The 121,896-nt window shown below is 43.2% G+C and overlaps 4 protein-coding genes and 1 non-coding gene across 10 annotated transcripts; 3 read left to right on the forward strand and 2 right to left on the reverse strand.

Annotated features, from left to right (window-relative positions):
• Nucleotides 1-27,097: 27,097 nt before the first annotated feature.
• On the reverse strand, nucleotides 27,098-28,127 carry LOC136779526 (uncharacterized). The gene is made up of 3 exons (XM_066737150.1): nucleotides 27,981-28,127; nucleotides 27,713-27,922; nucleotides 27,098-27,639 (listed from the first exon to the last, which is right to left on the reverse strand). Exons 1-3 carry the CDS (start codon nucleotides 28,125-28,127, stop codon nucleotides 27,226-27,228), a joined length of 771 nt encoding a protein of 256 aa, XP_066593247.1. The 3' UTR covers nucleotides 27,098-27,225.
• On the forward strand, nucleotides 27,718-29,491 carry LOC136779581 (uncharacterized). The gene is made up of 5 exons (XM_066737228.1): nucleotides 27,718-27,850; nucleotides 28,202-28,550; nucleotides 28,623-28,832; nucleotides 28,903-29,146; nucleotides 29,218-29,491. Exons 2-5 carry the CDS (start codon nucleotides 28,356-28,358, stop codon nucleotides 29,475-29,477), a joined length of 909 nt encoding a protein of 302 aa, XP_066593325.1. The 5' UTR covers nucleotides 27,718-27,850; nucleotides 28,202-28,355; the 3' UTR covers nucleotides 29,478-29,491.
• LOC136779579 (carboxylic ester hydrolase) lies at nucleotides 29,486-35,782 on the reverse strand. Of its 5 annotated transcripts, none has more exons than XM_066737227.1 (9): nucleotides 35,761-35,782; nucleotides 34,234-34,446; nucleotides 33,573-33,859; nucleotides 33,258-33,457; nucleotides 32,950-33,146; nucleotides 31,134-31,299; nucleotides 30,782-30,972; nucleotides 30,404-30,690; nucleotides 29,486-29,914 (listed from the first exon to the last, which is right to left on the reverse strand). In XM_066737227.1, exons 2-9 carry the CDS (start codon nucleotides 34,435-34,437, stop codon nucleotides 29,707-29,709), a joined length of 1,740 nt encoding a protein of 579 aa, XP_066593324.1. In that variant the 5' UTR covers nucleotides 34,438-34,446; nucleotides 35,761-35,782; the 3' UTR covers nucleotides 29,486-29,706. The 5 variants fall into 5 exon arrangements, with proteins under 5 accessions (XP_066593324.1, XP_066593323.1, XP_066593321.1 ...); XM_066737226.1 differs by lacking the exon at nucleotides 35,761-35,782 and adding an exon at nucleotides 35,480-35,702; XM_066737224.1 differs by lacking the exon at nucleotides 35,761-35,782 and adding an exon at nucleotides 35,148-35,245.
• TRNAH-GUG (transfer RNA histidin (anticodon GUG)) lies at nucleotides 31,878-31,949 on the forward strand. Its single transcript has one exon. It is a non-coding gene; the product is annotated as a tRNA-His (tRNA).
• Nucleotides 35,783-53,170: 17,388 nt separating the features above from the next.
• On the forward strand, nucleotides 53,171-121,494 carry Imp (IGF-II mRNA-binding protein). 2 transcript variants are annotated; one of them, XM_066737495.1, is made up of 8 exons: nucleotides 53,171-53,913; nucleotides 67,120-67,183; nucleotides 110,080-110,253; nucleotides 110,454-110,834; nucleotides 111,199-111,451; nucleotides 111,553-111,909; nucleotides 112,353-112,601; nucleotides 112,676-121,494. In XM_066737495.1, exons 1-8 carry the CDS (start codon nucleotides 53,739-53,741, stop codon nucleotides 112,946-112,948), a joined length of 1,926 nt encoding a protein of 641 aa, XP_066593592.1. In that variant the 5' UTR covers nucleotides 53,171-53,738; the 3' UTR covers nucleotides 112,949-121,494. The 2 variants fall into 2 exon arrangements, with proteins under 2 accessions (XP_066593592.1, XP_066593593.1); XM_066737496.1 differs by lacking the exons at nucleotides 53,171-53,913; nucleotides 67,120-67,183; nucleotides 110,080-110,253 and adding an exon at nucleotides 81,624-81,754.
• Nucleotides 121,495-121,896: the final 402 nt, after the last annotated feature.

The raw sequence follows: 121,896 nt of genomic DNA on the forward strand, positions 1-121,896 counted from the left end.
TTACGCGATATATATATATAACGAAGGGATGAGAAGAAAAATCAAAGGAAAAAAGTTATTGAACAATTTTCCGGAAAACGGTGAAACCTCGACAAAGTACACGTTCCTCGAAAACGCGAGTTCTACGCGCGTTAATTACAACTTTTCTAGCCATCTGAAAAAGAGTATTGGCTTTGTAATTAAAACAGCAAACTTTCTCAGCATAGCGAGTGTAAACTAGAAATATATGCGAAAGATGAGAATAGCGAGTCGGAGTTTATCGCCGCCGAGTTTTGCAATAATTTCAGATAAAAAATTATAGCGGAGAGATAGTCGCGGAGAAACTCAACTATAACGACGGAAATGGAGATAAGCACGTGACGTCACTCGAGACGGAAGTAAATGTCGCATTGACATTCGGGTGACATTTTTCTGGCTTCGATTTGGCAGCGGGGGGACCTATTAAAGGGGGGTGGAGGGTGAAATCCCACTGACCGATAAGGCCGAGCCGCATTACCGGAACCTTGGGACACTATATACATATATATATATATAAAGAGATGAGCGTCCCGAGGGAGCTGGCTCTCGAATACCAACACGATCACCACACTCACACGAGCACATTGGCTCAACAGCAAGCGTTTCGTGAATGAACGATTGTAGCGATATTGCATGAAAGGGTAACACTATATATATATATATATATATATATATATATATATATATAACGTCTCAACACTGATATCATCCACGGATGGTCAATGATTCTCCGTAAGCGAGCCTCTCCCACGGCTCATCGAGCAACTATTTTTCATCAGAAATCTAACCAACGTATATACATAGTCGTTTGAGGAATCAAAATTTCTTAAACTGCTAATTAACTTTCGTAATAAACCATAAGAATTATACGAGAATAAAATTCACCAGGGATTTATCAATCGAGAATGATCGGAAGCTCGGTAAAACGAACAAGATTCGCGGCGGATGAAAATTTACCGTTGACGCTAACCGCCGGGTTTTATTGCGAAACTTTCCGCGCGTTCCGAGCGAGACGCGCCGCGAGGAGTCCTTAGGAAGCAGAAAAACAAGCCGGTTAATTCGAGCCGTGACGAACAATCTTCGGTACACTTGCCATTATTCATTAGTTATTTTCGTCAAGTGACTTAACAGTGCGATGCAAGAACGTTGCTGGATCTTCGGCAACAAAGTGTAGCGCGACGAATGGACTTCCGGTGACGGAATTTTGCAAAACGTTTTTAAAATTGTGAAATTTCTTGGAGGTACATTGAGAGATTCGCGGGAGGTCGAATAGACGTATCTGGAACGTTCGATAGTGTCGTGAAAGTGGAGAAGGAGAAGAAGGAGTGTTTATACTCGAGTTGAGGTTTAATCGCGTGGTTCTGTGGGGTACAGCAACAAAGTTCGCGAGCAAAACAGGTTGGAACTTGCGTGTGGAAACTATGTATATACATTATTATATATTAGTACTGGTGTAGAACGCGGGAAGCTTTCGGTAGACAAAGCAAGATTTAGCAACGTTTCTCTGCTCTCGCAGAACGTTGCCAGTCATTGGTCGTGGTTGCTGGAAAAGGTTCTTTGCAAAAGGAAGTAGAGACTAAGGCACAGTCGCTTTCGCTGGTGCCGTCGACGCAAAACGAACAAGGGGTAAAGAGAGAGAGAGAGAGAGAGAGAGAGAGAGATATTTAGGAGGGGGAGTGGTAGGAGAGAAAGAGAGAGGGAAATGGGTACAGGAATAGCTTCGCCATACGCGGGACTACCGTACTTAGCGTATGCGCGCGTTTCGAGACTTCTAAATATAGAATTTCGATCGTTTCACCGCCAACGACTGTGCTTTACGCATCTGGACGCGTTATTCCAGAACCAACAACCCTTAACGCGACATCATCCATCCTCCTTCTCGTTCAACCATCGTTTAACACACTTTACACTTGTTAAAGGGATTGATAAAATATGAAATTTTCACAGGTTTAAGTATGCTATATAGTACGATTATGTTTGGTTGATCAGCGCTTCATTGGCAAATATATGTTGGAATACAAAGTAAGTTAACCACGGTCATCGATTTGATGGATAATGGAGCATCGGTTGAAATTTTGATATACTACAGGATAAAAACTTTAATAAGTTTAAATTCCGTAGCAACAATGATTATATTTTGCCACAAAGTGTGTTCCATTGACAAACATATAAAACAACTTAAACACGGTCATCGACTTGTGGATAATGGAGCATCGATTAAAATTTTAACATCGCATATAGGCAAAAGAGAAATTTCTATTTACATGGAAAGCACGCGTGGAGCCGCAACAAGGTGCGTCGACCCTGAAATCGATATTTCAGTTAGTTCGAGTATCAACATCTGTTTCGGAGCCGCCTCCACCGCTGGGTGCCTCTTCTTCTTCATTCCAATTCCTCCGTCGTCCGATCGGCGCTTCCACTTTGCGAGAGGCTTGGCCAGAGCGCGCGTCTTCCAACGCCACCTCTTTTTTCCACGCATGTGCACCACAGCCACAAAGTCACGGCTAACTCTCGAGAATTTCGGTGCACCGACCTTTCCTCACCCACGAGCACCGATCCACCCAAAACTCATTCCTTCAACATTGTTGCTTCATTCATGAAAACAAACTACATAATTTATCCATTTCTTCACTCTTATGTATATATATATCTACCATGAGAACTATTATCATCAGTTTAGCATACAATAATTAATAGTAAAATGTGGCAAAGATATTCCATTTCAATTTGCAGCGAAACTCTACGTTACTTTGTTGCTTTAGCCCGAGGAAAAATTAAACGCATGATTTTGCAGTAAAGATTCTTGGCACATAGCAGCTGGCTCTCAACGCACACGGGCACACACGAGCAACCGAGCGAGCAAATGAACGAGCAAAGGGCTGTGGGAGGGTAAGAGTTGTGGCGCGAGATTGCGCTGAGAGTGTATAGGGGACGCGTGCTTTATACTCGCGGATTTTCTTTCCTTCCACGAGTTGCATCGCCACCGCGCACCTCTTCTTCTTCTTCTTCTTCTTCAGCGTCTTGCAGAGTTGACGTACGGCACTCCGTATAGGGCAACACGCGTGTCGAGATGTAACACGGGTGCGCCTGTGTAACGTACATGTGGCAGAGAAATTAGCCACATAGTTTTAACATTACAAATTTTCATCCAAAGATCGAGAGCTTTAACAATTTCATTTTTGTGTACAAACAGGATATTGCGTCCTTGTGTGCGTGTATTTCTGGCAGAAATATCCTGAAGATGATCCTACAATATTTAAGGAACTGATTTAATTAAATTGTTATAATTTTCCTAATCAAGATAAGTGTAATAATTTTATCTATAACTAATCATTGCTTTGTGAAGTTTTTGCAACATTGTTGCAAATTCAATTTTAATTCTATATTTTAATATTCAAAAAACGAATATCATCGAGAACAAACGTTTACGGCATCATCGCTATCGCCCTACCATCTTTGAATCGTGAGAGTTCCATTGAAGGGATTGGAGAACAGGGGTAATTAAACTGACAAATGCGTATATATCGTAGGTTTGACAAAGGCGATTCGAGCGAGTGGATCCAGTCTTAAATTCAATGCAGCGACGTAAGAGGAGAAGACTGGCTGAAAAGAGCCTATATATATATACATGCGTATACTATAACCGTATTTACTCTGACTCGGCGTTGTTTTAGCGAGATCAAACGGCTCGGTCCCGGAGGGTTCTCAAAAATGCAGCGGTGTAATGGTATAAGTCGAGTTGCTGGATTTTCTTCAGCAACGATGGCTGGGCGATATAATCGGTGGGGGGAGATATCACGGAGTTTTAAACTCGCGTTACGCAAGATCAAAGAGGCATAATTTCGAGGAAAGCACTGGCGAATCGATTGTCGGTCTATTATTCCCTGACGATTCTAGCTGGAAGATGCACTCTCTCGTTCCGCTCGAGTGCGTCGGGTAATTCTCGCCAAGGACATGCGTCGGCTTTTGTCCCGACGAGTGCGAATCGTGCATCGCAACGCGAGTGCGAGAAACGGTAACTTTGCGGCTCTGTTAAATATCCAGAGAACGCTCTTCAGCATCGAAGACATCTTCCAGATATTGTTTTATCAGAAATTCTCGCGTGGTTCGGACACGGTGAATTCCGAGGATTTACTGGCACGAATGGTTCGACTCGGGAAACAGTTTTTGCTGCGGGATTCCATGTTGTTTAAATAAACCCTGGTACTTGCTGAAGAGGATGCTGAAGAGAGAGGGAAGATTGATTTTTCGGTTCTGGTGCTAAATTCATAGTGGTCTGGTGAATTCTAAATGTAGCGAGGAAGCAGGTGCACGAGTTGCTTCGAAGCACGTTTCACACTTCCGGTTGGCTCACGCGTGCCAAAGACTTCCGCCGGAGACTCGTTCGACTTCCCCGCGAGCGATAGTACGTATTACCAACTCTTACGGTTCGCGATTGTATTAAAGCATATACACTCTCCAGGCTAATTATTTCTCCTTCGACCTTGACTGACCTCACCGAACGAGGACGCGTATCATTCGAATCTTGATTACCATCTGACAGTGTCAAGTTAACTATCGAGTCTAATCATTACGAGGAACAAAGTTAAATCCACTCTTGGCTATAAACTAACCGTTCTTATGGTTCGAGTGGATGAAGAGAAAGAACTTGAAGAATGCTGATCGATGTTGGATAATCGCGTTTGGAAATTGAATTGCGAGAAGGTAAATGAAGCGTTTCTTTAAAAATTAGTCAGTGTGGGTTGGAGGATTTTACTGGATTTAAAAGTGCTACTTATGTTGGGAGGTAATAGAGAGAAATCAAGGATCAAGATGGTTCATCCTTCTGGCAGGATTGGCTCGAGTAAACACTCGGAGAACGATGGAAATATCGGCCTTCCGGGGTGGAGTCCTCGATAAAAAGGGAAGCGTGGCGAGGGTGCACGAGGAAACACTGGACGTTCCGTGGTAAATAAGTGCGAACCAGTCGTAGAACTTGAAGAGCCTATACCCTATATGTATTTTCTCACAATCGATTACTTCTATTTTTGCTCGCTAGTCAATAGTCCCAACAGCTACAAAGATTCTTATTTCTTTCAGAATTCAACGTGTTCCATAAACTGTCATAAATCCTCTTAATTCTTACATAGAATTAACGAACACTTCTTCAAGGTAAAAATTCAGCAAGAATGGTAGAAAAAAATGGAGCAAAAGTTCCAGGATGAATGCACAGGTAGTGAAAAGAAGATGATGAAGAAGAAGGATTTTTAGGGCAGTGAACCACGCACGAGGCAACTCGAGGATAGCCTCGAAATTGGTGGAGTTGTTGGTGAATAGAAGGCTGAAGAGAGAACCGGCCAGGAATCTCGGGCCTCGACACGGTGAAAGATACGAGGACGAAGAAAGGCCCACTAGAGGCTCCAAATAGGCTGGATAAAGGATTCCTATCGTCCACTTTAAAGAGATCCGCGAGTGAGATTCTTGTTAGTATTCATCACCAGGTGAAATCCTACGCGTCTTCAATGTTTACGAGGATTGCCGAAGAATCGCCATTTACTTTACCAAATGCTGCGTTCGTCCTACCTTTCCATCGTTTAACGCACGTTTTCCTCAACTACTCTCTTCAGCAACAACATCCTGAAGACTATATTCCGAAAGAACAAAATCTTGTTTCAATCTCTAAAAATTTTTAAAAACAGGAGAGTTACAAATGCTGAGGCATCCATCTGGAAGGTTCGAGGAGTCCTGGTGGATTCTTCAGGAGGAATCGCAAAGTGGTTCCGTTGCTCTCTTCGGGTCCCGATCAATGTTCGGCGCATTTACAACCTTATTTGGTCAAGGCTCGGTTCTCGTGGATCCCCTCCCCCTTGCCCCATGTGTTTGTGCGTGGCGCAACGACTCTCGTATTCCTTCTCGACCCTGTGACCAGCTTCGCTCGGCCGCCGAGTTATATCCTTGCGGATTCTCTTTTTGCGCGAACCGTACGGACCCCCCTTCCCCCTCCCCCCTCCCTTCCTGTCTTCACCAGAACGAGCGACGAAAAAATCTCGAGAACGGACAAAACCACGGCGATTCCCTCGGGATCCTCCATCTTCCGCAGGTTTTAAACATTCAAGGTCATTTGCTTCTTCCTCACTGACGGATCGAGTTTTCTCCTCCCGAAAGGAGGATGGGACCTAATCGAACGAGTGTGTTTTCAAGATAAAAATATTGACGCGTTCGACGTTTGAATGTAGGTTGACGCAATTGCGCAACTGTAAAAATCTGATTGCTGTAAGAGTCTCTTTCTCTCTTGAGAGAGAGAGAGAGAGAGAGAGAGAGAGAGAGAGAGAGAGAGAGAGAGAGAGGACCGACTGTGCGTGTATCAATCGAAACGGCCCACGTCAAGTGCATCATGACGGTGCACGCGTAATGAAGGTATATGGTTCGTCTTCTTGGCCACTCCCGGAGAAAAATATCAAAGAGAGAGAGAGAGAGAGGGAGAGAGAGAATAATTCATGCTCGAACGAAGCCGCGTAACAGCGCAGAACAATCTCGTACGATCCATGGAGGACGAGCACAGGACGATGGGATCCACCTTGGAACCGTTATGCACGTAATGTTGCATGTCCACTTGAAACTTTTTACCTTCTCCCTTGCACCACTCTCTCCCTCTATCGCACAGTTGCACTCTGGAGAGCAAAGCTCGCAGGTGGAGCGTGTGTACCTTCGAGATACAACGTGTTTCGCTATTCTCTGCAGTAAAAGCTTCAAGATAGCACGTCGTGGTACGCAAGTCTGATATATATAGATATGAATTTGGTGTTCTTCAGTTTCATCCTCGTTCTGGTACCGAATTATTTGCCTTGATAATCATAGTGATATATATATATATATATATATATATATACGCATATTTAAAAATGTCTTCACTCGTTAAATTAAACTGGAATCATTCCAAAGTCATAAAATAATTGATTGCATTGCAATATCAAACTGTGCAGATTTCGAAACAAAACGATAGAAATTAATTTCCGTTTTCTTTGCGAGTGAGGAAAGTTTGCTCTTGTAATTGACAGAGCTCCCAATGTTCGTTTATTCATTAAAGTCAATTAGCTTAAAGAGGCAAGTGTGTACAACGCGTAGGATAAAAAAAGAGAAGAGGTTTGGGAAGGAGCGCCGGGCAGTAATTAACGAGCATTTTCTGGTCTTTCAGAGGCGCATTCGCGAGATAAGAAGCGAAGGAGGAGAGTGTCTGCTCTGCTGCTGTACAACGAGCACCTCTATAAATCATCCCCCATCTGCTGTGGGGGCTAAAACATTGGCAAATTCGAATTGCAAATTTTTCCACGATCCATTTTGCTAAGACACTGAGCAACGCACAGCTTTTCGTGCATTCATTTCACATATATACGTGTGTATGTGTGTGTGGTGGGAACCAATATTTACCTCGTACTCGATTTACGCAAAAGAAATTCCAAACATTTGCCTAATAACCAAAGAAAAATTATTCCTTGCAACGACGCAACGTGGTCTTCTTATACAAAATAAAAAACACGTTACGCACGTGGTTCGAAGCTGATTAAATGCGACAAGTATACAAAAGTAAGAATATTCCTATATTAAGTGTGAAATTATGGCGTTTTCAGGAAGAAACAAACGAGGTGGTAAATTGTAGCCCGGTGCGTATTGTTTCTCGATATAAATAATGCAATCCGAGTAGCGCGAAGAGTAAAATTGCATCCACGTCACGTAACTCGACGCGTACAGTGCACAGCGAGCGTGTAGACTCGCCAGGAGGGAGCTCGTATTGCCGTTCCGAGTTATTGTTTCTTGGCCAGCCAGGTGAGCCTTTATCGAATGTTAAACAGAGATTTCGCAGGGTGATACCGACAGCTTTGAAAAGCACCCTCCCCCCTAAGTCCGATTAGGCTGGGAATGACACTCTGACGAGAATCCAATTCGAGATAAAAACAAACTACATATATATATATATATATAATTATAAAAATGAAGGACACGTGGAGTATCATTTTCAAGGAGCAGAATCTGAATTGGTGTGACGATTGAGGTGAGCGATTAAGTATTGGTGAGTCGTGGGCAGAGAGAGGGGGGGGGGGGTAGATAGTGGGTGTAGGGCGGTTGAGTAAAGGAAATCGAAGGAAAACGGTACTGAACCAAGTACGAGTGTTTAGGGGGGGGGGGGGGGGGGGGTACTTTTTTCGACGCGTCCATCTAGCGACTATATATATATATACATATATACACACACTAGAGTGGCCGCGAGGAAGCACAGCGGCCATTGCGAGAAGGAATGCGCGCACGGTGGACCACCGAGCTCCGCCGAAAATCCACGACGAGTTTCTAGTTACTCCGAGCATCGTAAATTACCAATCCACCTACGCTCAGCTCGACTCGTTAACTCTGCTTAATAGGAGAACGATACACGCCTGCCTTCTCCACACACGCACGGTTAAACCTTTCCCTCTCCTATATTCTTCCACTTATTACACGCACACTCGCGTAATAGGTTTATTACGTTGTACAAATAAAAACTAGTTTTTTTACCCAATGCAAGATTTTTCCAACGGCGAACCGAGTTCTCTCCTCCACCTTATTTTTCTCGAGTGAAATCTTCGAGTGGATAAATAACAATTTTAGTCTCTTTCGAAATTATAATTTTTTTCTTGAATTACAAACGCATTTCTTGTAAACGTTTAATTTGCTGGTAAAAAATTGGGAATCAAAATTATGATTTTCGATCAGAGTGAACGAAGAGCGAAAGGGACGAGTTACTCGATGATTAAAATTAGCGGATAAGCATGATTGATATAGGAGAGATATAAATAAGAGAGGAGGGGGGGGGGGGGGGGGGGGTAAATCAAAATTAAAAAAGGATGCGTGACTGATGGAGAAGGAGGAGGGAAGAGAAAAAGCTCGGGCTTGAATCGAACGGGTAATTAGTCGCGTGCGCTAATTTGCTCCCCTCTTGGCGAACAGAGGCTCGACAGTTTCAAAGGTATAAAGCGACGTGTCGGGTTGACGTTAGCGGTGGACGAGCAGATTTTTTCACGGATTCGCCAATTAAATGCTTGACGCGAGGAGATATCAAGGTGCAATGTTATCGCGTGCCGATCGATAAATTGGCAACACGAATCGTCCATTAAGCGAGTTACGAGAGCAAAAGAAAAACTCGAACGACGAGACGAACGTGCGTGGGTGCTCGAAAACTGGCAAAACATTCTCATTAAGACTCAAATATTAAAATGGATGAATAAATATTTGCGAGAAAAATTCATGTATATATATATATATGTACTTACTCGTGATATTCTCTTCGTACCTGATCAACGATAAATTGCAATTGGATGAACAGTGCAATTTTGCAATTTTATACGTACCTCTTCGTACCTGATTTATATAAAACATAATTAGGTAAATATTGCAATTGTTTTTTGCAATTTTACATATACAGCGAAACGAATAAAGCGCGAGGAATGGATCCGCACAGTCCCCATAGTCGTATGCGCATAAAATTAATAAAATCGCAAGTTGCGCGGTAAAAAATGAGAAAGGAGCGGCCGCGCGCAACGGGACGAAAACGCGTCGCGCGGCACGCGAATAATTGCTCAGCAGCGAAACTAATTAAACGCAATTACCGCATATTCTCGCTCTCTGCCATAATTATAATTCACTAATTTCTCTCCAATGCGTTTTGCTCCAAGAAACCTACGAAGGTCGCCTTGCGTTCCGCAACGAGCCACGTAGCGTATGCTCCGTACACCGGGTGTCTCGGAATTCAAGGTCAAACGCGGACCCTCGTCAAAAACAAAACTCTCGCACAATTTCAAACTCTCACAAACCAACAAAAAACATCAATTTTATTATAAAAAATGTATTCTCAAAATTTCTCCTTTCAAACAGCGTTTAAAACTCGACGAGAAATGATCGAACACCCTGTACACATCCCCAGAATCACACGCGTGTGCGTCTTTATCGACTGTTCGGAGGGCCGTAGAAATTTGATACGAGCCACGCTCATACGCGAATGAAGATTTAATTTTAATAAACCACCCAAGTGTAAACGATAAAATTCGCCAAAGGGTCCTTCGTTATAAGCAAAGTCTGTGTGTGTGTGTGTGTGCGTGTGTTCAAAACTGTGTCCAGACAACTTTATTGGAATGCAATGTTTATCGAGCGTTGTTCGCATAGAGAGTCGTTAAACGAGTGTTGACGCGAGAGTATTTAACGATGTGGTGCAGCTTGTGTGCTTCGAGACCCATATTCAGTTTACATTGAGAGAACAAACCTCTCTTATGTACTATATATATATATATATATATGCATCTTCTCTGTGGCATTGAACAGCAGAGATAAGCCTTGAACACATGCATACACACACACATATATATATATAATATATAACGGTTCACCAATAATTCTCTTCTGTGTTTTATTATAGCTGCGAGCAAAGAAACTAACGTAAGAGAAAACACGAGTAAAATGAGATAAAAAAAACAGTTTTTATGTATATAGAAAAATGTAAAGTAGTTTTGCAAGAATTACTATTATTCCGAATGGGATTATCGCGAAAACATTGGAAAATGCTTGATTGAAAACGACCGATACTTCCGTTATTGTTCGAAATACGTGCTGGGAAATTGTTGGTGTACACTGCAGCACCACCAATTCAACTCAGCGATAATGTGTTCCTGATTATCGTGGGGCACTACGCGAACGCGATTACTAATGGCGAACCTAGTTCGCAAACCAATCATTTTATAACCACTTTAAATTCCAGCCAAGTACCGTGTGCTATACTCTTAAATCGACACTTTGTGTGTGTAGATTCAGGAAAAGGATGTAAATTGAATTATTTCTTTTAGGATAAATTTGTATTCATTTATTGGAACATTTTTATAGCGGGGAAAAAATATTAAGGTGAACCTGCAAGAACCGGGATTTTTGAAAAGGAGAAAAGCGATCAACCTTGATAGTTGATGGTGTCAGTAATGGAATCAAGTCGAAGGAGAAAAATTGAATCAATTTTTAAAGAATAAATCGTTATTTTTCTATTAATTTATTGGAACCATTTTTAGTGCAGGAAAAATATTAAGATGGACCTCCAAGAATCGGGGTTTTTGAAAAGGAGAAAAGCGATCAACTTTGATAGTTGCTGGTGTCAGTAATGGAATCAAGTCGAAGAAGAAAAATTGAATCAATTCTTTAAGAATAAATCATTATATTTCTATTAATTTATATCGAAACCATTTACAGAAAAGCAAAAAATATTAAACCCAACCAGCAAGTATTGTCTTCGAATAAAAAAAAAAAAAAACGCTCGATTCCGAAAGTCAGAATTCGTGTCAGAAATCGAATTAATTCGAAAGAGAACTGTTTCGTTTCTCGAATTCCATCACTTTGAATGGTCCCAAGCTTCGAATTCACGTCTATATAGCATAGATCACGTAGCTCGGCTCAACTATACGCGCATGGAACATTGATTGGATCGAGCATGGCATGTTTTCCCACGAAAACAAAAACGCAACTCTTTCTTAAAACCCGATAAACTACTTTTACTCGAAACTATAAAAAATGTATTTACCAAATCAGTTGTCAATATAGAGCGGAACACAAACGTAGAAAAAATGATCATTTTCGAGCTCTGCGAGGAGCAGCACAGTGCGAGCGAACAAAGGCTTCGAAGATAATGCGGAACAACACGCTTTGAGCGTTATTCCGGTGGTCGGTGGTGCTGCATGCGCTCTATGATTGCGTAGGAAACGTCATTAGCAGGGACAGAGGTTGGTACGGTGCATTATTGCATTAAGGTAACTTTGTTAATTAAGCTCGGGAGAGCGAGAGCGAGAGAGGAGGCTCGACGATCCTATCAAGCAGCAACAGTCCCTTTGCGAGCTTCCAATCGAGAAATGTCACGGATATTCCTGGCTCTGCTTAAACTTCCGGTAACCCCATCATCTCCACCAGCTTCCGATCCCCCACCAATTCCCTCATCCACGATAATTTCCCCGATACAACTTTCGGTCCCTCTCTACCACCATTTAAATTTCTAAACAACGAGATTACCCCCTTCCCCCCCCCCCCTTAACGCTAATTCACCGGATATCAATTTCTATTCTAGGAAGGCAACGCGATAAAAATGGAAAAGTGTAGGAATAGGAAAGTTTGGCAATAAAAGTCCGTCCATTTGGGATATACAGTTTCTCGAGGAGGGTAGAGGAGTGGGAGGATCGCAGCAACCCAGTTTAAAATTCGTGTTAAAGTTTCCAGTGCTGGGAAAAATGATGAGAGCGGTTGACTGGAGTGAATGATCAATAGAGAGAGTGAATTACTGCTGAAAATGGTATAGAGGGGGGGGGGGGAGGGGGAGCGGTAAAAAATGTATATAAAGAGGTGGATGATGAAAGAACAAGGGACGCGATGAAGTTCTATATATATATATATATATATATATATAGTTGAGGGGGAGAATCAAGGCTAGACGAAGCTTAATCGTTGACGTTCTCCCTCCTCCCCCTCCCCCCCCCCCTCTCTGTAGAGTATTACGCGTGCTTGAACTCGAATGCCGGACGCGAAGCCCGTTTCCGTTAAACGCGATTTCCGAAGGCTTCTTCTTGTCTTTTCTTCCGCTTTGTTCCCTTTGACTCCCCCGCAGTCGTCGGTCGGGCCGCGAGCAGTCTCCGAGTACACTGGGCGCGCGATCCTCTTGAAATCTCTCAAAGGGAACCAGCCGAACGGGGAAGAAGAGAAACGGGGAAAAGCGCACGGGTTTCCCTCTCTTCAGCCTCTCTGATACTGTACACCCTGCAACATTTTCTCCACGAACAAACCCTTGCTCGAACGAATGTACTCGCTACTTCCGCCCGCAGACGTGGAAAAGTCGCGCGAATGTTCAGTGGATTCTGCAGTATAATATCTCGCGAGCATTCGGATGTTGTAAATTGTTGTATATAACGTTGCTCTATTATATATTATATAGGTCAAAGAAAACTATTGCACCAGTTACACTTTACCTTTTATAAGGAAAAGTGTGATTTGATTAAAGAAAAACCTGCAGGATTTTTATCTCTGTTATATATATATAGAAATTAATTTACGAAGAATGCAAGAATATGATAATTAAATGTGTTTTGACATATCCCACGAGCATTCAGCCATTGTAAACTGTTGTAACACGTTGCTCAATTATATTACATCCGTCAAACAAAACCATTGCATCGATTACACCTTAGCATTTACAGTTAAAAGTGTAATTTAACTAAAACGAAATATCTCTACAATCTTCATCTCTGTTATAAAAAATAATTTACTAAAAATGCAAGGATATTTCGAATAAACGTGTCGCTCTTCGAGGAACGAGTCGCGTTGGAACGGAAAGAGAGTCGAGTGGGACTGATGGAGTAAAATGAAAAAGAGAAAAGAAGAGAAAAAAAGGAGAGGGGCTCGGCATGGCGTACACGTTGACTGTACTCCGAGAGCTCGCACGTGGGCAAACGTGAAATGGACGTATTAGCAGTGTGGGAAGCCACGGAATAAGAAAGCTAGCGAACGAACGACCAAACGAGAAGAACTTGATATTCCTCGGATAAAGCGAAGGACGCTTTTCGTGGGACGCGAACCACCGTTCGTGCGTCACCGGCCGATCTTTATGTATTCCCATTAACTCTCGGTATCGTTCGGCCAATCGCGTCCAACGATTCCCCATAAATCTCCCATGAGACTAAACACCCCCCTCCCCAAATTATTTACACAATAAACTCACCTCGCACCAAACAAATTACTTCACGAAACTCTCCAAAAACAAATCGATCGAGTTACGCTCCGTGAAAACAGCGAGCAACACTACCAAGTTTCTTCCATTGAAACCCTCGAGCTTCGTTTTCCCTGAGATTCGTCGATGAACAACGGTGCGAAAGTGCGGGGGAAGAGAAAGAAACAGTTGCCGAAGAGAATACATCGAAGGGAAGATCGTTGGACGGAAGAAACCGATCGGTCGCATCGCGTGGCTATTTTTAGAAGCGAAATAACCATTAACGGGATCGCACAGTTCCGGCCAGTGTTTTGGAGTAGAAAAAAATGAAAGAAAATGGAGAAACGAGTGCGACGGGGACTTTGCCGGAGGCGAGTGCAGTCTCGAACGCACGCAGCATTGGTACAGTGGCAGGCCGATGTTTACAGATTGCATTCCGGAATTCTTTCGACACTTTGGCGCGCGCTCTCCAACCTAACGAGCGCGCGATATCTCGCTGGATACACTCGCGCGCTCACCGACACACACCACACACTTTTTCCTCTTTTTCTTTCTTTCGCTCTCCCCCTCGGTCTCTTTATTTCTCCTTTCCCACTCGACGCGCTCGCGTAACGTCAACCGAAACCAACGTGGCTCGGTTTAGAAATCGTTCGATTAAACCTGCGATAAAACACTGTATATATATATATATATATATATATATATATAGAATTGATAATAAAAATATCAAGCGGAACAGATTTACGTCGTCCCTGGAATTATTTCGATGTTACACCAATTTCCCACTCGATATATTTTCGTTAATGATTCGAAGCTTCGAGTACACGAATTATTTCACCGCAGATTTTCTGGACAAAGTTTTCTTTTTTTTATTTCGAAGAGGGTTGTTCCGTCGAGTGAAAGGGAGATTATTTGAATAAAGTAAAAGGTGTTTGGAAGCCGAGGTAAGATACGATGTACGCGTGTGTATATGAGCGAAGGAGCCAGTGCGAGAAACAAAAGGCTCGTTGAGCGGAAGAAGTAGGCGTGTACCGGCGAGCAACAAAGTAGAGCTATTATTTTCTACGAGGAATAATGTAATAATCACACGAGCGTCTCTCTCTCTCTCTCTCTCTCTCTCTCTCTCTCTCTCTCTCGCGCGCGCGCGCGACTCGTCTCGCTCGACAAATATTTTTCCGGCCCGCTTGGTCCACGGTCTGTCGCATCGAAAACAGTAAATAATAGATAACGATATATATATATATATATATATATATATATATATATATGTATAGTCAATAGTCGAGGATAAATCCTCGTGATTTCAAGCGCTAAGAGCCTTTTGCAAAGGGGTGTGATCGATGATGGTCGTGAATCTAACAAATTGCACGGTGGCTTAATTTATGGGGTAATTATACGTGATTAACTTTGCGTTCTTTTCAAATTAAGATACTATATATTTGTTATTGAAATTCTTATAGAGAGATGGAAGGATTTTTGATGGACGTAATTTTAGGATTTACGAAGAATACGTTGTAAGTATTGGAGAATCGAGGAATTGTATAAGGAAACTGTGGATCGTTTGGTCGAGAAAGTACAAGATACGGAACGATCGCGATTATTTTCTTTACAATTGTTTTCATTGACAACCGTGGATAGCCAAGCAAAGTTTTTCGTAATTCCACAACGTTCGATTATTCGTTTATTTCGAATCAATGTTAACCTACGCCGAATGCGAATTTTCATCCAAACTAATTGACATCTTTTCACTGAGAAATGTCAGCTGATTCTTCGTCACGACAACAATATTTTATTACGTTTAAAGGAAAACGCGTTGAAATTGTAATACACTGTTTTTTTCTCGACCTTTCCCGTGGATTATATTATACATATATATATATATTGGTGGCAGAGTGCAAGCCTACGCGTGGACACGTAGGCACACCAGTTCCGCCCTTCTTCTGAAACGTGAGCGCACCGAATAAGGGAATCGAGAGGCGTGTCAAAAGTGGCCAACAGATTTTTACGCGATATTCGCGCGATAAATCGGACAGCTATAAATTCGAGTACGCGCGAGAAATATTTGTCCTCTCACGTCCGTCGATTGGCGAATTTATATATCGAGCCTCCTATACTGTCTCGTCGAGTTTCCAATCGACATCATCGACGATGATCGGGGAAAGCAGCTCCGATCGCTCGTTCTTTCTACAAAGATTCGAGTGAAATTCTGAATTTCAAGAGCAAAGCGAGTTTGGTCCATCTAACGCGAGCGTTTCTCAATGTTAGGCGTACGGCGCCATTGGAAAAGGAGAGAAGTCTAATGGGACGCAGGGTGCACCCACTCGTGCAATGAAGCGGGAATAAATGAGAAAGAGACAACGCGCTATATAACTTGACACATCTTTGCTAAAGAGAGAAAGAGACAACGCACTGTATAGCCCAACACATTTTTATTAGAGAGAGAAAAAGACAATGCACTTATAGCCTAACGCATTTTTGCTAGAGCGAAAATGACGCGTGGGTGTTACCGAGGTGTTTCTCGTCTCACCACTTCCGCTGCTCCCTGAAGAAGAAAAAAAGAAAACTTTGCTCTCTCGAATCTCTTTCCACCAATAACTCGCCCGTTACCCCCACTCTCCATTTTCTATATAAAAATTCCAAATCTTTTCCTAATGAAAGAAAGAAACAAAATTTCAATTCTACTCGAATTCTCTACGTTAAAAAATATAATATTTATACAATCGTTTAAATAATCTTGCCATAATTTCTATATATCGACGCAATGTGTTTCGCGTGAAACTTTTTAAAAATACAATATATATATAGAGTAGCTGTATGACAGACACGAGCTGCTCGTTTAATAATAGGCCGCATCCCGCGCATATATATACATTAACGAACTTCCTTGCGCGAGGTCTCGGCTAAGGAAGCGGAAAGTCGAAACTCGAGTAAATATAGAAACGAAGCATCCGTAAGTTTCAAAGGCAGCTGTGAAAACGCTAAGAGTTTTCCTCTATTTCTCCACCATCTTTTCTCGTATTATAATTATTCCGGAATGTCATTTGCGTTTTCATTATACTCACTTTCCAAATGCAAGACATTCTTCTCTTATATATATATGTATATATTGTTGATACTGCACGGATAACTCTTTGCATCGAGCAAACTTGAAATGGTAAATTCGAAGAATTAAAGAGAGGAGGGATTCGAGTTTTTTTTGTGGAAAGAAACGTAGAAAATTTATATCAAAACCCAACACAGTATACATATATATGTATACGTACAGTTCTCTAAAGCCAAGATTACCATTTATGCATTTGCTCGACTGGGCCAGTCTCGCGCACACCCAAACCTACACACTTATAAGCATCCACGTATTATTTTCCAAAAAAAAAAAAAAAAAAAAAAAAAAAACTCGAAAGTACGAAAAGAAAATGCGTAAATCGAGTTCTCGACTCTTTCCCCAACGTACAAGATCCGAAGACGGAAAATAAGAGACGAAAGTTGGAAACTCGCTAAATCGTCGTGTTCCACTTGCCAAAGTTTTCCACCGGGCGGATCTCGACTTGAAATCGATATGCACGCGAGTCGCTTTCGTTTCTATCGTTCGACGAGCCCGTTAACGCTAAATATTAGAGCCACTTGCGTTGTGCTGATAACGCGGATATTTCTCGATCGACCACGAGTCTGGAAAGTTCCCGACGTTCGAAATTCCTATGCATATATATATATATATTTGCTGGATTTTACGGATAATTACAAAACTTGTAAGAAAAAGTTGAAATAACCGAGTTGGATCGATTGGAATTTTACTACGTGGTCTCGGAGAGAGATTGATTATTTTTTATGGTCGATTTAATCAGCGATACAAATGTTACAGCGTGCCAAGCAGAGAGGATTGATCGGGACGCAAAAACACGAATTGCGTGCCTCCTTCTCGTCTTTTAGAGTCTTATCGCACATTCTGCTGCAGTGTTGCTCAAAGGTTAAACTGGCCTCACGGTGAGAGAGCCTCGTGTTAAAATGGTAGTTGCAAAAAGTATAAAAGATGAAGAAGACGTATAGGGAGATGATGCCGAGAAAAGGGCAGAGATAAGATTGCATATATATATATATATATATAGACATAACGCGACCAGATTGTCATTAAACAATATACGTAGTTTAAAATTTGAATAAACCGAGTGGAAGCTTGGAAAAATTATATGAAATTTAAATGTTGATTCGTGAAAATAAATCAACATTCCTCTTATAATTATTTCGAGTTTTGAAATAAAATTACATTTTTGGTAATTCGCCAGAGTCATGCTCGGAGAGAATAGTCGACGCGTGGTGTCGCAACGAGGGGGAAATAGAGGGCGGAGAGGAGGGGGGGGGGGCGGACAACAAGCACGTTCATCTCGTCTGGAAAGATAAAAATGAGAAGACTGGTAAACTCTCTCCTTCTTGCAACAATAGGGGCGTTTCGATGGGTTATCGATCGATTTCTATACACAGCCACCACCAAACTCCATATAGCCTCGTCCCCCTCTTCTCCCCTCTCGAACCTCTCTCGCGATTCTTCTTCTCGCTTCCTTGCCCCACCCTCGTCCTTACGTATATATATATAGCACTGTGTTTTGTTCCTGCTGTAACTTTATAAACTCGACAATTTCTTCTTGTAAAAAACTAATAAATTTACCACAATTAATGAAATAAAAATGAGGCCAACCTCGAGAAAAATAAACAAAATGGTCGATTAAAACGATGTTTCCTCGACTAGAATCGGATAGATTAGAATATATACGCGATAAATTCGGTTTAATCCAGAGATCGAGGTGGAAAGGAGGGTTTTATGTGAAAAAAAATAGAAGAAGAGGCGGTGCAGCGAGAAATATTGGGATGTAGGGTAATGTCGTAGGAAATGAGAGCTAAGCTCGAGCGTGCACCGTTTTACGAGGATAGTTTGGCCATGACGTAAAAGAAAAAGCATCGCGAAGCAACATTATCCATCCTGAGGAAAGTTGCTCGTTAAATTGCCAGAGGACGAGCTTGGTCTTCTTATTTCAGCTGATAATGCAGCGTCGATGCGTTCGATGCTTTCGGGGGTTTTGTGTGCGAGAATCGGGTAGTTTGCTATATATATATATATATATATGTAGGTGTGTATATTGTTGCGAGGGTGGAGAATTTTGGGCGGAAACTCATCGTTGTGCGGCGGTCCTTTGCCCGCACGGTCTTTCAATTAAACTTAGCGATATTACCTGCGGGAACGGTGAGATAGCTGCAATTTCGGTTAACGATCCTGTCGCACCTACACACACACACATACACACAGATACAAGAGTGCACGCACAATTTGCGCCGAGCGTCAACTTCTCGCTGATATCGTCCCCGAGATTATTATAGCAGCTTGCACCGAAACCGACAACTGCAAACCTTCGTCGCGATGGGAAAACCGAAATGTAACGTCTGCATTAATATATATATATATATATATATATATATGTTGTTTCGAAAGAATTAGCAGCTTTGTATCTCGTGTTGCTTAGTTCACACGGGACGATACAACGATGCAATTTTTTCTTTTGTATCCTACAAGTTTAATGCAATTAAAGAAAAAACTTTAAAACTATGTTGCTTCGGCAGAATTAGCAACTTTGTTTGTATCTCGTTGTCACTTAATTCACGCGAGACGATACAATTCTAACGGAATTAAAGAAACCCTTGAAAAAGTACGTGATTATCAACTGGATATTACGATACACCACAATCTTTTCAATATTTTTTATATCTCCCCTGATAAGCGCGATGCATTTTCAAGAATCGCGCACCTTGGTGCATTCTCTTTAAGGTTAATCGAGTTATCGCTCAATCTTATCGCTCTTTTCTCACTATATATACTACAATATGAATCATTGAAATCAAAAGAGAGCACGTTCGCGCGTCCAAATTGTGTTTTCCTCCTTCTTCCACACACACACACACACATTATCGTTTTCGCGCGGGGCTTTTCTCTCGAATCGAGTGGAATAAGAAGCAAACATTCGGCTGGTGCGAAGGAAGGGAAGTTTTCAAGGAGTTTCTTGCCGCCGGACCAAGCGGAACGCGATAAAACTTTTGACAATCCGTGTTTGAGGAGTTTAAGCTGCGCTTACACACACACACACATAGATATGGGAGAGAGATAGAGAGAAGGGCCTTGTTAATTGCACCTCCCAGGACTAATCGATCGAGAGCATGGGAAATATGGAAATTTCTCACGCGACAAAGGTATTCCTTCGGGACGGACGGACGGACGGACGGCGCGAGCAGCGGAGAAATATTCACGAGTCTCGTGGAAATCTGCAAAAACCACGTTTACCGTCGCTCGCCTTAAATTAATGGTCGAATCGCATGACTTTAAAAATTCCACCGACACGAATATATATATATATATATAAGAGCGTTGTGCACGATGTTTACGTGTCAAACCAGTTACCCCATGCACTATATATATATTTCCCTATTTTCTCTTCCTTCCTTCCCATTGGCCGAAATATCGATAATAAGATTTCTTAATTATCAATTATGCCGTATTTTTTCATGCAAAACGTTCTCGCGCAATACTAACAGGGTCTTTATGCAGAAATATTTTGCAATTGAAGAATAAACGCGAAAATTAACATATATTTTGTTCGGTTTAATTCAACGGGATATTGATAGAGTTGATCAAAAACAGATCATTTCCTCGGAAATCTTTGCCAACGGGGTGCAGCAAAATTAAGAGCATTGCTGGATCGAATCAAGGGAAATTAATGTTTCGCAGGCAGATTTGTCGGAGGAGCAAAAGGGTGAATTTCAAAAGCACCGCAGTGGTTTGGTGCAATGCAGGGATGGTGTGGGTGGTTGCAGATGGAGAGAGAAGCGAGAAAACCATGGAACAAACAGGAACCAAGAGGAACACGCACACACACACATATATATACACACGCGTATACATATGCAGGTGAAGGAGTATAGTAAATTGTTGGTTGTTGGTGCGAGGTGAATGGCAAAGTTGTGTGGTGGAGGGAGGGGGGGGGGGTTCAAGGGTGTAGGGCCATAAGTGGGCCTGTGTATAGAGGGGAGGGGGTGCGAGGATAAAGCATGCAAACACTGGCGATAAACGACCATGGCGAATCCCTGGGGAGACGCCCGCTCGAGAAAAGACGAGCAGCTAAGCCTGCGATATAGATACTACCCCCCCCCCCTCTCGCTCTCCCTTTCAATATGATTGGCCGATTAAATGCCACCGCGAGAGAGAGGGAGAGAGAGAGGAGACCCTCGCCACTAAATCGAGCGAAAAATCTCAAATAAATGTCACGCATTCTCCACGCTTGGATTTGATCGAGTGCGCGAAACCCTGAAGAAACCTCGTACGACTCTCCTCTCGCTCGCCAAAATCGCGTTGAACGCTACATTTGCTCCTCTATTAATTCCGCACTGTCGCTCTCTTTCTATTTAGCGACATCTTCAAGAATCAACGCTTCTGCTTCTTCGCAGAATCAAGGAGGAATTATTTGCGATTTTTTTATATATACCGTTGGATTAATTTTGTTGCAAAATAAAATGGCGAAACGTGTGGAGCAGCGAGGATCACGGAGAGAACGGGCTTAAAAGTCGATGCTGCGATTGGAGAATTTCACGCAGGCACAGTCTCGGTTTTATCGAGTTTGACAAACGCTCGGAATCGACGGCGAATTTCTCGGGATTTTTGCGATAAAGCCACACCGTCCTCCTTATACGTATACGCGTGACTCGCGCGCTTCTCGGTGCAGATAAGCCTCCGTGCATATATGCGCTAATCGCTGATAAGCGGCGAAACGACGCGGAGATAACGTTTCGAGTCCGCGCTTCTGTGTCGCTCAGCTCGGTCCGTGCGGTTGCGCGGGACGCGCGTGAGAAACGAGAAATATTTCCAGTTGCGTGGGTTTTCTGGAGAAAAGCGAATTTTCAAAGTTAACATTCTTCCGATGAGAAGATTTTGCTGAGATTCTTTGGGGAATTTTGCTAGAGCGAATATCTTGCGCTCGTCAGGGTTTATTAGGAACGGGAGTAAACGGACTGAGAAACTACGAAATATTCCAAGTTGCGTGGATTTTCTGGAAAAAAGTGCGTTTTCCAAATAAAAACTGTTCGGACACGAGCCTCCAGCCACGATTCTCTGGAGAATTTTACAAAAGAAACTCTGTTATACTTGTGATGCGCAAGGGTTTATTATAAAAACGAGAGTAAACGAACTGAAAAACTACGAAATATTCAGAGTTACGTGAATTCCCTAAAAAAAAGTGCGTTTTCCAAATAAAAACTGTTCGGACACGAGCCTCAGACCCACGATTCTCTCGACAATTTTATAAAAGCGAATCTTAATTGCGCTCGTCAGGGTTTATTAAAAACTAGAGTAAACGACCTGAAAAACTACAAAATATTCCAAGTTGCGCGTATTCTCTAAAAAAAAGTGCGTTTTCGAAATAAAAGCTGTTCAGACACGAGCCTGAGAGCCAGGATTCTCTAAAAAAATTTACAAAAGCGAATCTTGAATACTCATGGCGTATATAGTGCAGGGTTTGTCAGAAACGGGAGTAAACGGAAAGATTTCGCTAGGATCAGCGTGCAATCGTGTGGCACGTGTGTACAAAATTTCTATTTATAGACGGAGGATGAAATTTATGTGCGAGTTGTGCGATGGAAGGAGAGGAAGAAACAGGGTAGAAAAAGAGTAGCAAGCGCGGGAACCGCTTTAGCAGTTATTTTTATTCCACGTTTTTTGTGTCTGGCTGGTGCGGCGCGCGCGTTCAGAGAGGAACGGGACAGAGCGTATATAGTTGCGTCGACGCCACTGTAAAAGGGTAAAGGGAACCACAGTCCCTCTCTCTCTCTCTCTCTCTCTCTCGCGCACTCACACGCGAGACCCCTCGCGTTTTTCTGCGTGTGTTGCGAAAACGCTGCGCATCTCCCTCCCCCCCCCCCCCTCCTCCTCCTATTCGCGCGCGCTTCGCACTATATAATTAACTTTTTCCAGAATCAACGCCAACTTTATTAATAGACACCGTCGTATTTCAAGTATCGTGGAAGAAAATCGATTCGCGCCGGGCGGAACAACGTTTACGATTGCAAGACTGTGGCAAAAAGTGTATAATCGATTCTCGAAACTATCGGTCGAAAAAGACGCGAGAGTTCCTTCGCTCGAGTTTCTTTCGTGTACCCTGTACAACGAGGCAAAGTCTTTTTTCGAGCAACAATAACAACAACACTGCTCTCGATGCTAGGATTCGTTAGAATTGGCTGTATCGAGTTTCGGTCGAACCCAGTCAATTACTGGAATCCACCGTAAACAAGCCACTCGAGTCGATTCGAGGAAAACATTTTAATATATTTTCAATGGCTTTGAATTCTTCGATCGCGAGTGCTTCGCTTAAAATTCAATGAGAGAGAAGAGTGTTGGTGGTGTTGTGGATTTTTTTGGACGTTGCAATTACGTTCGATGTACGCGTGTGTGTGTGTGTGTGTGTGTAGGTGGAGAGTGGAAGCTTTATATCAACGAGCGGAAAGAGAATAAGAAAGGAGGAGGGAATATAACGAGAGCGAATGCTTTTATTATCGATCGCCACTGTTCAATTGCCTTGAAAACCGCTAGATGCACGGTAATTCTACTCCGAAGGTCACGATCAAGGCTAATAAGCACCTATCATCCGTGCGAAAGTTGCTACTGTCTATTAACAACGCTGCACGCATCCATCTGTAATGCACGATAAACGACACTCTATCTATATATATATATAGCTCGTTGATAACTTTTTCGTATACATAAACATGTTCCAAAGGATCAACTATAAAATACAGCAATTGTCGATTTTCCCTTCCACCTCGCTACTAAATATATTCGTCAACTTGTATCAATTAATTATTCGGAATAGTAACGAGATGTAAATACGACTTTATATCGATATGTGCCAGGCATATCTATCGCATTGAAATTTATGTGACCGGAGAGAGAGGCTCGGTAGTACTTGGTTCAGGATATTTGTCATTTTTCTGGTTTCACGAATTTAATACTACATAGTCTGTTTCGATTAGAACGCGATTGTAAATTTTGGAATCGCGCTCTTTACCGTATCTTTGCACGTATCGATGATAGCGGGGCTTGTGTTTCGCGGAAAGTAACGTATATAGACGTATTTAATGAAAAAATGGTTAAAATCACCGAGCCGTGACACTCGCAGGTGATAAAACTCGAGTTTCTTGCTCGCGACGCGGTACCACGGTCCTTGGTCCGCGTAATTCGAGTGGCTAGCTTAGAAGTAGGTATATATACACTCCAAGGAGAAAAGGAACACTATGCTCCGCCTCTGCATCTTTCTTTCTCCCCTTTCACTTATAGAACCAATGCTCGAGAGTACGTAAAACCAATGTTTTTATACCCGAGCGTTGCGTGAAACTCAACGTTTTGCTTCTGTTTTCCTCGTGGCTCGAGCGTATCACGGATATAACTCGTATCAATTAAATCTTCGATTCGATCAAACTTAAACGATGGCTCCTAATAAGCGTAAAGTAGTTTGATCGCTCCTTTCGTATTTAATATACCGTTAGCCGTACGCCACGAGTACAAAGCCTCTGATACTAATTTAACAGTCATTTCTTGTGCAATTACAAGCGGTAGAAATATTGTAATGTATAAATATATATACGCGTATATATAACAGTTCTTTGTAAACGCATAAAACATTGAGAAGTAAGGCTAATTCATTAATAGAGCAACAAGTTTAAAAACACTAGCGTTTCTTTCGCAACAGCAGTCGAATTTTTTCCCCGTAATTATACTGACTTTCGAATATTGAAATATTCATACATGAATTATCAACGATGTCAGTTGGATGAATGGATTGTTTTTTATAATTTCAATTGGACATAGATATATCACGCACGAGGCACGAGTCTATTCATCGTGGTGTGCAGCACGTCGATATTACGACTATGCGCACCCAGCGCCATAAAGAGTCTATTTCCTCTTACGATCGTATCCACATCCATACAAGCTAGCCAAGAAAAGTATATACAAGTTCCCAGTAGCAGCTCTTCGACGAGCAACGCTCACCAATACTCGATCAAGCGCGTTTATTACTTGGACCAGTCGAACGTTTCCACCAAGCAAGCCTTGTATCGCGAGCAGTGTTAACCTTGCGCCCCGCGCGTCCCTCTCCACTCTTCTATTCTTCATTAAACTCATAAAAACCACGCGAAAGTGGCCCTGAAGTTTGCCTCGAAACGCACTCTCGACACACTGCAAGTACCGCGATCCAAAACGCTTTTGCAACACCTGATCAAATAAACAAAAATTTCTCAACACAGTTTTTCTCCATTTTCTACCGCAGCATTAATCAATTCCATAGAAAATATCGCAGTTTGTATACGTATATACCAGTTTTAACGACAAGCTCGAGATTCCTATGTAAAATGTGTAAATAAAGAAGATTGAATTTCCGAGAATCGAGTAGAGAAGCTGAGCAAAAAAAACTCGGTTGCGTTTTCTGTTTATTCTCTCTCAACGTTCCATTGGCCTTAACCTTTCTCAGAGTACGAGCGTGGAGAAAGGCTTGGCACGGAGGTTCAGCGTAGTTTTACTACGTTTGGCAGAAATTTGAATTGGGCCAGTTCCAAAGCGAAGAAAGCGTTGAGAACGACGCGACGATGAGGCTCTTGCAGTGGTTCAAGAGGGGAATGGGTCGTTGAGTTGGCTTATCAGTAGCACCATTGCCCCGAAAGACGATAAGAGATTTGACAGAGTCAACGACCACACCTGTAGCATTTGGCAACACCGCGGCGCACGCTCAAATCTCCCCCCCCCCCCCCCTATCCTTTGCCCCTTTGGCACTCCAACCCCCTCTATCTCTTCCGGCGAGACATTTTGGAGACACAGAAAACTAACCAGGGAAGAGAAAAACACTGCTCGTTCCTCCGAGTGTCGACAGAAATTCTTTTTCAATGACAGCGAGCTCCAACCATCGTGCTCCCCCTGGCTCGAGAATTTTCCGAGTCGTTAGACACCGGGCCGATACGTCAGGCGACCGGCGACGACGACGTAACTCGCGCGTTTCATCTACACACTAATCCACAGAAAAAACAAAGCATATTTCTCTCTCGACGTTTATCCAGCCTCTCCAAACTGGACCGATATACGGCAAATCACTGGAGTTGCGCGAAAAACGCTTCGAAATACACTTGTCGCGAGCCTCAACGTACCTGTCGTACTCCTACCACACACTCGCACCGTTACGTAGTACGCGCCAATTTTTTGGCTATCGGCACAACGAGGAGCAAGATTACTCCGTGTGCCTTTTCAGACGATACTGGCTTTGCGCTGCTTGTCTGGATGTGGATACACGAACGCTGCATGCTGTTTTCTAGTAAAGACCATTGCTCACCTTGGGATTCTCGCGATGATCTGCCCGGAAGAGAAGTGTCCGCAGCGGTGGTGGAGGAGATTGGTCGCAGGAGAATAGCGTTAAATCACTGGAGCACTGAGTGGCACTTGTCGATTGATCGAACAGAAATTTCGATTCTAAAAAATAGGGGCGTTTCGCCGTAGAGCAACACGAAACACTGGTTACTTCGCGACGAATACTTGGCGTGGTTCGCGCGATACAATATCGATGGGCCTCGGGCCGCCATGCACTGACTCTACTCAATCCGACTGTCTGTCCTGTCCTGTCCACTCCACTGTGTTCTTGCTCTCCGCTCTCCACTCTCCACCTCGGCACAGCTCTCCTCTCCTTCCTTCGTAGCTCGTAGTTCCACTCTCTGCTGCGCTGCCTCTCCACTCCTGCTCTCTCCTCGGCTCCTTGGCGCGCAGTCGTCGTTCAGCGCGCGCATCATCGTTCCCTCCAACTTCACCCACCAATCCGATCCATTCTTACGCGTTGCACTACCGCCATCTTCTCGCCAACCATACAACCACAGTCAAACGCACATTCGATAACCAGCTATTGATAACTATAGCTCTGACAATAAGTGCTAATTAGTATTACCAAAAATATTATCGTTGATTTTATTAACGATTTAAGCATATTCGGCACGAATGCTTAACATTTGGCAGTAACACCGAAATAAAGTTTTGGCGCATTTTGGCGGGACTTTGGCTGCTTCTCAACGGATTTATGTGATTGGTCATTGATTGGAAAAACACTACTTGATACATCTGATCACGTATCCTTTGCTTTGCAATTTTGTCAAACATGTTAATAAAATTTTCGTGGGTTTTCTTTTTTAAGGAAAAAAAGTTTTACTTTCAGTCGAATATTGGTAATACATCTTCAGTCGGGAAATCGGTAAGGTAGAAACTTGTACGATTATGTTATCATACGTCACGCAATCCCTGCGAATACCTCGAAAATGGAATAAAAGCGGTACTCTCGAATAAAGAAGTGTTGCATCAATTATTAAAATAATATTTATTCACTCGTTGTATCTGTGGATTGTGTATTTAAATATTTTTCTTTCAGTCAATCATCATCCTCGGCGTACGACTTTTCTTGAAGACTTTCGGATAATTGCAGACTCATAAAAGCTACCGAGTAATTCCCTTGTCCAGGATTATCGAAAACCACCGTGTCGTTCACGAGCCACTTTCCGTATCTGATTTCGGACATTAATTGAAAGTCAAAACTAGCGGCGAGTTCTTGGCTCTCACCTGTGGTAAATATTCCACCAATTGCCAGCATTTTAAGAGCAATCGCATTTTTGATCGTTGCAGACAAAAGAGCCTTCTCTATTTGTTTATTTTTGTAGGATGGGTGAACGCACAGAACGTAAATTCTAAGATACTCGTCGCAACCTAACCTCGCAAAAACATTTGTCTCTTTTATCAATGTGTTAGTCAAGTGCATAACCTTTCTGTGGAAGTCTCCTTCGTAATCCTAAATTTCATGTAAATTGGATTTTATTGTCAGTTTAAGAGAAGACAAGGATAATCGTAATTGTGTTACCTACGATTACTCGATCAAACGTGTCCAGTTTCTCCGTGAAGCTTCGTATTCTAAGAACAATAACCCCCACAACACGGCCAGTTGTAGCACTAACCGCTATTAAACTCGTGGTATCTTTTATCCAAGTTTCTACTGAATCAAGGTAAGCTAAAACAGACTCTCTGTCGTCCTGGTAATCGTTTTTCCACAAAGGATCATCCGGAAAGTAATAATGCTAATTAGAAAAGAACAATGAACTTGTCAGAAAATATTGTCACAAAGTTTCAGTTAACCTTGATTAATTTTAAAGCTTCGACATAGTGCGACTCCTGCAAGTCCATGATTTTGCAAATCGGTGGGGAGCCCCAAAGAATCGGTTCGCGAATTTTCGCCTCGATTTGCAAAAGTTTCTCGTCCTCGTCATTAGCATTCTCAGTCATCTTTCAACTCCCCGAGAATAGTAACCAAAATTTTATGGTAAATTTCTGCAACTAAACGTCATTTTGTTTCACAGGGTTCAGTTTGGTTAGAACTATTGTTATTATACCGTGAACAGAGCTATGAACAATAACAATAGTAACAACTGGAGGAGGAGGAGGAGGAGGGGAAGGATGGAAAAACAAAGCGTCCGTTTGCACCGATAACCTGTATAAACATTGCGGTACCGAATGGAGGATAAAAAAGTGACTTCAAAGGACTCTCGCATCAGTTTTAAAGAATCCACGAGCACCATAACTGACGATTATTACCTCAAAGGGAAATACGAAGAATGCGTGCCAATACTTTGGGAGAGAATGGCCAATGGATACAGGATAATTGATATGTGTTCCGATCGATTCAACGAAGCTTTAACCTTGATAAATGTACAGTATTATTTAAGAACAATCTTTTTCCATCGTTGTCACAAAAATGATGATTTTGCTCGTTCCATGCAGAAGCATTTTTTTCGACTGGAGCCACTCTGCGAGGCTTTTGAATTATTGTCCGACGTCGCGTCGAGCACCTCGTATTCTCAGTTCATTTTAGACAAAATGACAAATGGAAACAGTTTATGCGTTATTCAAGACGGCACGGGGAGACTGATCGGTGTCGCAATTGCAGACGTCGATTTCAAGGATCAATGGCAAATCGACGATAGAGTAAAGGTAGTATACGTTTCTTGCTGGAACAATTTGTGTTTTCATTGCAATTCACAAGAATTTTTATTATCCACAGTCGTTTCCCGGAGAGCTCTTTTCTCGAGTAATCAAGCTAAAGCAAGACGTTTTTTTCAAAGTGGATATAAAGGAAAAATTGAAAATCGATAAATATTTGCACATATACGCGGTATGCGTCGAGCCGTCTCATCAACGAAATGGAATTGGAACGGCATTGATCAATTGTTGCGTTCACCAAGCGCAAAGCCTTTTCCTTCCCGCCTGCGTTGGACTCTTCAGCTCTTCCATCAGCCAAAGAATAGGTGCCAATTTTAATAATTACAGGACGCATATTAATTGACAAGATTAATTGTCGTATTTAAATTGCGTTTAGCCAGGAGACTAGAATTTGAAACGATTCACGAGATTTCATGCGAGCACTACATAAATCATGAGAGTGAAGGAACAGCTTTGAAAAAAGTGGCTGGACATAATTCAATTATGCTAGGGGCAAGGACAATCGAATTACTGGAAAGAGCCAGTCCGTTTAATTTTTCTGAAAGCTGGAAAAAGGAGACTAAAGAGGAAACGCAGGTGGAGAACACTGGGAAAAGAAATAGTGTGGAGAAGAAGGGAAGGAGAAGCAAGAAATGAAAGCCTCGACTGATTAGAATCTTTTAAATATATAATACAAACGTTTTGGTCCGTCCTTATCAATGAATATAATTGAACACTCGTGGAAGAGAATTTATGTAACAGATATATGGCTTTGTATGTAGTTTCCAAAATTGCTCTACAATTTGGTATAAACATTGTACAGGTTCTCCTGATTATTTTTCATTGTTTAAAAGCCTTGCTTTTTCTTTTACGTGAGTTTACTCCTTTACAATTCGTCCTTCGAGCGATCGACGTCGTTGTACCTCTTGGAACCATCTCGAATAGGCAAAGTATCCCAGAAATTCAGCCTCTCGCTCAGCAAGTTCTTCGACATTCTAATTCCATCGTTTCCAATGTGAAGGTACTCCAAGCTCTCGGTCCTCACTGGCTTCCACTTGACTGGAACTTGTGACGTCACATCCGGAGTGGGATTTCTGAAACATTAACACCAATATTTCAACCAACCACTCTCACACGTCGACCTTTGAAGAGCGATGATTTTTTTGCACGATTCAGAGTGGATATAAACGGTATAAAAAAGCGAAAGAGAAATGAACAAAAAATATTAGAGCGATGAGCTATTCGCAGCATCGTTATACCGCAAGGACGAATTCCACGATTTCCACTATTTATCGCTGTGACAAAGACGTTCTTTTTTCTCGCAAAGTCTCTCTCTCTCTCTCTCTCTCTCTCTCTCTCTCCCTTCACATTTATTCAGTCTAGCAATTGGTAAATTACAAAGTGCACTTACCACTGCAAATCACTAGAAATTTACTCTAATTGACGATACAGTTTTTTTTCCTCGCGTGTATAAATACACTCGTATATGAATTATTTATAAAATGACTTATGGAATCTCGTATATCAACGTTGAGAAATTCCACGAGATAATCGTACTGAAAGGAGAATTAAGGGGCGTTTACCCGGATTTTGCAAAATTGAACCACAAGCTCGTGACAGAATCGATCATCTTATGGTCTTCCTGGGACAGTGGAGTGTCCTGGAATAATTGTTCTCCAACTGGGAAAAGATATTGAAGATCGTCAGCGTGGGAAACTCCGTAATCCTGAGAGGGATCGCCAAAAATCCTGCTGAAGGACGCGCTCCCTTTGTAGGCGAAGTAATAGTAATAAAGTGGGGAAGACATCTGCTTAAAGTAATCTCGAATGGTTCGAGAGGCACCATGAGTGAACCACGCATCGCTGTACATCTGAAATATAACAAGAAGACCAGTTAAATCGCTGAATAAAATAAACCAAATTATGTAAACGCGATTAAAAAGAAAACTGTAAAATTCTTACATTGATGGTCGAGAATTTAGTGGAGGTGTCAATGTCTCGATCACCGAAATAAAATTCTCGAATCTTTTTTGTTACGTCGTCGAGTAAATGCGCAGGGCAGGTTTCCTTATAAAGCAAACTAATCGGTGCGATCTCCGTAAACTCGTCGTTTAACTGCTTAATCAATTTGCCACCGAACAACCCATAAAGTCCTGAAAGGATCGTTTTACCATAGATTAATACCTCAGCCATATACATGCATATCACAGTCTGATTTGCTTGGAAAATAGTCGAGTGTTGTATACACTCCACGAAGCGTTTATATATATGTGTATACAATCACTGATGATTGTTACAAAGGAAAAAGACAGACCTGGGACTCTGAGGGACCCTTCCTCCGACGTTATCCCCGCCATCCAAGGGATATCAACAATGTTGCCTGATGTGGTAGCCACAAATGGATCCTCGCTCAAAAATGCTCCAGAATGCTTTGGTTCCACCACTGGCCTGAACGGTATCATGGGACAGTAATCGAACTCCTGAAAAAAGAACAAAAAAAAGCATATCGAAAGGCTACGAGTGAAAGGATGCTGCGCTAATTACTATCGAGAAAGTCTCTTTTTCATCAAATTTCGTCCACTAAGGGCGGTACCAATTCTGCTAAGTAAACTGGACTCTGATTACTCATAAAATTGGCGCAATTATCCGCATAATACGTGCATGCTTGAATCAATGTGCGAAACTGGTTTTCCCGGCACGAACACTTTGACTCACGGTTTATTCGACCGTTCGATATACCCCGAGCCTCACTATTGCGTGTAAAATAATTTCACGCGAGGAATGCTATGGAATATAGCGCGTATAAATTCATTCATCGTGCGTGTAGGAGCGAACTTTTTAAAAATCCCTTCCACGTCGAATATGCAAAACTTAATTCCACGATAAGACGCCACGCTCGCTCAGGTTTCCACGCGGATAACCCGTTTTTTCCACGTATCTGCGGAGCTCGAATTTACGCAGATAAGATTTAAGGCGTGTTTGCTCTTTGCGTATGTGGAACGTTGAGGTAATTATTGAACTTTTAGATCAACGTTGTTGTTAACCAAGTTGAGCGATAGCCGTGATCGTCTAGTGGTTAGGACCCTACGTTGTGGCCGTAGTAACCCAGGTTCGAATCCTGGTCACGGCAAACCTTCTCTCAACTTTGTTTCTTTTTTTTTTTTTTTTACTTTTACAGGATGTGCTTCATGTTTCGCTACGCGTGAACCAAGGTTTTTTAACGGAGCGTGGTTCATTGGCAAGGTCTCGTTTCTACGCAACATCGAGGCTGGAGAAAATTCAACGAAAGCTGACCAAGGACGATCGTCCTAAGACTGGAACGAGAATTTAATGAAACTGGAGCAAATTCGTCTTATATATACATATATACGTCTAATCTCTTTGGTTAATAAGCGATTATTTTTAATGTGATTATAATAGTCTGGCTCATTTTGAAAAGTCTCTTGGTACCACTTGTCCAGTCGAATCTTAATCCCTTTACTATTTTAATGGGAAATATAATCCGATTTGCATGTGATTTTCGTACATAATGCTACAATCGAATTGGAGAGAAAAAGTGTCGGTCGAATGTTTCTCAGACACGTTTGCTGATTGCATAAGGCACAGCTGCTCTAAATGGTCTAAAAACAATGGATTTTTTGCTCCCCTTTTTCGTGGAATACGTATTTAACGTTGTATTATGAAATCAGAAATTTGCATAATGCTTATCTTCGGATGCTATTATTACTGTCTCGTAAAATAGATTCTCAAAGGATGAACAATGTTCATCGATGGAAAATCTGCTGGACCAATGATTTTCTTACCAAATTAAACAAATTTAATCAATTTCAAGTTAGCAAAACCACTTTAAAAAGATATATCAATCTCTACACTTACAGAGCAAAGAAATTGAAAAATTTGAAATTTACAAATGTTCATTCTAAACTTCAAGCTCCGTTAAATACTTACAGCATGTAGGTTAATGACCCGCGGTCAGGTAAACTAGCCGTAAAAGTGAAACGTGCAATTATCCAATTTGTAGGATCAGATCGTTTAGAGGAAAGTAAAAGCTAATCTTCCCTCGCATTATTCCGTAATCTAATTTCGCAGTCTGCCATCTATTACTATATGTTCAAGAATTTAATATTCACCTGGAACAAACGATCGGTTCCTATGATATCAACGGCTGATTTGGTCTTGAGACACTTCAGCATGGCCTTCGAGTCTTTCGAGGGACATTTTAATTTTTCAGCAACCATCTTTGCATGTTTCTTGGCTTCACCGGGCTGGGTCAAAGTCCACGGGCAATATGCAGTTCCACTTTGAGATATTCCACGATGAAAAAGCCCTGAAATTTATTCTACGTCATTACAAGGTCACACCTGAAGAAACAAGAGTCCAATAATTCAACGAGGAAGGGATTCGATGTTGCGTCAACAATGTAGCTGAAGAGACTCACCTCTGGACAAATGACTGATCATGTGGTAGTGAACACTGGCACCTCCAGCACTCTCTCCAAAAATGGTCACTCTGTTCGGGTCTCCACCAAAGGCTGCGATATTCTCGCTGACCCATCTGATGCCCTGAGCTTGGTCCTTCATCGCCATGTTTCCTGGAATCACCATGTCCTCCATACTGATAAATCCCAGTGGTCCCAACCTGAGATACAAATTTTCCTTCATCGGAATATTCCATCATCGAGAACTCTTCGTGTTCTCATTGGTACCAGTTTGAGCCACTCCCGTATCTCACTGGTCTCTCTCCTGCTCCTTACCGGAAGTTCAAGGTCACGAGAACCATATCGTGGTCGAGCAGGAATTTTGGTCCATAAAATTCCGAATGACCTGCACCGGTGAGCCAGCCTCCTCCATGGAACCAGATCATCACTGGGTGGAGCTTGTCTTCTGCTCCTGGTACCTTAGGAGTGTAGACGTTCAGATACAAACAGTCCTCATGCCCGACTATTTCCTCTTGATGAGTGTAGATGTTCCTCTGCGTGCAAATATTCGAATCCTTTCCAGCATCCAACACACCTGTCCATGATGCTGCTGGTTTAGGAGGCTGAAGAAAATTTACACGTGAACTATAATTTGTAATATTTTAGTGGTACCCAATATTTCAATAATTTCTTTAAGAATTTAATTTCATCATGTTATATATATATATATATGATATAAAATTTAATAGAGCAGAACGAGATCCAAGAATCACTGGCTCCTTCGATCCAAGGGAAAATTAGATTTGATCGACTCCACAGGGAAATACGAATACCTTTACGCTAATTAAAAGGATAACGCTTTCGAGCAGAGTTTCGAGTGCACCTTGCCAGTGTAATTTATCGAATCGTTAATGTGCACATATATTATAGAGAGAGAGAGAGAGAGAGAGGAGTAAGTGGAAGGTGATGATTGAAAAGAAGGGAAACTGGAAATTACCTCGAATCTGAGTTCCCCGAGTGGAGGCAAGGCATATGGGATTCCCCGAAACCCAAGAAACTCCCTGCCTTTCCTGGATCTCATTACGATACCAGCCAAAGTCCCATTTTTGATCTCCACTATCGATTCCAATCCCTGCACCGAGTGCGATTGCCAAAGACTCCCAAAAGTGAGGAAAAATGCCAGAAAAAGCGGTAGCATCATTTCCTCGGCCTAAAATCAACGAAAAAAACATATAAACTTGGTCTTGCGAGAAGTGATAAGGATAATTCTCTCTTAGTAAGCGGAAAAGATCATTTCAAACTGGTCAACGTAAGGATGACGCATGTTACTCATAGAAACTGGTTACGTTTGATAAATGATAAAACGAGACTAGCCATACATCTTCGCTAGTGTTACGCGAGTAGAAGACAAATGCAAGAAAAAAAATGCAAATCATTATTTATCAAGAGTGGTGCAATAACCAATGTTTACATAAAATACAAAAATATGATTGAAATACTCCTAATTTTTCTTATGAACTTTCTACAAAAAAAGAACAATAATAACAAATCTTTGATTCTTTTCTCAATGAAGATTATCGGTAAATCCACTGAGAGAGTCAAAACCGATATAGGAATTCTGATGATTAAAATACTCTTAATGTTTCTCATGAATTTTCTATAAAAAAAGAAGAATATTAACAAATCTTTAGCTCTTGTCTCGATGAAGATTATCGGTAAATCCACTGAGAGAGTTAAAACCGATGTAAGAGTTCTGATCGATCGAGCAGTGTTGCATGAATATAATTGCAGCTTGAACGAAACAATGTGTGATAAGGCATATAGTGCACCTTTTCGATTGAACAATGGACAGTGTTTAAGATATGAAAGAACTTTATAATGTCGATCGTGAGAGGAAGAAAACGCGTGCACCTTTCGCGGTAGCGGAGCCACGACTAAGTGTGACTGTGGAATCAGTCGAATGAACCAATGTCGGAAGGAACTCGAGTCAACTCGAGTGGTCGTGCTGGTCTCTCCTCTTTTCTTCCTCCGGCTGCAATTTTTACGCCTTTGATATAGTTTACTATATATATATATGTATATATATATATATATATATATATATAATTGTAAACAGTGGTGCTCATCCAGGAGAGACCGTTCGCCAATGAAACGAGACTGAATCATGCACTTTTTTAGTCGTTCAGTGATGAATATTATATTGGAAGATTTTACTCGATTTTATCAGTTGAAAACGCGTGTACCTTTCGCAGTAGCGGAGCCACGACAATGTTTGACTGTGGAATGAGTCGAGTGAACTGATAAGAAACTCGAGTGGTCGTGGTCTCTCCTCTTTTCTTCCTCCGGCTGCAATTTTTACGCCTTTGATATGGTTTACTATATATATAATTGTAAACAGTGGTGCTCGTTCAGGAGAGACCGTTCACCAATGAAATGAGACTGAATCATGCACTTTTCCAATCATCCAGTGATGAATATTATATTAGAAGCTTGGACTCGATTTATCAGTTGAAAACACGTGCACCTTTCTCCAACGGTGAAGCCACGGCTGTCAAGTTTGACTGTTGGAGACTGCGAGTCGATTGAACCAAAGTCTCAAACTGGTCTCTCTTTCTCCTCTCCGTGCAATGAGATGTAACTGTTGTTATGACTATACACAGTATATATATATGTGTGTATATATACACACGTACATTATATGCTAATGTCTAAGTCCAGAGACCGTTCACGTTGAGAATCGGCTGAGACCGAGCGAAGCTTTTACCATAAGGAGGTCGATGTACCACATATCGTCCTTCCTGCTGTACAACCTTAAATAACTATATTCAATATTATTCCGAACTTCATCATCCTCCAAAAGATCCAATGACATCTATAAAAGCATTATAAATTTTATCTTCGGTGGCTGATGGCATCTTTTATTTTATTTTATTTTAATTCTTGGAGCTTTCTCTGGTCTTCTTCAACCCAACTGATCATCCGATGAATATACGAGGAGGATGATGGTGAATAAAGCTATTAGAATTATGCCGTTATACACACACATGTATATAAAAAGCTTTGTAAATTTTTGTAGTTTGGGTTTTAAATAGTTTTTAGTAAAACCTGAATGTACTATATACAAGGTGTTCCACGAACGGTAGCCACGTTAATACCATCGGATAGGGGACAAAAAACTAAGTAAAAAAGTTCTAAAAACTTCTTTGCTAGCACTATTGGTTAAAAAGTTATTTGCAATTAAAGATTATCGATTATAGTAGTTCTTTTCTTAAAGAGAAAGATTGTTTTGGTCGCGTTATAGAGCCAGAAAGATTCTGTGAATTAAAATACTAAGAAAAAGACAAAGCCAAACATTCACCTGAGCCTATTGAAGCGGTGTGTTTATGTTTTGATTGTTTTTATGGCGCTTGCACTCGAAGCTGCCGATCGCCCTTCAACCCCTTCAATAGTCTCAAGTGGATGTTTGGCTTTGTATTTTTTTAAGTATTCTAATTCACAGAATCTTAGCATTTTTGGCCTTATAACGCGACCAAAACAAACTTCTTAAAGAAGGCCTACTATAATCGATAATCTTTAATTCCAAATAACTTTTTAACTAAAGGAGCTAGCAAAAAAGTTATTAGGACTTTTTTGCTTAGATTTTTGCCCCCTATCCGATGGTATTATTGGCATGGCCATCCTTCATGGGACACCCTGTATATATATACAATATTATAAACGATTCGTAGAAGCTTTGGTCTGCTACTCGAGGTGTGCTAGGAGAACTTGAAAACCGGACTATTGCATCATTCAATTACCAATGAATTTTGTTAGCGAGACGGAAAATTGCACAATCATATAAATGCAGGTAGAACCAAGTTTATCAACGAGGTGTAACGCGCTGAATATGAATGACAAAATATCGATATAGGTCGAGCTTGGAAAAATAGCTGGCTATTCCAGATTTTATACAAATTTCTGTCAAGCTCCTAACGTTAATTACGAGGCTTCTATCTTGGTGAATTAATTTCAATAGTTTAAAACACCGAGACGTATAGATGAAATCTACACCAACTGCCGAATGAATTTCAATGGATTGGCTCGAATTCAGGCTGCCTCGATATGATTAATTTTATTGGAAAAAAAATTGCAAAGTCACGCTTATCAGTCGGATAAATCAGGTTGTGGAAATTAAGAAGACCTTCGAGAATTGCATAAGCGCGCATTTGGCATCTGAATAACACAGAAAAATAAATAGAAAAAATATTGATACGGATCCCCAGAAAATCAGTGACTTTGCCATTACGCGAAAGGACGATGTATAAATTCGTTTTTGCATTTGCTTTTTCTCGCGTTTTATGTTTGCTTCGGTTTATCAACTTATTATCTCGATTTGTGAATATACAGACATAGGTATATATATATATATATGTGTCATCGATAAATGACGTACTAGCAGGATCACGAATTAAAAAAAAAGACTCGAATCGATAAAATATTATGTAACGACGATTGTTTTAATTAGAAACATTTCTGTCCATCGTAAATCTAAGGCGCTAACGTATATATACAGTAATTATTCTTAAATTTGATAGCTATGTGAGTTTATGCGGCTCGTACATAAATTCAATGTGGATTGGAGCGTGACGATTCGTGTTACTAAAAGCAATATTTCCAACTGTTCTCTTTATATATTTATTAGTTTACTTGTGTAAAAAATCACATCGACAGCGCTTTGAATTATCGCGTTGCACTTTCACAATTATTCTTAAGTGTAATTTATGCAATAATTAAAAGTTTATTAAAAACGTAAATATTTGTTAATTTGATTTTTTTGTTTTATTGCGTCGAATATGAATTCCCATTATCGATGCTCTTTAATTATTCACAAAATTTATACAAGTATTTGGCTCTCATAACTAATGATAAAAAATAATTTATTTAAGAAAAAATTTATTTAAATCGAGAGTTATTTAAGCCAGATGCCACAGATTATAAGAACGAAGAGAAAAATTGATAAAAGTAACTTTATTCTTGATCGATGATCGATATATGAACGTTCAATGATAAAGCAGTGTTCTGTATTATGGATGGTATATATAGAACCTGTTCTTTTGGTTTAGAGGGAATTTCACAGATGTCGCTTCGATAGCGAAGAGATATTTTCCAGGATTTTCCGGCCAGGAGCCTTTTTAACCAATGGGCGCGCAACCCTTACCCCCTTTGCATTGAAATTCTCCCCTTGCTAAGGGAAGACTTATTGTGGTTCGTAAATCGTGTTTTCGTCCCCCAATACCCTACACTCAGTTGTATCTGTATCTCCGCCATTTTATAAAATATTCTCGTAATTTTCTATCGACTCAATTAAACAATCCAGCCTCATTGGCACAAAGTACACTCTAATTATTTATTTATAAAATTACACTTGATTTTGTAATTTTTATTCTCAAGAATAATAATTGTTTTACAACAATGTTAGAATTTAATTTTAAAATTGAATTCGTATAAATATTCGATTAATGCTTGAACGGTGCGAAATGTCAAACCTTTTATTGCAATATCTTTTATTTTACGTTGCAAAAAAAATATTGAATAACGAGTAACGAATTAATCAACTGCTAATCAGGATTATCTCGTATATAAAAAATATTAATTTTCGTAAAGAAAATCGAGCGAAATAAATGACGAGAGTGAAAGACGAGAAAAGAGAAAAAGATTTTGTCCAGTGGACCCAACACGTGGCGCCGTCTACGTTTACCAGTTTCCTCGCTGTCCGGACACCACTTCCGCCATTTTACTTGGCGCCGAGATGTGCTTTTCTACAATAAACGCTTACTCGCGCAACAATTACGTAATATCATAGAAAAATTCATCTCGGGACTCCTCTCGTATCTCGTCGAGTCGCCCGAATAAATTCGCGAGAATCTTGTCCTCAGCGACATAAAGAATCATGAATTATTACGTAATAAAAACAAAATTACGAAGGACCGTGCCCAGCCTAGAATTTAATGTTTAAAAAAAATCCTCCTTATACAATTACGATGCATTAAATCGTGAAAAAGCGGCAGTAAAAATTCCGTGGAATCACCAAATAGACACTTATGAGAAAAATGAGGGGGAAGAGGAGGAAAAAAAGAAAATTAAAGTTTAAAAAAATTCACGATACGTTTCAAAGCAGCAAATATGCAAATACAACGCGAGCCACGAAAAATGGTAATTTTGAAGCCAACGTACGTACACGATATATATATATATATATATAACGAGAGGTAATAATGGAAGCGTAAAAGAAAGCGCGGTCAAAGACAGGGAGAAGCGCATTTCGAAAAATTTATAACCAGAGATGGCAGGTTTTGGCAAAGGAGCGAAATTGTGGCGAAAACACACGTTTTAATTTTGACAAGTTTTCGGGGCTGTGGTGAGTCGGTTCGGAGGGGGGGGGGGGAGGAGGAGGACAAGAAGAAGAAGAGGAAGAGGAACGAAGAGTTTAGAGAGAGAGAGAGAAAGCTTTCTAGGACGCGGAGAGGAGATATTCATAGAGAGCTAGGGCTGCAAGGTTTGGTTGGGTCAAGAGAGCTAGAATATTAGCGCGCGTATACGCGTTGACCGGGCATTTCGCGGAAGTAGTATAATTTTGCCAGCAATAAAGCTTAAACGAGGGTTCTTGGCCTTCAATTATTAAGGGCCGGTCGTATAACGCGCTGCGAAATTCTTAACGCTACCGCCTTTCTCCCTATTTAGATTCCCTCGGTTCCCTCTCGTCATCCAGCTCTTTCCCAACCGTCTTTCTCCCGTTCTTATCTTTCCATCTTTTCTTCTAATACGATAATTGAATGAGGTAAATCGTTGTTTTGGGAAGTTTCGATGTTTCTTGCAAATGTCTCAATTGTACTGGCGAGTTTCTGTCATGGAAAAAGGTTGGGAGAATATTTCTCTGTTTATTGGAACAATCTTTTCTCATTACGATAATTAAATGAGGTAGGTTCGATATTTCCCATGAATATCTCAATTATCCTGTCAAGTTTTCACTATGGAAAAACGTTTCCGAATATTTCTTTGTTCATTGGAATAATCTTTGCTCTATTACGATAATTAAATCAGGTAAATCGTTATTTTCCACATTTAATATTTCCCACAACTTTCTCAATTATCCTGCCAAGTTTTCGCCATGGAAAAACGTCTCCGAATATTTCCTTGTTTATTGGAACAATCTTTGTTCTATTACGATAATTAAATGAGATAAATCGTCCTTTCGATGTTTCGATATTTCCCGTAAATATTTCAATTATCCTGTCAAGTTTTCACCATGGAAAAACGTTTCCGAATATTTCTTTGTTCATTGGAATAATCTTTGCTCTATTACGATAATTAAATCAGGTAAATCGTTATTTTCCACATTTAATATTTCCCACAACTTTCTCAATTATCCTGCCAAGTTTTCGCCATGGAAAAACATCGTTTCTGAGTATTTCCCCGTTTATAGGAAAATTGTTCGGAAGAAAGGGACTAGTAGGAAAATGGCCATCGATATAGGTTCTTAGAAATAACCTTTAGTTTGCTTATTTCTGTATATATATAGGTATACAAATACTGCAAAACTATTGCTTCAAACGCACCAATGAATAAGAAAGCAAAATGCACCAGCAAAAGAAAAATACAAATAAAACAATATCCTTCAAAAATATTCCGCAGTGCAAAAGCGTCAAATTCGTGGTCAAATTAGGAGCGATTTTCAAGTACTGGAATGAGAAACGTTGAAGAGGGGAGTGTCGAAGATGGGCTCCTTGGATAAAAGAGTCTTGCGCATCCGTGTCTCTCGGTCACTCGGTACACCCCAACTTTTCCTCGAAGAGCTCATACGGTTGGAGAAAATCTGTCGAGTCTCTCGCACCGGATGCTGAAGAGCTATATAGATATAGACGCAATGCGGTCCCTGAAAAATTTCCCTTGTTTCTTCGTCGAGTTTTCCTTGCCATATCCGTTTCCTCTTTGGTGCGTACGCGGCTGCATGAACGAAGAAACTGCTGGCACGTGGTGAAAAACGGTTTAGGGTGGGAAGCAGGGGGCGAGGAGCGACCAAGTTAACGCGTCGTTGCCATTGGCAACCGATCGAATAATCCTCCCCAAGATCCTCCGATCCCCTTTCCTATATATATATATATATATATATGTAAGAAACTTAGCAGCGATTCTCCTGGCAATCGCTCCAGTTTTCCAAGCAACGTTGCTCGTGCTAATTTCGGTATAAAATTGGGAAAAAGGAAGGAAATGTTGAAAAAGTTTGACCTTGAAAGACACGAGGTCGCGAATAAGGGTGGGGGGGGGGGGGTTGAACAAACGTATAGAGTATCGTGGAAATAAAATATATCGTCGTGCGGAAGCATGGCAGGGGGGGGGGGGGGAGCTAACTCACACGCACACAGACGCTCGCGTCGTCCCGGTGTGCGCGGCCTCCGAGCGTACACGCATCATTTCCGGGAGCAGTTTTTCAAGGGGGAGGCGCCATTGACCCCTCGTCACATTGGCTCTCGGGAAAATAGAGGGTAGGGGGGCCCACGGTCGATGTCGGGAGCACGAGGAGCGCGAAAATAGAAGGGAAACTTGCCTGCTGCCCCCCCCCTCTCTCTCTCTCCCCCTTTTCTCAATCCCCATAGACTCAGCCAGAGTTTTCCTCCCCAATTTTTCTGCAGCTCTCCCGTACCGCGGAGATCAAAGAGTGCGATACAAAAATAAGCCTGCAGCTCCTGGAAAATATCGCTGGATCTCTGCTGTTCTCCGAAATATCGATGTAGAGTTTTTCTTGGTTGATTCTCCAATGGAAGTTTGCTATTCTATGATTTATCCGGAAATGATCTACGAAGCGGACCTGAAGAGGTAACGAAGCGTGCTTCAGCTATAGTATGGGAAACTGCGAATTTTTGTCGATTTGAATGAAAGAAGAAGAGAGGAGGGGGGATAACCCTGTAGCTCCAGGAAAATATCGCTGGGTCTTTGCAGTTTTCCGAAATATAGACGCACAATTTTTCTTGGCTGATTTTCCAATGGAATTTTGCTATTCTATGATTTATCCGGAAATGATCTACGAAGCGGACCTGAGAAGAGGTAATGAAGCGTGCTTCAGCTATATAGTATGGGAAACTGCGAATTTCTGTTAATTTGAATGAAAGAAGGGGGGAGGGATTGGTTTTTAGTTTTTTTTACAGCAAAATATAGCAGCGTGGAAAGCAGAGCAATAACGAGAAGGAATCGTCGCGTTGGAGCCCCTCGAACGGTGACCCAAATCCTGCAAAAGGGTAACGACCCCTTCGTTGTTCGCCACGAGATCCCCCTCCCCCTTCCCCCTACTCTTTTTTTCCACTTCTTTCGATTGCAAATGGCGGGTCGCTTTGAATCATCATACACAAGGCCGTTGTCCTTCGTTTCTTCGCTCCTTTTTGATTCTATCTGCGCGCGCACCGCGCACGTGCAAAACTATAATGCGCGCCCTTTTTTTGTCACTCAGGACCGTACACACTCGGGATGGAATTATTGCTTCGTCGATTTTAGCCAGCGGATTTTTACAACTCGATTTTTCGTTGTGGAAAAGGATCATATTTTTGGGTCTTTAACCAAGTTTAATTATTTTAATATGAAATCTGTTAAATGTAACACATATATATATATATATAGGATAGTTGATTGTATAAACTGCTGAATCGAAAACTTACTAAACCAGGAAGAAGAATTTTTTAATTGAGTCCTTTTTTATGGGACAAAACAAGATTTGTTTAGTCTCATGGTATTGGAGAATTTCTTTAAAATTCTCAACTATATTATATACATATATATATATATACTCCAAAAAGAATTCTTCGTGCTGGCTGGATAGATACAGAAAAAAAGGCTAATTGTGAGAAGAAAACTCATACAATTATTTGATATTTTCAATATTTACCAAGTTATGTAATATATTTTGAACAAGGACTTCCAGAAATAAAAATTTCTTCTCAGAATCAAACTCTGGATCCAAGAATTCGGAGTGTCAATAAATTATCGAATATCCTGCACACAAATATATATATATATATATTAAAAAATACAAATACTAGTAATTATTAATTTCGTATTGTTAAAAGTGTACAATTTTATTAATCAGTATCGATAAATTAATTTAAAATTTATTCAAGTTACACTGCAGTGAGCCTGTGCCTCGTAAGATCATATATTTTTATTTAGCATTTCTGTCGAGCAGTGAAATTTTTGTACGGTCCTGCGTGGTTGGATCTAGTATTTCCATGAGAGAGTGAGAGAGAGAGAGAGAGACATTTGAGGGGGGAGGTAGGAAGTAGGTATGTGCCTAGTTGCCTATGAAACGAAAGATCTCGTTAGCCATTCAACTGGACCCACCCAGTCCATTCAACCCCCTCACCAACGCACACTACTCAACACTCTGACACACGGAGGACACGACTTCCGGGTCTCTTATCCTTCTCTATCCAAAATAAGCTTACCGAAGGCGTTTCAAGGCCAAGGATACTAGACTCCTTTTCCTGCACGATCCCTTGCCTGCGTACCTATATATATATACTACAAATTACGTAATATTCTTTTACTTTGTCAAACCAACGAACAACTTTTTCCCAACGATATTTATAAAATTTATTTTCAAAGAATTCATTTATAAACAAATAATTATATACTGCATTTCTTCGAGATACTAATATAATTCCCATAATCATTCTTGGTTACTTTATAATCACACAAGTTTGAAATCTGAAAAATTTAATTGCTTTTATTCAATTTTAAGATAATTATTGAAGAAAAGAATGAAATTAACATAATATAAATTTGTTAATTTCTATAAATTCTGTACTTTCGAACACGAGTGATATATATATTATTTTTTACAGAAATTATATATATATATATAAATTAGGAAGAGTGCATGAAAAGTTTATTTATATTTTCAAGAGTTTATTCCTCTAGATACCTAGAGCTAGAAACTGTATAGTTCTACGCTAATGGATTCCTAGAACCGAAACTGTGTGTTGGGGTTCGTTGAGCACTGGCAGTGGCATTAGCTTGAAGAGTGTATGTGTGTGTGTGCGTTTCCAGGCTCTTTCGGTATTAGTGTGCGTGCAAGGCAAATACCAACAACAATCCAGAGTAGTGTCTCGCACACAATCGCACATACACACACGTATTCGTGCAGCAGAGGCCCCTGTACAAATGGCTCTCTAGAATTTTCCTTCCCATTTGAAGCAGCTTCGAAAATTCTCGTCGTTCCGACCAGTTTTCTGGCCAAACCGAACCTTTCCCGACCGGTGGATATACCTAATGAATTTGGACAACGATTCCTCAGGGTCTCTCCGAACCTGAAATTCGCCTCACTAATTATCCTCCATGAATTTATAATTAAAAACTCATTCTTCCTCGCTGCACACATTCCAATACAATAAATTCTTGAATTTTCCACTCGTATCGTCGTCTCAAACTTTCCTGAATATTCAAACTAAAAAATAATCAAATTTTAGAAAAATGGACAATAATTTATGAAAAGACATTCTTTTCTAGGATTATCCAGTGAAAATATTTTATTATTGGAAAATCGAGAGTTTTTGCGATAATTTTGTATATGGATATCGAGGAAAATTGTTGAGAGGAGAAAATGGAAATGAAAGAAATAAAGGCAGGCTTGTTTAAGAGCAATGTCGATGTTTGGAGGGGACCAAGGGGGACCAAGGGGTTGCTTCTCGGCCACGGAGGAGATTTACCGCGCTTTTCATTCCAGTGGTAGTCGTCGTCTAATTGGTCAGCGTTAAGGCAGCTATTTTGTCGATGGGCGGTACCTTTTCGTTAATAATGAGGGGTGAGTCACCCTTGCTGCCGAAACTCACCCCCTCTCCACCCTCCTCGGGGACCTCCGCTTTCCGACATTCATGATTCAGCCTCTCTCTCTCTCTCTCTCTCTCTCTCTCGAGTGCTATCTATCCTTGCCAAGTCGAAGCCCATACCTAACCCAACCTCACCCCACTTGGAAGGATCCCTCCACGACCATATCCAGGAAACTTTTACGACCCTCGTGCTGCGAAGGGCAGGCAAAGGGATGACACGATTCCCCGGAAAAACTTTCCTTTTCCAGCTTCCCGATATACACGTCCAAGGCCAGCGAAACTTATTTTCCCAGTGGCGTATAGTACAGCGATCGCAAACTCTACCAGAACTTACCTGCGATGCGAATCCACCGACAATTTGTTTGATTAATATTGTTCCTTGCATAAAATATATAATTTAAATATCGAATAAATTATGAAAATTACCCGGAAAATTTTGGGGAAGAAAAAAGGAGAAAAATGTTTATTTCAAGCGATGAATAAATATTGGAATATTTTGAGGAAAAATTGGTGGAAATTGCGAGGAAAGTGGGGAAATTTTGGGGGGGAACAGAGGGTTGCGTACGAATGTCGGGTGCATCTGCGACGAGGCGGGCCCCGTGTATATAGAAAGTGCATTTTCTGCGTTGCACCGTGGCAAGGCGGTATTATCTGCCCCCCACTACACCGGACAGGCCAGCTTCTCCTCGATTTGTGACTGGTAAAACGCGCGATATGCTCTCCGCACAGGCTATGCTCGACGAGGGGGCCGTACGTATACCTCGAGCTGCACTCCACGTTGCGTACACGTGGAAACTCTGATGATGCAACGCTGGAATGCAAGTGCGTGAAAATTCTGCGAAAATAAATATTTTATTGGAAAATTGGTTGCGAAATAAATAGCAAAAGTTAATAATTTTCTAATGGGAATTTTTAAGAAAATTATTGTTTATTTATTTTTTAAAGTTTGTGTATTTTTTTTTTACTTACTGGTGCACGTGCACTGTTCAAATGGTGATTTAATTGGGATTTTATGTATATAGGGAGCGCAAAAATGTCGGATGCAGCTTGCACAAGTGCATTGCCCCCCACTCTTCTTCCCCCCCCCCCCCCCAGATTTGCAGCAGAACGCCGAGGGAAGGGCGATTCGTAATGCACCGATTCACCCAATAATAAAAAGGTCCCGCCTCTCCTTAAGCAACATCGAATTACGTGTCTCGAAACAAATTTTCAAATAGTTTAATTTTATATTGTTATTAATTACAGAAAATGGAAGAAATCAGTGGAACGATAAAAGAAAAATAAAACCGAACATTTTTTACAATATTTTTACAAAATTAATGGAAAATAAACTGGTGGTTATAGTGGCAAAATTTATAGAACAATTTTCTTCTGGTCCAGGGCCGTATAAAAGGGGGGCATGGAAAAATTTTTGTTTAAAGAAGGAAGAAAATCGCTGAGACTTTTCGAAGGTGAAGGAAATATCTGCAAAGGTTAGGTTTTCGTGCAGGAAGGGTAAAGGGTGGTGGAATCGCGAGGGGAATGAAAGGACCAATGAAAAGAGAGCCTGTGAACGCCGACACATAGGAACTCTCTTTTTCTTCCATTGGTTCGGAGTGTGTGTACGAAAACCCGGAAGTATACTTGTCGGAAACAGATCCATCTTTTCCACAACTCCTCGCTTCGTCCCGCAAATCCAACGTTTTTTTCTCTTTTCAAACTCTCCCCCCTTATAACACTGCACTATTTTTCTCGATCAAAATCTACTGTTTTCTATGTATATATCGATAGGTTTCCATTTGTTCTCTTTCAGTAGATTAAATTTGCTTAACAAGTTAATTAGCAGCTTGGAATTTAATTTATTTTAACGAAGATTTAAAAAATATATTAAAAATTGTGGAAAATACTGTTTTTAATCAAATATATATATATATATATATATCTGCAAAACCATGAACTTTGTAATTTTATTACTTTACTCGTGTTTGGTAAAAATTGTCGAGTGGGGTATGAGTGTCGTGTGAGAATAATAAATGTATGTGTGAGAATTGAATGGGAAATTAGCAACTTTTGCAAGGATTGCGAGGAATTTACTTTGAGATGGCAAATATCAGGACGCCATTTGTACGGAGGGCCCCTCATGGTTCGTGGCCAAAGCTGTCCCTCCGGTTTTATGATACGCGAATGCACATGCACTTATGTAGTATATCTATATATGCGTTATATGAGAGTCTGCGCTAAAAAATTCTCACTTTTCATAACCAAATTCCTAATACTCCCCCCCCCCCCCCTCCTCACTTAATAATTGTTATTCTTTAAAATATTTATTAAACTATTCATTACACAAATATTTACAGAGATATAAAATTTATCAAATTGCAAGTAAAGTAATTATCAAACATTTTTTTCACACATGCAAAGCACGTTTAAATTTTCTAAGCTATGCATATATATATATATATATATAATATAATATAGAAACCGTCGAGTCCAAAAGGTTTAAAAGGACCAGCCAATGAAATGGACAAAAAAGGTGCAGTAAAAAATACCAAACACTTACGGTCGGAATATATCATAAGCTAAAAAAATTATACGTTACGAAAGAAAAACGGTGCTGCAGCCGTTACATGCAAATGAGTCGAATGCTTGAATTACATAAAATTACTGGCGCGGAATATAGTAAAAATGAGAAGAATCAAACAAACAAAAAAAAACTTTTGTTGCAACTTTACCAATTACCAAATATACAAACATTTAATTTCTAAATAACGACTACAAATTTAACACTTGAATCCAAGCAAATAACTCGAAGGATCCACAAAATTTCACGTGGAAAATTCCTCTATACATACATATATATATATATATATATGCATTGTTTACAGCGAACGCTATTTGGAAATTGAACAAAGCAAATGTTGCGGCGTCTCCAAATGGCAGCTGCATCTGTGACAAATGCAACGCTCGTAACGAGCGCATCGAAAGGATCGTAGAATCCATTACGGGCCCCCGTGAAATCGCAGGTAACATCTCCGACACGCGGAGCACAACAGCCGCGAATCTCGCAGCGAGATTTCCCGGACCCTCTCTGATTCACCCTTTCTCCTCCTAGCTACGCGCAATTCCTTTTTTCAGCCACTTAAAATTTTAATTCTTCGCAGTCCCATCACATTTTATTACCGTACCTCACCTATTGATAGCTGGCCAACCAGACAAAATCTGCGTGACCCTTCCCCCACTCCAAACTGCAAAAAAAAAGACACGAGTAAAATTTTAATGAAATTCAAACGGGAGAAACGTGATTGTGAATTTTCAAGGGACGATATAGACAAAAAATATAGAAGAGACGCTGAAACATAATCAAGGATCCAGGTTGTAAATGGGAAATGGCAGAAGGGAGTGGAGAAAGTAGGAAAAGTGGAGAGAGCGTGGAGGGGGCAGAGGGAGCGTGCGTGTGTTCGATCGGGTCGTATTTCGTGGTGTGTACGTGAGTGGGCCACCAGATGAGGGTAGGTGGGGGAGGGGGGAGGGGGCGGTTTCGGTGCACAGGGAGAACGTTTGTCTCTCTGTAAACTCTGCCGAGCCAGCGACCAGCGGCCTGGGTGGGTCTAGCTACGGTGGTGCTGGTGCGGCCAGTGTACTAGAGAGAGAGAGAGAGAGAGAGAGAGAGAGAGAGAGAGAGAGAGAGAGAGAGGAAAGGGGAAGCAGCTAGCTAGGCCTAGAAAAATAGGCGCGCAGACCTTGGCAGTGTGAGGAATCGAAGGGGAAGCAGCGATGCCAGCTGCGCTACCGGAAAGTTACGAGTCCTAAACGCAGGCGCCTACTACCAATAGGAGCCAACTGTTCATTAGCCTCTCTCTCTCTCTCTCTCTCTCTCCCTCAATCTCTTCTGCCTACTGTACTTTACTCCACGAGTTTAACTTTGACGATAATAGCTTAACACTTGAACATTCTATCAATTTAGTACGAGATTTTATTTTTGTTGAGAATTTTCATGTCTTCACTGTGTATATCTATATATCTATCTTTCTCTCTCAATCTCTTCCGACTACCGTACTTTCCCCTACGAGCTTAACTTGAACAATAATAAACTTAACATTTGGAAATCGTAACAATTTTAATACGAGATTGCATTTTTATAAAAAGTTTGCATCAATCGTGTTGGTGAGAACGAACAAACATCTGTATATACATATATAGATAAAGAGAGTTTGAGTCTCCGAAGTACCTGAAACCGGAAGTCTTCCTAGGATACAAGAAAAAATCTTGGATTTTCGAGGAAAGCGGCTGATTCGAACAGAAAGAAATGGTACTTTTGCCGAGACGTTGGAAGCGAGAGGCCCGTAGCGACAGATGCGGGACGAAATTTAGCTCGAAGCTGTGATAAGTCGCGCAGCTGCTTCACGGGTAAAGCAGGAATCTCCTAAACCCTGACTTACCGGCTGCTATGGAACGTCCTCCAGTTAATTCTATTTTTTCTAACGCGTTGCACAGATTATTGCGAAAAATAAATGACCTACTGTTTATCGTGGAGCCTGAAGAGAGAGTGGTGGAGGATATAGACTCTTCGCTTGTAGTGCGAAGAATATTCGGTGGATGAAAGCCAACAGCTGTGCACGAGACTCGTGAAAGAACCTTTTTCCAATAGGTTTTTCCCGTTTGGCTCTGGTCGCTCGGAATAGAACGATTTCGGCCGCGTGCACCTCGAGGGATTTTCTCCTGACGCAAACACAATGAGGAATCATTCGATCGTGTGCCGATCCGATTGGTCACGCGCTTCGGCTTCCCGACGATTATTCCTCTCTTCATCCCTGAGCTGCACTTTTCAGCTTAACGACGTCCAGGATGAACGACCTTCGCAGGAATTATGAAGAAATTTTTAGATTTTTGAGGTTTCTTCAAGGTCGTTTTCTCTGGGTATTTTAGCAGCTTGCACAGCGAGTGTAATTTTTAACTCGAGGACCTTGAAGTATAGTCTTGTTGAAGATTGACTTTGGTTCTCTTACTGATAAAAATTTATTCATTCGATTTGTTCAAGGGAAACTTGGGTTTTGATGGGAAATGAGTAACGTTGGGAGGAATTACATCCAGAAATTTTCGTATTACTGCGTTTTCTTCGGGTATTTCAGCAATTCGTTAAGCGAATATGTTTAACTTAGGGACCTTGAAGTAAATGCCTTGTTGAAAATTGACATTGGTTCGCTTTTATTGACAACGATTCATTTTGATCCGATTTGTTTAAAGGAAACTTGGGTTTTCATGAACCATGAATAATCTTTGGAAAAATTAACCAGAAATATTCATATTTTCCAGTTTTCTTCAAGGTCGTTTTCTTCGGGCACTTTAGCAATTCGTTAAACGAATATATTATTTAATAATAGGATCTTAAAGTTGACGTCCTGTTCCGGATTGACATTGCTTCTTTTATTGCAAAACTCGAAAATCTTTGCACATTTCAGCTATTTACTATAGTCACTAATATAGAAAATCCCTATTAATGAATATAGTAATTAAATAGCTGAAATATGCAAATAATTCCACGCCCCGTTTCATTGATAAAAATACATTAATCCGATGTATTTAAACAAACCTTGAATAACAACATAAAAAATGCTGTTAATCGAACTTTTCCTTCAAGACCCGAGCATTCGGAAGAAACGTTCTCAAGGTGAACGTACGGTTTATCTGGGACTTATTCAGAGCGAGCGTGTATAATATTTCTGTGGCTAAATTTCCTTTCCATACGTTTCTAAGGACGCCCCCATTAAACGGTGGACAGGGGTAATCGAATAGTTCTAAGCTACCGGAGGGTTGGAATAGGCGTTCTAAAATTCGGAGGGGTACCAAGGGGAGAGCGAAAACCGGATGGCTTACCGAAATATAGCCAGCGATATTTCGAATGGTTGCCCTGCTATTTCTAAGCACACTTTGCTAGCTCATAAAAATCGTACTAAAAAAAAAAGAAAATAAAAGACTGTTGCAATTATACAATCTTTCCCTCGTAAAAGTACATGCTTCGAGGGAAAAATACTAATAACTGGAAAACAAAGGTTGGAGGATTTCTAAAATTTTATTGCTCGAATATCAATATTGATTTTTACGAGGATAAATAAAAATGCAGGTGATTTTTAAATATTTTATTAATTAGATATATATGGAGAAGGGAATAAAAGTTTAAGAGGATTGCGAAGGTTGCGAGGATAGAGGAGGGCAAGTGAGGCAAAATTGGAGCATATAGTTTAGCCTTTTTTCAAGCTCTCAGGTACTGCGAGCGCCCTGACCCTGGGCACACAAGCAGCTGTCTCCTTTCACCCCTTTGTAAGCATTGCACTACTCTCAGAGCGAACTTTGTCCATCCCTGCAAAACCCTGCAGCCATATCGCAAGGACACGCGCGGTCCTCGGGAAGATTTCCTGCGAATAATCGCCATTTTTTTACGAGTCTTGGATCCTGTGGAGGATTCCATCGACACACTTTCAAATTTAATGAAAACGTTACACAAAAACCACCTTATTTCCCTACAAAATTAAATTTTACAATTGATATAATTAGGAGCTGATAGACTTTTTGCTTTACCAAAGAGAGAAAAATTGTTACATTAATAGAAGAATAAAAGATAGAAAGCATTGAATGTATTTCTTGCAATTTAGGAGAAAAGGAGCAAGAGTTTGCAGGAATATTGGATTTTCGTCGGAAACACCCGGTAGATTAGTGCAGCGGGCCCGTGTGTTCCGGTAGTGTATACAGGCACTCGCGCGTGTTCGTGTGCGAGAGGGCAAACGGAGGTTAGAATATAAGGCAGGTTAGGTACGCGCGGCGCGCACATAGAGACGTTCGAGGATGTGTATCGGTAGTGGTGCGTGTGCGTGTGCGTGGCCGAACTGCGAAAACCGTCGTGCGAAAAGAGGAATAGGCGGCGGGCCGCCAATGGGGAGTCGCGACCTGTGGAGAGGCGGTAGTGCGATGAGGGAGGGGGGGAGCCACGTGGCGAGGCGATTGACCAATGGCGAGCGAGAGAAATCGCGGATTCCGTGCGGTGTTTGGGTTGCGAGCGCGAGACGCGAGCGGAGCAGGGGCCAGCGCGAACAAGATGGCGCGATACGGGTTGCTAGCTGGATAGAGCGAGAGGGGTAGGCACGCGTGCAGGCCTCTCGACCAACGGGAGAGAGGAGGGGGGGGGGGGGAAGTCCGAGGCCGAGCCAAGTCGAAAAGAAGCGAGCGAGCGAGCGAGCCACTGCAAAAAACCAGCGAAACGGTCGAGCAGCGGCGAGTGAGTTTGCTTTGCATCGCATCGCAAGCGCCCGAACACCGAGGAGTGGCTCGCCGGACCGGACAAGCACGACGGACGACGCGACGCAGCAGTCAGAGAGACGAGCACTAGCCACGGACCGAGAGACGCACGCAGCGGAGAGACGGACGCGACACTCTCGCAGAAAGAGTCAACGGGAGGAGAGGAGAGGGAGAGGAACCGTACACGGGGAGAATCCGCGAGAGAGAGAGAGAGAGAGAGAGAGAGAGCACGCGCGTGCAGTCGGTGCAGTCGACGAGAGACTGCCACTTCTTCTTCTTCTTCCTCCTCTTCTTCTTCTTGCACGCTCCTGTTGCTGCTTGTCGGTTCACGGTTCTCCTTAGTTCCTTGTCGCGTGTGTCGTCGCTTCCTAATCCTCTCCCAAGATTCCGCCAGACTCTCGCAACGTTTTCATCCTCTTCTTGTACGACAAGAGCACCGTCCTTTCGACTCTGGAGCAGCGATCTCTCGTGTGACGGAAAGTGCGCGAAGATATCTGAAAACGCGCCAAGAACTTTGAGGATAGAAGAGGAAGGAAGGAGAGAGAGAGCGCGACGCAGGAGTCGAGAAAACACAGGCCGGTTGGACGCGAAGTCAGCGAGAAGAGGAATCGAGACAAGTGAGCCACGCACTGTCAAGTCAATGTGAAACTGATCGACTGACAACAACGAAGCTTCGGTGAAAGAGGGAGAGAGATAAATATCGGAGGAAACGAGGGATACTCGAGGTGTCGTATACGTCAAGCGGAAACCGAGAAGCGTGAAAAGTGACAAAAGCTGGAGACTGGAATAAGGAAGAGGAGAAGCAGCAAGTTTGGCCAAAGTAACAGGGAGAATCAAGAGTGAGAGAGGGAGAGTCTCGTGTTGTTTCTACCGTCACGGAGACCGGCTGAATTTCGCCAAGACAGAGTTTACGTCGTAAGTTTGGTTTCTTGGTCGTGCTCCGGAGGACACATCTATTTATTCGTCTCTCTCCCTCTCTCCCACGCTCTCTCTCTCTCTCTCTCTCTCTCTCTCTCTCTCGTGCTCTCTCTCTCTCCTCTCTCTCTCTCCTCTCTCTCTCTCTCTCTCTCTCCCCCTCCCTCCCTCTCTCTCTCTCTCTCTCTTTTCCTCGTGAGTGCTGCGTTGGCAGAAAGCAAGAAGAAGCCGTTGAGAAAGCGTCTCGAGTACGGCTGAAAGGCGAGTCCCGTCTCGGCGAGGGTGCCGAGGTGAGAGAGAGAGAGAGAGAGAGAGGGAGAGAGAGAAGCGTCTTCGTGCAGCCATAGCGTCCCCGGTGACGTTGGCCCAGGCCGTGCCGAGAAGCGGCAGTCGCGAATCGGGCATCTTACACGTGAGCCGTTTGGCTAAAGGCATCAAAATAGCGTCGAAAAACGAGCCCACCACCATGTCCAAGCTCTACGTGGGCAATCTGCCGGCGGATTGCAACGAGAACGCCCTGAAGCAGCTCTTCCAGGATCACAGTATCTCCTGCACGACCATCCTCGTGAAAAGGGGCGGCTACGCCTTCGTCGACTGCTCGGATCAATCCACCGCTGACCGGGCCATCGACAAGCTCCACGGTGAGTACCATTGTGTCATGTAAATAAACAATCTTTCGTTACATCTGTACTGTACCCAAAGCTTTGCGTCTTTTCACGCTCTCCTACTTTCGTTATTTCCTACTTCATGCCTTTACGCTTACGTGCTTTCTCATGCTTACACGCTTATATGCTTACATGCTTACGTACGCACACAACCTGCGCCGCTTTCCGGAGGATCGACTTGGAGGGACGAGGCGACAACGAGGGGCAACATCGTCGTTTGCTTTTTACAGATTATATCGCTGTTCGATAAGCCGGGATATAATCCAGAAGAGACTTTGTTCCTGTTGGTCTTGTCATGTATTGTATATAGTCATCCGAACAAATGTTTCCTTTTGGCTTATTTCCAAGGCGAGCTAATAAATAAATATCTGCTGCTACATGTGCTATACGATGTGATTGAATAAAAGATATGGGTACGCTGAAGCTTTGCGCATGAATGCTTATATGTGCGCGCTCTCCTACCATTTCCCGAAAATTCTAGTAAACATGGTAGAGAAGAAAACAAAAACAAAACACGCCTTCCTACGAGAGAAGCCTCGTCGAAACCGTTCCAAGTATTCCCTCCTTCCTTTGATCCTGCTTGCTCGTGGAAAATTACCACAAATCTTGTTTGGTTAAATGTGGATGCTAAAGCATGTGCTCGATGCTGGAAATTGGTATCCATCCGGCGTAGCGCGAAATTGTCCATTGGTTTATCAATCGATTTGGACAATGTTACAAACTGATCCCTTTGGTTTGTATCAAACTTCGCGGAGTTACTTTCCTCAAGGTGAATTCTGTTGTTATTCCGCACACACATGTATCGAGAGGTCCGAGGTAAAGCACGGTACGGGCTCTCGCGCTCGGCACGTAAAATATTGGCCAGTGGAATCAAAGTTTTGAGTATAGAAACAGTTGAGAGCCCCTGTACGTGACCTCGAGAGTGCTTACGTCGAAAAGAGGCAGTTGTCCATTCATCAGTAAAAATTCGTGCAGTCAAAAATCACGATTTAAATTAACCGGTTTCGTTAGAGAATACGAACCTCCCGGTGAATCCGGGGATTTCTTGTGATTTTCACGGTTAACTTTGACTATTCATGAGCTAGACGTGGATTTGGGCGGCGAAGAAAGTCTCTCTTGTCGTGTGGGAAACTAATCCACGTGGTGAGCAGCGCACGCATTTCAAGATGGCGGCGCCGGCCGGCTGCCTGACAAGGTCACGCGTGTGTATTTCGCCTTCTTCGAGATAAGTCCATGATAATCGCTCTCCCGGCTCCCTCAAAGTATCGTTAAGTGACGGCTATTACTTACTCCTTGCTTTTCGAGCTACGAAACCAAACGGATTCCTCCCATCCTCTCTCTCTCTCTCTCTCTCTCTCGTTCGTCGTCTCTCGTCCGATGATGCATTTTTCCTCATCGACGTATCATCTCCTTAAATTTCCCATGATTTTCTTCCATATTTTCTGTACGATGGACGATCACTGTAAGAATAACGCGCGCCATTTTATTCGAAAGCGTGTTTCGCGTGACGTAACGCAACGCAGGGCTTAGAAACGCGCGTCAATAGACCCAGGCCAGCCATTAAAATTAGACAAGCACTACGCTAGTCAAACGTAATGCCATTTATGTATACGGAGGGATCACGCGTGACACGCAAATTTCTAAAGAATAATTTTGTAAAACAATATTGATAAACGCGTAGATAAATTTCCAGTCTTAAGATTTTTTCGTGTAATTTGTTAAATTTGATTCCAATAGTTTCGTCAAATAGTTCGAAACTTGACTAGTAGCGCCACAGGTTCCCGCGTTCCGTGCACGTAAAGTGTGATCAAGGCCTGGCGGAGCGTCGTCTTGTTACGTAGGACGATAGGAAAGAAACACATCGTTGACGAGGTTTACACGATGAATACAAGGGACGCTTGTGTGGAGATGGCAAATTTGGTTACTCGCAGTGATCACGGAGTAACCGGGCGGATCCAGATCATAAATTCCCTTGACAACTTTGTAAGTTGAGTCAATACGACTTTTCGTTTATTACCCGATTTGCCAGCTCGTTTGCGTCGATTAATCGTACCATGTATGTATATGTTTACGAGCCTAAAGGCAACACGAGGTTTGATGAAGACGTTTTAACATTTGTAGACAATGAAAAACTTGCTCGGAATGAGATTCCTCGCTTTCATGCGTCTCTCGTGACAAATAACCTATATCCCGGTTCTTGTTCCAATTGAAATAAGGTTATGCTATGAATCTGAATAAAGACGAGGGATAATCGAGCACGAGAAATTTTCCGTTGGAGGATCTGGAGGTGAAATTGGTGAATGTACGAAGGTTGAGTCGGTTGTTTAGTGTTTCACACGAAGCAAGTCGTCGACGCACGTTCGTGACCATTGACTTACGTGTGAGATGTCAATCAACAAGTGATTATCGTCTCGTGTTTATTCTCTTGCTTCTCACAAGCAGTGTAAATACACGTGAAAAAAGGGCAAAGTAAAATACAAGCAATCTCTCTTCAGCCCTTTTCATTCCAGCAAATTTAACCTCTCTTAACAAATACTACATACACAATTTCACGCTTTCTCAATCTCCCACGTCGAGCTAGCGATAAAGGTAATGAAAACTCGTAAAAGCAACGTAATATTATCGCTCGATCCATCAAAACTCGCGTATTGAAAATAAAATGTTTTTACAGATACATTTATGAAAGAGTGGTCGCGGAGCCATTGCGATTCACGCAAATGATACATTAATCATAATTACAATTTGCCCAGTCCATAAATGAGGCAGAAATTCAGCAAGTTCATGAATGAAACCGGCTTCGTTTGTAACATGCGACGAGTAAGAGGGCAGCACATCGGAGAGAGAGGTTCGAGGACTTTTATTGATTAGAAATGAGCAAGTATAGGGAATTGAAGTGGAAGTACAAAAAGAGATATTGTTAAGGTACACTATACATAGAGGCTAGCGTGTGTGTTGTATAACCTGGTAAGCTAGAAAACTTGCAGAGCAGCAGCAGCAACAAGTAAAAGCAGCAAAGTGGGTTGGTAGGGAGTAAAGAGGGGAGCGGGTTATAAGAAAAAGGCGCCGCTGACATTGGAAGAGACGATTCATAGGGAATAGTGGTTCTGTCTCGCTCGTTTGCACATACACACACACGTTCTCTCCTCGCTCCACGCATCTCGCTCGTTCTTTTTCGCTACATTTGGGACTCTGACGGCCTCTCCCGCTAGAGAGAGGGGTACCTTTCCTTCTCGCTCTTCTCTCTATATACACACAGATCCTTCGGATACAGCACACACACACACAATACACACGGCATGCGTTGAGAAAGCGTTACCACCGCCGTTGCCTTCTCCGTTCGGCCAATGAGGCCAGAACTAGTTTGGTGGGTTAGGTTAGGTGTTAAAGCAAGGAAATACCGCGTCTACTAGCTCGACCTAGCCAACCTAACCTAAAACTAGTATAGAGATTCGCAACCTATTCACAATGCGGCTACTGCCATTTTCCTTCCAAATACTTTTCACTCTTATTCCTCGCTCGTGTTCGTTCAATCTCGCGCTCGTATACATAAATATTTACGTACACGAGCACCGCGACCGTTGAGTTCTTCGAGCCTCGTTCTCGATCATCGATTCATCGGCGTGTACGACACGGAGCAACAGCGGTTATCGCAACGATTCCTCGAAACGTTCGACACAAATATTTACAGTCGTTTATAGAATCGTTGGAGCAACGTTGGGTTTTCACGTATACTCGGAAGATGGAATGTATCTTTTTATCTATCTTTTATCTACCGCTTTATCCGTTCTCGCGTCCCTCATCCTCGCCTTCCGACTGTCCGTCCGTTCCACTCTCTTCTTTCTCTCCTTCCGTTCGTGCCTGGTGCGCTCGTTGCTCCAACGGGCTTCGCTTTGGAAGCGAGTTTGGGAGCGAGGCTCCTCGTCGACGACAGGAAGCTGCCACATTCTTCCGTCGCTGCCACCCACCTATCCCCCCCCCCCCCCCCTCCTTTACACGCGCAGCCCTCCTTATTTACGCGCGAGTCGCCACATCCCACGTATTCCCGCATTCGAATTATCTCATGAAAATTTAACGTCGACTTTCCATTCTTTTCCCTCACCCCCCCCCCCTAACCTAGCTTCACCAATCGAAACTCGCCTCTACACCACGCTCTCTCTCCACACACACACACACGCGCGCGCGCGCGATATACAAATTCAATGATCGCCAAAGTACCAAAAACGATTTTTACCAGCGTGGATAAAATATTGCCAATTTATGAGACGAATTTATGAATAAATAATATCACTCTGCGGAGCGTGCGTGTGCGTTTCGTTTTCAGTGATTTATCGGTGTATGCTCGTGCGTGGAGCGTATACGCGCAGGCGCGTACAATCTTCAGGGGCCTTTCGCACCCGCTAGACGAGCAGATGCTCCTAGGAATACATTATTTCGCGTCTGAAACTTGCCGTCCTCCGTTCGTTGCAGGCTCTGCAGGCTTTTCAAAAAGCTTCCTCTGCATGAAAACCCCCAAATTATTCCCTTGCATCTATTAAAGTATCCGATTATCTCACACTTTTTTTTTTCTTTGTACTTTCCAGGTTATTTTATACCGCGTAGACCTTCCGAGAGACCACGATAGATAATAATAATAATAATGATAAAGCGTCATCGATACGTCCAAGAGAGAGAGAGAGAGAGAAATATTTATTTTAATCGCAGTTTCATACCGGACGAGGTCCGCGCTCGCTCGATTCGTCGCGTGGCTGTCGCACAGTGGACCAGGGCCACCACCACCACCTGCCCCCGAAAAAAGTAACCTGTTAACGTCGAGCACTGGTAACCGAGACGCGCAACCAAACTAAATCGTGCCTTTCGCTTTCACGCTAGCTTTGCTTCTTCACAGTTTTTCCTTTTATCCTCGGATGGACCAGCGGAGCCTTTCTTCCCGAGGAACCTTGTGTATATATATATATATATATATATATACGTGCACCAACGGAGTCTCATTGATAGCAAGTGCAGACCGTTCGTGGAAAGAGACAAACGGTACATATTTTGACACGAGAACCGTACGGAAAGCGATATCGAAGAATCAATCTGACACGTGCTCGAGCATCAAAGCGAGGAAGCACAAACAGCAGCAAGGTGCTTCCTCGGTTAATCTAGCTGCCGCCGCTCCTTCGCGGTTACTTATAGCACGCGTAGTGTCAGTGACACGCGGTAAACTCAATATCAGATTGTATCAACCACTATCAACCAGCTGCGTCTGCGTTCTTGGAGCTTCAGCTTCAGCTGCACTCATTATCATTTCTTTTTCTTGCTTTTCTCTCCTAAGCCCCCTTGCGAGCCCCTCCAGAGTCAGATAAAACGCTGATCAGCGTGGCGAAGAGTGCTTTTCGCAAGGGGGGGGGGGGGGGAAGGTTTGTGACAAATGTTTGTAAGATCATTGTTCAAGTGTGCTGCGAACGTCGATCATCGAAGCAACGTCCCCCGACGCATTTATCAAAGCAAGATATCCCATTACTTAATATATACCGTTCCGTGATTTTCTCTCTCTCTCTCTCTCTCTGTTGCGATAAAAATGACAGTAAGCTCGACGAGGCAGAACACGACCTGCTCTCTGTAATTTGAAACACGTAATAATATCTATTCTTGCAGGTCACTGCACCGAACCGACCAAAGAATCTCAACACAGTGCTTGTTTATTTTTACTGGAGTTGCGCAATTTTTAACACGCTTTTGTAACGCATATATATATACAAACGCATGTAAGGATGAAATCTATTGGATCCAGGGAGCATTTACCAAGCTTTTGACGATTCTGAGCCTATACGACCACGCTGGTTACAGCGTTTAACGTTGGGAAGCACTGCTAGCGAGGAAGTGCTATGTTTAGCACGAGCCACCGGGAACACCCCGTGTTTCCCTCTCTCTCTACGCTATTGCCGTTGATTTCCACGTCTTCTTTTCCGTCTAGCCACGCACCGGCGCCGACATTCCTCCCTCCCCCCCATTCCTCCGATGATCCTCCAGTGCTACCAAGGCACGATCCTCCGTTCAACCTCCGATCCTCTCCACCTGTGTACATATATATATATATATAATCGACAATAACAATTGAAAGCAGAAACGATAAATTCGTCCGCTTCTCCCCAAACTCGACGCGTTCAACGCACAGTCAACCCCAGTCCCTCTCGCCTACCAAAGTCTCTCTTAGCGAAGAGAATGGCCCCGCTTGTTTTCAACATTTTATGGTCCTCCAAACGTGTCCTCCGCTCTTCACTTTCCTGCCTGTCTGCCTACCTGCCTACCTGTCCGTGTACGCGTCTGTGTTTGCCTGGCCAGCCTCGTTGCACCTGCGGTTCGCGTGCGCAACTGCAACATGCATCGTTGAAATGCACATTGCACACCCTGCATTGCTTCATTTTACGCGTTCTCCACGTAAGCTTTCTTTTTATCGCCGCTTCCTCCACTCATATGCATATATATATGCACTCTTGCGATTCAAGTCGAGCGTCTTCGATGCTGAAGAGTCTCTTCAGCGATCGTATCAGAGGAGATTTAGCCTTGTTCGCCAACGGAAGCGATTGGCCTTTTAAACGATCTCGTTCCTGCTTTAGAAATACATTTTGTGTACTCTCGAGTGCAGCTTTGAGGCTGGCTCCCTGGCTGCTCTATTTTCTTCTCGACCTCCCACACCGTCTCGTCTCGGCCCGCGTTTACTTATCTTCTCTTCCTCTTCTCCTCCCTCCTCCCCCCACCGTTTCCTACTCGTTCACCATCCTAACCCATCCTCGCGGTCCCCGGCTCGATTACAGTGTACCCAACGAGCTCTCCAGGAGCCTCTGGAGACACGTGTTTGTTTTAGATACTCGGCCATTGACTCTCTTGGTCGCTCGGCTAATAACGCCTCGTCAGTTTTCGTCCTTCCTCTTAGAAAGGGGGGGAGGGGGGGGGGTAAATATCTCACTGTAGCAAGTACAACTGTACCTCTGGATTCACCGTCCCACTCGACACGGGTGCGTCAGGATGAAACGACTAAATTTCTCTCAATGATGAAAAAGTGCATCCGTTCTTCAGCATCGTAACTCGAGGAATCTCGGTGAGGCCATCGAGCTAACTCGTTGCGTAATTAGTGCCGTTCGAGGTAAAATTAATGTCTCCATTAATGGGGATTAATCGGGGCCCGTAATTGAGCAATTTGTTGCTCGACGGGACCATAACGTGTTTCTTCGGCCCCGGAGGAAGAGCGAGTAGGAAAATCGCGGCACGTTGGGATGTCGTGATTGGCGAAATCGATCGTTTCTCACTGGTGGCAGGTGTTGGCAATGGAGTAGCTTCTTGCAGTGTGGTAGTTTTTTTTTTTCCCCGGTCGATCCGTCGCGTCCTCCTCTTTCGCCGCGTTTTCCTCCGTCTCCTTATTCCCCGATGGATGCGTCATTGACCGGTTCATTGACACCTGTCCGTGTGCTGAGGGGGAAGAGGGGGGTGGGGGGTCGGCGAAATGAAGAAGCACTGGAGGAGGACGTTGAGAGGAGGGGGGGGGGGGAGTTGTGGTCTTTTTCGCGGCTCGAAATTGCGCGCACGTGGAGCCCGGAGAGCTGTAATAAAATGAGAGAGGAACCTGAGGAACGAGAACCAGAGTAAACCCAAAATTAAGAAGCAAATTAAACTCATAAGAAAATTACTGTAATAGCTGTGCCTCTTCGAGGCTGGCTTACCCTTTACGAAATTAGCTGGTTATATTAGAAATTTTAAACTGTACCACAATTATCGGTTACTTCATTCAGCTGTCGTAATATCTCAATGGAAAAGCTTAACGGCCAATTATTCTCGTTTACTTTTATCGCAGCCTTGGGATCTACTCGTCTATATATATATATATATATATATATATATATATATATATATATATATATTAAAAGTAATTCATCGTTTCGCCATTATGGATGAAAATTGTCGAAAGGAATGCAAGAGAGTCTCGAGGGATCGAGTCGACATTTCCGATTGCACGAAACGTCGCGAAGGTCACTTTTTTTCGTTCCAGCAGCCTCTATATACGCGTGACTCATCGGACGTTCTATCGTCGCGTTATTCAAGTCGTCCCGCCACCGATAACATTACTCTCCCCCTCCCCTCCCCATTCCAAATCTCATCTCCTCTTCTTATTCCTCAACGAAGCACGAAAATAAGAATGACGAAAAATCAGTCTCGAGCGAGAAACTTTCGTTCCACGCCAAACGTTTCAACGAAAATGTTCTTTTCTCGATTTCTCATGTATCGATTTTCCTCTTTCAGGATGGTTCCTACATTTTCTAACACTTTTTGCATTCTATATTTTAGAATTTGAAAGATTTTATATTATAATTGTAGAGAAATTCTGTAACGTTCATGAGAATTTCTTGAAAATCATCACAATTGTTTTTCTTATTCGTATATTACCACTACAAACTCTTTGTTTTGTTTTTGCCACATATATATATATACACGTACAGCTTACAAACCTATCGATCGTAAATAGAACCAGCGCTTAGACCCAACTATCCAGAAAAACATTGACCTTTGAACCTCGTCGTACGATAAAGCCCTCGCCTTATCTCGACTGTTTTCACGCCCAATTTCATTGACCAACTTATATGAAACGTCAAACGCGTTCCTCCCAACGTTATACACCCCATTTCCAGCGTTCCATTAGGACTCTCTTCATCAATGAAAAATCCAGCACCTCCAAACATCCATTAACCTCTTCTATCCTCGAACCATCAAACTCTTCATTGGAGAACGACTCCTTCCTCTCCAAGTTACAATTCTCGTTGATTCAACTTTCGCGTGTCTCCACCTTGTTAATTCCTTCGTCGTACCCAACGAGACTTTAACCGGGATAATCACGTGCCGCGAATCGTGCAAATAACACGTTTCTCGCGGATCGACATTAACCAGTGGAAATTGAATTTTTTCTGCGGTATAATTTTGCGAAAAATTGGGGAATTATTCCGGGAAGTCTCGGAGCGGGTACCGAGAATACGAGGGGGGTTGTCGAAGAGCTTGAAAATTGGCAGGGTTTCCAAGGGATCGGGGAAGGAGTCAAGACCTATCTTAACTTGCGTGGGCCTGTGCTTCATCGGGCAAACTAACCTACCCGCCTAAGTAATCCATTGTGGCCATCTCTCGGTCTCTTTGTGCGGGGTTCGCTCTCACGCGGCGAGGGCCCGTTCGAGCCGAAGAGAGAGGTGAGGGGGGCGACTACCACGACGGACTGCTGACTGGAGTCCGGTAGGAGGTAGCGCGTACGGTACAACAGTGAGGGGGCGAGAGGGGGGGGGGGGCTCATGGGTTTCACGGACCAAACCTAAGGAAATATAAGTTTGGCAAGGGGGGGGGGGGATGAGGAGGGAACTATGCCACAAGGCCAAACCATCCAGCCCTGATTTCTGCTTCTCGACTCTCGAGAGAGAGAGTTCGAACACGATTCTCCCCCTCTACATCAAACTATATATATATATGTAGAAAATTCGCAGAGGCGAATCCAGACACCCATGGCAATTTTTCTAACCCGATACTCGTTAAATCGACGACTCACTTTGACTCTTCGTGGAACGCCAACTCTCGACCCGTGACTCACCGCAGGATTTCCGTGGGATTCCACGGTTAGGGAGGAGGGGGGGGGGGAGTCACTCCCAATAGCAATTCGCGTGTACGGCGATCGCCGACTCGAGAAGAAGCTTCGATATTCGCAGCATCGGCCTGGAATGCGCAACACAGGAACCTGTTCCCATTCTCATTCCGATTCTCGGTACTATTCTCCCTCTTCTTTACGTCACTCATCTATTTTCACGAATCCTAGCCTCTCTCTCCTCTCTTGTCTTTCTTTTTCGACTCCACTCGTACAGCAACATTCTTTCATACACACGCCACTTGGACAATTTCAACGATTCGACTCTTTGAAGAGGAACAAATTCATGAAGAAAATAAAAACTATAATATAGAAAATCGTACAAACATGAAAAACAATTTATGTAACGAGCAACCGAGTCTCGAGCGAAGGAACTTTGAGTTTTGTGAAATTTCGGGTAGCCAATAACTGAGCGGCCACTGTGTATATGATGTATAATAATACATATGGTGTGTAGTGTAGGTTAGTCTCCGTTGGGTAGAGGAGAGAGAGTCGCCGGATGGCTCATGGCTGGCAGCGGAGCGCATATATCTGGTAGATTCGTCCGTGTGTGTGTGTGTGTGTGTGTTGGTGTAGTACAAGGGAGGGGATTAGGATGGAAGAGGGAAGAGGAGAGGGAGGGGGGAGAGACCTTGAGGCTCGCTAGTCACAGAGCCGGGTGCCGCTAGTAGTGACCCACTATAAAGGCACTTGCCATCCTCCTCGTTCAGCAGGACAATCCGCTTTTACCCTCTCCCTCGGGATCCTAACCCTCGCCTGCTAACCTAGTCCATCTTTGCTGTTGCCTGCTCCGTTGCTCGCGTTCCTCGCTGGCTTAGTTCGAGTCGTGCCTCGCTCCTTCCTTCTCTTCTGCCTCACCAACACACACGCACACACGTGCAGGTACACGGACTACTCTCCCCTAAAACTCAACCAGCTTTCAATCCTTTCATCTCTCTCGCACTGTTGCATAAAAAATTCTGTAAATTTCCAATTTCAAGAATCCACGATTTCCCATTAAATTTTTCTAACCTCGACTGTGTTGGCTCTTGAGCAAATAAATAAGAAATTGCTTTGATCGCGTAGATTGCAAAATTCCATTTAGCAATTTTGATATATATATATATATATATAGTTCTTTTGTTCGTGTGGAATTGTAAAGCTGTAATAGTGAGATATGGCGCGATAACCATTAGCGATCAGCCGAGTCTCGCGAGGGAAAACCGGCATACGCGTTCTGTATATATATATATGTATACACGGATATGGGTGTAGAGACGCACACATATCGCTTAGCCACAATGGGCAATTGCGGAATTGTTCGCGCTCAGAGTCTATTAAATGCTGCAGAACGACACAATAAGCACCGAAAAACAGACCCGGCAGGGCTATAGGGAAAAAAATATGAGAAAGAAGGAATGGAGGAGGGAGCGAGGGGGTAGGTGAGAGAGGGTGAAGAAGAGGGTAGAAAAGGGGTAGAGAGCAGGAAAACAAGAAGTAGCATCTAAATAGCTACTTTAGAATGCCTCGTGTCAAGTCTCCCCTCTCTTCCGCGATAATCATATTCCTAAGTGCTCGTATGCACGAGTGCTCTCTCTCTCTCCCTCTCTCTCTCTCTTCTTCCCTTTACCCGTGTAGAGATGCGCCGCTCCTGTATACCTACACGAGTAACAGGTTTCCTGCGAAAGCCAATTCGCGAATCAGCCAGTACGTTGGTTATGCTTCTCCAGAAGAAACTGCCAGATGAGATTTTAATTCGCTTTGTATATATATATATATATATTTGCATCAACACGTGTTTTTCCTGGAATTTTAACAAGTACAATTTTCTTATTAATATTGTATTTCTCGTTATCAGAGAATTCTTATCTTTGCGACGATACAAAGCTCGCTAATTTTTATCGATATATCGGCGAAGGATGTGGAAATTGATACAAAATGTCCAACTTTTTATTATTTCTATATACATGCACAAGAGAGAGTATATAGAAAATGGGAGAAAGTGGCCTTGGAGGGTAGCCAAATTGGAGAATAATGATGAAAGCAGCAGGTATTTTGCGGCAAGCTAATAAAAGAGGCAGGAACGTAGAAGACGTGACGTAAGAGAATCAAACGGTCGTTTTCTCTCGCTTACAGTTGCAGGGAGGAGGAAGGTGGTGGAGTCCTTTGAAGCTTAGGCACGGTTGAACTGGTTAGGCTAAATTAGATCGGTGACGACGGCGACGACCGGTAGGAGAGAGGAGAGACACCTGGTGCGTGTAGGAAAGCCCAGGAAAGGATAACGCAAGGCGCGTAGGAATGGAGAGAAAAAATTTTCAACGGGCTTGTATTGTACTCTATATATATATATATACATATACATGTGTGTGGTATCGCGGAAGAGTGTGGTGGTATCTCTCATACGCTCGGTACACTCTATATATATATATTTATATATGTGCGAGCGAAGAAACGCGTCAAGGCGCTCGCGAAGCAAAATAATGTACGCGCGTGAGCCGATCCTCGAGTACGTTCACATAACCTCTTGATCCCGATTAGAATTGCACCGATGGATCCTCTTTAAGCGCGTCCTTAGAGACGCCGGAGAGAGAGAGAGAACCCGGAAGGTCTTCGGGGACCGGTGTGCCGGACACTGGCCGCCAGCAGCAGCGAAAAAAAAGCAGAATGAAATCCTGGCTGACCAGGATCAACCCTACGAGCGGCGAACGATTTTCCATGGGAAATCTAGCTGCGCGGGGTCAAAGGTCGCGAGATGAAACAGGTTGGAGTTGGATCGACACAGCCGACACCGGCCGACCCAATAATCCTATTCTACATGAGAAAACGCTCCCCCCCCCCCCCCTCTCTCTCTCTCTCGCGATACTCGCCCATCCTCTCCATTTCTTATGCATGACACCCCATTATTCACTCGTAAAAATCTTAAGGCTCGGCCCCAATTATTATTTGCATTGAGTATCGCCTTTCTCTCGCTAACGATCTCCCAGCTCCTCTCTCTCTCTCTCTCTCTCTCTCTCTCTCTCTCTCTTTCTCGCTCTTTTTGAGATTTCGTGTATTCTTGTTCTTCCAACGTTTTTCGCTAGGTTGATCGTTTATTTATTTTTCGTTTGGTTTGTGTAATTTGTTTATATTGTGCAGAATATGGTTATTGCCACGAGTTATAATTTCAAGGGTTGGCTTCAATTGTTATTTGCACTGAGTATCGCTTTTCTCTCTCTTTAAGGTATGATACTCTGATTCTTCTACGATTTTTCGCAAGATTGATCATTTATTTATTTTTGGTTTGTTTTGTATGATTTATTAAAATTATACAAAATAAGGTTATTATCACGAGTTATAATTTTAAGGGTTGGTCCCGATTGTTATTTGCATTGAGTATTGCTTTTCTCTTGCTAACGATCTTCCAGCTTCTTTCTCTAAGCTTTGATATTCTGATTCTTTTACGGTTTTTCGCAAAATTGAGCATTTATTTATTTCCATTTTATTTTGTACAATTTATGAAAATAATAATCACAAGGTTATCATCACTCGTTTTCTATTTTCTGTCTCAGGATATGCCTACTTGGGTTCGACGCTAGTGGTGGAACCATCCGTGGCCAGTACAACGAAAAAACGGTGAGTTTCTTCATTTTTAAGCCATGCAAAAATTTGTGCACAACGTTGCTGAATTTTCTAGAAAATAATTCAGGGACTCTGTTTTGGTTTAGAAATTAGCGAATATGTAATTGTACAGCGAGCGTTTGTATTGATTTTTCTATATTTTTAAACCTATGCATTTTTTATGCTAACGAAGGAATAAAATAATAATCGTGTGATTGTGTAAGAGCAAGAAGAATTTGCAAAATTTAATCTAAATCAAATTAAAAAATCAAACTCGCACGAACCCCTTCACTATTTTTATTTTCATTTTAATATTCTTTTTCAAAATGTTCCAAAATAAAACTCTAACCAAATAATTTTATCTATACAAATTTATATAGATAAAATATATTAAAAAATTAGCGACCTCACCCACATAACCTTGCTGTATAAAAAAATTAATGCCTCCACATCTACATAAATGTCCATGTGTGTGTGTCTATACACTTACCATCGAGACACTCGTTGGCTCTCGATTCCAAAATAACGAATAAAATTCCCTCGAATCTTAAATAATTAACCCTTGACACAGACTTCTGCACAAGTAGGTATAAAAAACCATGAATAAAATTTAGATTTCTCTGCGCATGCTTTCAACATGGACTAAAAATGGTACGTATATTTTTTCATAAATAGAAAATTCCAAGCATTTCTTTCCAACGCTAACAAATCTCGTCAACCAAACAACCATACGAGTCTGATATACCAGAAAAACAAACGACTAAATTTTTTTCAATTCTACATACATATATATATATATATATATATATATAACACCGTGTGCAAAATAATTGGTTAAAATATATTTGATTAGCATTATCGCTGCGTGAATTATGGTTTCGAGGTGATTAAAGTAATGCAGGAGGAGACTCGGGTAATATGGATGGTTGCGAGTCTCGTTGGTGCTGTCCAAAAACAATTGGGAGTTGCTGAAGCTCGGCCGATTCTCGATGCAGTCAGGTATATAAGGCTTTGAAAAAAAAGAGAGAAAAAAATGTGCCACCTGCCTTATTCCTACCAGCCGAGCCTCGTGCCGACACTGCAATCTGTTACCCCCCCCCCCCCCCCCTTTCATGTGTTCTCCGTAGACTCTAGCTAACCACACACACACACACACACACATATGATACACCCCCTTTCCATCTTCTTCTCGCCAGTGGCGTTGCCCTCCGCTACGCACCACTCGCGAGTTATATTATCGCCGATTCTAACTGCAATCACCATAATTTCTCACTGCAGCTTAAATATTTAGCTTTCGGTAATTGGGATAACTGCTGCTTGTTAGCCCCAATATCCCTCGAGGTAACGCTCCGAGGGTTAGAAAACTTTATACGCACCAGAGATTCGCAATAAGTCGTTCCGAATTACACGCGATAAATTCTCTCTTGTGTATATCGTTTCTTACGCATATTTCTCGCTTGGAAAAGTATAATTTCGAGCAATTAGTCGATTTTTCTGTATAACACATCATTTGCGAAATTTGAATAAGAATTTTGTATTTTGTTACCAGAGTGGAGGATGGAGTAATGAAAAAGAAATATGTTTCAACGAAAATTCTTGTATACTGCCTCTTACGTATATTTTTTAATTTGATAATTTTAATTTCACAAAAATTGGTCGATTCCTCTGTATATTGCATTAGTTGCAAAATTTAAATAGTAATTTTATATTTTATTACTAGTGGAGGATGGAGTAACGAAAAAGTAATCGTTGAATAAGAATTCTTGTATAGGAATTATTTCTCACTTGGAAAAAATATAATTTCTTCGAAATTAATCAACTGCCCTATATAACACATCAGTTGCAAAATTTGAAAAAGAATTTTGTATTTCGTTACGAGCGGAGAATGGAGTAATGAAAAAAAGAAATCGTTGAAGAAAAATAGCTTATCGAAGAAGGGAATCTCGGTTGTTTCGATTCAAGTTTGCTCGGACAATTATTTCATCTCGAGCCGTGTGCATAAAAAACCATCCACGTAAAATTAGCATATGATCTATGTATATAATGGTGGTTGAAAGAGTGCGAAGTTTGAAGGAGTTTTGAACGAAGTAGGCGTGAGGAAGAGGAAGAAGAGAGAAAAGAACGGAGAGAGAAACGCGCGCGTTAAAGTTGCATTATCCAGTAGTCGAGGAGCCAGATAATCCAGCTACATAAGCAAATGAATCAACTTAAACTCGATTTACATGAGACGAAGGAGCAATGGAGCTTTCCAAGAGTATCGGTTTCAAGCACGGTTTTGTAAGAACACCTGTGAGAGGGGGGGAGGGGGCGAAGAAGGGGTGAAAGGAGAGCAGCAGCGAAGGATCGCCGGGAGAACATTGCTGCTGATGGGCATTCGCGAGCAACATTCATGGACGGAGAAACCCCCGACAAAGCTGCTACTGACCAGAGGGGAAAGGAGGAGGAAGGAGAGCGTTCTTCGTGCGCGTTTCCAAGGTCGATATGCGCGCGGCTTAACATTAATTTCCATATAAGCCGATATGTTTGAAATGCAAAAGCATCCTGGTTTAATTCTTATGTACTTTGGACGAAGACAGAAAAAAAGTGGAAAAAGTAGAGAGTTATTGGACCTATGCTTCTTATTCTTCCACCTCGTCGGCCCATGTGTGTGTATAGAGGCGCGGGTTTGCGTCTATGAGGGAGAGAGAGGAGGGGCCAGAAGAAGAAGGACCGAGAGAGAGAGAGGGAGGAGGACAAACGAAGAGAGAAGAGACGAAGAGAGAACGGGTAGAAATGGAAACTAGTTCTAGGTTGGCCAAGTGGCACCCCTAGCACTTTTTAGAAATACAATGCCATCGTCCATGGGATCCGCAAGCTTTTGCTTACTTTACTCCTCTTCTGCTCGTGCCCGCCATCTCTCCGACTGTGAGAACCAACTCCTCGACCATCGACCTTCCCCCGGGATCCCGAATTCGAAAATGCTCTTTGCTTTTTTGATTGGGGAAATTTCGGGGAGTCGATGAGAGACCACGAGGAGGGGGTTTCGTCGGGATATGGCGGGTCGCGAGAGGGGGTGGATATTGGAGGAGAGGGGAGAGTTCAATGTCATTCGGTCAGTGTTGTTGGACCGGGAGAGAAGAGGGACTGGCGCGGAAAGCGAAAGCAACAGTTTATTGACGCGTCGCGTGCTTCGAACGAGCCCTGGCAGCCCCAGTCTCGACAATTTAGCCAATATTCCTCTTGAGAAAAGATCGCGCGGAACCACAGATGTTTACAAACCGCAGGAACCAGACGAGGGACACAATCGCGCCGAGGAAACTTCCCGCCGCTGCTGCTGGACTTTGCGGTGCGACTCGCATTATTTGCCGTCCTGCGCAACCGGCGCGTCCCTCCTGTGTTCCTCCTGTATGTCCAGACTTTAGGAAAAAGGTTGGAGGAAGCGAATTGGATCGGAAGAACCAGCCCGGTGTCCTCAAAACTCAAACAAAAAAATCTCTACATAATTCAATTTTGTTGCATGAATAACAAATAAATTGTATTCAATTTAATATTTCTCATTTATAATACACAGTATCAATAAAAAATTAGCTCGATAACGACTACAATTTTCCTATAATTCTAATACCGCTTCCTTTGCAATTAAATCGATCACTACAAATACTCGAGTGAACATTGGAGGAATGAAAAAATTCTTTCGCGGTGTCGTTTGCACGTGCGACGACTAGTCGCATGGTTAGCGAAGATTGTGGGCAGGAGTAAAAGTGAGTGAGAAGGGGGAAGGGGGAGGGTATGAATGGCGTGTGTGGAGAGAGAGAGAGAGAGAGAGAGAGAAGAGGCACTTGGCGTGTTTCGTAGCAGGCACAGCGCACGTGGATTGCTCAAGTCGAGAGAGGGGGGTAATGTCTGCATTCCCGTATATGCACTCGCCCTTGCACTCTCCTTGGCATTTGCATGACAAGGTCGCTGCACCGTGTCGCGCGATGCATAAGGTCAGTCAGGTTGGGTGCGGTATAGCACCGCAAAAGGCACGCACCCCCCCCCCCCCATACTTGCACCATTATTTACACCATGGTACCTATCCCCTTCCTCCCCCCTAAACCGATGCACTTTACTTGCATTACAACTGTTCCTCCGCGCGCGCGCGCGTCAACTCGCACAGCGGATCAGCCTGTTTGGTCAGTTTTATTGTTCTTCCATGCGGAAGTGTCACCCCAAGAATGCACATGCTAATCGACGGGGAATCCTGCTCTTCCATTTCCTCTCCCTCTTCTTACTTATTCATATATTTTAAATTCATTTTATTCATTTTCTTTTCAATTATTCTCTATCTCCCCCCCCCCTTCAACCCCTCCCTTTTCTACGAATCAGTGTTCACTTTGCATCGTCCAGTGACGACTGCACGAAGATATTCTTTGGATTGTATTTTTTATTTATGCATCTCGCAGTGGTCGTTGGACGAGGAGTGGGGGAAGGAAATGAGAGTATAATGTATATATATATCGCAAGGGAGGGAGGAAGAGAGAGAGAGGATTGTCCCTTTTTCTCGTTGCATTCTTCTTTTTTCGCCCCCCCCCCCCCCTCCTGGCGTTTCGAATGCATTCAGCGCGTGCCAACCTCGTGCTCACCTTCCTTCCCCCTCCCTCGCGCCTTTTCCCCTCCACCCTTCCGTGCCATCCCCACTCTCGCTCCCCTACCAGCCTCTGGCTAGCACGAGGTGCATCCAGCATGCACGCACGCATGCATTCATGCACTTGTTGCGCTTCCTTCCTCTGCCTCTAAACGCCACTTCCAATTTCACAACTCCCCTCCCCCCTCTTACACACACACACACACAGCCTCCTCTTCCTCCGCTTTACAAACAACACTCAAACCCGGTAAAATTTTCTCTATCACCATCAAATTTGCAAATTAATTCCCGCCAAAATTCACCAAACTCATCAACTATGAGACGATCCTGAAGAGGCTGAATAAAAATCAGGAATTTTTCAAACGTTGCACAAATCTACCACAGTAACGTGTTTGCGAGAGGACATAATCACGTTTCTGCCATCTACCTGCCTCGTACCTCGCAAAAATCGCTCTTAGAACTCGAAAAACGCTTTTCCTGCCATCTTCTTCGAATAAACGAATCTCCCCTCGAAATTCTTGATAAACCCGAAGAGTGACTTCGCGGGAATCTCCCTGAAATGTTCTCAATGATCCTTGACCTTGAACGAATATCCTTTATTCTTCCTCTTCGTACCGAGTAAAACCTGCGCTTCCTTTCAAAGGTAGGGGGAAGGGGGATAACGCACCTCGAGCATTTCGACAGAGAATCGCTACGCGCGTCTCGGCTAATTGTACGCGATTGCTCGTGCAGAGAACGAAACCGCAGCCGTGACCGTGCGTGCGTTCGCCAGGTTTCCGCGTAAAAACCGACGCGGCGTCTTCCTCTTCGTCATCCCCGTCGACGAGGAAGACGAGCGAGCAGCTGGCGAAACGCGCGAAATGGTGAAAGGAGAGGAGATTGGCGCGAGGCGCACTGAAAAAGCTCCTCTCTTCAGGTATTTACCGATGAACCGTGACTAAACGTAAAAGCGGCCGATAGCGAAAGGTCCGGGAATCGCGCGAGAAAAACGCGCCCCGGAGGAAAGACGTAACAATTATTGCACGTCAGCGTTATTTCATTTTAAATTAATTAATCCAAACCGCACCTGTTCTGCCTTACACCCTGTATGTATATATATATAATGTATGCTCATATTTATCACACGAGCATCACTCGCGAATTTTTTCCACAAAATCTTTTACGCGAGCAGATTTTGCACCGAGATACTCTTCGGCACGTTTCCGACACGTTCCCGACACGTTCCTGACACGTCTCCGACACGTTACTAACGTGCGCATAGATTCGAGCTATCGCTGGACGTCGCAGAATGGACGTAGATGGTTCATTCGCACCGATGTAGCGATTAGGCCATTTCGTTTAAATTTGGAACGAGAGAAAACGTTTCTTTGCATGCTATTAGCATCGTTTAATAAATTATGAATGATGAGCGAGCGGTTAATTAGCGTGTCGGGAGCGGATCGCGGAAGAGGAGTAGCAGGTGGTGCACGGCGAGTCGCGATTTTATCGCGGTTGCGTTATTAATTCTTTTTCGGCGTAGCGTGGCGTGGCGGTTCCTCCGTGAATTGCCATTAATATGCAAGAAAGAGACGAGCCGCGCGCGCGAGGTTTCCAATTAAAACCACTGGAGAGAGTCCTCTTCTTGCTCCTCTCTCTGTACTCACCCCCCACCCCTCGTCCTTCGCGGTGTCCTTTGCTCCGACCAGCTGTTTGCCTCTTTTCACCCCCCCCCCCCTCTCCTCCCTCTTTGAAAAATCAATCCTTTTTTGCAACACTTGCGGGAAACTCCGATTAATTATTTTACCCAAATGAGTAAACGCTTCTTTTGTCAGCTCCCATATACTCCGATAATGTTACGCTATTTTTTTTATCTTTCATCGACCGTCGATTTATTTTTACACACGAGAGATTTTCTAGATAACGTCGGAAAGATTTATTGTTGTACAGCGGGGAAACTTAAACCAATAATCTTATCGTTAGTTTGCACTAATATTTACTATAAGAGTATTGAGATAGTATAATCGCTGATAGATCGGTGAAACGCTGCAGATTCTGTAATGACGAATGGAGAGTTTTTAGGAAAATTGAGAGATATTTTATTTTTTTCAATGTTCGGTTTTTATTGAGAATTTTTCTTTTTTTTTGCGAGGGTGTAGTGTTTATAATTTTTTTTAAATGTATCATAATTATTTATTTTCTTTAAAATTGTTGCAAAATTTTATAGTGTGATCGTATTGAGATAAATGAGTGAAACTGACGGAAAAATTTGTGATAGAACCGTAACCGAGGTTGAGTTCCGTTAAAGTTGTTTTATCCTGGTGGAAAGCTTCGCTCCCCCAAAGGGATCATCCCACAGTCCTAAAATGTCCTAAAATACACCTTTTTCCTGGTTCCAGGGGTAACGGCACCGCCCAACCGGATTCCCCGGTCGATCAGCTCAGCAACAGCTGGAGGTGAGTAATTTTCCATCCTTCCACATTTTCCTTCAAAACTTCTTCCACCTTTTTCCCGATACTCTCCGACCTAGGAAAATTATAAATTTTTCTTTAGCAGAATTATATTGATTGATTTAGTGATTTTTGTCATTATACACCATCGCTTTATTCGTATATTTTAATTAATTGCATTGAGAACACTCGGCCAGAGCCACGAGTGACGATACGAGAGTCTAGATAAGCCCTGGTTCGCTCGAGAGCAGCGAAACTCAAAGAATTAAACCTGAAGCCTTAAAAGCAGCCAATGAAATTACGTTACCCTGTATCGACAAGGGCGTCTCAAAAGTGACGCACGAATTTAGAACGTATATATATAGCGTGAGAAAGTTTTATCCATTTGGAAAAATAGAAATTTTACTGATTTATTTTTATTAATTTTTTCAAAGTTTTTTAATTGAAAAATAATGCCTTAGCAAATTATCTGTGATTTACTAATGACACTAGTGAAAGGAAAATTATACTAGTGAATTGCAAAATGCTACGATGCATAATAACGAAAATATTGCATTATTGTCGTGGCAATTATTTTTATTGTCAATTTTTTTATTTTTTAAGTTTGAACTTTCTGTCTTTGAAAATAATAATCTAATTATTGATACACGGTTTTGTTAATTAATATTTTGACAATTTCAGCTTCATCGAATAAAGTGGAAATTAGTGAAATTAATTTTTTTTATAAAGTTGTTTATAAAAGCATTTGACAACAGTTAATAGAAATATAACAGTGCACTGTTGTTGCTGCAAATTATAACACTTTTCCTGGCAGAGATGCTATTTCTTATTTTTGGAGTCATTGACGATTGAAAAACTACCCTCAAAGTACTAATTTCTGATTTATTTTTGAATCACTTTGACGAAAATAGTGCAAATATCATATATTTATATAGAAAATTATTTAAAAGTGATCAGAAATTGGTATTTTGTAGTTCACAATGATTTTACATAATTACAAATATATATTTATAAGGCAGAATGCATAATTGCTATTCTCTCACTGAAAAATAAAATATTTATATTTTCGCCCTACATCTCTTTAAAGATGTATGAGTTAAAAATTATCCAATATTTGGCCCAACTTTTCACACACGACTCGGTACAACCTTTTCAACTCGGCTCGAAAAATAGAAATTAAAGCCACACAGTTTGACATTTTATTTAAACTTTTCAACCACTTGACAGTTTTACGCACCAACTAAAATGCATAAACAAACGAATACACAAAATTAAACAAACCAAACCTCATGAACAATTAGCTATTATTACCATAATCAAAAATTATGCAGTGATTAACTTTACACTTATATATCCAGCGCCTTTATTTTCTTAAAAAAAAAAACCCTGTATCACAAACAGATACATCTCTTTAATAATCAAGTCAAATAAAAAAGTATTTCTCAAGCAGTGAAAAAATAAAAGCTCGACGATATTTCAGTGAAAATTCGTAGTTTCTCAAGGACGACAATTTCGAGCGTTTGGAGGAACATCTAGGTAAAGATTTGTGGGATAATCGTGGGACAGGCATATTGGGAGATTTTTGGGAAAGTTAGGCCTGTATCCAAGGCATTTGGTGCGAAAATTCTCCAAGGGTAAGGTGGCCACTATTGATTCGAGGGACCTCGCTACCCTCACGCACCCTCGCCTCTCTCTATCTTGCCAAACCCAGCACAATTCCCCTCGCCCTCCTCCCCACTCTCTCTCTCTCTCTCTCTCTCTCTCTCTCTCTCAGCCAACCTCTCCTGTCTCCTTACGGATCTTTCGGATCCTTTCCCCGAGGACCCATCCCTCCGCCGCGTACCCTGCACGAGATTACCACCAGCTACGTCGACTCTACTCTGCTCTCTCGCTAAATATTCCATACCACACGCTCTCCTCCTGACCTCCTATTCATTAAAACAAATTTCCAATCCCACTCGCGTTTCTTCCCAATGCTCTTCTTCTACTCTGGTCTCATCCTTTCTTCTCTTCATCTTCGCTTTGATCATCATCGTTGAGTTTGTTTTATTGCTCGATCGGAATAATAATTTAATTTTAATGATTTAAAATTCATTAAATAAATTTCCAAACGTTCCTCCCTCTCTCTCTCTACTAGTCTCGCCATTCCTTCTCTTCCTCTTAAATTTAATCATCATCATTGAGTTTGTTGCATCGCTCGATCGGGACAATAATTTAATTTCAATGATCTCGGGCATACTCCTCGAATCCTTTCTACGGGAATACTCGTAGGTTTTTCAGAGAAACTTATTCTCTGTAAGGACAGTATGGAGGGGGTGGGGATAAATTGAACGTTGCTACGTTCGAGTGCTCAGACACTCTTTATCGTTTCTTCCGATTGTACGTGACGATAAGTCGCGCACTTACGAAAAATTTTTGTTGGCAGCAGCCCCAACCTTTTCTATCTACGAGTAAATATTTCCTCCCCTCGAGCCTCGTCCCTTTTTCCTAAGCATTCATTGCCAAGTTCAGTCGCAGCCTGTATAATTACGTATTCCAGTGGGACTAGTGTCTCTGTTGGGTGACACTGCAACGAAAAATTCAGAAACAAATTAATTAGATTTGTTTGTTAAAAATGGATAATTTTTCAATTCTAGTGGGGACTAGTGTTTTTATTAGTTGACACTGAAACAAAAAAATTCAGAAATCAATCAACAGTTTCTTTGCCTATAATTGATAATTTTTCAAATCTATATAGTGGAACTAACGTCTCGGTTGATTGACACTGCGAAGAAAAATTCAGAAACAAATCAATAGGTTTGTTCAGCAAAAATGGATAATTGTTCAATTAGCAGGAATTTGTGGAGTTTGCGCGGGAGGTTACCGTGTTCTCAGCCTCGTATTCCCTAAGATGATTTGTGGGGAAGAAAAAGTGTAACGAGGGGGCGGTGGGCGCCTCGCTCCATGTAATAACAGTTGCGGTAGGTTAAGGGACGCCGGCGCCGAGTTTAAAGTTAATTAACAGTTGGAAGCGATCTCGCAAACTGCTCTATCAATGGAGCGTGGCATCGTACGCTTTTGGATACCGGCAAATGGTTTCCGGGGACGCATAAAAATTAATGGACTTTTGGCTGGCCTTCGGCTGGCAGGACCAATTCTCAAGGACGAATTGCGAATCGTTGGATGTAGGGAGAGAGAGGAGAGAGAGAGAGAGAGTTCCCTTCCACCCCCAAGCAGCACCAGGCGCCAATCGAGAGCCCTCCTCCTCTTCCGTTCAAGGTCAACCCTTGAGAGAACGGTATTTCCGGGTTTACCAATCCTCTTCTTGGTGGACCTTCCTTCTCGATAAGAATACAATTCAACGATAACTCAACCAATCAACAATTTACACCTTCCAGCCGAAAATCCCGGTAAAAAACCCATATTTACAAGTGACTGTTCTTCGGCGTCTCGAATAAAGATCGCATCATGTTTTTTATCGACGAAGAAGAAAGCGAGAGTCGCATGAACGCGTTACGGTAAGTTTGGCACCATCCAGGACGGAGGAAAGTTTGGTTTTTGGCTCGCGTCGAGCAGAGACGAGTGCAGGTGGTTGTTGAAGGAAATTTATTTGGCTGGTGCAGGGGGGACCGGAAGTTCCGGCTGTGGAATGTGCGAGAGGGGTGGAAAAAATGGGAAGAAAATAATAAGGTGGTTCTCAAAAAACAGGGCGCGTGCAAAATTCAAATCGCTCGCGCAGTGATCGCTCCTTCGATACGATCCGTGAAGCCCACTGTAGCCCTTGGTTTCAACTCTACTCTCCCCCCCCCCCCCCCCCCTAAATTCTTCTCGCCAAAACGTATAATTCGGTGATTCGTAATCATCATTTATTTCCTGTTGGACACGAGATCGGGAAGGATAGGTGACACTGAGCACAGGTGTGCGGTCATTCAGGTTGCGAACCCCCTGCGAGTCGGTGCGAAAAATTGGTCCCCGTGGGCTAACCCTCTCTCTCTCTCTCTCTCTCTCTCTCTCTCTCTCTCGTCCCAGACGAGAGTCGATTTTCCAAACGAGACGACGCTGTGACTCGTCCGAGAGCAAAAACTTCCGAGCGAAACAGTTTTAGAGTACTGCAGGGACTTGGTTGGGGGGGGGGGGGGGGATCGAATGGCACGAAACGAATGATAAATCTGGCCCAAGGACGACACCCTCGTCATTGGCGAAGATAATGACGAGCCAGGGTACGCCGGGCACGGAGAAAAGCGAGGTCGGGCTAAGTCGATCCGCAGCCATATACCTGCAGGTATATGCGCGCACAAAGCAACACCCAATCGTTTCTTTCCTTTCTACCTGGCCAAACAAAGAGAGTTTCGTAATGGAATCAACCCCCTGACTTACCTTCCTCCCCCACTTGCACGGCACAAGCCACCGCAGAACCACTCCCCCCCCCCCCAATCCTTTATCCACTTCCGCTTAGTTTTGTCCTTTTTCGAACAGAACCAAGATGGAGGAAAATTAAAACTGTGTTATTTGGAATTTCGTGGAAAAAGAGAAGGAAGGAAAAAGGATTGCTTTCGAGAGAGATTCGATAGACGCGAAAAATCTGGTCTCTACGAGTATAAACACATGGTGGAGGTTTTCAACGAGCCCGATGTTGTGGCAAGATTCGAAGAAACGCCGGAGGATTCGATTGTTGTGAATATTCGAGTAAACGTACATTTGTATCGAGGCGATTGAAGAAACAAGCGAGGAGCGTGTGCCGAGTGCCGTGTGTACGTGTCGAGGCATCATCGCATTGTTATGAAAGAGCCGAGTGTAAGCGCGTATTATTCCGACGTATGTAAACGAAAGCTGATCACGAGAACAATGAAGATTCTCGGTACGCTCTCGCGTGTTTTGCTCCCCGTTCGAAATTCACGAGTCGATCTCGCTCGAGAGCTCTTGTTTTCTCGAGAATCGGAGAGGGGTGCTTTTTTCGGCACCGCCGTCACACTCGAAGAGTGTACACACGTTGGAGTTAGAGAGAGAGAGAGAGAGGTAAACACACGAGCGGAGCAAAGTTGAGCGAAGAAAACGTCATTCCACAATCGATCGAAAGGTTTTATTTTGCCAAGGATGAGAGGAGAATGTAAATAACGCAACGCTGCGGAGGTTCGAAGCGTTCCTTCGGTGTTCCATGTGTATCGAGGCGTAGGCTTGGTTATGTAGTTCGTACCGGCGTCCGCCAGGTGGCACTGTGCTCCGCGTGCTAGATTTATCCGAGCGGTGCGTGCATGGCGCTGCGGTGGCGGAGAAGCGAGGAGTACTCGAGGAGAAACGGCGTCGTTTACGCTATTTTTGGGGGGAAAATGAAAATAGTGGAGTCGGGGGGGGGGGGGGGGGAGGACGGGTGTCATCGTGCGCGTCTGGTCGTGCGGCCAATTTCCGTCTTTGTCTCTGGTTCGTTCGGTCGCCTCGCTCGCGGATAGAGAGAATTCGGTGGGGAAATGTATATATAGGAGTGGAGAGAGAGGCGAGGAAGAACGAGAGAGCGCGCTGCGGTGGCTTGTTTGTGTGTGTTGGCGCAGGGGAGGGGCGGCGTTTTCTGAGAAGGGGTGATGTTGGTGGGGAATGGTGGGGGGGGACTGGGCGCGGCCTACGACGGGCGCGTATCGCCTTCTTATAAAAATAATATCAGTATTCCAGCGTGCTTTCTCGTTAGATATCATCCCGGCAAATCTAGCCGCGCAACTCGCCGCGTACTATTCCTTCCGCGCTATTTTCCTCTTGTCCTTTTCAACGGCTCACGCATCCCTCGAACCATTCCTCTCCAAAACACTGTCACACGTACACCACACACAAGTCCCCTTGCCAAAAACACCTTCGCCGAGACTCGCTTTCTCTCATTCGCCGGGGGAGAAAACGGAGGAAAAAACGAAGAAAGGAATCTCGTTCGAAGCTTTTCCTCCTGGCCGTGCGCGTCGATAGAGGCTCTGAGAGAGGGAGAGTAGCCGCGTTCAAGAAGGCTTTTCAGCAAGGTATTCAAAAGTGACGTCTCCTCTGTAAACCTAAAAAACAACGACCAAAACAAACACACTCGGAACAAAACAAGTCTCGTCCTACTCGCTCTTTGTGCTCGCTGCAACAAAATAACTCGACGGGATTTCCTAGGAAAATTTGTGATTCTCCGGAAGACGCTGAAGAAGAAGACTCGGTCAAACGAGAGAGAGAGAGAGAGAGAGAGAGAGATACATCCACGTGTGTGCTCAAAGAGGAAGCATCTTTATAGAGAGAGAGAGAGAGAAAGAGAGGGGACTCTGACACAGAGCAGGCACTCGAAATTCGGATCGGTGTCGACCAATAAAATTCGAGCGTTGGGTACGCGCGTTTGAACCGAAGGAGAGCGAGCGAGAGAGCGAGAGTCGGTCGACGTGGAGAGAGGGAAGAAGAAGAGAAGAGGCGAGGAGGCGGAGGAGGAGCGGTAGTTGAAAGGCAAAAGGCGAGGCAAGCTGTGTGTTATAGCAAGGCGAGGAAAGTTGTCGAAGCAGTTCCACCCGCGCGCGCGCGCGCGACTTTTCCTCACGTTCGCTCGTTTCCTCGGCTATTCCGGCTTGCTCGAGGAGAGAGAGAAGACCTCTCGCTCCGTGTGCGCTGCGCCCTCTCTCTCGCACGCTCCGCGTACTCGCTTCGTCGCTCGCGCGGTTTACCAATTTTCGTCTCGACAAATCGCGCCTCTCCCCGTGTGTACATACAAGTGAGTGTTCAGTGTGTGAGTGTGCGCGCGTGTTTTCTCTATTTTGCACTTGTCGCGCGCTCCCTCGAAAGCACGCTTTCTCTTTTTCCCTGGAGTAGCTTGGCTCGCACGCGAGGAGGGTGGAACGGAACCACAGAGAGAGAGAGAGAGAGAGAGAGGAACAGTGGTAGTAGTAGGAGCACAGTATTCGTAGGAGAGGGAGAAGGTGGCCCGCTAGTCGAGAGAGAGAAAAGAGACACGCGCGAGAGGCAAAGGAATCCTCTTTGGTGCGAGAAGGAAGGAAGAGTGGCCAAAAGAGAGAGAGAGAGAGAGAGAGAGAGAGAGAGAAGGAGGGTATTGGACGGTGACCGAGAGCAGAAGCACACAGTGTCGTCGTGTGTTTGCCGACGTGCGGGCCCCACTACGTCCTATTTTCCTTTTTTTTTTCCACTCTTCTCTACTCACCGAATTTTACGTTCGCGCGTGAGAGCCAGTGTTAGTGCCAGTGCGGTCGGCGCTTGCTCACGGCGGAACATCCGTTTTCGCTAGACTTATTATTATTATTATTATTTTATATATATATATATATATATATAACTCGCGAAAAAATCTATTTTCCTCCCGTGTGTACGTTTCTCTCATACGTATATAGTTTTATATGTAGATATATATTATACACAAATATATATATATATATATATATATATATCGAGAAAAATCTGGAAAAAGAGAAAAGTGCGCGCGTAGGTGGATCGAAACTCGCAGTGCGAAAAAGAAAAAAGCAAAGAGTTTTAAATCATGTCTCTGGATAAATACACCGAGGGCATGCTGCAGAAGGAGATGGAGCGACTCGAAGTCGAGGAGAAGAATGGCGAAGGCTCGAGGTAAACGAACTTTGAACAATTGCCTTTTAAAGCAACTGGACGCTTTTTTCTCTCCCTGCCGCTCGCGCGCACCGCTATATCGCCGACTTTCCCTCTCCTCCCAATTTTTTCCTCGATTTTGCGCGACCCAGTCACGCACGCGCTCCTCTTCAAGGTCCTTCCTTCCTTCCCTTCCTTCCTTCCTATCGCGCTACGCCGCGTTCGCCAATTCCAACGACTCTCGCTCCGTATTATCGGTTCAAGGTCACGCTCCTTGTTTATAACCTCCGAGGACTGCGAGCGATCGCAACAACGCTCGCGACCGTTTCGTGTACTCGCTAATGTTCTCCATATACAGACGCAGTTTTCGTAGAATTTCGAATATTAACGGATCTTTTTCTCCTCCATTATACTCGTTACGTATTGATTACAATGGATTTTAAGGATGAATCGCGTCAGTTTTTTGCCGCAATTCGTCGCACATTTTCCTCATTTTCCAACTTCACCTTCGCTAGCTCCTCCCCCAAATTGTATCACAACCGTTTACGCCCCTCCCCCCCTGATCCGCCTCGAGACCAATTCGCCCGATAATTACGTAACGAGCAAAGCCGTACATTTTAATATCTTTCCACGTGTTCGTCGAGTGCTGCTGCCCACATTACGGAAACTTCGAGAATCTTTTTTCTTATCGTGAATAAATAGCGGCCTTCGCTCGCACGTTCCCACTTTTTCTCGTACTCAGCTTTTTCTCCAATTTATTTCCAATTTCCGAAAATATTCCGTGGGTCCTCGGCGATTCTCGTGCAACGTCTCAGGCGTCCTCCACGCACAAATTTCATTATATATATATATATATGCTTGAGTAGCAATCGATAATTGCTCGAACGTAGTTGGGAACGCGTCGAAACGACGTCGAGAGAGAAAAGTTTAGGCTCCTCCCCCTTTTCTCATCTCATCGGAGAGTGCCGCAAGTGATGCGTGCAAGTTTTAGCCCCGACACTGAAAACTCTGCTCGACCAAACGCGCAACTTCCGGTGCGATACACGCGTGTTATCGTGGATGTGACGTATGCAGCACGCGAGCACCTTTCGGGAGATTCTGCCTCATCCACGCGTGTCGTCATCAACGCAGAATATCTCACGACCGTTCGCATATATAGAATTTGCTTAATAAAATCCTACGTCCATTTTTAATTCAACGCTGTGCTCCTCTTCCGCTTTATCTTTGCTTTGTTCAGGATTTCGTCTCTCTTCTATCTTCGATGCGCGGAAATCATCGTTCAGGAATGTTCACCTTTCCCGCTCGAAAATATCTCAACTCCTCCCCCCCCCCTCACTCTTTTTTTTCAGTCTTCACTCGATTCCCTTCCTTATCGCTCTGTCTTTGTCGCGACGACAAAGATTCTTCGTTCCCCAAAAAAATCCTCCTTTTTTGTCTAATCTTTCGAGCCAACCGAAATTCGTCGAATATTTTCTAGAGTCATCAACCTCGCGCAAGCTAATCGGATTGATAAGAAAATCGAATTACGCGTTTGTGGTGTACATAGGCTTATACTCCAGTGTGGATGAGTCGAGGTTCTTTCTTAATGAGATATTTGGCTGGATCAACAGTTTTCTTTATCTTCTTGTGGGACTAGAATGTGAATTTTTCTACCGGTTTGTACATTATTTGGTGTTACAGGAGGGGAAGATTCTAGGAACACAAAATTTTCAGAGACACTGTTGTTGTTGTTGTTGATTATTAGAAACACAAGGAGGATAATTTGACTGGATCAACAATTTTCTTTATCTCCTCGTGAAAGTAGAACGAATTTCTCTACGAGTTTATACATTCGTTGAGCATAATGAGAGAACATTTCTGAGACACCGTTTGTTGTTGTTGTTGCCGATTATTAGAAACGCACGAAGGATTCGTTTCTCGGATAGATCGAGTTTCATAATCGCGAGCAGAGCCGAAAATAGAGACAGCGGTCCCGAAAGAGAGAGAGAGAGAGAGTTATATGCGGGTAATAAAAATAACACGGAAAAAATAGACCATATTTGTACGCTGCTTTCCTTCCCGTACGTTTCCACGAAAATATTACCAAGATTTATAAGAAGAGTCGTGATTCTTTCGCGCCCATTAAGCGATATCTCGCTTTTTCAAACTCTCCAAAAGCCACAGTTTTATGCCCATTTTCCCTCGCTTTCCACTCGCATTTTCACGGATTTTCCGCCTCATAGTTCAGACAGCTGTACACTCGGCATCAAAGCATTTTATTTCGTCTATTCAAACCTGCCTTTTTCCTTCTCTGAAATCTCTCCGACCAATATAAACATTTCTCTCAAAATATTTCCAAGTATTTTTGTATCTCGTATATCGGAAAACTCAGTTTTCCGATTTTCCAAGAATTTTCCTGAATTTTCATTTTTTTCCACGTGTACTCTTCGTGGAATTTTTGAATTTCACGACGAGAAACCAAGCGTGGTGTTACAGATTCGGTATTGGAAATTGTGTGCGTGCGTGCGTAGAGGCGCGCGCGCAAGCTTCGTTGTACACGTGGCTCTATCTTCTGATGAAAATCCGTACCGAGCCTTTTCCACGTCGGTAACGTAGCTCCTCCTATTATTGGAAAATTTCGCTTTCTACCAACCAAGTTTCTCTCGCGAAATCGCAGCAGTCTTTCAAATCGATCGACTATGATTCCTCTGCTTTAATTACGTTACAATCTATTCCTTTAATTCGGACGATAATTTACTAAATATTTTAGTAATTTTACCGAAAATATCCCACGTTTCCAGAATTCGTAATTCTGTCAAATATATGATTTTCCTCTAGTGATATAGACTTAAATATATCAGCCCTGTTAACCAATTTTCTTCCGAAATTACTTCCACCTCTCAATCTCGCAAAGTTCATCGTTTGATTGAATAAATATCGAAGAGAAAACTTGGTTTCTATACAAATTCAAATTATTCCTTCCAGTGATACAAATTTAAACAAATCAACCACGTTCGACCAATTTATTTCCCGAAGAAAATTAAAAGTAAAATTCTCAGTCTCGAAAAGTTCTTTCTTCGAATGAATAAAACAATCACACACACATACACACATTAAAATCAACCCAGGCTCTTAAAAAAAACCATAAATTCAGCAACAAAAAACAAAAACCAAGAATACTTTATTATTATTATTTTTCAATGCAAAGAAATAATAGCGAGGGTTGCCGAAAAAAAACACGAGGCCGTAAAAATGGCGTTTGCTCAACGAGGAGGGATGGAATGATCCGCCATTTTCAAATCAATCCCTCTCATCTCATTTGCATGCACGTTCGTACCAGTTCACCCTAAGCCACTGATGATGGATCCCTGTATGTGTGTGTGTGTGTGTGTGTGTGTGTGTGTGTGTGTGTGTGTGTGCTTCACGTTGCGTATCTAATAAACACGTACATGTATGCGTGCACCTATAAGCACACACACAACAAAGTTATCCCCAAAAAAGCAGAATTCTCAACCAAATTAATTTCATTGAATTACTAAGAGTTTAAACAAACGAAAAAATGCAAGAATCTTCAAGTTGGAACAAAGAAGAAAAGATATAAATTTGGTTCTTTGAGTCTCTCGTAAGTTTTCTAAACGCGTACAGAAATAGAAAGTGATACGTTGGAGTTTTATCAGACTCGCCTCGTGTCATATCCTTGCAGTTCGTATAACGAAGGACCGTCGTGCGTTAAACTCGCGATAATCGTGGAATTTTCATCGCTCAGCTTCTCCAAGTTCCTTGCACTTGCTTTATCTTATCCCTGTCGCGAGAATCGCTCAAGGCTAACTGAATTATAATTTCTTTCACTGAAGATTCTCTCTCCCTCTCTCTCTCTCTTTTGTGTCATCGATCAATCTCGATTATCTCTACTGTATAATATATATATAGTCGCTTATTTCATTGAGCTCGACGAAAGAATTTGGTCAACGACAGATTTAAAATTAGTACCTTGTATACACACACACACACATATATATATATATATATATATATATAGTGTATATTCATGCATAGTCGATTCATCGATTCTCGAAATGTTCTTATTTTTGAGCCACTCGAGTGGCTTCTATTCGTAGTATATTAAAGGGAGAGGGTGGGGGGGGGGGGGGGGGGGTAAGTTAATAGTAAAAAAAATGATAAAAAATATAGAGGTCCAGCCTCGTCACTACGATTATCGTCACCGAATTTGCTTTGCTCAGCTTTTTGCAAGTTCTTTGCACTTGCTTTGTCTCTGTTCCTCCTTAGGAAGATACAAGGACACGCGTGTCTTCCGTTTGCCATTGTCGACTCTGCGGGCTTCAGATTCGTTCCAAGAATTCTTAGCTGGAACGCCGAAGAATCTTCCAGCTGTTGGCAGCATTAATTCTCTCTCTTATCGCTTCTCAATGAAATCTTCGGAAATAAAAAAACTAGATGAGTTTTTTTTTGCGATGCTCCAAATTCTTCGACTTTACTCACTTGTTTTTTATTTCGTCGATTATACTGTGTTTTGATTGGTTTTTTGTTCTTCTTCGTGGTAATCGAACGGAATCAGTATTGATTTCTCGAGATCTCGTCTTTGCAAGAAGCACACTCGCTTATTATTGGTGTAACGCGATCGAGCCACTGTCCGGCCGGTCGTTGTTATTTATTCAGCAGTCTAGTGTTCCACTTTGAGCATTCTGCGGCATTCTGTAAAATGTTCATTTGGAGCAAGTGGAAAAAGCAGTTTTATTATTATCGTTGTAACTCGTGTGATCTCTTTAATACGTTTTTAAACTGTGTCTCTTATTACACGTTTTTTTAGGATTTTTTCACGATTCGATGAAAATTGTGAATACTTCATCATAATTTAATATAGTGTGTAGTGTAATGTAGCAGGAGGAAAATTTTGTAACGTCCACTTGGAGCAATTGGAAAAATCAGAGTTTTCTCACCATTGCAGCTCTTCCTCATACGATCTTTTTAATATTTTCCCACAATGTCCTCTACGCGTTTATCAGGAAAACTTTTCACGAATCAATAAAAATTGCAAATACACACCTAATTAAAATTTAATACAGTGTACATTATAGCATAGCAAAAGGACCACCTTAAAGACTCGCACGCGGTATATTAATTTTCAAATTTAATGATTAATGACGTTCCGTAATGACGATCGCTTTAATTACACGGATGACTTGTAATTCGCACTTTCCTATCATCTTTTCCCTCTCTCAAAATCAGCAAATGTAAACAAAAATCAGACGTTTGTTAAATTAAAAATATTGAGATTTTGTTTTCCATTGTATCGAGTGCTCTTCATGAACGATTATATCACACGATACGAGTCTTCGGGTTTGGCTAACGTTTGCAAGCTCGTGGAATCCATCAACCGCATCCAATGCGTTTAATTAATTCCGTGCAGCACCGGTGGCAGCGTCTCGCCATTTTGTTTACCCCCCCCCCCCCCCCTCCCCACCGTATTCTCTCCACACTCTGGACTGGTGCCACGCCGCTAAATAGTCTCGTTTGGTCTGCGACGCGTCGCGCATTCATCGCTCCCGAAAATTCGATTAAAGCCCTTTGTCCCGTGGGAGAGACGCGGGAATTCCTGGATCCGCCCACGCCACGCTCTTTTAAGACGCGCTTTTTTTTTGCCTTTTAACAATCGTTCCATTTAAACGCGTCCAGCCAATACGTTATTAATTCACGCTTACCGTTATTGTTACGTGCCTCATTTTCCTGCCGTTAATTAAATCCCTCCCCCCCCCCTTTACACATATATGTTATATATACACAGAACACGTTTCAACAATAGAAAATCGTTCGTTTCGCAAACTTGGCTCGAAAGTTGATTCGCCGATGACAAACAAAAAATATAAATATTTGTAAAGAAAATTCAGGCGACCTTGAACAAAAAAAGAAAATAGACATTATAAGTAGACAAATTTTTTGCAATATTAATAGGGAGGAAGAGGGTGAATAATAATAATATGGAAGAAATTTTGAACAAGTGTTTTTGCATCTGCGTGGGTGGTGGATGTTGGAAAATCGCGGGAGAGTAGAGACGAAGAGAACCAGCAGGAATTTTTCCGCAAAGGCGCCTCTGCAAAGTTATATATATATACATATATATATATTCCCCTTTCTCATCCCCTCCCACTGACCAACCTAGGAACCTGATCAATACCGCGAAAGGTGCGTAAATCTCTCAACGCGAATGCTTCCCGATCGATCGCTCGATCTTTCGCCCATCCATTTCCGGTCCAAGAGTCTCAAGGTCACCCAGAAAGGCGTCAATTTCGCGCGCTCCCCGTTGCGAGAAATCCCGAAGAATCCAATTGTATATACGTACATATATATATACACACACACACTTACGTATAAATAGAAGATACGGGAAATCGAGTTGATCGCGGAATTTTCGTTTCTGCCAGCGAAGGCTAATGACTTTGAGGGGGGGGGGGGGGGGTGGCGTTTGGGTTTTTGCGCCAGGTAGCCGAACCCCTCGCGTCCCGCGGCGGCCGAGCGACGAAACGGTCGGGCGGCGAACAAACGGACGAGGGTATAAAGGAGGAGGAGGAGGAGGAGGGGGGAGGGGGGTGGCAGGGCAAAGCGGCGGCAAACACGTGTATGATATATGTCAAGTCTCCGCTCGAAGCTGCTCCTCGGGACCGCTCGACTTCCAGGAAATACAGAGCTCTGCGGTCAAATTATTTATGGCGATGCGAAATTAAAGAGTTTCGCCCTGCTTGAGATAGAGAGGGGAGGGGGGGGGGGGAGAGGAGGTCTGTCGATGCCGACGACGCTCTCCTCTCTTCCTGCTGGCTCCGGCTTCCTCGTCCTTGGATCTCCCGAGAAACAAATGCAAACGGTGCCGAAACTCTCGGCCTTTACCGAGAAAACCAAACGTCTTTCCCTCTTCGCTTCGATCGTTACCTCATTAGAGTAAACGAAGCCGCCAATTAATACTCCGGACCGATCCATCCCCCCCCCCCCCCCCCCCCCTCTAACTATGAGCACCTTTCGCCGGACTCTGTCGAACGAGCTAAATACCGATTCGCAGGAAACTCCTTTATTCCTTTGTTGTACTTTTGTGTAAGGATCCTGAGGATTTTAAGACGCTTATCCTTGTTTGAGCTTTTCATTTATCGTGTACTGGTTTATTCGAATTTTTCGATGATGTACAGTGGGATTTTTACTATATATGCTTGTTATTTTTCAAAGTCGTTGTTGTAGGTTTACAGAGATCCTGAGGATTTTAAAACGTTTATCCTTGTTTGCGCTTTACAATATTTTTCATTTATTCTTTATTGGTTTATTTGATTTTTTCATTTATTCTTCGTTGTGGTTTATTCTAATTTTTTTAATGATGTACAGTGGGATTTTTACTATAAATACTTGTTATCTTTAAAAGTCGTTGGTATAGGTTTCCCGTCAGTCCGACCGAGTGTATCGTCCTCCGATTTACCCTAGAATTATATCAGGATCGTCGATGTTGTCGCGATTCAACCGTGCCAGGCTAATTGTATTAAGCGCCTTTCAGACGACTGATATATGGCCGTGCATATTATGAAATAGCCAACAACGAGACACGATAGAAAGTTAACTTCACCCCCCCCCCCTCCATTCTTCCACAGACTTTGTCCACTTCTCTCTCTCTCTTTCATCATTTCATAATTCCACTCGTCACACGCGAATTCCTAAACTCCACAAAACTTTTCTCTAACTCTGCCACACTTTGTCGATTTTACCACCAATTTCGCTACTTCGCCACTAAACAACTCGATTAACAACTCGTGTATCTTTAAATTGGAATCATCATTTATCCATCATCATCTCCTAAACTTCGTGACCTTGAGATTTCCATCAGATTCCTCCATCTTGTACATTTTTTTTAATTTCTCCTTGAAAAAGTTCACGACGTAATTAAAGGATAAAATTGTACATGTATACGTATATATAGCATATATATAAATATGTGTGTGTGTGTGTGTTTGGTAAAGGCGAAAAAGAGCGGTGATGATAGGGCCCGTTGGCACGTAACGAGAAAGATGGGAAGGAAAGATTGAAAGAAAATTGGATTGGCTTAATCGGTATTCTAGATATATGTATATATATATATATATATATACATGTTTGGTGCTGAAAAGAACACACCGTTTTGCTGCCTAACGGCACATTCCGGAGACGTTCACTCTTGACCCACATTTCTACTGGATATCATTAATAAGATAATAACGAGCGAGATTGGTGAATCGTCGATCGACGACCAAACAAGACTCGATCCTCCTCGTCTTCCTATTGGCGAACGCACCGAGCATGAAAATTCTCTTTCACCAACATTTCCCCAAAGAAAATCGCTCATCTTCAACAATCCTAAAACCCTCTCGACGATCTCCCCTGTAAGAAATTTTTTAGAAAACTTGCAGATTTTTAATAATCTATTCACTTTAAATTATTGCTAATCATCTTCATCCTCGTAATAACATGAAAATCCAACGAATGACGAATTTTCATCCCGAGACTGATCAAACGGTCGATGTCATTTAAGGGGTTTTCGAAGCTTCGACTTTTCAAATACACACACACACACATATATATATATATATATATATGGAAGTTTGGTTCGCAGGAAGGTTTTCACCGAAAGCGAGATTTTAGGGGATGAAATAAATTGATGTTGAGGCGGAAACGCGATAAGGGTGTGTATCTGCCGTGGGGGAGAGTTGGAGGGGGGGGGGGTGTAGAGAAATTTTGGGAAAAAGGACCGCGAGGTGAGGTGGTACGAATGACGAGGCTGGTTTCCGTTATCAGCCGGCCGCGCGTAATCACTTTGGTACTAGGAACTTTCGTAGTCTCGCCGAATCGATCCGTCCGCGCTCGGTTCCGTTCCGGCGAACCGCCAACCACCCTCTTTTTTGCTCCCCCCCCCCCTCCATCCCCTTCCGCCAACTCTCGTCGCTAATCCGATGCACGCAGCCATTAACACCCCCCCCCCCCCCCTCTCCTCTTTCCCGTCGAATCTCAAAGCACAATGACAACACTGCCGTCCAGGAAAAACCCTAAAAACAATTGAAAAACGAGGAAACTCGAAAATTTCTCCACCTAACCTCCATTCTCTATTTCTGTTTCAGGTAAACTACGCTTTTTTGGATCGCTCTCTCTTCCGATCTTCGCAATGATCCAATCCGTCGATTATCCAATTTTTTGTTCTTTCGCTCAGTTTTTATTGTTATTATTTTTTTTAATTTTTTTGAAAAAAACTTTGTACACTATGTTGCTTTCGATTTTGTCATTTTTTTTGGCAATTTTAATCAATAATCGACGCATGAAATCATTGGGTGATTTCGAAACACAGGCATCAATATTTTTCAACGTTTCGGTGAGTCTTTGGCTTTTCTGTTGGCGAGAAACGTTTATGCGGAAGGAGCGACGAGTTTTTCTCGAAAATTGCGTGAATTTGGTGAATCGTGCAGTGATTGGACGAGACACTGTGTATGTGCGTGTGTAAGTTGGCCGGTCGAGTTTTATGATTCGTTAGAGTTTTGGCCAGGTGTAAGGACGCGATTCGGGGAACGGTGGGTTAAATGAGACGGAATCCATTAATTGGTCGCGAAACGCACGAGGCAAGTAGGCGAGGAACGGCGAAGAGTAGCAACAGCAGCTTTTATTTCAAAGCGAGTCCAGTCGTTTATAGTTTAGGCAATGAGCCGGTGTGCAGCCGCTTCCCACCTGTCGCGCCATTTTGATAGTCGCTATGCTAGTCGATTTCGAATTCTCTCACGAGAGAGAGAGAGAGAGAGAGAGAGAGAGAGACGTAATTTCTACACAGGCTGATCCGTTAGAGACAAACGTGCAGAGTCTAATTTATTTTACTTTTGTTGCCAACCCAATCGAGATGAACTCTTCCTATAATGTATATATATATGTTGGCAGAGGAATTTCTATTTATAGAAGACGAGCAATCTCCTTCGCTTTGCACAGGTATTATTGTTTCTTTTCGCGAAGCTTCTGATCAATCGTCCAGGTTCTCCTTTCATCCCATACATTTTCAAAGGTAATCTCGTGTATCGATCCAATTATGCAAATTACAGAGGAAAGTTTGAATGAAGCAATTTTCCGTAGTTTGTCAAACGGATTATTATTGTTGCTCGTGGAGTGGAAGAAAGGGAAAGATTGTGGAAAGTTTGGTTTTGATGTTGTTGAGACGAACATTGTTGGATCGATTCGTGAGTTGTTGGGAAATAGAAGGTTTTTGTGATAAACTTGACTTAATTCTGGTCAATTGTTCAAGTTGGCTTTTTATCTTGTACGCTTCCTCGGTGATCTTGCATATTGATTTAGTTTTGTAAATTATAGAGGAAATTTTGAATGAAGCAATTTTCCAGAGTTTGACAAATGGATTGTTATTGTTGCTAGTGGTTTAGGAAAATGTAGTTTTAGTATTGTTGTTGAGATGAACTTTATTGGATCTAAAGACGAGTTGTTAAAAAATAGAGAGAAAGAAGGCATTTAATAAATACAACTTAATTCTGATCAATCTGCAACTTTGTAAATTACAGAGAAAACTTTCAGGCAATTTTTCATAGTTTGTCAAACGGATTATTATTGTTGCTAGTGGTATGGAAAAATTATTTCGCGTGTAGTTGTTGACGCGAACATTGTTGGATCTACAAACCAATTATTGAAAAGAGAGAGAGAGAGAGAGAGAGAGAGAAAGATGAAGAAGGTATTTGATATAAACGCAATAAGGGTGGAAAGGAAGGTTGGGATAGCTGGGCATAGCCAGACTGAAAATCGATAGAGGTCTGGCAGAGCGTGGGAAAGATGGAAAGTAAGAGGAAAAGGGGAAAAATAAGGGTGGCTTTGGAGCAACGTTGCTTTCTCGCGTTGGCCTTGAAATTTCGCTTTCGGTTTGCCCCTACCACTCGTGTCGGGCCAACTTGGACGCCGACGCCGACGCCCGACGCCCGACGCTGCCATCGGCGTCGTGGCTCCGCTCGTTCGATGAAAATGGGCGCGCGAGGATGAAGAAGGGCGGTGGCCGCTTGGCTCCTGCTCTTCCTCCCTCATCCTCCTCCCGGAGGAGGGTGGAAAAATGCCAGTAGTCGTAACGTAGCGATGGGCCTCCCTATGCACTCCACAGTAGAAAACCCCAAAATTAAGCAGACGCGTCGAAACAATAAAATGCAACAATTTCCACAAAGTGCTCGACCTTTAAAGACAAAAAATACGAAAGAAAGGAAACCATCGACGAAACTGAAAAACACATAAGAGAGTGGAGCTGGGAAAGAAACGTCGGATGAAAAAAGGTGGGGATATGCAACGACGCGGTAAAAATAATAATAATAATATACAACTAAGTGGAAAAACAAAGGAATGCTCGGCGCAGAAATAAAGTAAAGAGATGTTACGTGGGAAGAAAAATGGAGGATAATCGAATGGGGTATAAAGAAACGGAGAGGGAAGGGTGGATGTTGGAGCAGAAAGTGGTAGCAGGGAAAAAGTGGGAGCACACGCGGGGGTAAAAACGTTGGGGATGAAAAAATGGTAGGTGGACTTGTAAAAGGAGAACATTGCGAGTGATTAGCAATAAACTATAAAGGGAGGTATGGGTTGGAAAGAGGGGAGGTGTTCCAAGGGAAAAGTAGGGAGGGGGGAGGGGGGAGGGGGGTTGAAGGTTGATGAGGAAAACTAGCACGACGCCGACGCCAAGGCCGTCGGGACGCCAGCGGTGTTCCCGAGCAGGGATCGTCCTCGGTTGTGAGCGAAGGGGTGAAATAGGAGTTCGTGGAGAACTAGTTGGAGGGGGGGGGGTGGATGTCGGAGGGAGCCACGCGCCACTGAGAGGGTCGTTCATCCCTGGGTCAAGGTTACCCTTCTCATCTCGCCTCGTCTCGTCTCGTCTCTCGCCGAGCTCCGCTCTCTCGCAACTGCAATTTCACGCTGATAACACATTCTTCCTCCCCACCACCCCCCCCCCCCCCACCCTCCACCCAGAAGCACTCTTTATCTCCTAATTAAATCCCAGAAAAAAGCACGTAGCAATCCTTCGTTCAATCTCCTTGACACCATTTACCATTTCATTCTTCGAGGTGGAAAATTAAATTGTAATTTTTTTTTATTGTTTATAATTTTCTTTGTAGAGTCTATATATATGTGTGTGATAGGATCCGGTCAGCATCGAGCTGCGACTTGAAAAATGTTACTATGCTTCTTTGTACAGTCAGCCAGTTGGATATTACCTTCTTTCCTCTCTCTCTCTCTCTCTCTCTCTCTCTCTCTCTCTCTTTCATTTTCACGATCAATCATAAGAAGTGCACTTTGGTCCGATAAATTACATCACTTCTTTATGTGTGTGTGTGAGAACTAGCCCCTCGATCAATCCCTCATTTCCTGGAGTACCCGCGATATCTAAAATCCTTGCCACTTTGGGTCAAGTTTAAAATCTCCCACAAAATTACTTTTGGTTTCAAATCGACAAATTTCCCTAAATCGAAACAGATTTTGCAACGTTTATAAATAAATACAACACACGCAAGAATTAAAAAGCTGAAGAACGAGACTCTAGAAATAACAAAGTGGCAAAGTTATTTCGTCCCTCATGAATATTTGATCGGTGATATTTCAGCGATTTCGTGGGGCAGGAAGAAGGAAAATGCACGAGAGTTGAACGCGTGCATAATCGTCGCTGCGAGATGCACGCGTTCTTAACTCCAAACACACGCGCACATACATGCACACAGTAGCCTAGCGAGGGGTGGTCGAGGTTTTCCGTAATAAGAGGGTGCGACGTTGCACATGAGAAACACAGGGGAGGGAGGGGGGGGGGGGGAGAGAGTGATAAATAAGAGAAAGGAGAGAGTTTATAGCGAGCAAGAGGGCTCTTCCTTCCGTGGATTCGCGAATTATGCATCCCGAGCGAAGTGAATGCATTGAAATTGATGGGAGACCGGAAGTGGAGCGGCGTCGCGACGCCGGTGCGTCGCCGAAATGTTTCTGCTCGTTACGGGACGATGAAACAAACGCTCGTTCGTTACACGTGTTTATTATTTTATTTTCCTTTCGCGTTCGCCGATATCGTCTCCTTTCACACACACATATGTATAGTACTGTAGATGCTGAAAGAAAAAACCGCTATGAGACGAAGCATCAATAAAACAATCTTATCCGACGCGAGCCCGCGAGCATCGAGCGTAGGTGGTCTTTGAACTTGACGCGAAAACGCGTTTTGTTTATGCGCCTCGCGCTATCGCGAGAATCGAGTTTCGTCCACGAGTTAAATGACACGGATACGAGCCCGAAGACGCGAACAATCACTTATTTTTCACCGTGCGTGCCCGCAGAGTTCTTGGCGTGTGTGAGTGGAGTATCGCTTTTTGCGCGTACGTGTGCGTGTCGTGTCTGGCGACGAAGGAAAATGGAAGCCGAGTGTGCAGAAATTCGTTCGAGTTTCGAGTTCGACCGTGAGGACACGCGCACTTGATATTTTGTCCTTTGAGTGCAGAGATACTTCCGAGAAGGGAGGAGGGGGGGGGGGTGGAGGTGCGTAGAAAAACCGGGGGTCGTCGAGCGAAATCGTTATTGCCTTAAGTTGCTAATTGGCCTCGGCGGCGTTTCGGTGACTTATACTGAAAAGTGTGTGTGTGTGTGTGTGTGTGGCGCGCACACACGCGTGTACCAATAGAGATCCCTCGTATCGCAACCTCCCACACCCTACCCACCCTTGCACTTCCGCGGTGCCCATTGTCGAGTCAGACCCTCTGGCGTTGAAAAAAATTCGCGATGCACACACACCAACCGAGCTGCCAATCGCTGTACGTACGAGGAATAACTGAGCGAAAATCGAGGACTCTGCCGTGCCTCCACGAGGAGGGTAAACTTTTCGAGGGTTCTGCGATCGGTTAGAAAGGAAAACAAGCGATTTATATTCGATATTGTTGCTGAATTTCTTCGAAAATATCGTTCGCATGTTGGGAGTCGAGGGTGAAGAAGGTTTTCGTCATTAATGATTTTGTGTTTTGGCGATGATTCGATGACATTGATCGAGTAGCAACAAACATCAATTTGAAGTTTGCAAGAATTCAGCGATCGATTATAAATTGGAAGACTCGATTCGAGCTCGACGCTGTTGCTGAATATCCCCAAAAATATCATTTGGATAACAAAAAAAGAATACACGGCTCTTGATCATCGATCAATTCACGTTTCGATGATGATTCTACAAAATTACTCGAGTAGCAACAAACAAATCGATCTAAAATTTACAATAATTCAGCAATCGATAAAAAAACGAGAAGACTCGGTCCGAACTCGACGCTGTTGCTGAATATCACTGAACAAAAAAATACCTCTACCGTTAGAATCCAGTTAAAGGAAGTCTGGCCAGAATTCCACATGGAGGAGAGAACGCGATTAAATTCACCCCTTGAAAAAATCCACCGAGAAAGGATCCCGCGAGTGCGTGGCAACGGAATTTGAGCAACGGAATTTGAGGGGGGGGGGGATGCACGCGGGGGTGGAAGAAAAATAATCGACGGATTCGCGCGCGGGTCCGAGGGAGAGTTTCGGCAGATATTTTAAGAGATATAGAAGCGAATTTGAAGAGCCTGGAGAGGGGTGCCGAACAATCAAAAGAGAGAAACCAAGAGGAGGAGGGGGGAGGAACGGTCGGAGATGAAAGCGAGAAGAGTCAAGAAAGGGTAGAATTAAATTCCCCCGTACACGCGAGTTTACCCCCATTGTTTTCCCTCGGCGAGCGAGAGAACGGCTGCTAAAACTCAACGAGACCCTCCTCCAGTTTTTCCTTTTTATCCCGCAACTTCATTCCCGCTCGTCCTTTTTTCACCCTGCGCTACGCCGGTCACGTGACGAGCGCTCACGAGAATGGGGAGGGGGGGGGGGGGGGACCACGATTTTCACCTGCCAAAATTTGTCCGGGCCGCACGATCCTCGCTCGGCCCGCCTCTTATCTCGGCCCGTACAGGCCACTTTACAAGCGTTATCGAGGTTCCAGCGACATTTATTGAGGATACAACGTAATCGCGTCAAAATTTAAACGTTAAGCCCGCGTTCGGGCTGCTGGCGTTGCACGTTCGTCGCTTAATCGACCGGCCAAGATCGAGCAGCGCGTGTACTACCAGTCGTTATGCTAATTAGACCGGAGATAAGCACTCGCTAAATTATTGCTTGCCTTCGATTCCAATTTAATTGGGCCCAAATTGAAGCGAGCCAAGCTTTATCGCTCGTCGTTGCTTCTTCCAGCGTCCGCATCCTGCGCGATCGTTGCCAACTCGAGGAATGTCTGCAGAGACGAGAAAGGGGGGGGGGGTGATATTTTTTTAACTGTTAATTTTGCGATTCCTCCAGCGAGTCTTGCTCGACTCATTCGGGGCCCCAGAGAGCACGAGTGGGGGGGGGGGGGGTATACGTGCACAAGGTGCTTGTTTTTCTCTCTAACACATGGCAAATCGCGTAGAGAAAGATTCTAAGCGTCCGTTTGGCGCGAGCAGCTGCTTCGACAGCTGTTATCTACACCGACGCATCGGAGGCAAACTTTACACCGGCCTTGCCGCTCTTTTTCCTTGATTTTTCGTCTGCCGCCGTGTGTACTCTCCTATTCGCGGTACTCGCGTGCGAGTCCGATCGGTGCAGGATTAGGTGGAGAACGGATGTTGCCGGATCGTGGGTTTTCTCGGTGCGATATTTTAAGCCCGTGGTTTGCCGAGCGTGGACGGAATTTTTGGGACAGCGTGAACGACGAGAGGATGCTTGCCAAAAATGCGACGCGCTCGAGGGTCGATCCACAAGTGTTTGGCTGGGCGTACGAGTAAAGTCATTTCCTCTCTCATCCCGCTACGCCGCTGTTGGTGCACAGCGGGGGGGGGGAGGGGTAGAGGGGGGGGGTGGCGGCTCGCGGGTATGCGAGTGTGCGCGGCGCACCGGCAGATTCGAAATATCGATTAATTAGAGCGAAATTCGCGCCGAAGGGAAAGCAGCGAGAGATAAAAATGCCGGCGAATCGTGCCAATTTAAAACGCCACCACCCCCACCACCCCCATTCACCGCTAGAAATCAAGCCGAAACTGCTAGAAACGCGCGCTCGCTTTTCAGCGTCGAATAACGCGTAGATCGGGCTCTGGATTAACCGCAGTCACGTGACACATTGATTTTTTTGCGCCTTCTAAATTGACAAGGGAGGAACACTGGAAGCGTGGATACATATATATAAATGTGTGTGTGTGTGTGTGTATAAATACGCGTATTTATCGGACACGTCGAGTCGAATACATTTTTCAGCAGAAGCACGAGAACCGTAAAGAGACTTTGTTTACAGTGGCAAGACCGAAATTGGAATAGGGGGGACGTTGGTTTTTGTTTACTTTCCCTCTCGTGGAATCCCAAGTGACAGGAAAGATTCCTCGAGTGGTTAAAAAAGCGTGCGCGTCGCAGCCTGCGAGAGTTAGCCTCGCCGCTCTCTCGGAGTCAAAACAATCTTTGCGCCAGTTGACTCTCGACAACCGTCGTCCGCAGCTCGTACGCGGAATCGACCACTACCAGTTTTTGCTCCTTCCTTCCTCGACATCCTCGGAGGCCGAGAGCCACCGGCTCGCGCGGCTGCACGTGGATATTATCGGTAATAAGCACGCGCGCGCTTAAAAACACCTGTTATTAAAACTTCTTCTCTCCAATCCCCCCCCCCCCTTCCCCTTTTCTTCAGAAAGAAAAACAACAACGAACCTAAAGTGTCCGGTAATTTGTAGCTACTTTACCCTCGCTATTTATTAGAATATCGCAAGTTTTTCCAAACTGTGCATTACTGCTCGAAGCAATAGGACGAAAAATATTTACACTTTGCCGCGTGTTTCTCGGAACTTCCAGCCCTGGAACGAACGATTATTCGCTCTGAAAAACTTGTATAAAATATAGAATTTAAACTCGGTACAAATTCAAGGCCTCGGATTTGATAATAAAATTGATAAGAGACTTGTAAACAAATGGCGAATAAGCGAGAAGAGATGGCTCGTGCATCTTCGGGCATCTTCGCGCTCGCTCGTTTCCAGCGATCCCTACTCCGCCACTCTCGTGTGCGCTTTGTCGACAAGCTCGTGCTCGCAGTTCACGCCGGGAGTCCAATCTGCGCGCTTCTTTCACGTGCTCGCTTTTTCAAGCTTTTTCAGTTACTTCCACGAGAAATTACCACTGCCATTCAGTCTCGATCCTTCTCCAGACGCAGTCAATCTCTCTCTCTCTCTCTCTCTCTCTCTCTCTCTCTCTCTCCATCCATCCATCCATCCATCCATCCTATCCAGTCCATCAAACCAATCATGTTCTTCCGAACTCGCATCGTTCTCAACGTGAAAAGTTTGTCGCGATAAAAATAATCCTTGTTTATTTACACTTTGCAACGAGCGTCACGAGTCACGTTGGCTAACGAAACTACGAATCATTCAAGCTGCTGCTGCGATACAGAACTGTCTCTGAAAAGTCGAACGTTATACAAAACTCAACGCAGCAGCTCGATTCAGCGAGTCGAGTTCCTCGAAGTCTTTCCTCGACCAAAACAATCTTCGCTCAGGGCTTTCGTGACCGAGCAGCTCTATGTAAACAAAACACTACACCCAAAGCTACGGATTCTCAACGAGTAACAACAGTGCTCCAGCGATCGAACCGTGTCTCTGTTCACAACTGCGTTTGCTTTGGACTGCAAAAAAAAAAGTGTAGAGAAAACATTGTTCTATTCCTTGAGAGGAGTGCCATCTGGTAGTTGAAAAGTCAACTTTCGTTGAGAAGCTCGTTAACGTACGCGCGCTGCGAGACACAGTCGGGAAGGTTCTCAAGTGAAAATTGACACTGTTAGTGGTGAACGGCTCTTGGAGATCTCTGCTGAACGTTCGATAGAGTCTGTGAAGTAAAAGCTGCATTATTCTCGTGGGAAGTGAGATATCGAAAAGGCTCGAGAAAACGGTAATAAAGGAGGAGGTTGAACTCTGTCCTACGCAGAGGAGCGAGTTGAATTATTGGGCCAGAGCAGATATATATATATATATATATATATATATATAAACGGAGAGAAATATCTACTGCGGATTCACGAGTCGAGTGTGAGTGCGTATAAGAGAGGCTTGTTTACATCCGTTTTCTTTGCGCTATCGCGCCATTCGAGAGTCTTCCCTCAAAACACAACACTCGTTTTGGGTCGAACAAAGAGCTCGCTGTGCACTCCACTCTTATCGTCTCGATCTTTATCTCCCTCGCTACGAGCGCCCGATAATTCCTTTTCAAGGTCATTCCCATTACTTCCGATTTCCATCGCGACTCAGCCTCAACTCCTCATTTACACGTCTCGCCACTTTTTCTCCCACACGAGTCCCGTGCACTAGCAGCCTTCTTCCTCTCAAACTTATCGCGATAAACACCCGTTAACGCTTATGTAGAGCATCGATATAGTTTTATCTGCCCACTTGGCGCGCACGCAACATTCCAATAAAACTATCTCGAAGGCTGTGCAAACAGTAAAGCAGAAGCGTCGCGCAGTATCGTCGGCCGTAAAAACAGAGTAAAAATGGCAAACGGCACGACGAAGCAGCGTACGAGAAACTCGGCGACGCTTGGAAAGTTGGATACGTCGCGCGCTGATTTTTCTTTATCGCCGGGAAATGCCGGAAAACTCGTCGAGCGCTGCCCGTCGACTCCTAACGTCCTTTCGCTCGTTGTCCTTCGCGCAGCGCGCTAAAAATCGCCTTTCCGATGTATCGGCGCCCCTAGCCGGGATTCGGGTCAGTGTTTCGAGTTTCGCAATGGTCGCTCGGATGACTGTGTTATTTCGCGCTCGCGCGAGCAACTTCACCGCGCTTTTCTTTCCCTCTGACTCCCCCCCCCCCCCTCCAATATGTATATATGCACCTCTCTACGACATACATCACACTCTCCGCACCTCCAATAGACCCACGAGAGTCGATCCACGAAATTCTCGAAAAAAGTCTGGCTTGTTCCGTAGCGTCGTAAAAATCTCATCGCGCTACTCGGCTCCGAAGCGACGCGCATTATCGTTCGGCAATTTAACGGAACGACGCGAAAACGCGCGTGGCGCACACGTCGTTCCGAGCGCCGTGCACAGTGATTCAGCATAATCTCGCCTAACGCACAGTCTCTCTCTCTCTCTCTCTCTCGCACCAGTTGCCTTCCCCCCGTCTTTTCCATCGCTCCACATTTTCCAATAGCTCGAGTCACGCGACCAAAACAAATCGTAACGCGACCCCGAGTTGTTTCTCTCCGATTCCGCGTAGTCGCCTCGAGAGGATTTTAGGGGAATCCGGCGATCTCTCGCGTCTCGCCATTTCTCGGTATTATTTGTTTACATCGCGAGTCACCTCGACTCGTTTTCAAAACATTGCTCGCCTTTCGTTACTCGAGTACCGAAACAAATTCGGTATCCTCGCCGTACAATCGTCGAATATTTCAAAATCCTTCGGAACAACGGCGAGGGGGGGGGGGGATACTTTCCTCGCAAATCCCCCCCCCCCCCCCCCCCCCACATCGAGAAACGTCAATGTGGAGCGCGCGGCAAGAAAAGCTACTCGCTATAATTCGTCGTTCAGAAATATCTCGAGCTCGTCCGTGGCCGGATCGTTATTGCGAATTTCGCCATCCTAGAATAACCATTTCGGAGTGGAGGGGGGGGGGGGGGGGGTACAGAGAGAAAGAGAAAAGCAGGAGATCAGCCGTCGCTCGTGGCAACGTGTTCGATGCTTCTTAAGAATTCTCCAAATTGGATAATAACGATTCTGTTCGTTCGAAACGAGTCTTCCTCCATTTTGATCAATTCGAATTCCGAGAAGAGTCGTCTCGCTCCGACGTTGATATGCAGAGTGCGGTCCCGTGCGGTTGGCAGGATGCTCGTTGCGACTGCGAATGTGTGGGAAATCCCTCGGAGTGTCTCGGCCGCGTTGAACGAAATTTTATCTCGTTTTTTTTTTTTTTAACCAACTTCGGACTTTGGAGAGCAGCGAGCAACCACCGAGGCTCGACTCTGACCTTTATTTCGCGGTCGCGCACCAAAGCTCCTCTCGAAAGATTTTCGTCGTTGCGTTGTTTTTTTTCTCGCAGTGGGGGGGGGGGGGGGGGGGTTGTACGTATATTCGGCTATTACGTCATAGCACGCGTGCATACGCTGTAAAGGCGGTAAAGCAAATTGGCCATGATTCGACGCGTTCGCTCTCAAGTTGAATCATCCAATTTTCTTTACCCCCCCCCCCCCCCCCGCCTCCTTTCTCTTTGTCTCGCGTCGAGTCCTTCGCTCCCGCACGGAGTGTCAATAATTATATATATATATATATATATATATACTAGATTTTTTTCATCTCACGCACGTTGCTATTGGTCCGCTTCGCAATTATTTATTTATAATTCGACGACCCCGAGAGAGAGGGACGCCGCGCACCGGTGCTAACGAATTTTTCAAAGTCCCAATTAGAGCGAGACTCATCACGAAACGCATTTGTTAATTGCCAGGGCGAAACGTCGTGCGTAAGTCACGCGATAAGATTGAGAGATTAGGGGGGGGAGGGGGGAGTTTTCGTTCGGGTCAGTGTTTCGTCTGGCCCGAGGCCCGTACACACACGAAGCACGCGAATAAAAGCGCCGAAATTTCAAGGAAAATCTATACTCGACGATTTACGAGGCCACCGCAGCGATGTCTAAGTTTAGAATCGAGCAACGTCGTTAGGGAAATTGCGCTGCTGCTGGACTCTCCGTGTCTCGCCGCGGGAAAGGATTGCTTAAGAGAGAAAGGCTGATGTATCGATGCAAAAGCTAAATTACGAGAGAGAGAGAGAGGAGAGAGAGAGAGAGAGAGAGAGAGAGAGAGAGAGAGGATTTTTTCAGCTCCCGAAGGAGTGGAACGAGCGCTCCTGCCCGATATCGACGCACGTTTTTCTTATCGCGCGTTAGAAGAGCGATAGTTTGGTCAAACCTATGGCGATTATCTTATCTGATCCAGTCGTCACGCGGATCGTTGGTAACTTTACGCTTGCAACCACGATTATGTCCACTTGGATTATGAATTTATCTAAAATAATGCAAAAGACGATTTCTTGTTTAATTATTTTTTTAACAAAGTTATAAATATTGTGGGTTTTTTTTTTAATTATTTAATATTTGTTTTGGGCGTGAATTTATAGAAATTTATAACGAAGAGAAAACGTAATTTTTTTGTTTATATATAAAAAAATGGTAATTTCATAGTTTTAATAAAGAGAATTTCTCCAAAATTTAACTCGTTAAATTTTCTGATTTATAATTTTTGGGTACCAAATTTAAAAATTAGTAATAATTGTGGTTTTGCGGTTGAGATTATTTTTTTTCGCACGGTGCGCTTGTATATATCTGTATATACACTTTTTCGCCTTGATGCAAGTGTATTAGTGTGGAGAAATCGAAGTTTCTTGATATCCACAAAGCTAATTAACCGTTTGACTGCTGAGGAGCGCTATCGCGCTTTTCTTGTAAATGCGAAGTTTCTGTAAACAATTGGTATTTTTTAATTTTTGTTGTTGCAATGCAATACAAGTGAGTTTATTGCACGAAAAGTGTTTTACATAATTTCCCATACACACGCAATTAGTGCCAAAGTTTTGGCATATGTCCGAAAAAATACGTCAGCAACCAAACGGTTAAGAATCGATAGAAAAAAGAGTCCAGTAGTAAGTTTTACGTAATTTTCAACTCTTATCTCGCACCTCCCGTGTACTCGACCAGCAAATTTCTGCAAATCTCGCTAGAATTTAGTCATCGGAATGCGGGTTATCGTCTTGTGATCTACCAATTAAGCAACAATTGCGAATTCTACAATCTCCGCTTTGCTGCTCATTATATATACACAAACGAAAATAAAGGACGATCCATACTTTTCTCGAATATTAATTTATAAACTGGTGTCGAAGGTAAATAATTCTATATATATATATAGCAATGGAGAACCTTTCCCATGATCAAACTCGAATTCCCTATCGATAAAATTTCTTGGAATAAAATTAAAATTCGCAAATGTGTGTGTGTGTGTGTGTGTTTGAAATGGTCGTCGATGGAGTTTTAAAGATACGTCGCGAACACACGTCGGTTTATATTCATAACGAGGCCAACCGTCTATCGTCCGTCGCAATGGATTAATTCTCCTATATATATATATATATGTATGTATGTATGTATAATTTTGCATTTTTCTCAATTTTCCGCTTTTAGTCTCATGCATTACAAATGCGATTTAAATCCGTGGAAAATCGCCAGTTAAATGGAAAAGTATCACGGGAGGTTTTTCCAGGAGGAAAATTTTCTCCATTCTGTGAAAAGCGCTGATACAAACAAAGTGTGTGTACGTGCGAAATTGCGGAAAATCTTTTTGGAAATCTTTTGGCAAAACGAACGAAAGGAGCGAAATGAACGAGAGTGGCAGACACGGTAGTGATTAATTGGCAGGAACGAGGCTCGGGTCAAAGGTCACACTAAATGGAGAAAATGGCGATTAACTGGCCGAATCGCCAATAGCATTCGTCGCTTTCTCACGGAAGTGCGGGAAAAACGAGAGTGGTAAGAGTAACTCGAGCCAGACACGCGGAGATAAAGCTACTAAAACGCTCGTTTTGTCCGTCGACGACGACGCAGCCAACAACGCGATTGATTGTCCGCAATAACGGAGCCATCGACCCAATAATCTCGTTCCAATTTTTGCATAGAGATACGTTGATAGCACCCCGAGTCCCTTGTACACTCTACCAAAACCAAACATCTCTATTTACGCGACATTTTCATCGGAAAATTAAAATTTTCCTTTTTCTTGCTCGGAAAATTATATTCGACGAGACTCGATTTTCTTTCTATTTTTTTTCATAATTTTCCACGTTTCATCGTCTGCCGTTGGCTCTTCGAGAACGAGCCGGAGAGACCTGGGTAAAAAGAGTGGTGGAATTTTAGGTTTACGAGGTGGGGGGGGGGGGGGGAATGTATTTTTTCTTCGAGTCGCGCCTGAGTTTGTCGGCTTCCTCGCGTGGCTAATATTTCCAGTGGTGAGTCACATTTCCAATACGCCCACTGCGTACCAATTGCCATCGGTCGCTGACATCGCTCGTCAAGCCATCCAGCTTACGCTTTCACGAACCTCCTCGTGGAATCGATAAAACTTCATCTTCCCACCGTACCGACGCCGCGAACCCCCCCCCCCCCCCCCCCCCCACCCTCTTCTACTCCACTTACTCGCATTACACTCGGCACGTGGCATTCTTCGTTCATTGATACATCGCCTCCCCCCCCCCCTCCTCCACTTGATCACTCTCATTAACTTAAATGTATACCCGATTACGCCCTCCCCCCCCCTTCCCGTTCAACCGATTTCCTCCTTCCAAATCCACCGGAATGTATATTTTCGAGTAGATAATACCCGCTAAGGGCAGACCAGTCATTCCTCGCATTTGAAATTCTCTTACCACTTTGCGCTTGCTCCCACAGCACAAAGAGGCATAGCATGCAGCGTTAGCCACAAAGCTTCGTCGTAAATTATCGAGGACGCTGAATGGGAACCGAAAAATAAAGATTATTACGTACATGTGTATATATATGTATATAGTATATAGGACTCGGAGAGATAAACGTCGACGTACACACTGTATACGAGCAGCAATTTACTTGACGACCGATCTTTTCTGTCCTACTAAGTCTTATCGATCCACTCAATTGTACTTTATTCGAGTTTACTCGAGCATTCCAACTTTTGTTATTCTCCACAATTTAATGAAAAACTGTACACACTTGGAGCATTCATAACAATCGTTGTTTTTGTTTCGTGAAATTCCACGTAAAAACCGTGCCTCGATTCCGAGACTGCTCGGGCAACAATGTTGCTGGAATTTTCTCGGAAAGAAACGGAGGGTAAACAAAGTTGTTTACCCAGCGTTCCTTCGCTGCTTCTCGCAGTGTCGCGCGTCACATTCTCTCGGGCTTTTACCACTGCGCGAGACGGCGGACGAGCCAGCGACTCCCGAGCCAAACGTCTCTTTCTACTCGTCGCTAGACGCGCACGCAACTCGATCGAACCCAACGCGAAGCAACAAACGAGACGGGGAACGAGTCTCGCTCGCGTTAATTTCGCCAAAGTCACGTTGCGCGTGCCTCGCAGCGAGGGATCAATCGCGAGCTCGATTCGAGAACGGTCGACGGTCTCGCGTGCTGGAATACGAGCGTCGATGGAAAATGTTGGAAAATGCCTTATCGGGGAGGTGGGGGAAATTCGTAGGAATAAAAATCAAAAGAAGCTCGCGCATTGTCGTGTCATGCTATATATATGTGTGTATAGGTACTACAGATACGTTGGGAGAGTTCCAGTTGATGGTAAACGAGGGGGAAAGAGAACTGGGGGGGGGGGGAGGTAAAGCGATAGAAATGGTGTCCCTATAGTGTACTTTTGATGCATGTCAATATTAACAACGCAACCTTATCTATGCCACTGCTGATAGCCTACAGTTGTGTCAATTCTATATATTTCAGCCTTTCTATATTACTCTCAGCTCTGTCTTCCTTTTTCTTCCTTCGTAATACACACTACTGCACCACGTTTCTCGCTCACTCGTATATTTCCAAGCCTGTTTGAAATATGCGATTAGATAGTTGATTGGATTTTTTTCTCTTTTTTAATTCTATATATATGTGTGAATAAATGTGCGGGATTAAAGTCTTAATTAATGACGAGTTTTGTAAAAATGCATAAAAATTGAATCTAGTTTTTTTGTTGTAATTCTTTGGGGGTGGGATTATTATGGTTATTTTCGAGAAATTAGTTTGTTATAAAAGTGGAGAGCGGTTGTAATTAGTGGAAAGCGGATGTGGTTGGATGTAAAGCTTATCGAGCTTGCAAGTCGGTATAGGAATTATCGGAGAGTAATGGCGGTTAATCAGGAGAAGTTGCAGCGTGCAAATGCACTTTTTGCACAACACCTATACGCTTCACTTTCCCTTTTTTAAATCGATTTTGGCATCGCTCGCTCGTAAAGCGTCGCCGACAACGACGACCACCGCGATTATTTCTCAACTTCCCAGTGACGTACACGTTTAATCCTCAGCCCCGTGCTTTATTCGTTTAAGAAAAAATGCGATTTTTTTTTTATTTTTCACCAAAAATCTCTCTCCCGCGTCTTTAAAGATTAATCAAACATTATTTTTTTTTCAACAATCGAAAACTTTTTAAATCGGAGAATGTGGAGTGGTGCGCGTGGAACCACAAAAGGGGTGCGAGTCTATTTAAATATTCTGCGTCGTAAATAAGCCGAGTTGCAGGCGAGACCGGGGAGACAATTACGTTCAGATTTTTGGAGCCCTTGAATTTCTAGAGCGAGTGGTGGGGGTGAACAGGGTGCATCGAGGGTGCAACGGCTCGTTAAAAAAAGGGAAGAAACTGCCCGAAAACAAGACCCATCTTAAGCAACATCAAAAGCGCTTCCACGGGGGTGAACCGCCACTCGCGTCCACCCCTGAAACGTCTAGCTAAACCCCTCCCCCTCCATTTAACTCTCTCTCCCTTTTGTTTTTCTATCTCTCCCATCAACTCTCTCTCTCTCTCTCTCTCTCTCTCTCTAATACAGGTAAATTTGAATTTTCCTTTGATAACCTTACCAAACGACGCTAATTAAACACAAGTTTTTAAATAAAAAATATACGCTCAAAATTTATAATAAAAAAACCTATGGAGCCTTTTAAAACTGGCAACGAGTCATTGCAGAAAAAATGCTGATGTTAGCGTGTGTTTTGGTGGAGTGCCAGTGTGTGCGAGGATTGGGACGTTGAGGACAGAAATGAGAGAGGGTTATCAATGTTTTCGAGGATGGGTTCGCAGCTCGCACCACCGAGTGCCGCCGAAAATCCCCAAAAGCGCACGAAACAAAGAGATTTTCACTCCCTATTTTATGTACGCTTCTTTCTCCCACACACACACGCCCGCGCGTATGCGTAAGAACACGGATCGCGCAGCATTACCGACACACGCCTAAGCTTCGACCTCTCCACCACCAGGAAAACTTTGCTTCGTCCCTGCAGCAACCTTCTACTTCACCTCTCCCCCCCCCCCTTAATTCGTGCCACTTCTCATCCTCCATTTCTCTCTTCGTTCACTCGGTATTAATTATCCACTTCTTTTTCTTTAAAATACCTCTCATTCGTCATCGTGAATTTTTGTCTCATTGAGCATCGAGAAAATCAATGTGAAGTTGCATCTCGTTACCCTTTTTGGTTATGCGAATTGTACCGGCGCTGAAGGAAGTTGATATATACATATACTCGACGTGGGTCGAGTCGAACGAGCTATTTTCGCGTACATGACTGATGTTTCGCGTCTGATTCTCACGACTCGTTGATTTTTCTTAAAAAATGCATTTGGTCTGATTATATTAGTTTATTCGCTTATCGATCATTCGTTGTATCTTGTTCCTTTATTTTTTATATTCTAAAATTTTTCTTTTCATATGAATTTTTGTCCTATTACTTTTGTGTATAGTGTGTGAAAAATGATTGCAAGCTCTCAATATTTTAAAGATTTACTTTTTCGAAGAAGGTTTCATTAATAATTTGAGTTGATTTTAACATTTGTTCAACAAGTTTTTTTTTGTTTATCTTTGGATGGAAAATCAAAGGCGTATTTCGGATGGAGGATAAAAATCTAAGTCGAAAAGTCCTGATAAACTTTTTGCTAGCACCCTTGGTTAAAAAGTTATTTGAAATGAAAGATTATCGGTTACAGTAGGCCTTCTTTAAGAGTAAGATTGTTTTGGTCGTGTTATAAGGCCAAAAATGCTAAGGTTCTGTGAATTAGAATACTAAGAAAATCACAAAGCTAAACATCCACTTGAGTCTATGGTGTGTTTATGTTTTGATTGTTTTTATGGCGCTCGCACTCGATACAGTCGATCGGCCTTCAACCACTTCAGCAGGCTCAAGTGGATGTTTGGCTTTGTGTTTTTCTTAGTATTCTAATTCACGGAATCTTAGCATTTTTGGCTTTAAAACACGACCAAAACAATCTTCCTCTTAAAGAAGGCCTACTGTAATCGATAATCTTTAATTCCAAATAACTTTTTAACTAAAAGTGCTAGCAAAAAAGTTGTTAGGACTTTTTTACTCAGATTTTTATCCCCTATCCAATGGTATTATTGACATGTCCATCGTTCGTGGGACACTGTTTATACATATGTAAAATAAATAATAAAAAATACCCAATCGTGTGTTAATTCGATTCTCGAACAATTGCCAAACGATAAAATGCATATGCATAGTTCGCAAACCGAAATCATTCGAAATACAAAGAGATTTTTTCCGGGGAGCTTTGCCAACGTTTTCCTCAAGGTTAGCCGAAAGCGGCTTGCCAGGGTTGAATGGGCCGACTGGCTAAAAAATCGATAAGCACGAAAGTGAGAGTTGACCGCGCGGTGGTGCGCCCTCCTTTTTGTTCCTCCCCCTCCCCCAACCCGGTCACACCCCTCGAGTTTCCATCATTTCATCGCTTCATCCCCCCCCCCCCCCCCCTCTCCCACGCTTCAGTTCAACTTCAAACTCGGAATTTTCTCTTCCCTGCTTCCTCAGCATCTCTCCTCATTCACGATCAATCACTCTTCTCCTCCCACGTTCAATGATACTCTTCCGATCATCATTAGTAAATGACTTATCGTTCGCAAAACTCTCAATATTTTTTTTGCAATTAATTCCATATATATATATATATATATATATATATATATATATACTATATTCATAACTTTATTGCAGCGTTTATCCTAATATACTCGAACCTACACAATAATAATAACAATAAACCAAAAAATTCCAAAAACTCACTCGTTCGGTACCCAATTAAATTTAGCAAACTTAACACAAATTTGCCGATTTTACGACGCGATCCTCAAGCTCGAAAAATGGCAAATTATTCGAAATATCGTAACATCCTCAATCAGAGGAGCGGATCACGCGAAGAATGAAAAAAATCGCGCACGCTTGGTAGTGAACGAGCGAACACGTGGCAGAGGAGAAAAATTAGGAGAGAAAGACGTTAAACGAGAAAAATCCTCCGTGGTACCACAACTTACAGCTATTTTTAGTCTAATTTAAGAGTCCGAAGAAATAATCGACTGTGCCTGTGTTTCTTCTTCCTCCTTCCCATAATCAATAAAGAAAGCAAAAATATTGTCCTCGTGTTGTTATCTCGAATATCCGACGGTACGGACTCTTTCCGAATAGTTTTTTTCATGTAACACCCCCATGATAATAACAATTCTGTCCGCAGAGAGGAATAAGTTTGACTCATGTAGAAAATTTGTTTATTTTTATAGCGGTTCCGGAGCGAAACTCCTAGTAAGCAACATACCAGGTCATACCAGATTAGAGGAGGTTGAGCTTCTTCTCTCGACTTACGGACAAGTGCAAAACGTCGAAAAACTGTCGTCGCGCGATCCTAACACACAAACGTTCCTCGTCAGCTATGAGACGCAGGAACAAGCACAACAGTGAGTACATTGTTGTATTCTTAGAGAGAAAAGCGCCGAGACGCGCTTTTGAAAATTTCGTTGATGCCTGTGATAAACACGTGTATTAAAGAATTTTTTTTTCATTGCAAAATTTTTATAACACTTATATATATATATCGGTATACAGCATTAGCAAAATAATCGAAAAACAGGAATATTGATTTCTTTACTCGTTTCAGAGCTGTGAACCAGTTTAATGGCTACGACTACGACGGAAGCGCGCTGAAAGTGGAAATGTCCTCGGCGGAGAGCCGACGAAGAGGACGCAGCCAGCGAGGCGGCGTCGCCTTCTCAGGTCTGCCAGGATCCGGTCGACAAACGGATTTCCCGCTGCGGATCCTCGTGCAGTCCGACATGGTGGGCGCCATCATCGGCAGACAGGGCTCCACCATCAGACAAATAACGCAGATGACGAGGGCCCGCGTCGACGTCCACCGCAAGGACAACGTGGGCTCCCTCGAGAAGGCCATCACCATCTACGGGAACCCTGAGAATTGCACGAACGCCTGCAAAAAGATCCTCGAGGTTATGCAGCAGGAGGCTAACAGTACCAACAAAGGGTAATTTTCTACCTTATCGACCTTGGAATCGATCCACAAGGATGTTGAGATCCTTAATAGCGTGGATCATCGTCACTCGTTTCGATGAATTTGTAGGAAAAATTGTTCTCACGGTCAAATGTAGGTCAACCATGTTTCGGTGTCAGTTATATTTGCGTTGCGCCCTGTGAATAATCGATGGGAACTATTAATTTTTCCGATAGGTCAAAATGGCGAAAATCCACGAATAAACTTTGTAATTTTACCTCGAACCGGATTCTGACGTTGTTGGGTTCCTACGTGAATTCTGTGCGATTGCGCCACGCGTTTCTGACACGTGTACTCTCTATATGCACTATGTGGCTGATGATAAATCTGTTTTCAGTGACATAATTCTGAAGATACTCGCGCACAACAATTTAATTGGGCGTATCATTGGCAAGGGAGGAAATACCATCAAGAGGATCATGCAGGACACCGATACGAAAATCACCGTTAGCAGCATTAACGATATCAACAGCTTCAATCTCGAGCGTATTATTACCGTTAAGGGAAGCATCGATAACATGAGCAAAGCTGAATCCATGATCTCTAGCAAATTGCGTCAAAGCTACGAGAACGACTTGCAAGCCATGGCAGTGAGTTTTCCAATTTTTTTTTTTTTTGGTTTGTCAATGTAGAAAATACTGATTTTTTTCATTGGATCGTATAACATTAACTCCATGTCCACTTTGTGCAGCCACAAAGCATGATGTTCCCTGGACTACACCCAATGGCCATGATGTCCACTGCAGGTATGGGATACAATTCTCGTGGACCCGGCCTCTACGGGTCAGGACCCGCCCCGTACCCCTACCAAGGAAGTCTGCCCACTCAACAGGGTGTGGTTGCCAGCGATGCGCAGGAAACTACTTTCCTCTACATACCCAATGGAACCGTTGGTGCCATCATAGGTACCAAGGGCTCTCACATAAGGAATATCATACGATTCTCCGGCGCGAGCGTCAAGATTGCTCCCCTCGAGCTCGACAAGCCTGCGGAACAGCAAACCGAGAGGAAAGTTACCATCATCGGTTCTCCAGAATCTCAGTGGAAGGTCAGTTGAGCCAAAGTGCTAAATTTTCGGTTTTGTAACGCTTTGTTGTACAAGCGAGAGTCAGTCGTCACATTGTTGACACATTGTAACTACTAGGCTAATGAGAGATTGTAAAGCGTTCAGCCATTGGGTACCTCAGTGGCGAGGGTGCCGGATTCGCGTCTAGTGGGACGCGGGTTCGAGTCCTGTCTTGGGGCTGCGTTGAGGGATTTGGAAGAGCGTATCCTGCTCGTTTGGGCGAATGTCGTATGTAGGCATTGGCTTGATGTAGCAGGTATATAAAAGAGTGCAGGGCCCCGTGCTGATCGCGGTTCATCCTCGTACGTGGATCGGCTCCGATTAACCCTTCAACATTGTTCTTCTATTTTATAAAACTGTACAAGGATTTATAGGAGCACGTAACAAAGTTGCAAAATTTGATTACATAGAATTTTGTATTTCAGGCACAATATTTGATCTTTGAAAAAATGCGAGAAGAGGGTTTTGTGACTGGCAACGAAGATGTTAGATTAACGATCGAGATACTCGTACCAAGTACCCAAGTTGGACGAATAATTGGGAAGGGAGGTCAAAACGTGAGAGAGCTGCAACGAGTGACTGGGAGCATCATTAAATTGTCCGAGCAGCAAGCAGCACCCACAGTCGACGAAGAAACCACAGTCCACATCATTGGACCGTTCTTCTCCGTTCAGGTAGAGCCCAAGAGACCACCTTGAGAGGGTAAATGGGATTTTGAATAAAATAATCAAAATGTAAAATATTGCAGTCGGCGCAGAGAAGAATTCGCTCGATGGTTCTACAATCGGCAGCACCGGGAAGCGGAACGAGCGGCCCAGGCTCGCGCGCTGGTCGTGGCAGTAGTCAAGAGGGTGGCTCTCGTTCCCGAAGAGACGGCAGTGCAACGTCCCAGCAAAGCAACTCGCAACAACAGCAACAATCTTCCTCTCCCTCCAATCAACCCCAACAACAGCAAGCGCAGCAGCAGCAGCAACAACAACAACAACAATCACCTCAACAGCAAACATCGCAGAATCAGTAACGTCGAATGAAGAAGACCGCACCGACGCCGACCAACGCCCCACGGAATCCGTTTTACTCGCCGGGGTGACCTCGTAGATCGTAGCGTTTGTACTTTGCGCGGAGAGAGCTTGACAAAGTCACGGCCAGTCTCCGATGGTTGGCGCGCGCACGATCGATCCCGCGTCCTCCCTCATCCCGTGTTCAGCATCATCCACGGGAGGCGAGGACGCGACGCGCATATTTCGGAGCCACCATCAGCCGCTAGCCTATATCAATTAGCGTGACCATTCCGTACGTGCCAGTATTTCGAGGTTCCGTCTGGTCGCCGAGTCGACGTCGATGATTATAATTTATTTACAATCTACCTCTCGCTCGCGAGACGCCTACATTCTAGTCTGCAGACACACCGGTCGCCCAAGATCCTTAACTCGCTCCACCTTTTTGGGTTTCGCTGGCAAACCCGAGAAATTTGTGGCTTCTGGAATCGCGAATGTCGCAGCTAGAACGTTGGAAGACTTATATACATATACACTTATATATATATATATGTATATATATTTATATATATATAAGCGTTACGTTGCCATGCATCGCGCTGAGAAAGATCTTATAATATTGTTGCAAGAACCAGACGGATTCCGCAAGAATAGCGATAAGCTGTGAGTCCTGTACTTTGCTGAATCTCGTAGCTTCGATGCTTCGGGTCCGGTTCTTCGGTGGAGGACCAGAGTTTGTCCTAAACATCATCATTCCGTATGAGCCAGTATTTATCGCTGGACAGAAGTTGCTATCGGTTCTATTGAGCTGGAAAAGTGGATTAGGTTTTGCGATTGCACGCTGATCCCGTCCCCTCGAGATTCCATTCTTCGTCGCTACCTATAGACGTAAGCGCGATTTGATAAATGAGCAGATGTAAAGAAAGAAATGGCGAGAGAGAGAGAGAGAGAGAGGACGGTGAATCGTAAGAACGCGCAGAAGAGGGATCAGTGTAGAACGAAAGAACGAGAGATCGAACAAAGCCACGAAACTTTTTCAAGCATTTTTACTTTACCATGGATGTAATAGTGTGTGAGTGTGCGTGTGTTCAATAATACTATTAATCTATAAGTAATTACTTATTAGTAATATGGCAAAAAATTGCAAATTTAGGATTATTATCGCGAGTATAGAAGTTGTATGAGAGAGAGAGAGAGAGAGAGAGAGAGAGAGAGAGATGGGCGAATGAAGGTATCGGGCAGCGCGCGAATAATGGCTGGTGCCTGAGAATTTTCAATTGGAAACTCGTATCGTTCGCAAGCGTCTCAGAGGAGGCCCGTGTGCAGGAGGAGAGTCGAGAGAGGAAGAGAGGATCGCCCGGTGGTAGCGCGACGCCTTGCAAACGATATGATCTCGTCGAATGCGTATAATCGGTCTTGATCAAAGTATGCTAGAAATTCGTCACACGATAAAATTCTATCGTGTCCTTGAGACAAATCGTTGTTGTAGCCTTTAAGGAAAAATGTTGAGATTAAAACTTTGAGATATATTCGAAGATAGTATTTTCGACCGAGTATACGCGCCGCGCGATAAGCCAATACCCAACGAAAGACGAGGGAGAAGAAATGTAACAACGCGAGAAGCTTGTGGGGGGTAGACACGCGGTTGCGAACGGCCGAGTTCTGGTCTTGCTCGCTTTTCGACACGGGCAACGCGCTAGATGTAACAATCCTAACGAGGCAGAGTTCCAACTGCCGAATTTGCACGCTCGGCCCGCTGTAGATCCGAGCGAGCGCGGTCCACCCGTCGCAAGCTAATTGGGATTTCAATGGAAAGAAAACTGACCAAAAAGATACCGCATATAAACGCAGATACACATGTATATTAACGAAACGGATTGAGACGAGAAATCGGCTCTCGCGTCACTGGGTCCTTCGCGAGGATCCCCGGGAGCATTAGCCGGTTGTCGAAAGCATTAACATTGGATTGCGAGCGGTCCAACGCGCAGCTGGAGCAGCGATGAACGTTGCACAGATCGAGACGACGCGCATAGGGGGAGAGCGAGTCTCCCGGGAACCGGTTAACTCTTTCTCGGACGAAGAAAAGCAGCAGCGGCGCGTGGTCGGTCAAAACATATTTCTATTAGTAGAGAGAACCTTGCTCGAGGTTCTCGCGCCGAATGTACACACGAGCGCGCCGGTATTTTTTTACTAGCTCCACAGGCTGGAGGTAAAAGATACCTCGACGCGTCTCTCGCTCGGCCAACTTCACGGCATTCGGAATATGCATTTAGTACAAAGTTTTTCGGCGTAGGTTATAGGTTAACTGGAGCCCCGGTGGGGCCTGGAATTCTCCAGGACCGCAACGCGAACCTCTCGACACGTTTTTTTCTCTCAACGATCCCAAAGAATATCATAAAGACAATCGAAGGTTAGACTCTGTGCAGGAGTGCGTCGAGAGGGGGGAGGCCATATGCGTTGTAAGGTAGTGGAGAGTTCCAGGCGTAGGGGCTCGATTGATTCTGGAGTGTGCGCACGAAATCACCGGGTGGGTTTATCCAAAGGAAGGAAGGGAAACGCAGAGAAAAATAAACAGGGAAGACGGTGTAGAGTTTATATTGCTTGGCTCCGTGTGTTGCGCTTTTATACCGAGTGTATCCAGGCCGCCATCTCCTTCTTGCCTTTTTCTTTTTCGTCTGCGGTGTATCGCAGTAACGGAGCGCGGGCATTGTAGGGCTAAGAGAGAGCGTGTTAATAAGGCAGGAAAAAAAAAGAAGGAGCTTAATAACGCGAGAGGTATTAGGGAAAGATAAGAAGGGACTGCAAAAGTGTGATAGGGAGAATGAAAGAAAATGAGACTAAGAGTATAAGTTTATTTTTGATACATTGTTGGGGAGATCCAAGTGATTCTTTTTTTTGTCAATTTTTTTGTTAAATGTTTTTAATAACTTAATGAATTTTAACGATATTAGGGAGAGGCGCGAGAGCGAAGGAACGCGATTAAATTTTTAATATAGATAAGAGAGAGAGAGAGAGAGAGAGGGAGGGAGGGAGAGAGAGATCGCGGAGGGAGAAGCACGTAATAGTAGGGAGATGATACGAAGCGAAGTGTTTTTCGTGAAAAAAAAATTAATTAACTGTGAATTTTAGCGGCTCGACGGGGGCGCAGCTTTTTGCGCTGCGGGTGCACCTCGTCGGTCCAGGCCATTTCTCGCGGGGAGAGTTACGATAACGGGGATTTTTAGTCAGATATAAATTGTATAATATATTTAATATATTTCGAGAAGACGGTGGCTGTAAGGGCCTCGCGCCCGGTTCCGGGGCCCTCCTCCTCGGCTCTCGGAGCGACGAGGCGATCGGCCTTGCAGTTTTATGCGACGCGAAATTCGCCTGGTCGCTCCTGTCCGAGCGGCCCCGAGTGCCCGCGAGAGCCCTCGGGTCCCCGTTGTTATTTATCAAACGTAAATATTTAATGAAAAGTTTTTAAGAGGGGGATGAGATCGGAGGGAAAATCGACGACGGATTATCGATTCGCGGGAGAGAGAGAGAGAGAGAGTGTGTGCCAAGGGAAACGAACGGGGACTGTACCGACTGTGACGTCACGATACTCTTACACGGACAACCGAACGGATGGACGGACTCGAATGCACGCGACAGGATCGAGCGAGGATCCTACCATTCCTAGCAATCGCGAGAGAGAGAGAGAGAGAGAGAGAGAGAGAACGTCAAGGGAAACGACCAGGGACTGTACGGACTGTGACGTCACGATAATCTTACACGGACAACCGGACGGACTCGAAAGCACGCGACAGGATCGAGCGAGGATCCTTCCATTCCGAGCAATCGCGAGAGAGAGAGAAAGAGAACGGCACAATTCGTATACGCGGCGCACAAGCGTTTTTTTTCGGCCAAAATCAAAATTATCGTTAATAAGAAAAAAAAAGGAACAAAAAAAGACAAATTTTAAAATATAAGCAAACTAAAGGAATATCTGGCTATCGAGAGGAGAAAGGATGATAGATATATAGACACACGCTTCAGGGATAAAAATATCATACAGCATATATATATATATATATAGAAAACACAGAGAAGCACGACGCTCCATTACGAAAGCAGGAATCGCGTTTGTCGAGCGAGCGCCGCTCGTCTTGACTATACTTCAACCCCCCCCCCCCCCCCCCAATCATCATCATCAGTCCCCTTTCGCAATATCTCTTTCCCGACACCGGGAAGCGAGATGGACGGTCGAAATTTGCAACCGGAGGAGAAAGAGACGAGAAACAGCAGACTCCGCACGTCTCTCGCTCGCTCATCTAGTTTTCATTGGATTTAAGTTTCTAGTTTTTTCGAATCACTCAGGGGGGAATTAAAAAAATAAACACACTGAGAATAGGACGCTTTACGAAAAAGATCAAGCGGGAATCAGGGACACCCTTCGGACTTCGTTGCTCGCTCAAAATCCTTGTACACTCCAGGCAAAAATTGTCGAAGCGGAAAAATGGACAATGCGAGAAAAGAGCAGCCGTGAAAAGAATCCACACACCGGAAAACACAGAAGGAACAAACGCATCAGTCTTGTACACACGCACAGCAGCCAATACCACCGCGAGTCGGGGATTTTGCACCAGAGAGAGAGAGAGAGAGAGAGAGGTGCTCGAAAGGCATCGGGATCTCGCCTCTCTCCATCGTCACCTCGCGGTGATGACACAGGAACGTCTCAGGACGATCCCACGCGCATTCCCAAACTCGGACCATTTTTTTCTTCCGGCAGACTTCTCAACACTTTGGCCGCCGTGGAAAGGGAAGAACGGACGATCGTGTATATCGCGACGCGAAGAGAGCACTCTGAGGACACGCTCGCACGCTCGAGAGAGAATGTACAAATGACAGAGAATAACAAAGAGAGATTAAGATGAATGCGAATAGAAATTATTAATGTAATAATGATAACTTAAAAGATTTTTAACGTTATTAAATTATTATCTACCGCGCGACATTGAGAGTCGCGCGGTGACTTAATCTATTTGGGCATGGATGGCCCAGAGAAATGTACAAAATCTAAATGTTAGAGTATTCTAGAGTATTTTACCGTGGATCGTGCTTAATCGGTTAGGGGAAGGTGCGAGGAGAGAGTGGAGGTGTGTGTGTGTGTGTAGGAGCAGGAGTAGGGAGGAGGTACGCAGTTGGAAAGAACAAATGGTAGACTCAGTGATAAGCAGACCTTGTTATATGTATACACAGAAAAAACATTTATATATATATATATATATATATATATATATACATATATATTCGTGCGAAGAACCACACCACAACCAGCGCAACATTGCGAAGACGAGAGAAAAAAACACACAAAGATTCGACTGGGCGCACAGCCAAACGACGATAAATATCGAGAACGATCCACCCATCCGATTTTTCTACCGATCATCCACGGGAAAAACGCGCGTAACGACTACGCGTCCAGGACACAACACTTTTCCAGGTGTTTCGACAAGGAACAATATTATCACGCCCCACCGCTCCGGCTCTCTCTCTTTTTTAACGAAAGAGAGACTACTCGAGACATATATATATGCATATATATATAGCTTCACGCGGTTTCGGGAAAACCGCGAGTTTTCCAGAGCAAAAACTCTACAAGTTTCTTACGTCGCACTGCCAATTTCGAGAGAGCTTTTCACAATGATGAAAAACAAAAGACTAAAGAAAATTATTAAAAAGAAAAAAAAACAGATGATTTCTCTAAAAGAATCGTTATCGGATCCACTGCCACCCTGGTCGATGCGATGTTGAAGAAAAAGGAGGAAAACAGTCGATCAACCGAATTCAATGCATCAAAACGAAATCCGGTTAGCGAGAGAGAGAGAGAGAGAGAGAGAGAAAATAGGGAATCACGCTGATTTTTTTCATAGCAAAACGAATTCAAACGCTGAAAATCGAGATATCAGACAGGAGAGAGTGGAAATCCCGGAGATCCGTATCGGGACTCTCGTCAATCATCAACTCCACGAATTAAAGAAATACATAGTAGATTATAGAGAGAGAGAGAGAGAGGATGAATGAGAGATGGAGAGAAAGAGAATGAGAGAGAGAGAGAGAGAGAGAGAGTGAGGGAGAGAGAGAAGACAAACCAGGACACGTCCACAGTTTGTTGAATTTATAGCTAACAAGATACTTTAATCGATAATAGTAGCGTTTAATGAATAGTAATAGTAATAAGTAGGAGGGAGGAGGGCGACGGTGATAGAGAGAAAGAGAGAGAGAGAGAGAGTGATGTCGTTGAAGGGAGGGAACGACAGAATCGCGCCTGTTTTCTGATTATTTTGGGCTTTAGTATTAATACGTTTCGGAACACGTGGACGCACAACGATCCGAGGGGAAGGGAGGAGATAGACGAGGGAAAAACAGCAGGGTGTATCCTCAAAATGAAAAATTGATGCTAAATTTCTAAAGGAGGTTCGAACTGTACTCGTGGATCGGAGTAGAGGGCAAAGAGAGAGAGAGAGAGAGAGAGAGAGAGAGAGAGAAGGTTGAAATTATAGCGCGCGTGGCGTTGAACTAGGGCCTTATTGCACACAGTTGGGCATTGTTGTTAATGTGACAGGTTCGAGTGATATCGCTAAGCAGATGATATATATCAGGTAGCGGGCTGGACGATATAGACGAAAATTAATATAATGTAATAAGCGTAGGTCGAAAGAGAGAGACTTGTGATCGATGGAGTTTTAATATATTATCTATTATTATCCTATTATATTGCCAATGATGGGCATTATGAGAAAACCGTGCGGGTATCTAATACATAACTTATTCTTTACACACTTTGCATTTATACAGCTCTGTACATGCGAAACGACTCTCCAATACCACCACACGCATACCCTGTAAATGTATACCTCCCGAAATAGAATATTAATGTACACACGAGACGACAAACGCCACACTTGTACACACCCACACACACATACATAGATATACGCATACGTTATACGCCTGTTGTACATAGATATATATTATATGTAAACCTAAAGTAAAAACTGCAAGATAGTCGTTGTACCAGCTGTAACACTGTACGAGAAACCGTATGCGTTAAGCGAATCAACTGTAACGAAAGCGGAACGAGCAATTAGTCGATAGTTTTTCATATAATTGGCCGAACGCCCGGTGCTCTCCACGAGGCTCGTCGGTTCCCAAGTTTTTCCATCAGCAGCCACATTGTATACACCTATGTAGAAACACTTTGTTGCGATCCGATGAAATCTTCTCCAGTTTGTCATTTTCTGTCTCTTACACGTTTATTTGTCCTTGGTGCACTGCCGGGACAAAGGAACATCGCAGACGCGTCTTTGCCACGTTCCCTAACGACGAGCCTCGAACCAGCCAGCACCGAGACACGTTCGTCTCCCAAAGGGCATACACGCAAGACGAAGCTTCGCTATATCTATACTATACTGCAAATAGTGACGAGATTTATAATACTAAAACCCAAAATACCTGGCCCCTCGCGAACGGGCGGGACAGCAGCAACCACCGCGAGGAAACTCGTACAACAGGGCATTTTGCGCGATATACGTCGTACAGAACCAACCAAGGTTATGGCTACTAAGGAATCGTTCTCAAATTGCTACCTCAAAAGCGCACCGCACGATGATATTCTATGGAGAGAGAGACGCGAGCAGATGCATGCCAAATTTTATATATATATATATATATCCTCGACACGCGAGTTCATTTTCTCTGCTTCTTCTTTATATTCTTATTATTATTATTATTGTAAGGGAGACAGAGAGTTTTGTGGAAAACCCCTTTTCTTCATATATATATGTATAAACTTCTCTTTTTTCTTTTTCTTTTTTTTTTTATTCATTGCTGCAAGATATTGTCTTCTATGTTTCTCTCTTCTCACTGTTTTTTTTTTCTTATTTTTTCTTCTCTTTTCTCTCCATTCGTCAATTGTACTCAAACTGCTCGCTTTTTCCTTCGGAACCTCGTCGTGCTCGCGCACGTTGCGCTAGCATTTTCTTTTTCTTTTTCATTTCTTTTTCTTTTCTTTTTGTAATATTACACTTAGAATTATTTTACGCGTTGTCACAGCAAGAAGTTTATTAGAATTTATAACATTTATATCATTGGATCATTTACAGTTTTAGTTGATTTTTCTTTTCTTTTTCATTACGTTTTGTTAGGTTGTTAAGAGATCAAGCATCGTAATTTTTGTAATAGCGTAATAGTGTGCTTCAGCTCGAAATGGTTGTAATTATGCGTCAGTAAGCTCACATTGTTATGTTTATACAAAGGAAACGTTGCCCGCTCGTGCCGATCACGTCCAACCAATATCGCACGCAGAAAGAAAGCTAAAAAGATACCTGTGACAAGGGACCATTACTCTTTTAACGATCATCGTCGACGCATCGTGTAATTCTCCGCATATGGCACGAGCTGGAAATGTTCGCAAAAACTAATAATTAATTCTAAGACCGACTATAATTAACATTGACAAATGTTTTTAGCTACTTCAATTATTTTTGTCTCGATCAATAAATATTCTTCTCACTTCCATTTCGATTTGTGGTACATCTGCATCCTCGAGCATGTAAATTGACGTATTCAATACGAGGATCCATTTAGATATACAATTATGCAAGCACACAATTCCAATCGAGTCCTCGTACGATATCACGAAAACGTATATTAAAGAGGCTAAAAATACCACACAAAAAAATCTATATAAATAAATAAAATTTGACAAAAAAAAACACACTCCACGAGATCCACGTTTATTTACACGCACACGTGCAAACACACGCGGAGTTTTCGAACGACGAATCGTCTCTGTAAGCGCGCGAGCCAATCGCTCCACGTTAAGATTCATTTCTCAACGTGTGCCATTCGTTCATTCTTCGTCTCTAATTTACTTTTTTATTCCTAATGTTCTAATATATAATTTTGCCTGTTATATGAATATATATATATATATATATATATA

The sequence above is a fragment of the Prorops nasuta genome, unplaced genomic scaffold, assembly GCF_024137725.1.
Source record: "Prorops nasuta isolate Cenicafe-Biocafe unplaced genomic scaffold, Cenicafe_Pnas_1.2 PNAS00017, whole genome shotgun sequence".
Taxonomy (NCBI): domain Eukaryota; kingdom Metazoa; phylum Arthropoda; class Insecta; order Hymenoptera; family Bethylidae; genus Prorops; species Prorops nasuta.

Excerpts from the sequence above, each read along its gene's own strand:
- LOC136779526 (XM_066737150.1), bottom strand. The coding sequence starts at position 28,127 with ATGACTGAGAATGCTAATGACGAGGACGAGAAACTTTTGCAAATCGAG. Across the intron at positions 27,923-27,980 it reads AAGCTTTAAAATTAATCAAG|CATTATTACTTTCCGGATGA; the intron begins GTTAACTGAAAC and ends TTTTCTAATTAG. Across the intron at positions 27,640-27,712 it reads ACACGTTTGATCGAGTAATC|GATTACGAAGGAGACTTCCA; the intron begins GTAGGTAACACA and ends CATGAAATTTAG.
- LOC136779581 (XM_066737228.1), top strand. The coding sequence starts at position 28,356 with ATGGAGGATAAAAAAGTGACTTCAAAGGACTCTCGCATCAGTTTTAAA. Across the intron at positions 28,551-28,622 it reads AAGCTTTAACCTTGATAAAT|AAGCATTTTTTTCGACTGGA; the intron begins GTACAGTATTAT and ends CGTTCCATGCAG. Across the intron at positions 28,833-28,902 it reads AAATCGACGATAGAGTAAAG|TCGTTTCCCGGAGAGCTCTT; the intron begins GTAGTATACGTT and ends TATTATCCACAG.
- LOC136779579 (XM_066737227.1), bottom strand. The coding sequence starts at position 34,437 with ATGATGCTACCGCTTTTTCTGGCATTTTTCCTCACTTTTGGGAGTCTT. Across the intron at positions 33,147-33,257 it reads GATCAGTCATTTGTCCAGAG|GGCTTTTTCATCGTGGAATA; the intron begins GTGAGTCTCTTC and ends AATAAATTTCAG. Across the intron at positions 29,915-30,403 it reads TTCAATTTTGCAAAATCCGG|AAATCCCACTCCGGATGTGA; the intron begins GTAAACGCCCCT and ends TTAATGTTTCAG.
- Imp (XM_066737495.1), top strand. The coding sequence starts at position 53,739 with ATGTCCAAGCTCTACGTGGGCAATCTGCCGGCGGATTGCAACGAGAAC. Across the intron at positions 111,452-111,552 it reads ACGACTTGCAAGCCATGGCA|CCACAAAGCATGATGTTCCC; the intron begins GTGAGTTTTCCA and ends CACTTTGTGCAG. Across the intron at positions 112,602-112,675 it reads GACCGTTCTTCTCCGTTCAG|TCGGCGCAGAGAAGAATTCG; the intron begins GTAGAGCCCAAG and ends AAAATATTGCAG.